We start from the raw sequence: 144,179 nt of genomic DNA, 5'->3' as shown, positions 1-144,179 counted from the left end.
CATGTAAATGACCAAGAGAAACTTAAATTTAATATACATACTTGAATAAAAAAATTCACAATGAACAAATTAGGTGCTGGTGGCACACGCCTTTAATCCCAAGTATACGTGAAAATTTCAAATGCCCATCAAAATCGGCATTCTTTAAACTTTCTCATCCCTATGCCTTCCTTTCCAACTTATTTTTAAAATCTGCAATGCTCTTATCTCACCTTTAATGCCTCATTAACTAACATATCTAACTATCTGCATTCTAGTTGTCAAAATTCTATTCTTCTTTCAGTAGTCACTTTGAACATGGACTTTTACAGAACGTTATCCTCACATACACTATGTTGATGTGGCTTGAATAAAATTCACCTTGAAGCCACAGGGAACATCAGTGAGATGGAATGGGCAGTTGCCATACCAGCTGCTGTGCTGTGGTTCAGGTACTCAGGTACCATGTCCACTGAGGGAAGAAGGAAGGACTCTTCTCTCTCTCTGTATGTGTGTCTCTCTCTCATTCTTGCTATCTCATTTTCTGTCCCCTCCTCTCTCTTTTCCTTCCTTCCTTCCTCCCTTCCTCCTACTCTCTCTCTCCCCCTCTCCCTCTTTCTCTCTCTTTCTCCTTCCCTCCCTCTCTCTTACCCCTCCTCTCCTTCTCATCTCCACGCTCTCCCTCTTTCTCTCCATCCTTCTCATAAGGAGAATTTCACTTAACACTTTTTCCTTCCAGCTATTCCTGGCCAGCATTGACTGCATCACTGCTCGTAAATTATGTGTATGAGAAATTAACAACATTCCCAGTATTGATTTAAAATAATCAGCTTAAAATCCCTGAAGCTGGATGTGAGATTAGTCCGCATGAAGCATATAATCAGGCAATAGCCCATGGAATCCTAAGATAAAGCCCAAGACTTCCATCTTAGGATGGAAAAAGAAGAGAAATTCATATCAGACTAATCAGTAGTGGATTCTGTAATTATGATCTCTCTCCAGTAATTCCGAGACATTTTGGATATATTTCCAGTTGACCTGCATTCTTGTCCTCAGGTTGTCCACAGATTTACCCACTAGCTTCAATGACTGTTGGGCCCTCAACTACATGAAGAATGAGAGCTACAGTGGACACGCATTAGACATAAACACATGTAGTTAAGCTCCTTGCTTTCCCCCTGGGCAGTACGGGCATGAAAGCTCTTTGGGCTTGTTTCTACAGCAGAAGCTTCCATGAGGCTTCACACTTGACTTGTGTCCTTGCCTCCTGCTTCTTACCCTCACTGGTCCACACCTGCAGGGATGATGCTGGAGACTGGTCCTGCAAGTCCTTAGGGTGCAAATGAATCCCTCATTCATCTGCGTGCTCTCCCCCAGCTTCCCCTTGAATGACTGACAGGGTATAGAGCAAACTGAGGCTAGGGGACAAAGATTTTCTCTGTGAAAAGGTAGCTGGCTCACACCTGGATCCTGCTTGTTGCCCAGGCCTCATTAGCACCATTTTCTAATCCTGCAGAGATCTCGTGGCTAGACCTCCAAGAACAGAGAGAACAGCAGACACTCTGTGCCCTACAGGGGCCAAGCTCTGCCTGGAGGAGCCAGGGAACATCTGGCAAGAGTCTGCACCGTAGGGTGGCTGTAAAACATCCAGTGTTTCAATAAATGAATCCCCAAGTTCACCACACGTCGGAAGGGAGAGGAGTCCTCATCCAAAGCTGCTTCCCCCTCCAGCACTGTCAGCAGAACTTAGACTTCAGATGATCCCAGTGGCTCCTTTCCTCCCACAGCACGAGCACAATCAGAGTACAAGTAGCCTGGTGTTTCCCAGAGCCAATGAAATACTCTATTTATTTCGTTGAGAAATCAAGCCAGCCAGCTTTTATATGAAGGCATCCTCTGGAATGCACAAGCACCACTTTCTTCTCCATCCTGAAAAGATACACTGTCATTTGGAATACAGGTTAAATGAATAAAAATATCCCCAAGTTCCTGAGAAACAAGGCTGACCAAGTTTCTGACAGCTGCTCTAAATAGAGACATTGTCAACTCCACGTTAGAGGCGTAGAATGTCCTTAAGAATTAATGTCTGACCAGTTGGTAGAGGGGGCATAATCAGTATGCCTCCCACCAAAATGTTTGAGCTCTCCTCCCTCCCTCCCTCCCTCCCTCCCTCCCTCCCTCCCTCCCTCCCTCCCTCCCTCTCTCTCTCTCTCTCTCTCTCTCTCTCTCTCTCTCTCTCTCTCTCTCTCCTCTCTGGTTTTCTCACGCCAAGGCAAATCAAGAGCCTAAAGCATTGACACAGTCAACGGCTTTGAGGAGCTGCTCTCAATAGGACTAAAGGGGTATCATCAAGTTGACTGCTCTCAATAGGACTAAAGGGGTATCATCAAGTTGATGTCTTACTTTGATGCCTTTACACTAAATAACTGAGAGATATTCTAGTTTCTGGACAAGCAGATTAAGAACATTTTAATAGGGAATTTAATAGGAAGGACAGAATTATTGTTGCTGATTAAAATCTCTGCTTTTAAAAGAACAATTTATTTCTGTAGTGCTTGTCATGCAAGCACAAAGACCTGAGACCATATCCTCAGTGCCTATATAAAGAAATTGGGTAGTAGCAACATAAACCTGTAATCCCAGAACTGGAGAGGAGGAGACCAGAATATCCCTGAAGCTCACTGACCAGCTAATCTAACAAGGTAAGCAAGCTCAGGTTCAATAAGAAACCTCATCTCTAACAAAAAATGGAGAGTATTGGATTAAGATGTTCAATATCAACCTCTGTATACACATACATGTATGCACACCCATACAGGCACACACCACACATGCATGCACACACATCACACATGCACACATACACACATCACACATGCACACATACATACATCACACATGCACACAGTGAAAATATTAATAACAAATTTTAAAAGGTGCTTCATCTGCTACAAGTACCTAGGAAATGTAAGTACTGGTGTTAGAATGCCAAATGAATAACTAAACAAAGGACAGTGTGGCTTCTCATTTGCAGTGCAATGTTAAACAACTTACTTAACCCCTCCTCACTCATACTCTGTGGAAAGCAGTAATTTCTCCTTTGTAATACAATTAAGATTAAAAGACATAATCTATGTAGTGAGCGCCATGTCTAATACATTGTAATAACCCAAGAAATGTTCATCCTTATGTCTAGTCCCATAGCTCAGCATCCTCTTCCATGGTAATAAGGCTCTGTGTCTGGAAAACATAGGATGTTCCTGAGTGCAAAAACATGTCTTGAAGCCAGAAGTATGCTCATGATAAAAGTTATTCTATATCAGGTGGTCAAAACAATATTGCCTAGATTGTGACAAATCATGAGGTAAAGAGTGAACTAAAGACAATGAACCAAAATCTTGGTTGAGAAGCTTTATTGAAAGCCAGATCCATTGTCAGAACAGCCTCTGGATCAAGTGATATCAGCCAGTGATGGGAGACAGATTGGAGGAGAGGGACATTTCTGAATGTCCAGGTGCTGGGCCGGGGGAAGAGCGAGGTGAGTCCTCCATTAACTGTATAATTTCACTGTAGGCAATTTAACTCATGTGTTTAAAAAAATACATGATTTCCATTTTTTCCAAAGCCAACACAGTCACATGGCATATAAGGACATTTTCATGGATGACCACAAACATAAAAACATTTCCACAGGCATATAATGGTGCAAACAATTACATACTAGCTATGCAACTTTTGTTTTCATGCACAAATACTTCCCATTGTGTTACAACTGCCCACAGCAACCAAGACAAGGGCATACTGTGCAGCTGTTCAGTCAGGGGTACCAGACTTTACCACACAGTGCACATGCACAGCAGACTAAGTTTATGTAAATATACTCTGATGTTCACTCATGATGAAACCACCTAGGAACAGATTTCTCATAACACACCTTGATGTTAAGCCACACACAGCAGTGTTTGAGGAAGAATTCTAGCCTCTTTCTTCCCCATTATTCTCTCCTAGCTTTCTAAGGTTACTGCTTTCACACTCTTATTTCTAACCTTCATATCCAGCACAGGACAAAAGCACATATGCTCTAAAAGTTAGCTGACACTGGCTTTCTACGTTTTTTATGCTAAGCATAATCCAAAATGTCTCATACTTAGAAAACTGAGGTCTAGAAAGATTAATTTTCTTGCCTAGGCTCACAAAGGTCACACGTTGCAGACCTACCATCCAAATGCAGACAGTCTGGCTCCAGAGTCTGTGATCTCAATATCATTACTTTGTTACATTAAATATGGAGCAAATGTTGCAAATATTCATAGTTCGTTCAAAAAATATTCATTAGGGTCCACAACGGTAAGGTACAAAAATAAAATCTTAGTCCCCAAAGACCTAAGAGTCCGGTGAATAGAGTAGTTGCATAGATAAATAATTGAAATACAAAGAAGATTTGCTAAATACTAGTGATGGGTATAGGTTTCAGGTGAGAAAAATGGCTCCCATATTTGATGAGAAGTTCTCATGGAAAAATAAGAACTCAAGTTAGGGCCTACAGAATATATTGTCTGACAATCACCTTCATCCAAGCTGACATGAAAATCATCAGAGTCTACATTTTAATAGTGATGCATGAATTGACATTGATTAAAAATGATGGTGGCTGAATGTATGCATTCTCATTAGAACAACTACACTAAAAAGACCAATAACACTGAATGTTGGTGAGGATGTAGTACAACTGGACTTCTCACAAAACACTGGTGGTAACACAAATGGTACAGCTTCTGGGAGAAACAATGCAGCTAAAGGTACACTTACCATATGACCCAGAAATGAAAACATGTAGCTACCCATGAGAACATTTTTCAGAATAGCCAAACAACTGTACAAACCATGACTTACCCAGATCATGAAATCCTACTGTGCAGCATAAAGGACACAAATGTGTGAATAAGACGAATAATCCCCAAACATCAGCACATGCCCCTACATAAGCAAACCTAAGTGACTATACAGTTTTTGTGTCCATTAGTATAAAATGTTACACAAAGCAACACAGTGACAGCAGATCAGAGGTTCCCTGCATGCAGCTCCCAGAGGAGGAGACCGACTGTCCTAAGGTACAAGGAAATTGCAAGTCGGTGAACTCCTCCAGAAGAAACCTCAGTAAGCAGACTTATGATTACTGACTAGATGACAAGTCTTGGTTATGATGCTGACTACAATAACTGCACAAAAGTGACCAATGGGTAAGTGGGTGAATTTTTGTTGTTCATAGCTTATACTTCATTTAGCTGATACCCTGCACCGCAGAATAGTCAGTTAGATCATGGATCCAGTTATCTGAGTGTCAGTGGTTTTCTAAATTTCCTTAGAAACTCCTGATATACAACCAGAATAGAAAATTCCATTTTACGGAAAGAGCACTATGAACAAATGTACATATGCATGAATACATTTTCTTTTACAAATAAAAATGTTAAGAGCAAATCTAAATGTGTTGAAGGAATAACGGCTAGATCACAGGTGCGAAGAGAGTAAAGATTAATCTAGAGAGAGAACTTAGGAAAGATCATAGGTCATGCTTTCTCATAGTGAGGGAATGTTCTGTGCCATCCATCAGAAAAGCAATTTGCACTCTGAAAACGTGGAGACAAAAACATTCTCCATGCTGTGAAGTGAAAATATTGTTAACACTCAGGTCTCTCAAGTGATATGATTATTGTGATTGATAATATTCATGTGTTATCATTGTATCAGGGTATTGATGGGGCTGTTCGGTGTCCTATGAGGGTTATGAGCAGAGAAGCTATTATGCCTCTATGCGATCTTAATAAGTCCTCTGTTCCCGACCTCAGTGAATTTCTATTTAGCTATCTGTAAACATGAGAATTAAGTTGGAGAATTTTTTTAGACTCTTTCCATCTTCTGCCCATTCCTTCATACACCAAGAAACAACATAAAGAAAAAGTGCCATAGTGGGAATGCTGGCTAGAGTGGGGTCTCAGGAAAGGGATGAGCAAACCCTGAGACCTGCAGCCTGTGCTGTTCACTCAGGGCTCAGATGGCATCTGCCATTGTATCTGTGTGCTGTTTCTCATTCTACAAAGTCGTTTCTCTGGCAGTTCAAAAATGGCAGCCCCAGAGCCCATCACACAGCTTCCAGCTTGCATCCCCAAGTGTAAGAAAGAATTTAGTTATTGTTAAAGCTGGCCCTTGGTCCATTGTGCATCAATTCCTAATGCCGTCATCCCTCCAGAGACATTTTTGAGAGATGGTAATTGTTTAGGGTATGCAACATGGAAGATTATCAGTCCTTCCTATGTAGTAGGCAATAGAACCGACTCACTAGTATCTTGTGATCTTGTTGTTGACTGTGCTGCTGGTCTTGCTGTTCTTGGAAACTATATTTTTATTATCTAACTATAACATCTTAAGGTGTGTCTGTGTGTATATATGTGTGTGTGTATATGGATATGTGTGTTTACGTGTATGCGTGTGTACACTTGAAGCAGTAGTCTACTGCTTACTGCAATTTCTCCTGAAACAATTATCAAATGATTAAATATTATTAGGTATAAGAGATTTCTCAAACATTTGTATTCCCTTTTAAAAGTTAGTATGTGACAAGAAAAGCAACATTTTGTATCTGACTATCTGGCTGTATCAGTAATGTTTTCTAATTTGGGCAGAAAATACCAACAGAGCAGTCATTACAGAAAAGCTACAACATCAAAATTATAAAAATAAATGGAGACAAATTTTTCTAGGCAACAATATGCCAAGATAGAGAATTTTTGTCCTTTTTCAGCCATAAACGGCACGATGATCAAGAAACCAACAAAGTCAACCTTGACTGCAGCACAGACATTTTATGAAACCTAACTGTACAGTTACTTTTGCAAGTCATGCATTGGGTTAGAATTTCGACTCATGAAGGTCTGATGAGTGCATAGATTGATATAGCAGCAAATCTGAACAGAAAAGTCTAGCACTATGGAAATGAAGTTGTCTAAGACCATCAACTTTACTCTCAACAGAGACTGGGGATTTTTTGCAATTAGTTTCTGGGACAGAGACACAAGAGTAGGTCTATAGGGAAGACAGATAAGACAAAGAAAAGTCAGGGCCTTTATGGCATACACTTGCATTTCTGAGAATTAGGGTTCACAGTTCAAAAACTCAACCACAGCTTTGCTTCACTAGGTTGTGTGTGGGGTTGATTTCATAGCAAATGTGTGTGCCCATATGAATGTGTCCCCAGGGACACATTAATGTTTAAGGCGACACTGGAATAGTCCATGTAGATCATCAGAATTCACATTTGACTTCTTTTATCTAAACTCCTATGTTGTCGTTATAAAGAGAGTTTCTAGCTGTGGTGATACTTTGTTTGTGATCTAACAAATAAAGCTTGCCTGAAGATCAGAGTGCAGAGATAGCCACCCTAGCTAGCCATAAATGCCAGGCAGTGGTCCCATACTTGGGAGACAGTGACAAGCAGATCTCTGTGAATTCAAGGCCACCTGGCTCTGATTCTCTTTTAGACTGGGTCAATCTCATATAGCCCAGGTGGTGGGGGCTCATGCCTTTAATCCCAGTTCTTGGGAGTCACACACCTTTAATCCCAGCGCCCTGGAAGTGGAGACAGGAGTGATATGACTGAGTGGAGAGAGGAATGTAAGGCAGGAGGAGGCAGAGTTCTTGGCATTTTTGAGCCATCTAAGGAGGATATTGGCCTCTGAACTCCAATCCTCCTCTCAAGAGATTTCTCAGGAAGTCCTCTTAACCACTGAACCATCTTTACAGCCATCCTGAAACTTGCTTTTGTAGACCAGGCTGGCCTTGAACTCAGAGATTCACCTGCCTCTGCCCCCCAAGTACTGGGATTAAAGGCGTGCGCCATCACTGTCTGGCATCTATGGCTAAGTAGTATAGCTAGCTGTGCCCTCTGCTCTTTAGGCAAACTTTATTTGTTAGATCACAAACAAAATATCACCACATTTCCCCCTTTTGTCTAAAATAAAAAAGGTTATAAATAATATAATAAAAACTCTATACAAGATCTGCCACCAAGAATGGCTTGTGTGTGCTTCCTTGTATCTGTATCTCTTTTTCTCATTTGACTTGCTTCCAGAAGAACTGAAAAATATTCCTTGGCATTTTTACACTAACATCATTTGCCCCACCAGCATTTAAGCTTTCTTTGAAAACAGACTTTGCCCCCAGAATTAAACTTCTATCAAGTTTGGGGACTATTAACCCCTTCTTCAGGCAAATGACATAGCATCACCAGCGTGAAATACAAAGTAACTTGTTAAAAAAAATCAGCAAGAAAATGGCTCCCAATAGACAGAAGTAAAAGCCTGGCTGGCATCTCTAGAGTGCATGCATCATCACAGCACAAGCAGCTGCTTCCTTCGTTGGTGGCAGAACAGTAAATCTGGGAACATGGTGATTCATCTGCAGGATGGTTAAGGGGCCAGGAAAGAACAGAACAACTCTGGGTGAAAAATGAGTTGCTGATCAGCTAAAGTTGCTATCCAGCTCCAAAGGTTGCAGCTATATAATCATCCCTGCTTGCTCTACAAGAGAAACTCAATATTGTCTTAATTACTTTGCTCTTGCTAGCCACAGTATTCCCAATGCAACAGTACCTTCAGCAAGAAAAAAAAGGCAGCATTGCTTATACACAAAATGTTACTAACTAAGACATTATACATATTCTGTCCTGTAAAGATGATGATGAAGTTAGCAGAAGCTATACATCTAAGTCTCTAAACGTCTGGCTCAGGACACAGGGAGGAGCCACTCTTGAACATTAGTCTTTCTAGGGATGGAACTCATGCCACCCTACTCCATTGATTCTGAAATTTTGTCTTGCTTATGAGAAGCAGTCAGCATAAATATGACATCTTTGTCACATTTCTTCCCCAAGGCTCAGGTTGTCTCAGAGGCAGAAAGTTTGTAAGAGCCAGAGGCAATGGATGACTATAAGGAAATATTTTCTACACAAAACAGGATAATTTTCCTTATGAACTCACAGCAGTTGCAAAAGCACACACAAGACCTGTGTGAGCTCAAGACACTGATAATTTATAGCTGCTTGGAAAAGGAGTCATTCTTTTGGTTTTTTTTTTAAAGCATGTGACTCCCGGTAACTCTACCATGCTCCAGATGTCACCATACTTGAGCAACACTGGAGCTTCTTCCAAAGACAACATGAATGTGGGTGGCATGTCAGGATGGGTCTAGGAGGAATGATTAAGAGGGATTAAATACGATCAAAATATATCATGTGAAGTTGTCAAGGAATTACTAAAAATATTATTGAAAAATCAGTTCTGACCACTTCAGTGGCATCAAACAGGATTAAAATCATCATAAAAAACATTTGTTAAAAATCTTCATCAAAAATATTGACTCATTAGAAAAATGAGGGCTTAATATTTGGGAAATACCTCTTCAGCTAGGAAAGGTTATTCAACCATCCCAAAGCACAGTCCTGGAATTTCCCAGGAGGCATGACTTCTTTACCTATAAAAGTACTCTTTACTGTATGACTTCATGATAGTTAATCTCGATTATGAACTTCTCTGAATGGAGAATAACCCAGGAGACATGCCTGTGGACATCTGTAAAGATATTCAAAGAAGCTTAAAGAAAGAGAGAAGGCTCACACTGAATATGGGTAACACCATCCCATGAATAGGGTCTCAGACTGAAAAAAAAAGTGAAGAAAAACCAATTAAGCATCACCTCTTTCTGTTCCCTGCATCTGTGTCTGTTCAGATGCTGCTCACCACCAAGTTTTCTACTATGATGGCCTATATTCCTAGAACTGCCAATCAAAATAAAGTATTTTTCCTTAGGTATTTTGTTACAGCAATAAGAAAAGTAATACAGAAAATTGGAAGTGAGGATTGGGGCTGTTGCTGTGATACCTTTGACCACATGACTGACAAGGGTCCACAGTTAAGAGATTACCTTGAGTCCCAATAGAGTCATTGGGCTTTTGAAAAGAGTAGGCTTTGGGGACACTTAAGGGTGGACTAAGTGTATTTTCAATTATGAGATGGCCATGTGCACCTGAGGATCAGATATGAAGTGTTAAAAGCACTATGTTTTGGTATCGAGTTGACAAGGGATAGTGTTGAAAGTAATACGCTTTGGGGACAAGTTGACAAGGGATACTGTTAAAAGTAGTATGTTTAGGTTGACAAGTGGTAGATTTGTTATTATTAATTTTCATTGTCAACTTGTCTGGATTTGAAACCACATCTAGATGAAGGTGTTTACAGAGAAGTTGAACTAAAGAGGGAGATCCAGACTGAATGAAAAGGGCACGCCAAATGAACACCACCGTTCATCTCTTTGCTTCCTGACTGCAGATGAAATGTGGCCAGCTGCCTCATGCCCCTGCCACCATGTCCCTTCCTTGCCATGATGGAGTGTATTCCTTCAAACCATGGGCAAAAATAGACCCTCCCATTCTTCCTTAGGTTGCTGTAGTAAGGAATTTGTTCACAGTAATGAGAAAAGTCATACAGGCCCCAAGTGTTTTTGTTCATTTGGACTCATAACAGTTACCATAATCAAATCCTAGTCTATTCTAGTCTTCTTAGGGAGTACACTGTTTTATGGACAGTAATAACTACACTTCACTCTCTTTCATTTGGTCATAGTGAGAAAAGGAAAAGATGTAGTAGCTACACTTTGACCCTGAGGAAACCAGGAGAAGCCAGTGGAGTCAGTTAGATACAGATGGATTAAAACCAAGAATTCTGGTAAAGACTCCTACTTCAAGTGAAAAAGTCCATTTACTATTTCTCTAGTGAAAATATAGTATTTTATTTTATTCATTAATGAGCATATGATAATAAAGTAAGACAATCTACAACTTCAAAAAACAGATAACAATAAATAAGTTGGGGAATCCATATATAAATCATAGCTAATATAAATAAAATAAGATGAAACAATATCCATGTGATTTGTGCAAATAATATTGGCATTAGATTGCAATAGCTGGTTTGAGGTTATTACTAAAAAGACATGGAGTCCTTATAAATGGATGAGGAATTTACTACCTCACCTTGCTCTTTCTTACAACAGTTCCAGGCAGGGTAGAGTACAAATGCCTTTTGCTTTCTCATACACAGCTTTCCTGGTCCCAGAACAATAACCTTGTCTTTCAGGGTTGGAAACACAGTGCCTTTCTCTACAAGTCATCATTATGAAGAGTAAGAGTAAAGAGTAGAATCAACTAACCTGGGCTCAGTGGGGCAACAAAGAGCTTGCATGGGACTGACCTAGTCTCTCTGCATATGTGACAGTTGTGTAGCTTGGTCCTCTTGCAGGACTCCTAACAGTGGGATCAGGGGCTGTCTCTGACTCCTTTACTGGGTTTTGGAACCCTATTCCTCATACTGGGTTGGTTGCCTTCCCCAGCCCAAATCAAGGTGAGGTGCTTAGTCTTAATACAACTTGATATGCATGTTTTGTTGATATCCATGAAAGGCCTGTCCTTTTCTGGAGATAACTGGAGGAGGAGTGGATGGATGGGAGAGGCAGAGAGGAGGGTGGGCTGGGAGGAGAGGAGGAAGAGAAACTGTGGTAGGATGTAAAATAAACAATTTAAACAAAGAGTAACCCAAAAATCTAAAAAGAAATGTAACCACAGGTTTACCGGATAGTTCACTTCATCCAAAGCCATCAATCACAACACTAAGCACTCATAACACGTTTCTATCAAACTCGTGTGGAACTTGGCACTTTGGAGACCAGCTTCCTCCGCAGTCATATGTTCCCTCTCCCAGTCAAACAGCTTTCAGCGTCACAAGGATGACATCTGTACCTCCAGATGTTCATGTTTTATCAGGCCCTCCTCAGCCATTTTGATCATGGTGCATGTACACAAATTACGTCATAAATCTCCCCACACTTCATGTACTATATCAAATAGGAGAAACTGCTAAATTTATGCCGAGCTGTATGAAGTCTAGGAAATGTAACTTGAGATTTAACACACTGTTTATAAGGGTTTGCTATTCCTTCTAATCCCTCGATTAATACAAGCCAGCACTACTGTGCAGATTTATTGTGGACCGTATGCTCTCTAATTACCTTTGCCTCCCGAAGATCCCAGTCTGCACACCCACAGAGCTGCTGTCCTCTGTCCCTGCCTCAGCAGGATCTGATCGCTGTTTCAGCTGGACACCTTGATGAAGAGTCAGCTCCAGCAATGTCTCAGAAGAGTGATTAAAATAAAATAAAAGGGGAGGGGAATAAAAAGTGTCTGAAACTGATTGGAGAAGATGAGATCCCCATCAATGGTATACCTCATCTTTTTGGGTTCACTACTAGCCAAATAGTTTTAAAATGCAGACAGCTAATGTTTGGTACCAAAATCAGGCATTAAAAATGGAATCAATGAGTGGTGACTTCCTTTCTTGAAGCAAATGAGCATGCAGAGTGTGAAAACACTTACGCTTCTCATATCAACATGAGCTGTCCTGGCTTTAAATGTCTTAGCTCAAACAATTGAGGGAGACATAAATTCATGAGGACTTGAGTTACAGATTTGAAGATGTAAGCTATAATTTCAAATGAAGTTCTGTTTACTTATGTCTCTACAACACACATACACAATTGAATAGGTTTTAAACACTGTTTGCCCCTTTATTGTCCTTTAATGTCCATAGGGTCACCATCTCTTCCCGAAAGTTAAACCAAGAGATATAGTATCGAGACATATGCTTTTCTGAACCAGAGTAATGTGAGCATAGGATGGTGAGTATAACAGAAAGAAAACTTACAGAGCAGGAGGCAGATAAACAAAAAACATAAATAACTTTGCATCTCTTTTATTTATGTTAGGAAGAGTTTGAGCAAAAAGGTCTTTAAATGACTCCTTCTGTAGCCGGCTGTGGTGGATAATGTGGCTTCTAGATGCCAAACAGTTTTAAACAAAACTCTTAAGTGTCAAATGAGGGATTACCTTTCTGTAAGTTGGCCAGGGATCCTCTAAAAGCTTTGTAAACAACAGAGACTATTGAAATTGCTCTGGGTTGCCTACCAGAACTAAGTGCTAAGACACCACACTTTCAGGGCAAGACATGGAGAAATCATCTGGAATTAAACTGAAAGCTTTCTCCCTGTTGGCTAGTGTTCATAATACCAGAAGGCACTGTGCAGACCACCAGAGGAGAAAGCTCATCAATGGTCTAACCCAGATGTGCACCCTAAATGCTACAATACTGACATAGAAAGCATTATCTGCCTAGGGTGCAGTAGTGGCATAACTATTTTAGAGGTAACCAACCACTCTCTGATTGGGTTTGAGACCTGTTCAAGGGAAGCAATAAATGTTTGCTATTGTAAATCAGGTCAAAAGCCTATGTCCTTGGAGGTTACAGGCTCTGGGGGGATGGGCAGGATTTGTTGCTACTATTTTACTAAATGTACATTCTGTCAAACTGCCTTAGGAATAGTTATGTTTATGCCCATAGACAAATTTTGCTCTCAGCCTGGATCAGAGGAACGTCTTCTTACCATGGGCAACAGTTAAGGCAGAAACTCATAACTGATCAAGGGGATGAGATTAAGTAAATGTTGAATACTCAGCCTTAAGTGGGACATTTATACTACCTCTTCCAAGCAAGGCCCACAGAACATTTCAGTGGAATAGGCAGAAGGATCATGAAAGCAGGAAAGTGGAAAGGAATGCTATGAAACACCATTTTCTGATTATGATGCAACTGTTTCTTTAATGAGGAAAATTTAGTCACAAAGTAGGTACTTATTGAGTATTTTCATAACTAAACAGGAACAAAGATTATTTCAAGAATTCATTCTAGCACTGAATGTTTTATCATAAGAAACAGCTTGAGAACCAGTCTCTTGTTTTGAAAGTTTCCTTACTGCTTCCAAGATTGCCTCCTTTAAAAATAATTCGAAGGCAAAACTTTAAAGAATAGTGCTACTGAAATATGAAAGGTAAGACTAGTCTTGGAAAGATAGAGAATGATTAAGAACAAAGCTATAGGACTTGCTACAAAATTTCAATACTAACTATAGAGCAAAAGTTCCTCAGACATGGAGGCTTCAGCTCAAGTGTCACAGTAAAGCAGAGACAGAATGAAAAGCCTAGAAACAAGTCCACATTGCCACAGTCACCTGGCAATAAAGGCACCAATGCAGCTGGGCCTGGTGGTATAGGCCCATAATCCCAGCTGTTAGGGAAACTGAGGCAGTGAAATCACAATTTCAAGGATCACTTGAACTACATAGAAAGCTCAAGGATAGCGTGGGCAACTTAAACCCAGTTTCAAAATAAAAGTATTAGGAATGGCAATAGAGTTCAGTGGTAGAATGATTTCTTACCATGTGCAAGGCCACATGTTAAACACACAGACAGACAGACACACACACACAGACAGAGAGAGAGAGAGAGAACATGTACAGACACCAACATTGTCACCCCAACATACACACACACACACACACACACACACACACACACACAACTCTTTTTATACTTTGTTAATTTAACTACCTCTTTTCTAAATGACTTTGGTGCACATCAAAAATGTTGAGAAAACATCACTAAACCTCACCTTTCTATTTTCTATATCAGTATACACAAAGTTTTGCCTCAGGACTGAAATTACTCACCTCATATGAGTCTTCCAGTCTTTGTCTCTCCTCTAAAACCTCCCTCTGCATTATGATCATATTTAAAATGAGTCAAAGAAACATTACTTATAAACAAAGAGTCCAGGTTTCCATTGAATAATCCAGGGAGTAAGAGAATGAGAGGTTCCTGACTAGCCCTACCAGGACAGAGCTGAAAGAATTGACTAGACCAGAGCCTGGGTTTATCCTACATGCTTCTAGAGAGTTAACTGTGCATGTGACATGAAATAGTAGCTTGCCTATGATATGTCACACAACAGCAGGTCATTAAGACCTTAAGGCTTTATTTCCCAAGAGTAGGTAAATTCCTGTCAGTGACACTACCGATCAGCCATGTAGCCAGGGGACTTCCATCACATGATGTTAGGGTCACATGCCTGGGTAACAAAAATTCTCAGGTACTAGGAATTATCTAACAGGACTTCTGGCTCAGGAACTTGATGCTGAAGAACCCTAGAAGTTAAAAGATTAACAAGCTTATACCTACAGACTTGTGACAGATGGGATTATTAAAGATGTGCACATGGTGATGGCTAATCAGATTTGTCCATTTGACCACATCTAGAGTCAATTACAACCCTAGAAGCTGGGAACACCTTCGAGGGGTTTTTATTGGCTGGATTGTCTGAGGCAAGAAGACCCACCCTAAGTCTTGGCTACATCTTCTGGTGACAGTCCACATAAAGGACTTGGGAGAAGGAAGATTTTATTCTTTGCCTGCTTGCCCTCACTCTTGCTGGCAAGTCCATCTACTCTACTGCTGTACATCCCTTTGCTGGTGTTGGAACCTACTTCTTCTGGACTACAACATAGACCAGCTGAGTCATCCAGGTTTGTGGATAGAATCACCACCAATCTCCTCTCCTTTTAGTCAGAAGCAGCAGTAGGTGGACTACTTGGATCACAGTTTGTAAGCCCCTTGAATAAATCATCTTTTGATATATACATTTTTATCCTCAGTTCTGTCCCTCCAGAGAACCCTGACAAATATACACATTTTTTCAACAAGAGGCATTAAAATGACTAAATGATTTTTCTGCTACTGCCAACACTTTTTAAATGTGTTTCCCATTTTTAGTGTCTTCTTTTTCAAATATATACATTTCCTTCCATAACATTTATTTTACTTTATAACACAACCAGTGGGTGGGAAATTGTAACTAAATACTGAAATATGTTATGCAAACCTTTCAAAATAACGTATACTTTTGAATAAGATCATCTTAAATCAGTGAGATAGACCAAATACCAAGCAATATACTTATTTATATAATGTTAACTGGTTGACTTGGCTGAAGCTATGTGTCAGTGAAATAAAGACACTATACATGTAAAGATGCCTCCTACCTGTCAAACTAGTCATGATTTCCTTTGCTAACACCTTTGCTTTTATTATTTGGTTATTACTGTTTGAATATAGAAGCTCACAAAGAAATATAAATTCAAAGAACACAAGGCTTGAAATAAACCTAAAAGGTTACCATATCAAGTTTTCACTTTATGCTTGGATTTAGAAACAAAACAAAACAAAATTTTCTCCATCCATTCTTCAGTTGAAGGGCATCTCGGTTGCTTCTAGGTTCTGGCTATTACAAATAAAGATGCTGTGAACATGGTTGAACAGATGCCCTTATTATTTGAATGCGCATCTTTTGGGTAAATGCCTAAGAGTGGGATTGCTGGATCTTGAGGTATACTGATTCCCATTTTCCTGAGGGATCTTCATACTGACCTCCCAAGTTACTGTTATGAGTTGGCACTCCCATCATCTGTGGAGGAGTGTTCCCCTTTCTCCACATCTTCTCCAGCATAAACTGTCATTGATGTTTTCGATGTAATCATTCTGACAGGAGTAAGATGGTATCTCAGAGTTGAGTACTACTCAAAGGAAAAACAAACAAACAAACAAACAAAAAACAATGGAATCTTCAAATTCGCAGGCAAATGGATGGAACTAGAAGAAAACATCCTGAGTGAGGTAACCCAGTCAAAAGAAGACAAACATGGTATGTACTCACTCATATATGGATTTTAGACATAGAGCAAAGGAGTATCAGCCTACAATCCATACCACCAGAGAAGCTAGGTAACAAGAAGGACCCTCAGAGAAACATACATGGTCCCCTGGAGAAGGGGAAAGGGACAAGATCTCCTGTGCTAATTGGGAGCATGGGGGAAGGGTGGAGGGAGTTAGAAGAAGGAGAAGGGGAGAAGAGGAGGGGAGAGGAGAACATGAGGGAGCAGGAAGATCAAGTTAGGGGAAGAATAGAGGAGAGCAAGAAAAGAGATACCATAACAGCGGGAGCCATTATAGATTTAAAGAGAAATCTGGCACTAGGGAAATGTCCTGACCCCAACTAACAATCTAAGCAATAGTTGAGAGGCTACCTTAAATGCCCTTCTCCAATAATGAGATTAATGACTACCTTATCTGCCATCCTAGAACCTTCATCCAGTAGCTGATGAAAGCAGAAGCAGACACCCACAGCTAAACACTGAGCTGGACTCTGGAATCCAGTTGCAGAGAGGGAGGAGTGATGAGCAAAGGGGTCAAGACCAGGCTGGAGAAGCCCACAGAAACAACTGACCTGAACAAGGGGGAGCTCAAGGACCCCAGACTGATAGCTGGGAAACCAGCATAGGATTTTTCCAGACCCCCTGAATGAGGATGTCAGTTTGGAGGTCTGGTTAATCTATGTGGTCTCTGGTAGTGTATTAGTATTTATCCCTAGTACACAAATGGATGTTGGGAGCCCAATTCACATAGAGGGATACTCTCTTAGCCTAGACACATGAGGGAGGGTCTAGGCCCTGCTCCAAATGATACAATAGACTTTGAAGATCCCCCATGGAAGGCCTCTTCCTCCCTGGGGAGCAGAAAGGGGATGGGATAGGGGAGGAGGGGAAGGAGAGCGAACTGGGATTGACATGTAAAAGAAGCTTGTTTCTAATTTAAATTTTAAAAAGGGAAAAAATTCTACAACCATCACTACATAAAGTCCCCACAAGTGATGATATCAAATGCACATAGCTCCCAGCCAAAAAATACTCCCTGGTGGTGAACATGACACAACAGTGAAGAAAACATCCCTCCCTGTTTGATTCTAACTCTCCTGACCAGCCCTGATAAACAGCCACCTTAGGAAATAAAATATTATCTATAAAAGGAGATGTTCCAGTACAAACAAGAAAAGATCTACCGTGCTCATTTCTTTTTTCAAGCAAAGCTTAAGTTTCTTGGTTTGTTCCTAATATCTAGAAACAACTACCAACAATTTCAAGGCAAATAAGAAATTGAAATGAATGTCCTCACCATGCCGACTTCTTAGAATACCTACTAAGTTTTATCAGAGAATCATTCTACATTAATAACAGTATGTGTATTGTTTCCCAAAAGCCAAAGACTGGGCTCTAGGATGAAGCCCTTACTCCACTAGTAAGTATTCCCACATGGGAATGGGACTTAACTTCTCTGTGCCTTAGTTTTCCCCTCTGTTCAGTAGAGAGAGTAATAGCACCATAACATTTTTGCAGGCATGTAATTTTATGCAAAAGAACATCAAGAACAATGTCTCTGGGCCTACCTGTTGGCCACTATCATTGTGTTGATGACAAGGTGATGGATGATGATGGTAGTGATGATGATAGTGATGATGGTTGTGATAATTCTTTGCTATAAAGTAATAGGGAGACAGGAAACGAGGCTTATTTACTCACCATTAGTTATTAATAAGCTAATTTCATTTGCAAATTTACTTTTGAATTACTTTAAATTATTCTTGACCAAAATTCACCCTGCTATCCCCTTTTTTGTTTATTAATTCTGAACTCTTCAGATACTGTGCCTTATATATTTATGTTAGCCATAGTACCTGGCTACTTGTCCTACACGTATGCACCTGTTGAATTAATGAATGAAAGCTTAAAATAAAGCCAGCTAAAGAAAGTCACTGCTGCTCTCTCCCCTCCCCCTTCCTGCCCAATTTATTGGAAACCACCCAAATCACTGATGAAACATTTGGCTCAAGCCTTCAAAATAGTACACAAATAGATAAATGGTCTCTTTTTTTCTTATAGCTTTTAATATCCTGTTCTTTATAAATGACTTTCAGACTCATTTTATATTATGGTTATCTTCTGAAAATGTATTATATCCTAATAGCCAGGCTGCCATCCCTACCTCCAGCCCCAGCTTTGTGGTTTGCTGCTGATTTTTTACTTTGAAACATTAATTTAAGTATTCTGCTTGTCAGTGGATGAGTGAATGAATTATTCATTTTATTATGAAACATAAATTTTAAAGAACAGCATTATAACTTCTTTTTGTATGCCAAAAATAGTAGATCACTCCAGAAGCCATTATGGCACCCTTTGTCTCACAGTGGGGACACTCTGGGAGGCCATGCCAAACTAATAGGTTTTAATACAACGGCAACTGTGAAACATTAAAAGAAGCCAGCTCAGTTTGCTTTTAGTATTTTGGGAACAAAAAACTATCAGCTATAACCTAAATTTGGTGATGTTACAATTAATCAAATATTAGGCAACATTACCCAAGACAATTTTTCTTAAGGCAAAAAAATTTTCGTGTGTGTGTGTGCGTGTGTGTGTGCATGTGTGTATGTGTGTCCTGTGATGTATCAGCATTGCTTTTGGCTATATTCATATAGTCAAGTGTTGATTTCTATTATCAAAATTTTACCCACATGAATGCATGTCAGAAAGGAATTGAGCATGATTGTCAAAATATGATGTTAATATCATATTAACTACAATTTATTCTAAGTAAAAAGCCCACTTTGCTACACACATCTATATAAACATGTATACTAAATGGAAACAAATTCAATAACTGTTAATGAAAACACACCATCTGAAGTTTCTGGCATTCCCATCACTGCTAGTGTTAATGTTTTTAAGACATGTCTGCACAGTTCAAGCATTTTGACATGCCTTGGAGTAATTAAATTCTTGCTTCCCATATATTGTAGCTTCTGTAAAACACAACAGAAATTGTTTTAGTTTATGTCTTAGTTAGGGATTCTACTGATATGATGAAATACTACGACCAAAAGCAAGTTGAGAAGGGAAGGGTTTATTTGGCTTATGATTCCAAATCACTGTTCATCATCAAAGGGAGTCAGGACAGGAACTCAAATAGGGCAGGAACCTGGAGGCAGGATCTGATGCAGAGGCCATGGAGGAGTGCTGCAGCTGGCTTGCTCCTCACATCTTTCTCAGCCTACTTCTTTTTACCTGGCAGGACCACTGGCCCAGGGGTGACACCACCCACATCTGAGTTGGGCCCTCCCACACCAGTCACTAATTAAGAAAATGGCCTACATGCTTGCCTACAGTCCAGTCTTACAGAAGTAATTTCTCAATTGAGGTTCTGCTCTCTCAGATGACTCCAGCTTGTGCCAATCTGACATAAAAACTATTCAGCATACTTTGTTATTATACATTCCTGTCTCCACCCTCGCTTTCCTCAATTGACCTCTTCAGTTATGAAAGCCATGGTGTCTGGCTGATTGGCATCTTGTTAGACTCAACAGACATTGTGCAGATTACTTTTTGGCCCGTCTTTATTTTTAAACATTAATAAAAAGGGCCATGAAATCAACCATTACATGGGACGAGATATATTTACTTAACAGAGAAGTGAATGAATTCAGGCAGTTAAGCCCAGTCATGTGCATGAGACACCGCACTGACTATTTTAATTTCCTGGACTCGTCAGTGCTCTGGAAGGCTCTTTAAGACATCATGGGCTTTCACATTTGTCTGGGGCTATTATCTTGTCTAACACTCCTACTCACTGTCGTGCTACCCAGAAAGACCCAGAGCATCAAGCTGGCACAATTTAATCAGGGTTTATTGCTTCAGATAAAACACTGCCACATTTTTTATCTTTTTATTAAATTTACAAACTTGAACATGTGTATGAGGCATCAAAAGGTGACGACTGCCTATTCCCTCTACAGGAATGCCATGTTGTACTTCTCATATCACAAAAAGTCCTTTCCTGTGATTTGGTGAAGAGAAATGAAACATTTTCTTTTTAGAGCAGCGCCCAGGAACTTTCCTAGAGATTCATATTTGGGGATTATAATGCTTTATCAACAATAACAAAAAAGGTGACTGTGAACACCCAACCTGTACTCATGGCTGCAGAACAAAGCAAAAAGAGTAGCCCTCAAATGTGACAGAAAGAGCAGTGACTTAGCCAATGTGAAGAGAATCTTAGAATGTCCACACAAGCATGAACTCGACACCCAGAGGCACAACTTCCCACAGAAGGCTTCATTACAGCCCATTAAACCTTCAAGAAAAGCACTAAGGGAAACGTTTGCTCTTATGTACTGTCTATCAACTGCCACCTTTTAAGACAGGGCCCAAGTTGTCCTCCAACTTGCTATTTGAATGAGAATGTCCTTGAACACCTAACCCTCCTGCTTCTACTTCCCTGGTGCTGGAACAATGGACATGAAACACCGCAACCAGTTTGCTTGGTGTTGGAGATGGGAAGCTGGTCTTCATGCCTATGACACAAACAGCATCATTATCAACAGAACTACCATCTCAACTACTCAACGGTCACTCTTAAGACTAGAGCATCATATGTTCTCACTTTAAAAATTGCAAATTTTTTTTATTATTATTATTTTCTTATTTTAATTTTAAATAGCTTGTTTTACATGTCAATCCCAGTTCCCTCTCCCTCCCCTCCTCCTGCACTCCCCCCACCATCCCCCCCATCCTCCCACCCTATTGCCAATTCCTTCTGCATAGGGGATATCTAGAGTCTATCATTTCATTCAGGGTAGGGTCCAGGCACTTCCCTAAGAGCCCAGACAGAGAGAGCAACCCTCTTTGTGTTGTAGACACACGATGTCTGTTAGTATTCAAGGGATAAACACTGATCCACTGCTCAGGACCCCATAGGTAGCCCAGGCCTCCTCATTGACTCTCACATTCAGGGGGTCTGGATCGGTCCCATGCTGGCCTCCCAGCTGTCGGTCTGGGGTCCAAGAGCTCTCCCCTGTTCAGATCAGCTGTCTCTGCTGGTTTTGCCAGCCCATTCTTTGCCAATTTGCTCTTCGCTCCTCTCTCTCTGTCGCTGGGTTCCTTGGGTTCTGTTCAGTATTTAACTGTGAGTGTTTGCCTCTGCTTCCATCCGTCACTGGATGAAGGCTCCAGGATGGTTATAGACATCAAGTTCACTATCAGGAATAGGCATTCGAGGTGGTCTCTACACTATTGCTTAGCTTGCCAATTGGCGTCATTCGTTTAGATCACTAGAGGTCACAATGGTGGCTGATCTGTCTTCTAACCTATGATTCCCTCTTCCCCCTATCCTACCCCCCCAGTCAAACTTCCTGTTCCTCCACGTCCTACTCTCTACATAAATCCAGCCACACTGAAACTTTTAGAAAAGAAAGTGGGAGATACTCTTCAATGAGTTGGTACAGGAGACCACTTCCTGAACATAACACCAGTGGCACAGACACTGAGATCGATAATTAACAAATGGGACCTCATGAAACTAAAATGCTTCTGTAAGGCAAAGGACACAATCAACAAGACAGAAAGGCAGTCCACAGAATGGGAAAAGATATTCACTGACCCCACATCTGACAGAGGGCTAATCTCCAAAATTTACAAAGAACTCAAGAAGCAAGTCTCCAAAACACCAAAGGATCCAATCAAAAGGTGGGGTACAGAACTAAACAGAGAATTCTCAATAGAGGAGGCTAAAATGGCCAAGAGACACTTAAGAAAGTGCTCAACATCCTTAGCCATCAGGGAAATGCAAATCAAAACAACTCTGAGATACCATCTTACTCCTGTCAGAATGGCTAAAATCAAAAACACCGAAGACAATTTATGCTGGAGAGGATGTGGAGAGAGGGGAACACTCCTTCCCTGCTGGTGGGAGTACCAACTCATACAGCCACTTTGGAAAGCAGTATGGAGATTCCTCAGGAAAATGGGAATCAATCTACCACAAGACCCAGCAATTCCACTCTTAGGCATATATCCAAAGGAGGCAAATTCATACAACAAGGGCATCTGCTCCACTATGTTCATAGCAGCATTATTTGTAATAGCCAGAATCTGGAAGCAACCTAGATGCCCCTCAACTGAACAGTGGATAGAGAAAATGTGGTACATTTACACAATGGAGTATTACTCAGCTGAAAAAAAAAAAACAATGGAATCTTGAAATTCGCAGGTAAATGGATAGCACTGAAAGAAACCATCCTGAGTGAGGTAACCCAGTAACAAAAAAGACAAACATGGTATGTACTCACTCATATATGGATTTTAAACATGAATCAGGAGAGTGCCAGTCTGCACTTCCACTGACAGAGAGTCTGGGAAACAGGAAAGAACCTAAAAGATATACATGGTACCCAAGGGAAGAGAAATGAGGCAAGATCCTCTGAACAGATGGGGAACATGGCGAGGGGTGGGGGGGGGAGAGGGACCTGGGAAATAGAGAAAATTGCAAATTCTAAGACTTTTGAAACCAGTCTTCAGTCCACCTACTTTACATCAACACCATGGGCAAGACTGATGAAAAGGTAACTTGTGTTCGTTAAAGTACATTTTGTCATCCACCAAAGCTGGCAAACAACAGGGCAGTTGCACAAATGAATTCAAAGCAGTTGTGACAGAAACTTGCACAAGACCTGCTCAAGCTCAAGCCATACAAAAGAACAGCATGAAGGCTAGGAGGTTTGTATGAAGAAGCCCCCTCCCCAGCTAAGGAGCGGTAGGTAATTGACAGCTGCCCAGAGAATTAGTCTTCCTTAAGGATATGACCCATGGCAGGTAGAAAGCTGAGGGCTACATTCTCAAGATTATATAGGTAATAAAAATTGGACTTGATGGGTTTAAAAGAATAAAGAAATGAAGTTGGGTGGATACAGAATAGAGAGTAGTTCTGGGAGGAGTTGGGGAAAGGGAGGGCAATATGCTCAAAATATAACATGAAATTTTCAAAGAATTAATAAAAACATTTAAAGATTATGTTTAGTAGTATTAATGGTTATTTGCAATTGTAAATAAATTTCGGGTATATAAAGATACTTTCTTCTACCATCTCATAACAACTATGTTTATATTGTTCATAGACACTAAGACACCAGCCCTGTTATATTCATTAGCCAAATAAGATGGCATCTCATATAACACCACACACACACACACACAGAGAGAGAGAGAGAGAGAGAGAGAGAGAGAGAGAGAACAAGGAGAGAAGCTGTAGGATATTATAATCACTTTACAGTAAATAAAACTCAACTTAAGTTCCTCTAACTCCAGTGTTGTCATTTTGTTTTGTCCTTTGCTTACAATGTATCATCTATTAATTCATCCCAAGACGACTATTTAAAACTGGCTGATTGTCTCACTATCATTAACTCAAAAATTATCTACAAAAAGTTTGCACAAACTCTAGTCATATTTTTTAAAGTAATAAAATAGTCTGTAGTGAAGAAACAGAATGAGAAAAAATGGATGGTGCAGAGCAGGGCATGGTAACAGGACATGGTAGAACACTTCTTGAAGCCCAGCACTTGGGAGGCAGAGGCAGGTGCATCTCTGTGAGTTTGAGGCCAGCCTGGTCTGCCCGGCCTAAATAGAGAGACACAGACTCAAATTAGGAAAACAGTGGGAGAACCCACATTGTTTCCTATGTTCTTTTAAGCTTGAGGCACCAACATATGGCCTTCATTACTATGGGATTGTGCATTCATGTTTTTTGTTGTTATTGTTTTTGGTTTTTGCCAGAATAGATGAGGCAATGCTTCCTGTTCAAATGCTATAATAGGCGAGTTTGTTCTGGAGTTTTGGTCTGAGACATTTGGTGAACACATTCAACACTGATTAAAATACTACTGAATGCCTACCCTTAACATGATTATGAATTTTCCAGAATAAATAGAATATTAGCTCATATAATTACTCAGAATTGGAGATGTATACATACATACCCTGTACCTAAAAGGCAAAATATCTTCACCATAACATATGTGCTTATACAAGGTGTTTTGCTTCTTGTAAAAGTGTTTTCCTTTGGCTTGTTACTGCCTTTTGTCAAATAATCTTGATGATGCTGTATCATAATAAATAGTTTCTATTTATTAAAAATAAATAAATAAATAAAATAGTCTGTAGAGAATGTCGGACATTCAGCCATATGTACCTTCAGAAAATCTGATGGATTTCACAGAGAATTGTGGCATGTTCTTATTCTGAGAGCAGCAGACCCAGATCATCTGTTTTTCCATGGTGAATACAAAAGGAAGAAGCACAAATGCTTCCCGTTGCAAGCTGCTGCATGTACACAACACCACATCATGCTACCAAGAAACTCTGCATCCCTGCCCGCTTCTGGGCTTTATTATGTTGTCATTCTAATGCCCTGTTAGATACATTGTTAATGTTAGTATTGTATTCAAATAATTGCTGCATCACGATCTATTCCTCTCACATCATAGATGTGTAGAATCCACCTTTTAGCTACAGATCTGGTTAACCACAGCTCCACCTCATTGATTTCACAGTCATAACTATCTGGGGGCAACAGCAACTTTGCTTCTCCAGACAGTATTGCTTTGTCTTATTCTGTAAGCCTGGGTTTTCAGAAGCTTTCAGCTCATTTCACAAAGTTATTCTGGGGCTAGAGAGATGGCTCAGGAAGTAAGAGTGCTTGTCACTCTTGCTAAGGACCTAGGTTCCTTTTCTAGCCCCTACATGTCAGTTCACAAACATTTGTAACTTCAGCTCCAGAGCATCTTATGTACCCTCCTGGCCTTCATGGGCACCAGTTATACATATGGTACAAAGACATACATACAGAAAAAAACACTCATGCATAGAAAATAAAAATGTTAAAGGTTCAAAAAGAAATGAATCTACCCTATACATGCAACAATATCCAATCACTCATTTTGTTTCAGAGAAATGTGATAGCCAGAATACTTATTTCAAAACTTAGACTGTCCCCCAAAATGAAATGTTATGCAATCCAGAATATTCAGAAGGATTTCCTTGGAGAGACTAAGGCCACATTCCCAGGAAGTCATTTCAAAGTAACTGCTTCTGAGGAAATGTGAAGGGGTACATCCAAGAGTGTTGAACTAATCCACATTCCCTTTTACAGCTCAGCCTGCCCTACAGGATGTAGCTAGTGAAACTGTGCAGTTCAAACTCATCTTTCCAAATAGATTAAGAGTGAGGAGGAAAATCACGCAGTCATTTCCAGATCAGGTGTGAGATAAGTCTTCATTGATTTCTAGGTAGCCCATCACTCACTGGTAAACATGATAGCTCTATCATACTCTTTGTTTTTGTATTTAAGTTCCAAATTTAATAAATTCCAAATTAGATAGACAGATGATAGATAGATAGATAGATAATAAAGTATATAGGTAATACAATATACAAAATTATACAATGCATAACATATATTTTTTTTACTGCCTCAGAATCAAATGACATTATGAAGAATTCCCCTTTAAAATGACATATTCTTGTGCCAAGAAATTTAGACTCAGTCTTGCAAGAACATTTAATTTCTCAAGCGAATTCAGGAATAAGATAGTTATGCCAATCTTTTAATATTTTCAGTGTTGGCAGCTATTTCTATTCTTATGCACTGTGGAGGATATTGGAACACCTTAAGATAGTCCACTACCTAGAACAAGGTAACTAATCTGCAAAATCATAGTCAAAGCAAATGTACCTAAATGAGGTGATGACAGCTTCCCAGAAGAGCTATTATACTTGCAGCACTGGTGGCAACAGGAGAAGTAAAGAGAAACCTGACCAACTTTAAACAGTCTTAAAGGTTTATGTGAGTTGGCATTGCGCATTACATTTCCAAGAAGTCCAATCAGGAAACAACTACACCTTAAGAGCTGTGTCTTCACTAATTATATTCAATGAGTACAGTTGAAGGGTGAAGCATGGGACCCCTAAGGCAGAAGGCCTTTGTCAAAGTTCAGGGCCAGAGGAGGAATAAGTAAGGTCCCTACAAAATCATCACTAATGCTCAGAAGCAGGTCTCCATAGGCAAAGCCAGCCCAGAAAGGATTGAGTGATCTACAAAACACAGGGATAGGCTCTGTGACATGCACCTACAGGAAACATACACACACACACACACACACACACACACACACGCACACACACACACACTTTCTCACACACACTCTCACACACATGCACACTAACTCACACATATGCACACACTCACACATACACACTCTCTCTCTCACACACATGTACACAGATTTAAGTCCCAAGAGAAGAAACCACTGGGCAAAAATACACTCCACACTTCCCAAATTTGAGAAGAATAAAAGAAAATTATATTTCCAAACAGACAAAAAATAAATTTAAATACATCATGGCAATCCAATAAAATACCTGCCAAATTTTTTTAACTTTCTCCTAACTAAACCAAATACTGGCCACAATCCCTATAACTTGTGGCCAGTTCCATCACAAATTAATTATGAGTGACTCCACTCTAAGTTAGTGGTGTTATCTCCAAATGAGATCACCTGAGTCAGGAAAGCCTGTGGGTCCCTACATCATCACAGCCAAGGATTAGACAGGTACTTTTGGAAGGCTGAACCAAAATTTCTTTGTTCTTTACATTCCCAATATGTCATGCACAGAAGTCCTAAACAAACGCTTACTCACCAAAACATATAAGCAAAATTATCTCAGGGACAAACCAAACTAACAAAATATTTTCATTAATGAGTTCAGTTGCTCTTGCTTCATTCATATCCACTTTTAAACACAGAGAAAACTGATTCCAGAAGTTACAATGTCAGTTGTACACAGTATCACATCTTACTGATATCACTTTTTAGAGCTTAGGTAAAATTTTCCTGTGTTGATCTCTAGAAAATTTAAACGCATAATGTCTTTTGACAGAATTAGATTATAAAACATTGGAAATACATTCTTAGCTAAGAAAAGATCCACCATATTCAAGAACAAATAGAGAGGCAAACATGATTCAGTAAAGGTCTCTTTGAGGCAGCCACCACTCAGCAATGTTTTTCACACAAGCATAGATGTATTGTGGGATAGTAAAACTTTGAAAATATATGATATATAATCAGTGGTACAGATATGGCTGTACCACTTCTGAATTATTACAGTTCAGTTGTCAGACTTTTCATGAATGGAGTTCTACCAAAGTTTCCAAGAAATAAGTATAACTATAAATTGTGAATTGTATAAAAATTGGTCAAATTAAGGGATTTTTGCCAATGACATTTAAAAATCTAGCTTTGTTGACAGCATTAATGTCTGCATTTTCTAATTTAGTAAAGAATGTAATGAAAGCCTTCCAAATGCTGTCAAAAGATTTTGTCATGAGTTAAGCATCAAGATTTCTACACTTTACTTTAAAAACCATGGGAACCAAGACCCGAGTGTCATTACGAATGCAGCATTGGTTAATCTTCTGAAAAAAAAATGGATCTCTTATAATCCTCGAGGAATAAAGCACAATAAAAATCAATGCCAAGACTTGTCATTACAAAATGTCCAATATTTTAAAAGTTCTTCTAGGTGAAAGAGGGAAGCATACATTTTTATTAGGTAGAGTCAGTCTCTAATTGGAAACATATCAGAACAAATCACAGTGAGCAATGGATGCCTCATGGAGATGGGAGCATCATTACAAAGGAAACACAGCAAAGCCCCATGTTAGGATGACTGGGCCCTGCAGTTCTGAGTTCTGTGTTGATGGCTTTAATGAAATTTCATAAGGAAAATCGACCTTGGTGTCTACAAGGGCCACTCTGGCATTCACAAGCTGTGACTTTGACCAAGTATATTACCTTCTCTGTGTCTCAGTTTCTCCAACTATGAACTGGTAATAATAAATATCATAGCTTTCCTGTCAGAATGAATAGTTTATGTCACATAGCAAGCATAATATAAACACTTGTTACTTTATTGGAAATCCCCAAATAAAATCTTCTTACCTATCCCATTAGTTCCCCAGCCTCAGGACAGAAAATAAAGTAATTGGTAGAGAGTTTTAACTAGTGTGAGATGTAACAACTTCAAAGTGAGAATCTCTCTGTAAGAAACCTGCCATGAGGGCATCAATGATTGACAGATGGAGTCACATGAACACAACAGTCGTCTATGTTCAACGGGTATAAACATCTAGAGTAATCCTGAGAGACAAAGAAGTTTTCATCCTACTTTTACTCTTCCACCAAACTTTAAAAAATACCCCTTTTAACATGTTCCTTTAAGTGCTGTCTTAGTTAGGGTTATTGCTTTGAAGAGACACCACAGCCATATCAACTCTCATAATGGAAAATATTTAGTGGGGTTGGCTTACAGTTTAGAGGATTAGTTCATTGTCACCATTGCAGGAAACAGGGAGGCACACAGGCAGACATGGTGCTGCAGAAGGAGCTGAGTTCTACATCTGGATCAGCAGGCAGCAGGAAGAGAAAATAAGACACTGGGCCTGGCTTGAGCTTTTGAGACCTCAAAGGCCACCCCCAGTGACACACTTCCTCCAGTAAGGCCATGTATCCTAATAGTGTCACTCCCTATAAGCCTATGGAGGACATTTTCATTCAAATCACAAGTGCCAAGCGCAAATGATTCTTGTTAGTATTTTAAAAGACACATTCCTATAGTGATATTATAGATTATATTTAAGTTGTGTATCAAGCCTCATCACTAGCATATTGCAAAGAAAATTAGTGTCGATGTACTTGTTAGTTTTCCATCATCATGGCCATGCCTGAGGTAGTCAGCTCATGAGAAAACGTTTATTCTGTCTCACAGTCTTAGAGGTTTTATGTGTGGTCATTTGCCCCCATCACGCTTGGAGGGGAACGTGCAATGAAGCAGTCAGGGCATCGCGGGAAGGGAAAGACATGCCCCTTCGCTTGCACAGACCTGTCACCACCCTGTTGAACACTGAGCTGGGAACCGAGCTTGGACCATTCAGGGACATTCTCCATTCCCACCCTAGCCATCAGCTATTTCCTAGGAAGCTATTTCAATGCAAGCAAGCATGCAGAGAATGCTTCGGAGAAAGATAAAGAGCAGGAAGAGCAAATTAAAGCCTTCAAAGATGAGTTTCATTCTCTTCCTCCTTCACCCCTTGCCCCAGCTAGCTAAAGCGCCTCATAAATTATGAGGAATTACAGCACTGCTTCTTCACAGGCTTCCACATAACGAAACCACAGATCTTCTTCATTGTACAGCCAACTTTGCATGCGAAGCAGGGCATGCTGGCTGCTGGAAGCTGTTCCTCACTCTACCACCTCTTCCCAAGAGCTGCAGTGGACCTTTCTGGTCATCTGTGTTTGTTGTGCAGCTATGTATGCCAGTTGCATAAACCTCATATGATTCTGTAACAGAATTTAAAATGCAACTTAGAAATTGAGTTCTTAAAAGACTTGTATTGTTGCTTCTGTGTGTCTTTTGACTTGCCTCCCTGAAGGCAGGGTTCACATGCAATCACTGCCTGGTTCTAAGAATGAAGAAACCGAAGAAGCATAAAGGCAATCGGGGAGTGAGGTTTTTTTTTTGAGCTGCTCACTGCTGTTAGTAACAAGGACTGAATTTTAATGCAAAGCTCTATAAAATGGACAGAATAAAGAAATGGCCATCTACCTGATCTCTTCTCTCATGGACTGAAACATTTTCTTTGGGGCATAATACCCTTGCATGCAATAAGGAGGCTGCACCCATATGTACAGACACTCTGTCCCAATACCCTCCAGTCCCACCCCTTCTCAAAATGCTTCATCTCTGTAATCTTGTCATGTCCATACTGACCCAAAATTGAAACAGATTTATGTTTCATTGTCATTTAAACATATTATCATACATCGACAGTGTATTGTAAAGATGAAAACTTAGAAAAGAATGAACCACTAATCATTAAAGATAAGTAGAACCTGATAGATTCTTTAATGTATGTTTTGAAGCTATTTGTTTATTGCTTATTTATTTATGTATTTATTGAGACATGATCCCACTGCATAACTCCAACTAGCCTGGAACTCCCTATGTAGACCAGGCTGGCCTCAAGTTTACACAGGTCTTCCTGACTCTGTGTCCCTAGTGCTAGAATTAAAATGTGGACAATAACAACTAGTTAAATCTACAAGTTTTAAACCTACACAGAATTAGATTTATTATCATCCGGACTCAGGAAGCTTCACTCCAGCTTTCATTTCAGGGGTGCTGTTGCCTCCCTTGGTGGGCAAGACTTGTTCTGAAACTAGCAATGGGACAGTTCCAATGTTTACAAGAAGACAATTTACCTTCATGGGTCAATCACACCAAACTATCATGGAACTTGTAGACAAAAGTTTCCAGCCTGGTCCCACAGTCGATTTGCCCCCAAATAAGCACACAGAGACATATTAATTTTTAAACTATTTGGCCAATGGCTTAGGCTTCTTACTGGCTAACTCTTTCTTAATTATTAGCCCATAACTATTAATCTATATATTTCTACGTGGCCTTATCCTTCGCCACTTCTCTCTTGATCCTCTCCCCAGAATTCTCTTCATCTCATAGCCCCACCTATATTTCCTGCCTGACTACTGGACAATCAGTGTTTTATTCATCAACCAATAACAGAAACATATATACAGAAGGACATTACCCCGTCAGAACACATGACTGAAAACAGCATCCGAGCTAGTACTGAGGAAGAATCGATCCAAACGTTAATTACTTTAAACAAACAGAAAAGGGCAGATATGTATGAATCACCAGTAACTGAGACTTAAAATGAAAGACCTTTGAGATGATCCAGTGTGAAGACATGAAGACCAAAGACAATCTCTAACTCTAAAGATTCACCATTTGATGAGAAGTCTCATGGGTGAGGAGAGATATAGAGGGGAGACCCAAATAAATCTTATCTATTAATTTGACACTTGTCACCGGTTTTATGGGCTTGTGAGTACAACGCCTCTGAACTGAAGTGAGCCAAGCACCAGTGAGAGATCACCCCAAACACACTGCTGTGCTATTGATTAGCTCCTATTTGTCATACACAGTAATGATGAAAAGCAACATCTAAGTGCTAAGTATGAGTGTTTCACCACCCAGTTAATAACTTAATGGTGACATTTGGGTTATGTGACAAGCTTCAGGCAACATTCAAGCTATCACTAAAATGCAACAGTATAGTGTCATCAAATAGAGTGATCTGAAGGTGATAAAATTTTATGTGTTTTTATGCATTTCCTATGTACAAGTCAGCAAATCTGTACGAGTAATTTGTAATAGACATAAATTGATATTAATATAATGACTTATATTTAATGTAACTGTCCATTTAGTCTCATAGTCCACAAACTGTGTGATAGTCATGAGATGCAGATAGTTCTCCCATGGGAGCCATGGACGTGAGTCCAGAAAAGAAGCCAACTCATGTCAATTTAGCAGGGAAAGAGATAGAAAAAGAAATACGCCCTTTGACCTCACTGCTTTCCTCCTATCTCCAAACAGCACCCCATTGGCTATACACAACTAGAAGGTAGATAGCTCAGGAGCCTACTGATGTCATCCACACAGCCAGGTGTTCCTGGGCATACAAGAGGGTTGGGAAAGGCCAACCAGGAACCTTGTAGCATCACAGTAGAAACAAAACAGAAAACTGTGGACTGAAAGATTCCAGAGACAACAGGATCTTCCTTGAATTTAACCTTAAGCCCCTGACTGGATTTCAACATTGAAACAAGGATGTTTATTAGTGCCACTAACAAAGCTAGGAATTCAATTAGTTATGTTCACAATACAAGAAGGATGCAAATGTTGTTCAAAAGTTAGTAAGAAAGGTTAAAAATTACAGTACTTATTTGAGAGAAAACAATAAACTTCACCTGTTATAAAATAATTAAACACCACAGGATACATACAGGACAACTTGAAAGTTCTAATTCACAAGAAGTACAATTAAATAGTGCATGGCTTATGTCTACGAATAGAATCGGAAGGCGGTCCTGGGTGTGTTGTCAGAGTAGAAACTTGTGTATTCAGCAAATGGAAATTGATCACAGTGAAGATCAGGCCCTGGCATTCCTCAAACTGCACTGCTCGCCACTTGGAGATCTGATGAAGGTTCTTGCCTCTACTGGGGAGGTTCTGCAAGAGCCTTATGCTGATAATTAAGAGGAGTCATCAGTCATTCTGTTTGCATGAATAATTTCTTTATGAAAATTTAATATTCCTCAGGTGAACTTTTTGAGACATTCACTGAATTGGCAATATCCCAGTAATTTTCCATTTAAAACATATGCATAAGAAGTATCTGACACAATTCATTTGTCTCTTCAATTAAGACTCATGTCAAAGCAGAAAATGACATGAAAAATGTTATCAGATTCTATCAGTGTATGAGAGAAAAAGAGAAGCCAACGAGATTCAAGCATTTGTTATTCACTAAACACATATATTACTGAACATGCCATAAAAATGTTAACACCACTGTTCCATTTATTGCTAAAAATCTGTTTATTGTGGTTATATAATTTAACTACCTGAAAATAGTAGCATGCAAACACAGTTTGAGCAAAGTTCTCTTTGATTCGACTTGGGGTACTTCAAACGTTATTTGCCTTTTTGTTGTTGTTTGTTTGTTTGCTTGTTTTTCGAGACAAGGTTTCTCTGTGGCTTTGGAGGCTGTCCTGGAACTAGCTATTTTAGGCCAGGCTGATCTTGAACTCACAAAGATCCACCTGCCTCTGCCTCCCCAGTGCTGGGATTAAAAAGCGTGCGCCACCAACGCCCAGCTGTTATTTGTCTTTATAAACTACCATTGTAACTTTGTTCTGATTAAGTTGCATGGATTATAGTTGATAAAACACAGGGGAGGTCTGGAAATGCTCAGTTGGGCAATGATCAATGATAGAGATAAACACTCCTAAAATTTGCAGCTGAACACAACCCTCATCAAGCCCAGATTTATCTGCCAAGCTGCTTCCCTTCCCCAAATCCACAGCTTCAATCTGGGTATTTCCATAACTAGCTAAGATATGTTATTATCCCATCTCAAACCAAATGTTCTCAACCCTGCACACCCAGTGATTACCCCAAAAAACATGAGATAACACTCCACGTAGGCCACAGTACTCAGTCATCACCCACACAAAAGAGCACACAAGGAGTTCAGACATATTTGAAAAATATGCAGCTTTCATGTTTCAAAGTATTTGGACAACATCAGAGCAATTGGAAAACCTATTTCAAATTTCCCAACTTAAATAAATAAAAATCAATTATTTAAGAACTCTACCAGGCAGGCAGTGTGCTGCTAGTCAAATTCAAATATATAAGCGAGTAATCTGACTCTATTTTTCAAAGACACAGCTCCATGGCTGGAATCAGGTCAGAGTGCTGTGATTTCAACTGGCTTGCAATTAAAACCTTAAGAATCCACACATGGATTTGCTAAGACCCACTTAAAATTCTCTGAGTCCATGATCCAGACATGAAAGTGCTTTGGCTGTCCAGGAGGGAAAATTCACTCCCTACGGGCACCAAGTGTTTCCCCCAGGGCCAGCATTTGGCTGCCTGGCTCCCCGGCTTGTTTTCCATCATCAGGAGACAATATTTAGTTGCTCTATTGTCATGGACCTTTGGGAGAGAATTATGGTCTGCCTTCCAACCACATGACCCAGTGTCTCAGACACAAAGCTGCTGATGTTGACCAGATGACAAATAAGGAAAGCGTCCTGTTAAAAAGCCTTGCAGGCTCTATTCAGAAAACAAAGCCAAAAAGGAGAAGACAGATGAGCAGTGAGAGGTCCCACCTACATCTTCCCAAGCCACTCACACTCTCCAGTGGTGTGCGGGCTGGCAGCAGCCCTCAGTCACTCAAGACTGTCATGACAGGGGAGATACTCATGGTGTTTGACTTTATTACAGCCGAGCCAAATCAAATGCACAGCCACTGCTTCCTTAGATGTCTATATTTCACTTAAACTGGGATAAAGCAAAGAAACTGGAATATTGTCTCATCATGCATTCTAAATCAGCCACAGTAGAAAATAATGGGGAGTTAATCAGATCACTGAGACTCTAATTCACTTGCTATTGATCGGGCAGATTCCTAATGGGATGGCAGACCAATTTCAAATTACAGTAAGCTGACTTGTCCTGGAATACCAATGACCAGGCTGGAGGATGCGCCAAAAGGACCTCGAGCTCTGCTATCCTGGTGCTACCGTCGGCCCTCAGGCCCAACTGGATAATCCGATGCGGCATTTAGCTAATTAATAAGGGATTGATGAAAGGTTGGGTTTTGAAAGCAACCATCTCACTCGAATAAACGTGGGACCAGAGCCCCAAGAGGATAGCTGGCATCGTCCCTGGGAGGCAGGTATACAATGAAAGCTAATGGAAAGCAATGCAATTAACTCGGGCTTTTAATTATATTAAGCAGTGACTTCATAGGAGCCCACTGCAGAGAGAATTCACTCCTTACCTCTGCCAGCTCTGTGTTTCTGATTCCTTTCTGAGTATCTCTGAGAGCTCAGTCTGAGGTCAGTGCAGACACACTTACTTTAGCTCATTTCTCAAATTAAAGAGAAAGGGAAAGAAGATAAGAGAGAAGAGAGAGGCAGTGGCCGGCAGTGATGAGCATTTTTGTAGAAATGAGCTAGAGTTGCTTTTGGCAGGGCCAGTCATTGCTAGGCTTTCTAACCTGGGGGTGTGAACACATAACCTGGGGGTGTGAACACATGACCTGGGTATTCACGTGGATCAAGAGCACCCCCCCAAAGACCTGCACTAACATTTTAAAAAGAACCTACCAAATAAGTAAAATACTGAAACAGGCATGATTGTTCTCACTAACAGTAACCTCTTGGCTTCTGTTCCTTTTGGAACCATCTTTCATTTCCTTACTGTGTATATGTCTGAGCACAATGTGTGTATGTATGAGTGCAAGACGTGTGTGTGGGTAGTACACATTAGTGTGTCTGTGTCTGCATGGTGGGTGTGCATGCGCAGTGTGTCTGAGTATGAGTCTGTGTGCCACGTGGGTCCACCTGTCCACTAGAACGCCCTTTCCCCAGAAGTCACACCTGCAGCCTGACATCACAGTGAGAGGCTTCCTGTAAGCCACAGGCTTAGCGTCATGCAAACACACAGACACTTTCCTTCTTACAAAGGAGCAAAGGCATTGTTTCCATATGGTTTTCTTCACCTAAATTGTACTCACTGAGTACATTCTGCAGGTAGCTTGGTGGGAAAGCTGACCTCTGCAGAGACTGACATCAGTTGGTTGGTGCTGAGCCAGAGGGACCGTCTTCTTTTAAGGATTTCTCCAAGTATGAACCAGGTGGAATAACATCTCTATTTTACAGAGAGCTACAGCACAGGAGGATAATGAGTTTGCCCAAGCTCATGTCTCTAGTAAGCCAAGGATCCAGTATTCTAATCAACTCTGAAGTCCGTGAAGGTACACATCTGCATGCCCAGCACTCTGGAGGCAGAGGCTGACGGATCTCGGGAGTTCAAGGCCAGCCTGGGCTACAGATAAACAAATATCCAGATCCCTCACAACTGTGTCAGCCTAGGTCATGGACTGGGCGAGCAGTGAGAAAGGCAAAGCTGCCGTGGTTGATGGTAATAGCTGAACTGTGACCATAACAGAGCGGTCTGAAGATTAATCACATGTTCTTCCTCATGCTAAAATCACATTAAGTGAGTGTTAGTCCTTGATTCAAACATGAATGACATGTATGGAGCTACTCCTAAAATAAAATACAGCATAAAACAACAACTCACTGAGAAAATGTACAGGCAAACTGTAGCTAAAGAATAGTATGTGATATTGTTATTTAAATAAAGTCACATGATTATGTGGAATGTGACACAGAGTGAAATTCTATCTCTGCCCCAGGATGCTGATACCACAGGAGACACTAGATAAGATTAGTTTTATGAGTGCACTGAATGAATAAAAACAACCATATGTCATTATATTAAATGAAAATGTAGAAATTAAAAATCATATGCATCCATTGATTAAATTCTGAAGGAATTTTCTTTGGTAAAGAGTTGAGGAGATCAAGGAGGTTGCCACAAAGTGGGGGTCGGGGAGCTGATGTGAATTTTCACAGAACATAACCAAATATTTAGTTGTTTGATCGTTCTCTTAACCTCTTATTCTAAAATGTAAAGTTTTAAGTTACAAATGCACCAGCCGTATAACGTAAAAATGTCACGGCTAGGCTATAGAATCTCAGAAGCTCCTGATATGTATACAATTCACCAAAATTTCAATAGCCAAAACACTCATCACCTAAGTAATCAGTGAGTAGCCACAATACATAGGAATAGATAGAAAATACAGAAGGCAGGGTACAAATTGGTGTTGCATTGTAAAGTAGGAGTGTTTTTCAAATGTTTATCTTTTAAAACCTACAGAAGAGTCTACATAGTATATTAAATTGTTTATTTTTGCAGGTTAAATAATCCTGTATACAAAGCCAAAGACTAACATATCAGATAAATGCAACTCATGGTACAGTTGTAACTAACATGTTGTCACATATGAAATGTAATGTTTTAGAACACCTGTAAACAACATTGTACTGTTTGTTATATTGATGGTGTTAATTTGCCACATAATAAAGAGTATTATAACTTTTGTGTGTATAAAATATATAACATGTATAAATGAGCAACAACTTAACAGGAATATGCATTCAATGCGAAAATAAAATATCAATCTTGCTTTCATTTTACAAATTATTTCGTCTCTGTTCTTTTGGGCCATGATCCAGAAGAATATAACTGAGAAAGGAAAAGCAAGGATCTCTCCTCCTTAGTGGGACCTGTCTAAGGTAGTTTAACTTGTCTACACTGGCTTCCATGATTCCTCTGTGTCTAATAGAAAGAAATGGGGACCTCAAAAGAAATGACTAGGAAAGATCACTGAGACCAAAGTCAAGCCAGTGACCCCAAGATTACGGGGTCCCACATTGTTTGCATCAGAATCACCTAGCATGATAATTATAACTTGACACCTGGGCATCAACACCCCATTGTACTAGGTGATTCTGATGAAGGAACAAGTCATCTAGAAGCAAGGCAGGAACGGAGGCTCTGAAAGTGTGTGAGTGTGTGTGTGTGTGTGTGTGTGTGTGAGAGAGAGAGAGAGAGAGAGAGAGAGAGAGAGAGAGAGAGAGAGAGAGAGAGAGAGTGTGTGTGTAAGCACTGTCACAGCACACACGTACAGGTTAGGGGATAGTGTTTGTCCCTTGACTTCTACTTTGACGCAGGCTCATTGTTGCTGATTCTGTTGTTGTTTGCTACTGCATACCCCGGTATATGACCCATGAGGATTCTGGGGATTCTTCTGTCTCTGCAGCCACACTGGGATCGCAGATGTGTGATCTTGCCTCAGCCAGACCAAGCAGAAGCTGAAGGACACAATGGAACTCTGAGCATCAGATGGCCTAAGAATTCATCAGCAAAGTTGACCACAGGACTACAGACAGGAGCAATCGCTGTGATCACCCTGAGGAACAGGACTACAGACAGGAGCAATCGCTGTGTTTATCCCGAGGGACTCCCGATGCTCTGATCTAACCATGCTTCTTAGTTTTTCATCTCACTGTATTTCCGCATAGTGATTAAGTAGTAAACCCCTGAAATGACAAACTTCTTTTGGAGTCTGGTAAAGAGGGAGAAGAGAAATCCCAGCTTAGTAATTGTTACAAATGTGTTGTGACTTAGTGTAAATATAGCCCAACTGCATGCATAGTAAAACAGGAAGCATAAGCATAAGCTAGGCCCTAGAGGCTTAGTGACATAGACAAGTTCCAATTACTCATTTCAAAACCATTCAAAAAAAAGAGAGGAAGAAAGAAAGAAAGAAAGAAAGAAAGAAAGAAAGAAAGAAAGAAACCAATGCACTTGTCCTCCATCTTGTCATGGGTTAGAGACAGAAACTGTGGGAGAGAAGACATCCCTTCTGTCCTTTGTTTGTTTCAGATAACAGCTTCAACTTTTACATGAAGAAAAAGCCTTTGTTTGTCCTGGGCCTTCTTAGTCGATAAGTGGAAAGTGGGCTCGCTGGAAATGTTTCCCTCCATCCCTTCATGCTCCTATCTGTGAGGGTGAAACAGAATGGTTGTGGTTGTCGGCAGCATGAACCACGGAGCTGCTCTCACATATTGGAAAGTGTGTCTCTCCACTTGAGCATCTGGTGTTATCATTCCCAATCTTCTGTTTCAGGGAAACAAACTCAGAACACACTTCCTGGGTGCCAGTCGATGCATTCCTTCACCAAGTTTCCCATGAGCCACTACTGCTTGGGCTTCGTCAAGTCTCCTCTTTGGTTTCGTGATCAAAGAGCTAATTCTTTTAAAAATCTGCATCTGTTGATCAGTAGGACCATGTCAAGATGTGCGTCTATTTACTGGTAGGACCACGAGACTTGAACTCTCCTGGGGGTGCTCGCCAGCTGGCATAGTTAGTTAGAGCCTCTGACCTGACAAATGAGTTGACCACAGCAGTGTCAAGATTGGAATACCCATTCTTTGTTTTGTGTGTTGTATTTTCTTTTGTTCTGAGACAACATTTCACTCTGTAGCATAGGCTGTCCTCACACTCGCAGTAACACTCCTGCCTGCATCTCCCAAATGCTGAGATTATAAGCATGAGCCAATGTGCCCAGTCCAGTATCACTTAGTTGGTAAGAAAATATCCTTGTGTTAAAAATATACAATAGAAAACAGCAAATGATATGAAGATGTAATGTAAAATGTCAACATGTAGAAAATTCATGGTGATACTAAGATTTATGGAATGTTGGCGCTGGAGGGATGGTGAGAGGAATGAATGTTTGCCCTGCAAGCTTGAAGAACTGAGCTAAAATCCCCCAGCACTTATAAAAATGCCAGGCATGGCTGCATGTGCCTGTGATGACTGTATATGCCTGTAACTCTGGGATTGGGAGGCAGAGACAAGCAGAACCTGAGAGCTTACTAGCCAGTCAGCACAGTCCAAAGGTGAACTCAAGGTTAAATGGTAAAAATCAAGAAGACACTTGACCTCTTGCTCTGGATTCCATATGCAACACACATGTGCACACACACACCACCTCACACATATACATCACACACATACATCATACACACATCACACACATATATCATATACACATATCACACTCACATGCACACAGATTTATAGAATGAATAAACTATAAGGAAACAACACATGAGAGGCTTCAGGTCAGGTTTTAGCCAGTCAATAAATTTTGTATTCTGTCTTATATATACTGAGCATTGGAGGAACATTACAGTTATGTTGCGCATTTCAATCCGGGAGTCAAAGACGTTTGAGTTCAGTTCCCTTGATTCAGCAGAGATGGCTGCACACCCGAGGGAACCAGCCTAGAAGTTCACCAGCAGGTAAATGGATCAAGAAAACATGGTATGGACATACAAAGGAGGTGTATTCAACCATAAAGAGGAACGAAACTATGTCATCTGCAGGAAAACAGATGGGGCTGGAAATGAGCGTGCTGAGCAATAGAATGAGTCTCGGAAATAATCAACTGACACACGCTTCCTGTAATACCAGAACCTAGAGTTAAATACACATGTGTGACACAAAGCAGGAAGCAGGTTATCGGGGGACTAAGAGGGATGATGAGTGGGCATAAGGGGGAGGGAAAGGGGGTAATAGCTAGTGGATATGAACACCAACATACATGATGCTCCTCTGTCAAAATGTCACAGGGGAAACTACTGTTTGTATGCTCATTAAAAGTAAGTAAAAGATCTCCTTGAGTTCCTGCCTCTGATGAGGTACCATGTGACCCCAGAACGTTCCAGAGTGAGCATGCACTTGCAAATAGAACTGGGATTCCCGTTGGGGTTATTACTGCACACTCGTTCTCTTCTTGGGTATGAACTGCCAAATATCACCTATGTCAAAAGTGCCTGTGAGTAGTATTTTTCAATCAAATTTTCCAGCAAGGTAACCGATAAATGGACCTTTAAGTGTCATTATAAACTCTGAGTGTTTTGATACCATGGGAGCATATGTAACAGTCAGCAAGGCTATACTATTCTGTGATAACAAATAAAACTCTAAATCTCAATGGCTTTACACACAAGGATTTACTTCACACAGGATTTACTTTGTGCTTATCCAGTGCAGTGTGATAAGGGACCCTGTCTTGCCGCTATATACTGTCACTGGGTAAGGAGGTTTCTATCACCTTGAGACATTGCATCTCAGCATTGGCAAGGCAGAAAATGCAAAAGCTGAAGGAATTTTGTGACTTTTCTCTGTTTGTTATATGAGTGTTGCTGACAATCCATTGGATCAAATTTGCTGTAGGGTTCCAATACAACAATGAAGGGTCAAGAAGTATGACCCTCTGTGAGGGCTGGGAATCCATGTATGGCATTAACTTCATCTGAGTAATACTTTACTAAAAACAGACCTCTTGAATCCAGGAATGTCAATACATTTCTGTAATCCCAGGACTCAGGAGGCTTAGGCAGGAGGATTTGGTGTTCAGGACTAGGCTGAGCTACAAAATGATTTCAAGGCCAGTGAGATTTTCTCAAAAGATTAAAAATAAATAAATAAAAATGATGATGATGATAGTGATGGTTTTATAGTAGAGGGGCTCAGACCCAGGACCCATCACTTTAGTATGCAAGTGCTCTAGAACCAAGCTATATCTCTAGATCTTAGCTTTTTGAAACACTACTGTAATCCAGGTTGATTGTCAACCCACAACCCTCCTGTGTCAGCCACCTGAGTGTTGGGGTTACAGCCATGCAGTGTTATGGTTGACAGATGTTTTCAAGGCATCCCCAGTGATGAAATACTTTTGTTGTTCAGAAAGGTTATATGATATTCAGAACTGCTCACCAGTCACAATTTTTCTATTACATCATTTAGTTGTTATTCCTGCAATCCAAATATTGTGTTTAGAACCCAGTGTTCTTCAGGAGGCAACACCCTGGTGTTGGCTGATTTAGAACCTGCTAGGTGACCCAGTTCAGAACACAAGGGCACCTTTCTCTTTGTGTTTAGAATGCTGTCAAGAGTGAACAAAGAAATGGACAAGTAAGAGGAGTACCCCACATAGGCTTAGGATGTGAAGGAAGCTTCCTCTGAGTACTGACAACAACAGTTGGGCCATGTCAACACATGTGAGTGTGTGTATGTGTGTTGGAGAGTCACTATTGGCTGCAAATCCCCATTACGATAATGCAAAGTCCCTTCTTCCCTCACAGCACCGAACCTGACAAAGAATGACAGTCTAGGCTTAGGCTGTGGCCCTCTCCAGTAATAGATGGAGCAACAGACAACTGCCAGAACCCACAGGACCAGTTGCAATACACACCCTTTCAACCAGAGTTGCTAAACCTCTTCTTGTAGGAAAAAGAAAGATTGCCAAGGGAGAGGATTGTCCCCAGAGCTGGTCAAGCATGATAGTGACTGGGAGCTTTGTACTAAGGCACCATAAAATTGACAGAGAAATTACTGAACTAGTACAATGGCCAAGTGCATGGGTACCATAGAGCAAACCTACATTCCTTCCAAAGCAGAGGAGGCTGTTTGTGCTCGAGGCAACCCAGCACCAGCGGCAGCATGCAGACAGCACTAGGATTAAGGCACATGGATCAGGGGCCCCTGCACTTTAACTGAAGGGCATCACGTGAATATTAACTGGTGTTTCAAAGACTGTTTGATAGAATCCCCAAAGAAGCCATGCTCTTCGGTGTGTGGCATTCTCGGTCTCCTTGAGATTCCACCATGTTTGAAGGAATCCTCTGTCCTCTGAAGGTTCAGCAAATGGTTCCTGAGTGTGTACATTTACAAGGCCAACACATGAGAGCCACAACTAGAGTGAGGTGATGATTCACAGTGAAGAGTACTTTGCCTTCTCCTCTGGCCCTCTTTCCAGGTCTCTTCTCTTCCTAAAAGAAAATGTCTCTGCTCTTGAACTTTTCCAGACATGCATCATGCTTGAGATCCCTTGCCATAGCTGCTCCGATGATGACTTTCAGAATCATTCTCTGCAATGATGGGTAAGTCCCATGACTGCACCAACTATACTTGGGCAGATGGCTGTGTGTGGCTGTCAGATTTTGAAATGTAGTTAATGAGGCTAAAAGACTGAATTTTTGCTTCATTTCCATTCATTCAAGTTTACACAGCCCCAGGAAGCTAGTAGATACTCCGTTTCTATTTAATTTATTTATTTGTTTATCTTTTGGTGTTTGTTTTTGTTTTGAGACAAGGTCTCACTCTGTAGCCCTGGAGGAGCTTTAGCTCCCTCTGTAGATCAGGTTAGCCTCAAATCCACAGAGATCCACCTGCCCCTCTCAAGTGTTGCAGTTAAAGGCTTGTACCTCCACCCCCAGTTCATTTTCCTTCTCTTATTCCCCAGTGCTTCCCTTGTCTATTTCTCTCTTCTAGGTGGCAGCAGATTAATACAGTCACCTGATGCCCTAAGGAATATTTCATTGAAAGACTGCAGTACTCTTATGGTGTTTATTGCATTGGGTTAAACAGTGTCCCGTCAAAGTTAGCTTCCCTGACACTCAGATTTGCAAACAGGCTCACTAAAGATGTAATCAGTTAAGATGGGGCTGTGTAAGAATTGATAGATCATGTGTATTTACAAGGGGTGAGGAGGAAATGCCACATGGCATCAGACAACAAAACTGGAATGATACATTTATAAAGGAGCAATGAGATTATCAACATTCGAAACATGCACAGCCAAAACCATGTGTATAAATAGGAAACGGATGCTCACACAGCAATGTGATGTATAAGAATAGTTTGGTAAATGATGAACCACATATACAATGGTGATTCCAAAAGAAGGCATGGCTTAATGATACTATAACTGTCTTGATTGTGAAATAACCTACGCCTGCATTTCTAAGGTTATGTCCTTGCTGATGACTCATGACTCTACTGCAGGAGTCCATCAATGATATAAAATCTATCTTCCCTGAGTTACTGAGAGGTCCTTCAGAGAGGCAGGCGCCCTGTCACTGACTCTTCTAGTGCAATCCACAGTCCTGCCTTTCAAAGAGGCAACCTGTGTTTGGTTAAAAGCTATTGATGCCAGCACTGAGGTCCCAATCAAGATGATCTAGAGATGAGTTGAAAGTCAGTCAAAGGCCCTAGGGCCTGCAGCTCTTCACCAATGGGAGAGCTGAAAACTAGAGCAAACACATGTCCAGTCTACCATGCACAGAGCTTTGGATTACTTGCATAAGAGTCCTACTGTAATACATACTCATGTTTTGTCACTTAGCAGGTTTCAAACATGCAGGCATGTAAGACGCTTTCTGAACAAATTTTGTTGTTTTCACTGCAGAGAGATCTCAAGAGCTGCCTATCCATTAAAACTCCCTTGAGTAAACAAGTCCAATGAGGGAATCCGTGGGCACTTAACAGATCCCCAAGAATTAAGATGTCTCCAAATGCATCTCTCAGGGGTCCATATTTGCGATCGAGGAGTAGTTGCTTTTAGTCAACCATCACCTGAGAGAGGAGGCGGGGGCTGAATGAAAGGCTTTTCCTGTGGCAGAAGGATCTCATTAGATCGTAATTGATGGGATCCCATAAAGGTTGCGGATAATGCCACTGCATCTCAGAGGATTTGGTGGCATTCCCATAAATTTCACTGATGACATTGATCCCAAGCTGGAATTGAGCCTTTGTGGGGGCTGTGATGTTAGGCTTCAGTGGGCTCTGGCTCTTTTTCCATGGAGCTATCTATCAGCTATAAATTGTTATTGATAAGTGTTGGAACCGAGTTGTGTTGTTCACAGAGCTTTGTGCAGCCTGAGGACATGCACACACGGTGCAGAATGCAGAGGGACAGACATGCTGAGAGGTTTCACACTTTAGTCACACAATGCTGTGACTAAACACAGGCATTCCAGCAAGAGCACGCCTGTATCACATTTTCACGTCTGGTAGCCATCAATGAGGCCATTGTCGATTGGCTACTTTGGATGGGCTTCAGAAGTTTGAGGGTTCAGAGCTGAGCACTTTTTTGTTCTTACAAGAATTCTATTTCTGACGTGACTCTGCCCTGAAGAGAGATTATTCAGCTGGTTATTGACTGATTTGAGACAGGGTCTCACTATGTAACCTAGGCTGACCTCACAGCTTCAGGGTTCCAAATGTTTAGATTTTAGGTGTGAGTTATCCCAACTAAAAGCAGTGTTTAAGAGAACAACTGCATGGTAGACTGAGAAATACAAAAATTCAAATCAAAACAACTTTGAGATTTTATCTTACACCTGTAAGAACGGCCAAGATCAGTTAAAACAAGTGACAACACATGCTGGTGAGGATGTGGAGTAAGGGGACACTCCTCCATCCTTGGCAGAATTGCAAACTTGTATAACTGCTATGAAAATCAATGTGGCAGTTTGCCAGGAAGCTGGGAATATATCTACCCCAAGATCCAGCTATATAATTCTTGGGCATATAGCCAAAGAGCACCACATCCTACTACAGAGACACTTGCCTAACCATGCTCATCGCTGCTCAATTTAGAATAGCCAGAAATTAGAAGCAGCCTAGATGTCTGCCAAGGGATGAATCGATAAAGAAAATGTGGTACATTCACACAATGGAATATTAATCAGCTGTTATTAAAAATATTAAAAAGTGAAATCACAAAATTTTCAGGCAAATGAATCATCCTAAGTGAAGTAACCCAGACCAAGGAAAACAATATGGCATGGATTTGTTTATATGTGGATGTTAGCTGTTAAGCCTGTTAAGTAAGCTACAATCCATATAACAACAAAGGTTAAGTATAAAGTAAAGAACTAGGGAAAGCAATGGACTCCTTAGGAATTGGAAATAGAGCAGATAGGTCTAGATAGACAGGGTGGGGACAGGAAGGGAGGATCAAACAGAGAGGGGAACGAAGGGAAGCCAAGGGAGGAAATACAAGGAAAGTCAGCTGAAACTAATACAGTAGATGCTTCCTAAAATATATACAAACTGAATAAAATTGCCAAATAATGGTGGAGGACAGGAGACAGAACCCTAACTGGACATCTTTTATTGTCAAATGAAGCTTCCAGTGATGGGACTGGGTAATATCTAATGAACTCATTGGTCAAAGAGGTCCCCGAACAATCCAGGCTATTGACAAGCCTATTGGTTGCTCACCACAGACAATAAGACCCTGTTGCTGAAGATAACACCTACACAACTCATTGAACATGGATAGGCTGAGCTATTGTCTATCCAGAGCCTTCACCCCTACAGTCTAGGTACATACTACCAGAGGGGAAAGGTAAACACCAGCACAGCTATAAACTTCAGTCTACAATGAGGACCCACTCACAAGCTATGACAGTGTAACCGTGCCACAAATGTGGTGGGAGGAAACAACCAGTGTCTGACTGGATTTAAGTCCTACTCCATGAGATCCAGCCCACACCAGACACTGTCACAGTAGCCAAAAAACGGTGGCCACATAGGTCAGGGACCTAGGGGAAAACTAAGTACTATTGTTTTTCTAAAAGAACATATCCATAAAAGACTACTAACAATGCTCTGCTATACTCCAAAATCAGTTTTGCCCAGCCGTAATTGGAAAATTTTCCTCCTCCAGTAGATGAGGATTAACACAGAGAACAACAGCTAGACAAGAGAATGTGAGACCTTGTAACACTCCATCCTAAATGGGATGTCTCCAATAAATCCCCCCACTCAGAGCTCAGGGGACCTGCCGGAGAGGAGGTGGAAGGGTTCTAAAAGTCAAGTGGAATAGAGGACACGAAGGAAGCAAGGTCCTCTAAACGCAGCAGGACTGACACACACATGAGCTCACGGGGACAGTGGCAGTGTGCACAGGCCCTGACTGGTCTGCACCAGACAGGCTCCCAGGACTGAGAGGAGAAGTGTACCCAAGCCCCTATCGCTAACCCAGACTATGTTCAGTGTCAACTACTCACAAATGAAAAAAATCAGTCCTCTCCACTGGAGTTTTAGTGGGGATACAAGCCACTCTTAAGACCAGGTCCCATGGCCAGCAGTAGATGGACAACACAAAATGAACTCAGTAGCATCTTTGGAGATTCTCTGTCTCATAAAGTTTTGACAACACTTTTTTTTAAACCTTACCTGTCCTTTGCAAACATATTATGGCTTCTATATTTTTTAACATTCTCCTATAAGGACTCTGATCCAAGTAGCTACAGGTACTTGGCCCCCGTGATTGGGCCAGGTATGAGTTTCATCATCTAATCAGAAAATAATTAGTTATTACCATAACAACTTATGCCCTATTGTGCCAGCGGTGATGCCTGTCCGAGTCAGGTACTGCAGCTCACAGGGTGTGAAGCTCAGTAACACTGATGAACACCTTTCTCCTCTGGCGGTGCACAGAGGACCCCCACCCCACAATACCATGAAAGCTAGCCAGTGGGAATGAGGCATCAGAACCTGCTTCATTCCTTCTTGTTTTATGATCCAAGTATGCGGTGTCTTCAAAAAGGGAGTCTTAATTTCTTTTTAGTTTCTTTTTTAATTTAATTTAAATTAGAAACACGTTTGTTTCACATGTTAATCCTAGCTCCCTCTCCCTCCCCTCCTCTCCCACCCATCTTCAACCCTCCCCCAACCACTTCACCAATCCTCATTCCACTCTCCAACGAGGGTGAGGCCCTTATTGAGGGATCCCAAAAGTCTGTCATATGATATGGGGCAGGGCCTAGGAAGCAAGGTCCTGTGGAATGGGCTCCCAAAGTCCATATGGATGACAGGGCTAAATGCTGATTTATTGCCTAAGGTGCCAAAGGATGCTGAGGCCTCCTCACTGATACCCACGTTCAGAAGGTCTGGATCAGTCCCATGCTGGCCACTCAGCCATCAATCTGGGGTCCATGAGCTCCCTCTTGTAAAGGTCAGCTGATTCTGTGAGTTTCACCTGCCAAGTCACAACCCCTTTGCTCATCACTCCTCCCTCTCTCTCTCTACAGCTAGGTTCCAGGGGTTCAGTTCAGTGTTTGGCTGTGGGTGTCTGTCTCTGCTTCCTTCAGCCACTGGATGAAGGCTCTAGGATGGCACACAAGGAAGGCACACATCACCTTATCAGGAAAGGGCATTTAAGTTAGCCTTTCCACTATTGGTTAGCTTGCCAGTTGGTGTCATCCTTGCAGGTCTCTGGACATCTCACTAGTGCCAGATCTCTCTTCAAACCTATAATGGCTCCTTCTATGATGGTATCTCTCATCCCTCTCTCCCCTGTTCTTCCCCCTACTCAACTTTCCTGCTCCCCCATGTTCTCCTCTCTCCTCCTCTTCACCCCCTTTCTTTCTCCCGGCTTCCTCACCCCTGCCCCGTGCACCCAATCCCCTCAGAAGATTCTGTCCTGTTCCTCTTCTCTAGGTTACCGTGAATATCTCTCTTAGGGTCCTCCCTGTTTCCCAGACTTTGTGGCAGTGGGATTGTAGGCTGGTACTCCCCTGTTTCGGGCCTAAAATCCATATATGAGTGAGTATATACCATGCTTGTCTTTTTGTGTCTGGGTTACCTCACTCAGGATGGTTTCTTCTAGTGCCATCCATTTGTCAGCAAATTTCAAGATTCCATTGTTTTTTTATGCTGAGTAGTACTCCATTGTGTAAATAAATGTACCACATTTTCACTCTTCAGTTGAGGGGCATCTATGTTGCTTCCAGGTTTGGATTATTACAAATAATTCTGCTATGAACATAGTGAAACATATGTCCTTGTTGTATGAATGTGCATCTTTTGGGTATATAACTAAGAGTGGAGTTGCTGGATCTTGTGGTAGACTGATTCCTATTTCCCTGAGGAAACTCCATACTGATTTCCAAAGTGGCTATACAAGTTGGCACTCCCACCAGCAATGGAGGAGTGGTCACCTCTCTCCACATCCTCTCCAGCATAAATTGTCATTGGTGTTTTTGATTTTAGCCATCCTGACAGGAGTAAGATGGTATCTCAGAGTTGTTTTGATTTACATTTCCCTGATGGCTAAGGATGTTGAGAACTTTCTCAAGTGTCTACCAGCCATTTGAAACTCCTCTATTGAGAATTCTCTATTTAGTTCTGTGCCCCAATTTTTAATTGTATCCTTTGATGTTTTGGAGACTTGCTTCTTGAGTTCTTTGGAAATTTTGGAGATCAGCCCTCTGTCAGATGTGGGGTTAGTGAATATCTTTTCCCATTCTTTGGGTGCCTTTTTGTCTTGCTGACTGTGTCCTTTGATTGCAGAAGCTTCTTAGTTTCAGGAGGTCCCATTTATTAATTTTCAATCTCAGTGTCTGTGTTACTGGTGTTATGTTCAGGAAAAGCAGTCTCCTGAACCAATTCATTCAAGGGTACCACCCACTTTCTCTTCTAAGATTTTCAGTGTGGCTGGATGTATGTTGAGTTCTTTGATCCATTTGGACTTAAGTTTTGTGCATGGCAATAGACATGGGTCTATCTTCAGTCTTCTACATGCCAGCATACAGTCATGCCAGCACCATTTGTTGAAGATACTGTCTTTTTTCCAATGTATAATTTTAGCTTCTTTGTCAAAAATCAAGTGTGGGTTAGTATCAAAATTTTCAATTTGATTCCATTGGTCTGCCTGTCTATTTTTGTAGCAATACCAAGCTGTTTTCAGGACTATAGCTCTCTAATAGAGCTTGAAGTCGGGGATGGTGATGCCTCCGGAAGTTCCTTTATTGTACAAGGTTGTTTTGGCTATTCTGGGTCTTTTGTTTTTCCATATAAAGTTGAGTATTGTTCTTTCAAGGTCCGTGAAAAATTGTGCTGGTATTTTGATGGGGATTGTGTTGAAGCTGTAGATTGCTTTTGGCGAGATTGCCCTTTTTATTATGTTAATCCTACCTATCCAAGAGCATGGGAGATCTTTCCATTTTCTGGTATCTTCTTTAATTTCTTTCTTTAAAGACTCAAAGTTCTTGCTATACAGGTATTTCACTTGTATGGTTGGTGTTATTCCCAAATATTTTATGTTGTTTGGGGCTATTGCAAAGGGTAATGTTTCTCTGATTTCTTCCTCAGCCCATTTATCATCTGTACATAATAGTTAACCTTGTATCCTGCCACTTTGCTGAAGGTGTTTATCAGCTGTAGGAGTTCCCTTGTAGAGTTTTTCAGGTCACTTATGTAAACCATCATATCATCTGCAAATAGTGAAAATTTTACTTCTTCCTTTCTGATTTGTATCCCCTTGATCTCCTTTTGTTGTCTTATTGCTCTAGCTAGAACTTCAAGTACAATATTGAAGAGATATGGAGAGAGAGAACAGACTTGTCTTGTTCCTGATTTTAGAGGAATTGCATTGAGTTTCTCTCCGTTTAGTTTGATGTTAGCTGTTGGTTTACTGTATATAGCTTTTATTATGTTCAGGTATGTTCCTGTTATCCCTGATCTCTCCAGGACCTTTATCATGAAGGGATGTTGGATTTTGTCAAAGGATTTTTCCACATCAATGAGATGATCATGTAGTTTTTCTTTTGCAGTTTGTTTATATGGTGAATTACATTGATAGATTTTCGTATGTTGAACCATCCCTGCACCCCTGGGATGAAGCCTACTTGATCATGGTGGATGATTTTTCTGATGTGTTCTTGGATTTGATTTGCTAATATTTTATTGAGTGTTTTTAACATCACTGTTCATGAGGGAGACTGGTCTGTGGTTCTCTTTCTTAGTTGTGTCTTTGTGTGGCTTGGGTATCAAAGTAATTGTAGCTTTGTAAAAAGTTTGGCAATGAGCCTCCTACTTCTATTGTGTGGAACACTTTGAGGAGTGTTGTAATTAGCTCTTCTTTAAATTTCTGTTAGAATTCTGCACTCAAGCCATCTGGACCTGGGAAGTTTTGGGTTGGGAAACTTTTGATGACTACTTCTATTTCATTAGGGGTTATAGGTCTGTTTAGATTGCTTATCTGCTCTTGATTTAATTTTGGTAAGTGATATCTGCCCAGAAAATTGTCCATTTCCTTTAAATTTTCGAATTTTGTGGAGTACAGGTTTTCAAAGTATGACCTGATGATTCTCTGGATTTCCTCAGTGTCTGTTGTTATGTCCCCCTTTTCATTCCTGATTTTGTTAATTTACATGTTCATACTCTGCCTTTAGGTAAGTTTGGATAAAGGGTTGTCTATCTTGTTAATTTTCTCGAAGAACCAACTCTTTGTTACATTGATTCTTTGTATTGTTTTCTTTGTTTTGACTTTATTGATTTCAGCCCTCAATTTGATTATTTCTTGGCCTCTACTCCTCCTGGTTGAGTTTGCTTCTTTTTGTGCTAGAGCTTTCAGTTGTGCTGTTAATTCCTTAATGTGACTATTCTCTAGTTTTTTTCATATGTGCACTTAGTGCTATGAACTTTCCTCTTAGTACTGCCTTCAAAGTGTTCCATAAGTTTGGGTATATTGTGTCTTCATTTTCATTGAATTTTAGGAAGTCTTTAATTTCTTTCTTTATTTCTTCCTTGACCCAGGAATGGTGCAATTGCACGTTGTTCAATTTCCATGAGTTTATAGGGTTTCTGCAATTTGTGTTGTTGTTGAATTCTAACTTTAAAGCATGGTGGTCCGATAAGATACAGGGGTTTATTCCAATTTGTTTGTACCTGTTGAGGTTTGCTATGTTGTCAAGTATGTGGTCGCTTTTATAGAATGTCCCATGTGGCACTGAGAAGAAGGTATATTCTCTTGTGTTTGGGTGGAATGTTCTATATATGTCTGTTAAACCCAATTGGGTCATAACTTCGGTTAGTTCCTTTGTTTCTTTGTTGAGTTTCTGTCTGGTGGTCCTGTCTAGTGGTGAGAGTGGGATGTTGAAGTCTCCCACTATAACTGTGTGAGGTCTTATGTGTGATTTGAGTTTTAGTAGTGTTTCTTTTGCAAATGTGGGTGCCCTTGTATTTGGGGCATAGATGTTCAGAACTGAGACTTTATCCTGATGGATTTTTCCTGTGATGAATACGAAATGACCTTCTTCATCTCTTGATTGATTTTAGTTTGAAGTCTAATTTGTTCGATACTAGGATAACTACACCAGTTTGTTTCTTGGATCCATTTGATTGGAAAATCTTATCCCAACCCTTTGCTCTGAGGTAATATCTGTCTTTGAAGTTGAGGTGTGTTTCTTGTATGCAGTGTAAGGATGGATTCTGTCTTTGTATCCATTCTGTTAGCTTGTGCCTTTTTATAGGCAAATTAAGACCATTAATATCGAGGGAAATTAAGGACCATTGAGTGTTAATTCTTGTTTGTTTTTATTTGTTGTTGGTGGTGTAATTGTTTCTGGGTTTATGCCCCTTTCTCTTTTGCCTTTTGGTAAAGTTGAATTATCTATTGTATATGTTTTTTTGTAAGCACAGTTACATTCTTTAGATTGAAGTTTTCCTTCCAGTACTTTCTGTAGGGCTGGATTTATGGAAATGTATTGTTTAAATCTGGTTTTGTCATGGAATATCTTGTTTTCTCCATCTATAGTGATTGAAAGCTTTGCTGGGTATAGTAGTCTGGGCCGGCATCTGTGGTCTCTTAGTGTTGATAGAATATCTATCCAGGACCTTCTGACTTTCAGAGTTTCCATGGAGAAGTCAAATGTAATTCTTATAGGTTTGCTTTTGTATGTTACTTGGCCTTTTTCTTTTGCTGCTCTTAATATTCTTTCTTTATTCTGTATGTTCGGGGTTTTTCCTATTATGTGTCGAGGGGATTTCCTTTTGTGGTCCACTCCATTTGGTGTTCTGTAGGCTTCTTGTACTTTCATTGGCATGTCTTTCTTTAGGTTGAGAAAGTTTTCTTCTATGATTTTGTTGAATATGTTTTCTGCCCATTTGAGGTGGTTTTCTTCACCTTCTTCTATACCTATTATTCCTAGGTTTGGTCTTTTCACAGTGTCCCATATTTCCTAGATATTTTGTGTTAGAGATTAGTTGGACTTAAGATTTTCTTTGATCAATGAATCTATTTCCCCTTGTGTATCTTCATCACCTGAGATTCTCTCTTCCATTTTCTTGTATTCTGTTGGTTATGCTTGTATCTGTAGTACCTGACTGTTTTCCCAGCTTTTCTATTTCCAGCATTCCTTCAGACTGTGTTTTTTTATTGTCTCTATTTCAGCTTTCAACCCTTGCACTGTTTGAATTGTTTCTTGCATTTTTTGCTTTGTCTTTTCCTCTCTTTCTTGCATTTGTTGGATTTTTTGGTTTGTCTTTTCTTCCATTTTTGGTTTGTTTTTTCCTCCATTTCCTTAAAAGATTTCCTCATTTCTTCTTTTAGGGTCTCTATCATCTTTCCTGAAGTTGTTTTTTTGGGTCATTGTCTTCTGTTTCATCTGTGTTGTGCTGTTCAGATCTTGCTGGTGTAGAGTCCCTCGACTCTGGTGGTGTCATATTGTTTTTTTCTGTCATTGAATTTATTCTTGTATTTTTGTCTTCCCTTTCCTTCTTTAAGTGGGTACAGGTGGAGTCTCTTCTTTTCCTGGTCAGTACACATCCAAGGTGCTCTTCCAGTGGGTGCAAGCAGGTCCAATTCACTGATGGGTCTCACAGTGGGTGCAGATGGGTCTCAGACACTCCCTCTCCCAGTGGGTGGGAGCTCTGCACTCTGCCTTCTGCCCTCAATGGAGGTAGTCATAGGCAGGCTCTTCAGTAGACTTCTGGTAGCTTGATCCTCCAGGGGTGAGTGGAGCTTGCTGCAGTTCCCAATCCAGGAGATCCCAGAGAGGGTGAACAGAAGGAAGTGGGGACCAGAAAGGGGGCCTGGAGCTCACCTCTGCCCTCTGAGTGAGGGTGCGAGTAGGCAGGCTCTCTCAGTAGGCTCCTGGTAATTGGGTCCTCCAGGAGGCTGAGTCTTACTTTCAAATTCTGGAGGAACCAAATCAATGGGAATAGCCTGTAATATTTGGGGGATCCATGGGAATCCCACAGGCCAACAACTCAAAACTTTTGACCCTGGGGTTTTGAATTTGTTAGCATATGATATGTAATTAGGGTATTGTCACCTTCATTATAGGATAACTCCAACCTCGCTCCTATAGTAGTAGGTTTTCGTATGGCTTTTCCAAAAGGCCTTTAAAGAAAAAGTGTTATATAAGAAATATAGGGTAAAGTTTTTTATTCCTTAGAAGATACTAATTTTTATTCAGAAGACATTGTCTATTGATTCTGTATAAAATCAGGACAACTTTTCCTTCATTGTGTATGACAAAGACATATCGGTCTGTTTCTATGCTTGCTTGAAACTATGACTGCATTTCTCCAAGGAGAATGGATATACTCCCAAAGAGCAGAATCAGAGGGGTGTGACACTTCTGTCTGGTGATGCCCACGAAACACTTCCCTTTAACACTTTCTTTCATCTATGGAGGCTTCAGTTGTGAATTTAGCAATAGGCTGATGAAGCTCTATTCTACACAAAATATATTTTGATGTTGTCAACCCACACAAGGACACAGCTCTGAAAAAAGCTGGCTAATTTGTAAGTTCTCTATTTCTATTACTTGTATTTTTTCAAGTATCACTGTTCTTAAAAAACCTTTTAACTTATCTCATTTGAAAACTTACATAAAGGATTATGAGATGATGGGATTAAATAACATATTCACGGCCAAGCTACTTTAGCACTCAGATGTAGATTATAGTGCATGTCCAATATATTTCAAGGTGTGTTAAAGCGAATTTGTTTAAACACTTAACACTGACTTTATATTAGATGAAATCTCATCTGTGAGGCCATGTGTAACACTAGAAGGAGAGGTTGGTTATTCCTATTTCTAGAGGAAAACATCACAATCACTCATTTTGTTCCTTAAAGATGTGATTGTTTGAACTTGGAATTTGACTTCCATATTTTAATATGTCATATAATATTCTATTAACCTTAGCTGAGCATGACATTTTGAAAGGTAATGGGATATGCAAGGCCTTCTTAATAAGCATCTCATTTATTAAGATTAATGGAGAGGCATGCACAGCTTTGCAATGACTTACTCTACCTAAGTTTATGATTGTATCAAATCAGAAGGCAGAGTCATCACAAGTCAAGCACCACAATTTAAAGGCACAGACATGTGTATTAACTGATAACACAAGTATGGGTCAAGACCAAGAATTTGTGGATAACTGAATCCAGGCCCCATCCTGTCTCCTAGATCCCATGTAGAGAGATTTTTCCAAAGCATGGAATGCAGCTGACATTTCCTGTACATAGTTGTGATATTTTATAAATTCTATTGAATTTTTTCTTTGACAAGTCCATCATGTTGTTTTATGAGAATCAAATAAATAGCCCATTTAATAGACTTACTGTAGTGTCTAACTTGTGGTAAATAGATAATACTTGGTAGCTGTTAATCTGTATTAATATTCGTGGTTTTAAAACCTGACAAAGAAAGACTGTCACCAGACCTAATATTAGAGAGATCTCAAGGCTGATGGACAGGTAGACAAGCAGCTTCCTAAGTCTGTGAAGAATGAGCAACTGTAGCGTTGGGCATACAAACTGGACCAGTAAGAGGGGAGTGGCAAAGGAAATGGTCTGTGGAGGGCTACGTTCATTTCCAAATTTTGGTTCCTCAAAACCCTTTGTCTTTAATGAAAAAGAAAATACTTTCAAATTTTACTGTTTGCGTTGCAGTTATCAGATAAGATGTGTCACTATTTCTTAATCAATTCTTTATTTAATCCTTTACATTTTTACATTTTTATCTTATTTTTGATTTTGAGTACTACAGTTACATAATTTCTACCCCACCCTCTCCCACACCAACGCCCCCCATGTCTTCCCACTGTCAAATCTATGGCCTCTTCTTCTTTAGCTGTCATTGTTACAAAGAATATGGATTATTATTCATATTACATATGATGGCATGGTATTCATATGCATCAGCGTATCTTTCCTTAATCTTATAGAACAAACATGACTCCATTATCCCCTCTCCCAAAAGCACATTTACTTTTGGAGATGCTGAAAAACAAATCTGAGTAAAAAAATCTTAGCTAAATGTTGATTGGTACTCAAATAGGAGTCACTTTGATAAAAAAAATTAACTGCAAATAGCTGTCATATCTTGCATATATCTAAAACAGCCTATGTACTGAGCCACAGAACCTAACCTGCTCATCCTGTTACATCCAACCTTCCACATGAATGGTTCTCATGTGTGGATTCAACCAGAATGGACGGAAAATATTTGAGAAAAAAATTCCTTCTGAACTGAACTTGCACAAGCATCTTTCTTGTCATTGTTCCCTAAATAATGCACTGTAACAAAATGTACATGTCTATATTGCAGAGGCTCTGCTAACATAAAGAATGTGGAAAGTGTGCAGAGATCTTGCAGAAGATTATAGTGTCTGCAGAATCTTCTAAAGGCAATCTTCCATTACTTCCAAGGGTAGCCAGTTCTGTACTTTGTGCGGCCAGATCATCAATCCAGACTCACCCTTCTGTGGTTGTCACTCACTACACACTGATCCTGTAACACTGCTACCCACCCAAACTCTACTTCCTGAGTCTTCTAGAGACTGCTGTAACCTCGAGGTCATTATTTCTCAAGCTTTTGTCTTTTGACTTTATTTCATAACTAATCCTCTACCTAGAACATCTTAACCGTTCCAATCCCTCTAACATAGCTATTTCTAAGAGTCCCAACGGCACTTTGCCTGGCCTTTAAATACACGATCCTGTTTTTTTTTAAGTCCTCTAGAGCTAGAATACTGTCTACTCAATGAGAGATGTGTGTCCCTGGTATTGCTTAGAGTAAGCTTATGGTTGTGGAATTGAATTCTGGAGAAGACTCCATAGCCACACTTTCAACAAGCAGCCATGTGTAAGCCAAGTCTTTAAGGCAAGAAGGCAGAACTCCAGAGGAAGACTCATCTTGAGGTGTTCTCTGGTTTCTACCAGACAAAAGACAGTGTTAATGAATGCTGGTTCTCAGGCAGCCTCACTTTGAGACATGGCTGGTAGAGGCAAGTTGGTAGCTACAGATGGAGATGTTAAGAAAAGTATTTCTACCATCTACACTTAGAAGTAGTCTGAGGACACAGGGGTTGTGTTGATGCAAAAGCCTTAGGCTACAGAACAAATTAGCTATGATAAATGTAAAAAAACATCATTCTTGACAGAAATGTTCCCTCCTGTGTGTCCACTACACAAATACTTGCTCATCCATGTTCCCTGCTCTGTTCACAACAGCTAGGAAATGGAATTACCTTAGCTGTCCACTAACTTGTGAATAGATAATGAAAATGTGTTATACACACAGTTGAATTTTCTTCAGCTAAAATGAAAATGAAATTATAAAATTTTCATGAAAATATGGGGAACTGAAAAATATTGTGTTCAGTGGTATAACCTAGACCCTGTAGAATAAATCTTTCAAATGAAGTTCCTAGCTGTGAATTTTGAGATTTTTGTATTCAATTATGAGTGTTTTAGAGGTCAGGGATCTAGAAATAACCAATTGGGTGGAGAGGAGGAAGATGCCCTAAGTAGGGAAGGGGATAGTAGGTGTGCACGCAAACATGAACACATGTGTGCACGTGCGTGCACACACACGCGCGCGCGCACACACACACCCCTACCTGCCAGGACTCAAGGAATATCTCAGAAGAATATAAGAATATTTAAGTTGAAGGATGGGGGGGAGTGCTCTGAAATGCTGTCTTCCAAGCATATATACTTCCAGCCATTATACTCATGCTGTGGTTGTTGGAAAAAGACCTGCACAAGATTGACCCCTTCAATATTCTAGCATTTATGGAGAAAGACTCATGAGGTCCCACCTCTCCCTGAAGAGCTATTGATATCTAATGGCTTTGAGGGAAGGGAGATTTGTCTTCCTTCAGTGGTAAAGCCAGTATAAATTGTCCATAGTCCAATAAATAATCTCACATGCATATGCAAGCAACCTTAATTAAACTCAGTAGGTCATTTATAAAGGATTGTAAAGTATGAGGGAGATTTTGGTGAAAAGAATAAGAGATACAGAGAGATTGGGGGCTATGAGGGAACACTGGGAGATAATGTGGTCAAAATTTGTTGTATACCCATATGAAATTTTCAAAGAATAAATTTTAAAACACGGTTTTAATGTTGATCTCTCATATATACTTCCGTTTTGTCTGTAATGGTTATAACAGTAATCCTAATTTCCAAAACCACAATTTCATCTTTATTATAGGTAATCCATGAAAATTGGGTTGTTCATATTTGAGTAGAGATTAATTTAAAAGGCCCCTAAACTAGAGGAGCAGAGAGACTGAATACATGGAAACCCCATGAGGAGATAAAGCCAGGTCCAGAAGGTCAGAACCATAAAAAGTCAGAATAGAACCCAATTAGGCCCATTTTTGTGAGCAGCCTCCCGTGAATGAGACACTTCCTATACATGTATCTGTTAAAGCACAGGGAATTCCAGGTTCAGATTTTACTAAGAAGTCTATTACTTCACATCTATAATTTAGCAAATATAAAAATAAACTTACTTGTTGCTATCCAGTGCTATATCCTAAGCCCACATCTGTGTCTCTTATCTTTGATAATACTGTTAAGCGGTGTCTTTGGGTGTTTCCCCATGTTAAAACAATCCTTGACCCATCTCCTTCTTAGAAATTGTTGATTCACCCATTAGGCCTTAATCCATGCTCCAGCATTTTCACGGCCATCCATCAGCTTCATGCTCACATTGTGTTGTGTAAGAATCCCTAATGTGTTCTAGCATCACTTGGCCACGTTCTCCTGAGATATGCACACTCAACCTGTTATTTTCATTCTCTTTGCAACATTCTGTCTTCGTGGGTTTCATTCCACCTATCACAAATTCATACAACAGAAAAGCACAGTCCTTACTTAAAATATAAAATCCTAGCCAAGTGTAACAGTTTCACGAGTCACAGGGGGTGAGGTTGGAGAATTCCCACAAATTTGAGGTCATTCTTGAGTCTCTGTTGCAAGAAGATAAAACAGACATTTCTCCAGGTGTGTGCATCTGTGCACGCGCGCGCGCGCGCGTGTGTGTGTGTGTGTGTGTGTGTGTGTGTGTGTTCCTGTTCATGGGTCTTTTTGAAAACATGGTCCATGCTGGTTTTCATCACTACATTACTAACCACCCTCTCAATCACTCAGGAAATGTGAAATTCCTTATCTGTGCCTTTTTTAATCACATAGACTTAATTTTCTAACTAGTCACCAAGAGAAAGCTAGGATTCCCGAGAATCATTCCTTGGACCCTAGGGAGACAGCTTTAAAAAAAACTACAAAGTATTCTTTGTTGCAATTATAACTAATTGATCTTCCATGAGCAAATGAGCTGGTTGAAACAGTAAAGGAGAATTCAGCAAGTCCGGGAAGTTCCTTTGTGTCCTCAGAACCTTTAAATCTACGCTACACTCAGGGTCTCAGACACACACAGACAGTATTGATTTCCAGAATTTCTCTATGGAATGCCAAAAACAATAAACAAAAAATAAATCAAAAGCAACAGGCTCCTTCCATTGTGTGTTAAATATCTTCTCCATGAAGTTAGGACAAACAGAGATGTATAGAGAGAGCAGTGAAGACATAAATCTACTGTCGTAGCAATCGATTTCTGCCTTGTTCCTTTATTTCTAGTAAATAATGATGTTCAAATCTTACATGGTGGCACCAGTGAAAGGCAGCCCCAGGAATCAAGGTTTATTGTATCACAGATACAGCCAACTCTGATGCCTCCTCCCCAAAGCCATTGCGCTCACTGTTGTTGTAGAGTGAAAACAATGCTTACTAAAATCAGAAAAAATTAACAAGGGGTACTGGTTACAAGACCTTTCTGCCTAGCTGTGTCTATGGTCAACAGACCTTTTTATATTGCCCTAGATAAAAACTAGAGTTTCTCTAGAAAAATGTGGTCCCATTAGGTCGCTAAAAATGAAAATAAAATGCCGGTATTGATGACTAGATAAACAATGAAAAATCTTAACTATTAACTGTCTCTGATTAGAGCAGACTCAACCCAAACCGAACATTTTCAGCTTTTGAGATTAAAAGAGAAGTAATTCAACCTGAGTAAACTGTGAATTCAGTAGGAAAAGCCCACCATGTAATTCTATCTAGACCTTCACACTCCTTCCCTTTGCTTGTTTCTCAACAAAATTCATCAGATGATTCATGATCCCACCAGATCATTAGATCTCAGAGCACTTGGAAGATGCCAATATATTTATAAGATAAGCAATTGAGTTTGAATTCTGAATCTGGCAGCTAATTATCTATATGCCTTGGGAAAAAAATCATGTAACCTTTCTATATAATGAGGTAGCGTGGAGGTACCCAGGAAAAGCAATAGATAACTGTCATTCATCAACTTAAACTCTGTGGCTTTATATCTTAGTTTGAAACCAAGATGCTTTCTAAGGAATGGAAAAAGAATTTCAAAAAGGAAGAAGAGAAAGGGGCGGGGGAGGTGAAGGCTTGATCCAGTATAAAGCATAAAAGCACAAGACATGTCTAACTCGAGTCATTTTTTATTAGTGCTAATATTATTTTGTTGTGGTTTTATTGTTGCCCTTGGCATGCCATATACATCTGAAATAGTCCAGTTGCACCCCTGAATCAGTCTAAGCAGGGTTCATGCCTTGCCCCAGTCACTCACTACAGGGTATGTGCATATGTCTTATCTAAAAGGCTGTGTGTCACCCGCTACAGGGTATGTGCATGTGTCTTATCTAAAAAGCTGTGTTCCTCTTACACAGACATGTGTGGACCAGGTTTCTGTGGTACTTTGTGGGTGGATGTCAAAAATAAAATAAATGCTGAATGAATGTTATAAAGAAATCAATTGTGTCAACCACAGATTTTCTGGGTCAGTAGGTTGGATGTAATAGAAGCAGTGACAGATGCCAGGGATTATGACTCTTGTAGTCACCAATCACGCCAGTCAAAGGCACAGTGTGGAAGAGAAACTGATAACCTACAGCCAAAGAGGTAGGAAGAAACCACATTCCTCATGTGCTAGATTCAACCCATGATGCCATCAAGGAAGAATCCTTCACAGTCTTCCTCCCTGTGAAATTACCTTGGATAACCTTTCCATACAGCTTCCAGAAGCCCAGGTGGCAGTCACATATCAACACCACTTGGTAATTCTTCGGCTGCTGATTGATCTATGCTTCTTTCTAAAAATGTTTTGGTATCTGCACCTAGCCCCTCCCCCCACCCCTTTGACCTGTCAATAGTCAGGTGAAAGACGTGTCCCCAGTGACAATTCATTCAATTTTCTCTTGCAAGAATTTGAAAATGCAGGCATAGTCAACTGGGAGTGACTGTGTCCTTTATGCAACTCTTGCATTAAGAAGAAGTGAGGTCTATTGGATTAGGATCGTAGATGCAAGAAGAACAAAACGAAAAATGACATGTTGGCTAATCATTCCTTTGACGATAATTGTCACGAACAGATCTTCTTTATAGATTTTGGAGGTAGCCTTTGAAGCAAAAAAGATTCAGATGCCATGTTGGCCTGAGATAAAAGGATTTTTAAAAAATTTAATCTTTAAGAGAAGCTCCCAAGATACAGGCTAAAAGAGTTTATAAAGGTCATAAAAAATTAACTTATCCTGCTGACTGGGGCTTTTTAATGCACTCTAAGTTACAAAGGAATTACATCTGGAGCCTTTAGGCCAATGGTCTACTATATTTTTCTCTCATTAGTAAGGACAGCAAAAATCTGCATTTGGATTTTTAGCACCGTAATCATCTCTGATTCATTAGTCTTTGTGATTGAATATGAGGAGAGCAAGGAGCCAGTGGCTCGGCAATATTCTGTACTTATTGTCTGGCTCACAAATTAGAGTGGAATCTACCTGGCCCGGGCTGAGTGGAGCTATGGAAGAGGCAGAGTGGCTGTCAGGCCAACCCAAAGGAAAAATATGCAAGAGAAGCTCTTTAAGGCAAGAAGTATTGCTTGAGGGGTGTAAAATGTATGCCCCTGAACTTTAGCTTCCAAAGCAAAATATGGGAGGGTTCTTCAGACATCTCTGTGCTGTCTGGAGCTGGCCTAAGGAAAGCTAGAGGCGAGAGAATCTGTACCTTGCAAAACATTAACATCCTGCATCACAAACTGAAGATGTTTGCTCATCAATAAGTTGAGGACAATAACCAACCGGCTCTTCTGACCTCACAGTGTAAGTCACTGCAAAACAATGTACCTTCAAGTGATCACATGTAAACTATTGGGAATTATTATTGCCATATTGACTATCATAAACTTAGAAGACATGCAATGCCATGTAATACTGAGAGATTACTCCAAATGGTCCAGAAAGCAATTCACATTTTTTACTGAAAAAAGGAAGGTAATTAGAAATATACCAGAGTGCCAACAGTGAACAATAATTGTGATGGAGAATTTAACTGTCCCTCTCCTGCTACTCTATATTACCCGATTCTTATTCCCTTTACAAGTAACCACAGTATAGAAGCTATTTTCTTTTCAAAAAATAATCCAGTCTCAAGAGGTCATATCATACAGCAAAAGTTATGATTAGTTAGCATACTATAACCCTGTTAGCACAGTGTTCACTCTGCAAGCCCAAGGATCTGGGTTCAAGTCCCAGAATCAGTGTTAAAGCAAGCAAGGTGTGCTGCTGCATACTTGGAATCTCAACCCTGGGAGGAAGAAGCAAGTGTATCCCTGGAGCTCCCTGGCCAGGGGACAGAACTTACTTGATGAGTTCCAGACCTGGATAATTAGAGGTTCTGTGTTTAAAAAAAAAAAAAAAAGAGGGCAGTGCCTAAGGAATATCCAAGGTTGCCCTCTGGCCTTCAGAGGCATACTACATGCACAGACACCAGAACTAAAGAGGATATTCAATGCTATAAGGAAAACAATATATTTATGTACCAGAGAGAGAGTCGCACAAGCTAGGAGTTAGAAGCATGGCTGGCTTCCAAGAGAAAAAAAGGGAGGGTCCTTTTCCTTTCACTTCCTTTTATATCTACCTGTGTCAGTTTACATGTCCCCGCCCTCATGGGCAGATAGCTTTGTGGGGTTCACTCCTACAATTCCCCTTTTAGTCTAAATAGAAGATTTAAATTTGATACAAACTCAAACATATACAACATATATACATAGAGGGTGATGATTAAGTTATAATCTACTTATCCTAAGTTAAACATATCCATTCCACCTAAATTCTAAACTAGCTTTGTGGGGTTCACTCCTACACAGAACCATGATGACCATGGCAATGCAAGAAAGCACGTATATCAATGCAGCATCTGTTGATGCAATCAATAAAAATTTGCCTGACCTGAAGGAATATGTCTTATCCTCAATGTCCTTGGCATCAACAGTATCAGATACTGAACTGTTTTGAATGAACAGGCAAAAACTATTTAATATAATGTTAGGAAGTTTTTATGTAAAAAAAAAAAAGTCTTGGCCACAATTAAATAGATGCAGGTTTTTAAATTATTCTGCAAATACTATATTTAGAAAGAAAGCAATGGTTAATCTGTAAGAGAACAGGAAGGAGAGCCTGCCTCAGCTTGAGGTCAGACATACCACATTAGTCAAGGCATGTTATTTAATCTTCTTCCTCCTAAAAATAAATAAGGCAATAACAGTAGCAAGCCTGGTTGTTGTTAGGAGTAAGAGAAGTAATCCTTGTGTTGATGTTCAATTTCCTGCTGAAAAAAAATGTGGGTTTCAGCTGTGGGGGGGCTTCAGACAACCCAGTGACTAAAACAGGTAAATTAGTTGCTTGACATTATACCACCATGCTTGGAGACTCCCCCGATGAAGAACTGGCCTGAATTGCTATACTGCAGCCCATTCCTGAGACAGAGAAGTAGGCAGTCAATGAACATCTACAAGGCCTTCTTGTACGAGCTTGAGATTTGCTAGCCCTGCTGCACTGCTGTTTTACACCAAAGTCATCTCTTGGTCAGAGTTTTGACTGGACTGCCTCCCTTTAGCCTGAATTAGTTTTCAAATTTAGCAACTTCCTGCCGGGCGGTGGTAGCACATGCCTTTAATCCCAGCACTTGGGAGGCAAAGGCAGGCGGATCTCTGTGAGTTCGAGGCCGGGCTGGACCGACAGCCTCCAAAACAATACAGAGAAACCCTGTCTCGTAAAACCAAAAAAAAAAGGAAAAATTTAGCAACTTCCAATAAGCAGGAAGGTCATGTGCTTCCCTGAAGTCAACTGAATTCTCATTTGTATTCATAACGAGATGCTCTAACAATAGCTGGATAACAGAAAGTCATTTTTATTAATAAGAAAACTCAGCATCGTTTACTAAACTACATTTTTTGGTGAGAGGTCTTGCTAGGTTTTTATCCATTTTGGCTAAACCCTGTGATTGGAGTGACGGTTCATGGCACTCATGTTATTTATTACAACTTGTTCCACATAGAGGTCACTCTCTTGTACCCTTTTTAATCTTGATGATGACAGTTGAGAACTGACATTGTGCACTGCAGTGTGCCATCAAATGCATAACAAGTGCCTTAATCAGGCTTAAATAGCTCAACAACCACAACATTTATTGCAAGTCAGAAGCAAATTCCTAGGGACAGCAAGTAGAGATGAGAGGGATTGATTCAATATGTCTTGTCCTAAATGATATCCCTTAATTTGATCAAACCATTTCCATACTTTATTTGATACCATGTCTCTTTTACAGTAGCAATAACCTGGATCACGTAATTGGAGCAGAGATATTAACTAGAATTAACAACCAGGTATGTGAGCTATTTTGTTGCTTTAATAAATTTAAAAAGTCAGAAGCAAATTATATGTAGTGTGTTTCCCTAATTATCTGAGGTATTTTAAGATGAAGCAGTTCTTTTTGTTTGATTGTTTCCTGATGTATAGATTCTCTCCTTCCTGGTTTCTAAGAGCAAGAAAGAAACTTCCAAAAAGACGTCTTCATCCCTTCCATACTTGCTACCCATCTAGAGAGTTCAGAGGGCCTCTCCCAAAACAGAAAGAAGTCACCCTCTTTAAATGTGATAAATGCCATTTGTAGAAGAAAAAAAGGATCTCATGAAAACAGATTTGCTTTCACTTCCAAGGGTGATAGTAACTGCACATTCCAACTGCATGGCAGGTACGATTAACTACATCAAGGCTTTTTCAAAACTCCTGCTCTTTAATACTTAAGCCAAATTCTCTGGGTCTGCTCTAAGTTTGCCAGGATGGGAGGGGATTTATTTCCACAGCAGGAGTCCTGTGGCAACACTGGCTCCCTCCATAGTCGCATTTCTTAACCTAAATGACCGATGCACAGTTAATTGCTTGGCCTGCAGGAGGGTGCCTGCAGGCACCAGCTTCCTCTGTGTGGATATTGACCGGCTGGCTTAGAGATCAGCCAGCCTGCTGTTTCAGTCGATTAGAGAATACCTTATCCATGAAGTGGATGGACTGGGCTTTCAAAATAAACTTGAGTTGGGCTAGAGGTGCTTCTATTCCAATACGGACCTTCAAAGTACAATCAACAAAGTCAATGTACCTGAAATTAGTCATTTGCTCTACTTGAGACCCGCTAAACTCTGTCTGCCTTTAAGAATTTTTAAAAGCATTAGCAGGATAATAAGAATGACAAATTCCTAGGGCTTTTATTGTGATTGTGTAACGATGGCAACAACCATTTGAAAATACTTTACTTCTCTTCCTTTTCCCCGGTCCATAACTTCAGTCTCTTTCTTGTCTATTCCCACTGCTATTCTTCTGCTTTGTTTTTCTTTCTCTGGGACTACATCAGCCTCTCCTCCTTAATCTATTTTATGTACTCAGACCATATTCATCTGCTAGAAGCACAGGTTAGATTAAGTCGCTCTCTTACCTCCAGACACTGACGCACATTGCTTATTTCTCACCATCTAACCTGCCTGGTCTGTAATTCACTGGTGATCCCAGCACACCTGTCCATCTCGTGTCTATCGGCTTGGCCTCGTTCAGTCCGCAGATTTAGTCACTATTCACTACTCACTGTCTGTGCATAGAATTTCTGGATGCAAAGGTTTGCCCAGCCCCTCCCCACCACTGTTCTTCCCTTTCCTGCCCCTGTTTGACAGGGCCAAGTCCTGCCCACTCAGGTTTCCTGTCCAACTAGGAATATTATATCCTTGTTTGTTCATGTACCTTCTGAGGTTTATGTTTTGAACAACAGTTACTTATATCTCATATACATTAATTTTTTTACTAAATTCTCTAAAGGTAGAATCTGGTTCTAAGTCATATTTATAGTCCCCATACTACTTAGCAGAGTGACTACAAATTGTATACATTTAATAAATATTTATGGGTTCATTCTATCAACAAATGAATGAATTAATCCTTAATACATCATAAATTTGTTTTTTCAGACACTTACTTTCACCTAGTCAGAACTTGAAGCACGCCAAAATCTAACAGATGTTTGTGGACAGCTGGGAGGCATTAAACTGCAGCTACCCAATCATCAAGCCAGCTCTCAGGCTCACATCTTCACCTGGTTATGTGGTTCGGACATCTGTGCCTTCTTGGCAATGCACTTGGCTTCAGGAGAAAGCTTTGCTTGTAATACGTCTACAGCATTCCAGAATAAACATGACAGGCTTCAACGTGAAGTAGAATAACGCAAGTTCATGATCTATTTATGTTCTTCTGAGATTTAGGGCAGACTCATTCTGCATTTGTAAAAAAATGTTTCTTGTCTCAAAGCCTCACACAATTTCAGATAGCAGTGATTTTAACTTTAGCACATTGGGCCAGATACTCTGCAATGAGAAAATATAAATGGGGGGGGGCGGGGCGGTGTAACTCAGCATATGTTGGAGGCCAGAAGCAAGAGCAAATGATGCATGTTTAGGCTCGCTTTTCCCAAGTCAGACACATGTTCTGCATCTAAATGTACATTAACTTTGGCAACTGGGTCGTTTTTTAAACTCATCTGCTTGGAAATGGCTCTTAGCATACTCTTGGGACTACCGCTGGAGGGAGGACATTAGTGAATGTCCCTGTCACCTAACCTCCTGGGTGTGTTTTATTCCTTGCCCTAGGTTTTGTTTCCTCCCACTAGATCTCTCTCTCTCTCTCTCTCTCTCCTTTCTCTCTCTTTATTCACACACACACCTTTTTTGTACTCTAGACTGGATGGGGTGGATAGAGAAGAAAATATACATGCTTGGGGTGTCACTAGTAGACACCAGTTTATAAATAGTACTGGTTTGACTGTGCACTAGTTTTCTGAATATAGGGAGGTCAAGAAAAACATTTTCTTTTGAAATGAAAAAAGGAGGTTAAAACTAGAGTTCTAATAACAGCTGGCCACAGAGCGGTGTAACACCAGCATGAATTACACTTGGTAGCTGACTTGATTGGAAGTCCTAGATTGCTTTGTCCCTGTCTCTGACATAATATTCAGACTTGGGTTTATATTTGTCCCAAACAGAGCTGCCTGCTGCAGTCCATGCAAATCAAATGCCCTGATTTATGCACCGTGCGGCGGGAGGGTGTAACACTAAATTTAATTTTGTGAGGAAAGCCCGAGGTGCGTCAGGGCCTGGGCCTGACATGGTGAACTAGGTAGAAAGGTGCACAAGAATTCATTACTGTTTCCAATATGCGAAATGCAGCATTTGAATGAAACATTTGTCTCTTGTCAAAAAGGCGTCATGTCCATTCTTGGCAAAATATTTCTACTCCCATCCCTCAAGACACACACCAGCACATTTTTTTTTGGCCTTCATCTTAGATCTTGACAAAAGCTGAGTGACTATAGGCATTAAGGGGACTAAGGAGACATTAGAAATATTGCCTGTGAAATTAGTATCAGTAGCATCAACAACCACCTTCACCTTCCCTGTTGAATGTTGCCACAGAAAGTTGGTACAATGGTGCTAATCGGCTGTGTGATAAATTTGTGACTTTTATATCTTCTAGATGCTACTTGTCAATCACTTTAATGGACTCTCTTTCTTCTCCCTTTGAGCAAGTCTTAAGCCTAACTATACCATCCCCAGTTCCTCACATCATTGCCAAATCCTTGGACTTGATAGAAATCCTTCCATCATACCTCAAGAGACTTAGGGGTAACAGGAATCCATGCCACAAGCTTTTCTTCTGTGTGTTTCACCTTTGTCTATAAACACAGGTACTCCCAATGCTTGTGGCAGAGACACCACACCCTTTAACCTGGTGGTAAATCTTGCAGCCAGTCACTGTGTCCTTGTCTTCCTACCTCCTCTTCTATTGGTCCTCCTCACATCCTGAATCTTCTAAGACGGGCCTGTGCTCCTCTGCTTCCCTCCATGCCCTCAGCAACAAAATCTGCCCCCTCTGACATTCTTCTGGCAAATCTTGAGTCTTTACCATCTAAAGGTTAAAAAAAAATACCGCCCTTAATTCAGTTGCACTGGTCACAGCTATGTTCCCCATTTTAAGGGCATCTTATTTAGTTGTGAATCATCTAGTCCATAGCAGGAATGCAGCAAACAGTTTCAGAACTGATTGACTAAGTGGTCAATAGAATAGGAGGAAACAAATTAGTTTAAGTCAATAACAGGCCCATATTTTTAAGGAAATGTAGCTGTGAGACCCAGCCATGGCATCCATGACCTGTTTCTCAGAACTTTTCTTTAATGATTACATGTGCATTTGTTCCAATATAGAAAATACATAGATATACAGAGTCTTAAGTATGTTTTAATTTTCCAGTGCTTTAAGGTTTAGAATTTGTTTTATGAAAATCTCCCTGAAAAATATTTTCTATAAAAAAACACATCTACATTGGCTACATAATCATAATCTATGATATTTGTTTTTTAAATATTTAATTAATGCAGGTTCCAAATGGACTTTAAAGGCTCTATTATGTCAATTGATGAAAATTATTTTTAAATGACTTCATCACATTAGGGGAGGGAAGTGCCCACCTATAATTGCAGAATGGAGGAGGTTGAAGCATTCAAGGCTAGGGTGGGCTACTTATCCAGTTTGAGGCCAACCCAGGCTTCATGATACCCTCTGTCAAAAAAAACAAAAAACAAAAAAAAAACCAACAACTAATAAAAAATACTTTACCCCATCAGTGAGTATTAAATGTGATGCCTATCACTATTCCACTAAACATATTTAGCCTGTTATTATGACATGTGGAGGCAAACAGCAGTAGGGGTATGCTAGTTTCTGATTCCTTCTCTATTCAGCAAAAAAAAGACAGGTAAAACAAAGGACAATGCTTTTGACCTGGAATATGCCAGCCAGAAGAAAATAAAATCAATATCCCAAAATGTGTGGCCACTGGCCAAGAATGATGAAAGAGATCTTGGGATCCCTATGGCCTGAAGAAACCAGCAAAATTTAGAGACTTATTGGAATGTTATAGCTCAAAGAGTCATTCAAAGCAAATGACTCACCAATTAAAATATTCTCCTGTCCCATAGCCTCATTCCCCAGCCTGTCCCTCCTAATGTATGTGCACGCACACACGCACACACACACACACACACACACACACACACACCAATTTGAATCTCATTGAAACACACTCTTCCAAGTGTGTGGGAATTTTGTTGTCTATCATCTATCATCTTACTTACAAAAAAGTAAGAAGTACCTTATAAAAGTACTCATGAAAGGGGAGAAATGAGTTACTTCTCCATTCAAAACCAAATCACATCTGCCACTGAAATGACAACACAAAACAAAAAATCAAGACACAGTGTCAGTTCAAAGTTAGGGTCAACCTACACAAGGTCATCTGAGTCTACCTTCTGGTCTTATATTAGGGTGAACTGGGGACACTTTAAGCATTCACTCTCCCACACATACATTTGTTCTAGGCACTAAATAAATGTTCTGCTTATAATTTTTAATCAAATTATTTCTTATATAGTAGCAAACAGAAATTACGTGAAATGTATGAAGGAGATGCTAAAAAGGTGAGATGTAACCAATGTAAGTTACATCATAACCTAAATGTGAAATATAAATAGGATATTTTCCTCAGAGGAAATAGCTACTCCTACCTCTAAAATTAATAGAAAAAAATTTACTTAGACTAAGACATCTCGATTTTTGATGTATGTAATTAAAGCTAAAACCCACGTTGTCTAAACTTGTAAGAATCTATAGTTAGAAATGCATAGTTCTGTTTTGAGGCTGACTTAGCCAGTTGAAATGAATTAACACAACCACTTGAGTAGGAAGGGTGGCTACTAGACATGACTATCCCTTTCTTTAGCATCTTTACACACATGAAACATGTCATAAGATCCCCTGCTCTACCATAAGCAATGCAACCATTTTAGTCCAGCCTTGGCAAACATAACGAGTCTCAATGGCATTATAGGATTTTCGTTCCTTCAACTCTTTGATGTCTTCTTGACTATTGAGTGGGAATCAGGATTCACTAGACTCAGTACAGGTCAAATGAGGTTTATTTGGGGAAAATGCACTTACAGAAGAAGCAGATGACCACAAGTTCCTGCTCCAAGGATGTACCCAGCCTGCTCTCCATGACCTGACCAGAAGCAAGAGAGAGCCATCTGTGCCCAGACCCCAGACCTAAAACCACTATCCATCATGTCTGTGCTTGTGACCACACCAAATGGGCATGGTCAACGCTACAGGTGTGGGCAGGGTGGATATCATGCTACACTTGACTATTGTAAATAAAGTGGTATTTGAAGTTCTTGGCTGCAATAGGCCTCACTTTCTAGTGATTGGAAGGTTTGTTTGATTTGATCATCATTTTCCTCAGTGTGTGACTTTGCAATATGTTCATTTTTATAAAGGGAAGCAGTAGCAGGTCCATGGGGTTTTATCACTCATCCAAAAATTCATCTAAGTCAGTGATTCTCAACCTTCCTAATGCTATGACCCTTTATATGGTTCATCATGTTGTGGTAACACCCAGACTGTAGGTCTCCACCTGTTTGAGAGTAGCATACATATATCCTGAATATCAGATATTTACATTATGATTCATAACAGCAGCAAAACAGTTATGAAGTAGCGATGAAGATAATTTTATGGTTGGAGGTCACCACCACATGAGGAACTGTGTTGAAGTGTTACAGCACTGGGAAGGTTGAGAACCACTGCCTTTCTGCACACCAAGAGATTCAAACAACAAAAGTGGACCCGTGTGAAAACCATTCTGTTCTTCTGTGACCACAAGTGTCTACTTCAACCACCAATCTCTCCTTAACACCTATAGTGTTTCATGTTTACTCTGGCTAGGAGACTTACAGAAAGGCACCTCAGGTGCTTTCACTGGGGTTCTAAGGCTCAATGCCCAGGGCCTTGCAACCTTCCACTTGGGGACCAGGCATCTTGCATCCTCCAACTCACAAAGTCTGGAAAGAAGTTACTTGGATGAAAAGCAACAAGACCTTGACCAGAGAGGTTGGAATTGCCTCTCAGGCTGGGCCTCATACTCATCTCATCCACTTACACTAGGGTCCTTCTCCCAGTTACAAATGGTCACCAGTGTAGCCCTAATCTCAGGGTACCACAATCTAGCCTGCTTTTTAGTATCATGCTGTGCTCACAATTTTAAATAACTCATGTCAATTGTAAATATTGTCCCCCCCCCAGGGGGCAGGGATATATTGGCCAAAATTTAAAACATTTGCTGCCCATAGAGAGTGGTGTATTTCAACTACCTTCTGTAAAGGCTCCAGATGGTTCTATATGTGTGGTTATCTACAACTAAGCATTGAACTCTATCTACACTGGAAGCTCTTCAAAGAACTCTGGATCACACATCTGCTCATGAGTCTGCTTGTGTCTGCCACAGTTTGGAGCTTCAGCCCCATGTCTTTAAACAGCAGTCTGTAATCAGCCAGGATTAGCATAGAGATCATAAAAAAAATGATGCAAACCCTGAGTTAGTTCAACAACGTAACTGCTTCGAAGGCAGTGGATTAAAAGAGCCACTCGGCCACAGTCACTCTATTCATGGTTTTTGCAGGAGACAAATACCTCAGAAGGCTAGGTGATGGCACACGCCTTTAATTTCAGCACACAGGGGTGGAGGCAGGTTGATCTCTGTGAGTTTGAGGCCAGCCTGATCTACAGAATGAGTTCTAGGATTGCCAGGGCTTCACAGAGAACCGTGTCTTGAAAAACAAAGCAGAACAAAAAAACCTCAGAAGATTTGGCAGAATTTAACATAAATTTGTGATAAGAAGTTTTTGCTGAGAGTTTTTAGTGGGACTTTGGAACCATTCAGATATTTGCAAATTCCTAAAATTGATCCAAAGTGGAATAGGAGAGGGATTATTGAAATTTCTGGAACTATTTCATCAAAAATAATTCTTATGATCCTATTTTTAAGCCTTTTCCCAACTCTCTGAGAAATCTGTTGCTTCATCTAAAAGACATGTTCCAAATGGCAAATTAATTAAAAATGTTGTAATAAATGATGAGCAAAGATAGATTGCCATATCCTACTCTACTGAACATAAACATGCAGAAGAGATAAAATTACACAATACCATGACAAATTCGGGAACCCTTCAAGGCTGAGGGAAGGTCTGATGCTTTATTCATTACTTTGACATATAAGATAATTCCGAAAATCATGTTACTGCAATTAAAATGTTTTAGTCTATAGCCTTCTCTTTGTACCATAATACACATTTCATTACAGCTTTTATCTTCTACTGTCAGAATTACATGTATCACTATCAATTTTAAAATGTCAATTTCTGCATTTCTTTTTCCAACATGTATCAGTTTTGTTTCATGTCCATTATTACTGAGAACAATTTTATCACATATAGGTTATTAAAGGTCATTAAAAAGTGGTTCTCTGAGTATCAGGCACAATGAGATCTAAACTTGACTGTCCCTCTGAGTCCTGACTGAAGACTCACATGCAGATAGACTCTCATCCTGTGACTGCATTCAATGTGTCCCTGTACTAGAGGCTGTGGACAACGTCCCGGAGTACCCGGATAAAATCCAGGAAAGATGGAACCCTGGCAAGGGACTGGACAGTTTGTGAAGGAAACAGCCATCATCAGTGTTGAGCCTGGTGCCTGTGATCAGGAACGCATGCAGCTTTGCCCTATGGGAACAGAAACCTTTCTTTTTTTTCTGGGGATTTTTTTTAAGTTTAAATTTAGATTAGAAACAAGCTTCCTTCACAAGTCAGTTCCAGGTCCCTCTCCCTTTCCCTCCCCTCCTCCAGTGCTCTTCCCCCAAGGCCCCCCCCATTATCCCATCATTTCCCCCAGGGAGGGTGAGGCCCTCCATGGGGGTGTCCATAGTCTGTCATTTCATGTCATTTCATCCAGGGCAGGGCCTAGACCCTCCCCCAAGAGTTCAGGGTGAGAGTACATCTCATTGTTGGATGGGAGTCCAAAGTCCATGTGTATACTCGGGATGAATACTGATCTACTGCCCAAGGCTCAATAGATTACCTAGGCCTCCTCACTGACACCCCCCATTCAGGGGGGGTCTTGATCAGTCTCAAGCTGGATTCCCAGGCATCAGCCTGGGATTCAAGAGTTAACCCTTGTCAGGTCAGCTGTTTCTGGGGTTAAACCAGCCCAGTCTTAATCCCTTTGGTCATCAGTCCTCCCTCTCTGTTACTGGCTTTCTTGAGTTCAGCTCAGTGCTTAGCCGTAGGAGTCTGCCTCTTCTTCCATCAAAGCGGCAGGCTACAAGATCAACTCAAGAAAATCAGTAGCCCTACTATATACAGATGATAAAAGGGCCAAGAAAGAAATCAGAGAAACAGCACCCTTTACAATTGCCACAAACAACATAAAATACCTTGGGGTAACGCTAACCAAACAAGTGAAAGACCTGTATCACAAGAACTTTGAATCTTTAAAGAAAGAAATTAAAGAAGCCCTCAGAAAATGGAAAGATCTCCCATGCTCTTGATAGGTAGGATCAATGTAGTAAAAATGGCAATCCTGCCAAAAGCAATCTACAGATTCAATGCAATCCCCATTAAAATCCCAGCACAATTCTTCACAGACCTTGAAAGAACAATAATCAATTTTGTATGGAAAAACAAGAGACCCAGGATAGCCAAAACAACCCTGTTCAACAAGGCAACGTACGGAGGCATCACCATCCCTGACTTCAAGCTCTATTATAGAGCTATAGTCCTGAAAACAGCTTGGCATAGGCACAAAAATAGACAGGCAGACCAATGGAATCAAATAGAAGCCTTTCTTTTAAACACACAGGATTTAAAAGCAGAAAGAATGGACTCTCACTGCATGTGTGCCTTTTACAGATAAATATACCTGACTTGTCTCCTGAGGATTGTAGTAGATACTGCTCATGACTTTATCAGAGCCCAAACTTGCCCCTGCTGGAAAGTGGTGCCCTCTAGGATAAAGGAGAACAACTCTGCTCCAAACCTTAGCCAAAAAAATCCTTCCTTTTCTCTTCCCTTTCCTTTTTTTCCCTAACATTCTGTCACTTGGGATTGGCTAGAGGACAGTAAATGTGGCACACTGGAATTGCTGAGGGACATTTTACCACCTATACACATCAATAGATATGTGTCCAGTCATCTAGGTATAGACATATATAAAGTTTAAAAAGTTGCTTTCTTTGTTAAAAATAATTCAGTGTAACTTTCAAATTATGCTATGATAAATTACATGAAATTTGCATTTTTAGTGAGTGACAAGTAGCAATTTAAAAAGTATTGAATAGATTTTTTTAAATTGGAGTACCTCGCTTGTGATACAGAAAAATATCATTTTGAGAATTTGGGGGAGTTTCTATTTGAGCTGTTTGTGTGTGCACATGTATGTATGTGCACATGTATGTATAGTAGTAAAGTACAATATATTTCTATATGTGGAGCATGTCAGATAAAGAAATGGTTGCCACCGGGCGGTGGTTGTGCACGCCTTTAATCCCAGCACTCAGGAGGCAGAGGCAGGCGGATCTCTGTGAGATCGAGGCCAGGCTGGACTGACAGCCTCCAAAACAATACAGAGAAACCCTGTCTCGTTAAAAAAAAAAAAAGGTTGCCTTTGATTGAGGGCTAAGGCTAGAAAGGAAGTTGAAAAAATGGCCATGAAAATATTTCCTCCTCCTGGAGCAAAGCCCTGAGTTTCTGTTTGTCTTTGCAGTTGAGACACTTTATCTCCTCATACTTCCAACTTGGTCTCCAAAGCCACACAGGAGACTGTCAGTCATACCCACCCAGTTCAGCCATCAACTGGTCTGCATCAGCCCTAAAGCCATTAAAGAAAAACTGTCCAGTATTCTCCCTGCTACACCATCATTGACTGTCTATGATGGGAATTCATCAAGAAATTAAATGAAGGCACAATATCGTCCCCTGTGGTGACTTGGTAGGCTTTGTCCCCATTGGTGTGTGTTATAGTGTGCTTATGGCCTACTGTTTTTAGTGCTGTTCTGTGCATATTCCATTCTGATGACCATTCCTAAGATCTCTTTTGAACAGAAAAATGATGTGTGTGGGAAATGTAAGTATCACTTTATTCTGTGTTAAGGCTTTTGAGAGTAGAACCTAGGAGTTAAATGAGTCATAACTCATTATATAATATTGATATACAAAAAGTAGGGAAAGGAACCTGAGGTTGATGAGTCATAACTCATTCTATAATGCTAATACACATAAAGTAGAGAAGTTAGCAGAAAAGAAAGGAAGCTCACTTTAGTGTGGATTTCTAATACCTATTTATAGCTAAATAATTTTCTCCCACTTTCTCTTCTTCATCTTATCTTTCTTTATTCCTGGCATGTTGATAACAGCACTCATTCACACCCAATGCAAACTTTGAGGCTCATTCTTTACTGGAAGGAATAAGAATAGAGTTAGTAGAAGAAACCGAAGGTAACACAATAGTTAGACATTCATATATGCAAAAGTTGTTTCATGAAAGATTTCCATGGGATGAAGAATAGAGGAAACAGTTACTATTGGACTGGGTCCTCTTCCTTGATCTTTATGTAGTCCTTACATGCTTCATTTACAGATTTTCTTTCTTCCATAGAATGCAAACTTGATAAGACTGGGGGGTTATTTTTTCCACTGCTGTATCCTTCAAACACTCATATGCAGGCTCAGCTTAGCTTCATAGTTCTCACTTGGAAGTGCTATTCTAATCACTTCTTGAAGCCATCACTAGTCTCAGCTGCTGCACCTTTAGTTGGCCCCTCCACAGCTGTTCTGTTTGCTCAAGTCTATTAGGCACAAGCAGGACTTTTTTTTTACAAGTTTTGTCACATTTTTAGTTGGGAGGGAGCTGTGTACATGAGAGCACATGCCTGCAGAGTGTAGAGGTAAGTGATCCCTTTAGAGCTGGAGTTACAGGCATTTGTGAGCTACCCACCATGGGTGCTGGAAACCAGACTCAGGTTTCCTACAAGAGCAGTACGCATTCTTGACTGTTGAGCCATCTCTCTGGCCCCATGTGCCTATTTTTTTTAGTGGAGACATTAATGCTTCAAAATTAAGGCTCATTGTCTGCATAAGACTTTGGGTTTCTTCTAAACCTTTTCATGCTTCAACACATCCCCAAATGCTCACAAAGGGGGAGGTATCATCTTAAACTCAAAACCATCTACTGACCACAAGACTAGCTAGTCTACCAGCGAATGAGTGTCCCTGTGGCCGTGTGTGCACAGAAACAGCTGCAAACACAAACACAGCTGGCCAGCCTAATGGGTTTTTTCTCAATGCTGTGTCTTCCTCACTCCACTCACAAATAATTGAGATTAAAAAAAGAAGTAGCATAAATGTACTTGTGTGGATGTTACACAACAGCCTGGGACTCCAATCTCCATCCCTTTGTTTCACCAAAAGTAACTAGTTTGCAGGGATAAAGAAATGCTCAGTGTGTTTTAGAAACCCAGCTTACCAAGAAAACAGCAGTGCACTACATAAAGCCCACCAGGTTTTAAGTCTGAAAATCCAGCTTCTGGTCACACTTTGGCAACTGATGTAACTTCAGGTAAATTCTTTCAGAAACTCAGGTTTCCTTTTGGTCTATAAAACGTAGTTGATGATCTCCAGTGTTCAGTATGATAGTAAAATTAAACAGTATTATGGAAATAAAGATAACTACATTAATATAAAGTATGCTAAAACTACATGCTAATCACTTGTGAATTTAAGAAAAGATAATGTACAAGTAACTATAAGTATATGTGATGGGAAGCTAAAATGACAGGTGGATAGCAAAGAGTACATGTAACGGAATATTCAAGTGATCCTCTAACTTTCTAAGTTTGCCCAACAGAGTCTCTAACAGTTCTATTACGTACGTGTTATTTTTATATTTTAAGGAAAATAAAAATGAGGATTATACCCCAGATTGATAGCTGAGAGGCCAACAGGGGACTGATCCAAACTCCATGAATGTAGTGTCAGTGAGGAGGCCTCAGAAATCTCTGGGGCCTTGGGTAGTAGATCAGTGTTCACCATAGAGTACAAATGAACTTTGGGAGCCCATTCCACATGGAAGGATACTCTCTCAGCCTGGACACATGGAGAAGGGCCTAGGTCCTGCCCTGGATGAAATGACAAACTCTGCAGATCCCCCAAGGAGGGCCTAACCCTCCCTGGGGAATGATGTGGGGATTGGGCAGGGGGATAGGAGGGGGAACTGGTGGAGGGACAAGGGAGGAGGGGTGGGAGAGGGAGCTGGGATCAACATGTGAAGCATTCATGTTTCCAATTTAAATAAAAACATATTGAGAAAAATGAGGATTATAAGCCATTGACTCAAACAAAATACATTTCATTGAATGCCTCCTGCTCAGTCACAGGAAGTTAGGAAAAGTCACAGGAAGTTAGGAAACTTTCCTAAAGTGGCACCAGCAGACAGCAAGCCCAGGATATATACTCAAGTCGGTCTGAATCCAAATCTGGTGCTAACAAAAGTGGTCCCTCTCTAGAAGCTATAAGCAACATCAACATTCATCTACTATCATCTCTCTACTCCAACAGGAACAAATCCTGTGAAAAATTCCTTTGCACTGTTAATAATTAAAATAGGCCATGTGCAGATTGACGATAATATTCTCCAATGAAATAGCTAGAATATTCTGACAGAACAGAATGTGTTGGTGCACCCTAACAATAATTTTCTGGTCACCTTGATGAGCAGGTACTATGAAAAACAAACTTGAATGACAGACATATTTCCCAAGATACATTGAAGATACCTGAAGAGCCTTGTAATCAACTTGTTTTAAGGAAGGAGAAGCAGCCACTAGACAGAGCTCTCCATCTTATGGTTAACATTAACGTGTGAGAAGGTGAAAGGATATGAACATTTGTAGAGATCATGAGCAATTGTTTTGTGCTGTCCCTGTAAAGGTCATCCCACAGGTACTAAGGGGGAAGCTCAAGCTATAACAAAACTAAGCAAATTTAGATGCATAGCTACTTACATCTAATTATCATTTTATGGTTTCCCAAACACTTTTTCCAGAAGACAAAAAAAGCAAACACATTATAACTGGATAATCTCCCACTCAGGAATAAAGAAACAGTTTATTCTCTTGCTTCCTTTTCCTTCCCTGTGGGAAATCCACCTTCCTTAACTCGTTGTATTAAGTTTGTTAACATTAATCATTTTGAGTTACACTGATTTCTATTGAGGCAGGATATAGGAGAGAAAGGAGAAGCCCTCCTCCTTTTTAATATTCTGAATGTATGTGGTAGTCAGGCAGAGAAATGAGTTCCATTTCCATATGGAGATTCGGGATTACCAGTAACTCGATGAAAAGCTAAATTCTCTCTCCCAGGCATAATTGCCATAGAGGACCTTCTCTCCCTACCAAGTCTTCAATTCTTCATTACTATGCATGCAGTTAGCAGACTGCAGCGAAGGAAGGAAGGCATAACTTCTGCAGTTTAAAGTTTGTTAAAATGCACATAACTGCACATATTGAAAACCAGAGGTTCTTGTGTAGCTCAAATGCACGAGGGAACTGGGCTTGAAATCGAAGATGGAAAAGCAGAGTGCAAAGCTCTTCTAGTTCTGTGCCACACACTCATCAGAATAGAGCTGTGCAATAAACTCAAAGAAAGAAAATTAGTTTTCATAACTCAGCGGGAATTCCAGCAGAGCACCTGAACATAGATTTTGTCACTGACAATGGGAAGACAGATCCTCAACCAGAAGTACTGAGACAGGTACCATGAATATTAATGAAAAGTCACCACATCAAAAGGACAAACAACTCTATAATTTTCAATGTTTTTGCTTTTTTGTGGGGGTCTGTCCCTCAAACACCAAAAGGTATGGCCCTCTCTCAAAGCCCTCCATACAATTCAAAGCAATGCCTTTTACATCTGTCCTCAACCTGGAACTTCTCTTACAGACTCAATTTCATACGGAAGACATTACAATTAGACGTGCCTCCAATGTTACAGATTACTTTCTGGGGTAGTGTGACAATTCAGACATACTGAGAATGCCGCTGAAGACTTCAGCTCAAGGTGAAGGCCAGCCACTAGTGATTCTCAGGGATGGGGACACAAAGCTTGTTCAGGCCTGATGCTTACAGTAGAGAACACAGTAAGTGTGTGGAATTTGGTCATTTGCTACCATACAACAAATAGCAAAGCTGACCACTAGAAATAGAAATATTTTTTATCTCCCAGTTTTTGAAGTTTCAGTCCATGAGTAGTTGGTCCCACGGTGTTGAGGCCTGTGAAGTAACAACAGAGCATGGTGGAAGTGCATGTAGAAACCATTCACTTTGTGTCCACCATGTACAAGAGAGTGGGCAGTGAAGATATCAGGGTCCCTTTCAAGTCGTATCGTCAGTGACCTGAAGTTTCCCACTGGTTCTGCTTAAAGTTTCTGCCACCTTCCAGTTGCACCAAACTGGCATCATGCTTTTAACAAATGAATCTTTGGGGGACTTTTCACACCCAAACTGCAGCAGCTGTATCATCTCACTCAATTCTTAGAATTCAATGAGATGTATACATTACCTTTTCCTTGCAAATTAATCTACTTAGTCAATAAATGTTTCTCAGCATTTATTACATCCCTATGCACTGCTTAAACTAAACTTCCTAATGGAGTTTCATTGGACGATACCATTTCAAAAGGCTTTAAATCTCTAAAGCATTTAATAATGAATATTAACAAAGAACTACAAGATGAGTAAGTATTCATCCCTAACACCTGATACTCATTCAGCATGTTTGAAGTCCTTTTTCAACTGTAGAGCAAATATGACAGTTTCATTTACAGGATATCATTACCATATTAAATATCTCCAGATCAAGGAAAAGGGCACAAGAGTCCCCTTTGCTGGAGTTACTTAAGGGGCAGATGAGATGACATCGCACATATACTTGTTACATGCTCAGCAAACATTATCTCTCCTTTACTCCATTCTCTGCCTCCATGTTCCTCAAACACCACTTACCATTGTGCAAAATAAAAACTAAGGGACATTTATACTGGATCCCATGAAGAGAAAGTGAATAACTTTCTAAGTAAAGAAAAGATGTCTTTTGAAGGCATGTCCTGTAAAAGACACTCCATTGACTGACCATAGAGAAAAGTCTTGTTGAAAACAAACATTTGTACATCTCTATCATTATATAATAGTAAAACAGCCACGGCAGGTCAACTTTATCACATCAAATGTATGAAAGCCATCGCTACATTCTTCTTCTAGTATATATAAAACTTGCAATGTTCAGGGGAAAAAGATATTAAAATGAAAACAATTGGATGTGGTGATGTATGGCTTAAATACCAGCACTCAAGAGGCAGAGTCAAGCAGGTCACTGTGAATAAAGCCAGCTTCGTCTATACAGTGAGTTCCAGGGCAGAGCTAAAAGGAGAGTCCCTGACTCAAAACAATGAAAAAACGGAAATGGAAAGTTTTGCTGGAACATAGAAAATAGCCAGTACTACCAGCTCTAAGAATGATTTGGTAATAGATCCTTGCCAAACACACATACTTTGCATTTATTCTTTCCATTCTATCCCTATTTGTGTCAATTGTCTAAACAATGTAAAAAGATTTGAGACAATATATTGTCATAAATCTCCAGCAGATGGTGATAAAGGCATTACCAAATTGGAGTTAGGATTCTTCCCACCAGTTAAAAAGATGCTAGAAGCCTTGTGTTCCTTGGCCAGCTTGGCTGCTTCCCCAAAACGTCTTTAATGATGGTGAATATTTAACATTATTTTTTCTTCATCTTGGCAAATTCCATTAAAGAAAATTCCAGAAGAGAAGGCAACCTCAAAATAACTATCTGACTAGAAAACCGCAAACCTATAGATATAATTATATGAACTTTTCCATTTTCCTCCAAAGTCCAAAGACATGCCTGTAAACATTTTTAGTGTGCATTCCAAGAACCAAAGAGGAGCGCAAGAGGTACTGTGAAATTAATAGGCCCCATTTAGAACCAAATTATGTCAAGAAGATCTATTTCTGATTTCTAAAAATAGTTTAAGCAGTTTTAAAATATGAAATACAACTACATAACAATACATGCTTTGTGACTATGTCTTATAGAGAGTCTAGATCACATTTTTGATATAATCATGTGACTTTAACATATAGCATGTGAAATCTACTAGCTCACTGGTCATAAACAGGTGACAACCCCTATCCACCACTCCATCCTACCCCATACTCTCACCAGGACATTCTTCATATCTAGAGACATTTTGGGGTGTCACAATTGGGGAATGGTGCTGACACCTAGTGGGTAGAAGCCAGGTATGCCGCTAAACACCCTACAATGTGCAGGCCTGCCTCAACACCCAGGAAAGACCATGCATTCACACTCCAATTTCATAAAACAATTACCATGTTACATAAAAGTTATCACACACATATTCAGCCTGAGTTTATAATAAAACTAAGGTTAAATTTATCTTGATGTTCTAAATAATGAGCAAGAATTTCTAGGACTTATAGCCAGTTCATTAACCAACATGTTTTATGTAGATGTATAGCAGCTACACAGAAAAAGATTTCATAAAATAAAAAGTTAGCTGTTGTAAGTCTAACTCAAGTAGGCTGGGGAATATCTGGAAGACCTTGGTGGTCTATAACATCACCTCAGCTCAAGATAAGTCCTGATGGGATCCCTAGGCACTTTGTTCAGACATGACTTAGATACTTGTGAGGGGTTATTACTTCCCAGCATAGATGTTTAGAAAGATTTTTTAAGTAATTTATTCTTCAAAGGAATAGACCCACGTATCTGAAGGGATGGAAGTGGCAATAGAAGTTTACAATATCTCCAGCTTTGCCACTACAATGAAGCAACTAGGGAGCACAAAAAAAAAAACTCATGGACCACACATGTATTAGCCATAAAACAAAATGAAAATATCCAGGTAATATGAGTCTGTTAGTACAAGCAAGAAGGCAACCCACCATTAGCCACAAGATGTGCAAAATGCCAGCATGAATGCAGAGAAGGGCAAAAGACATCTCTGTGGACTGACAATAGGAAGACCCCCCCAAACAGCCAGCAAATATCCTCAAAAATCATGGCAGGGTCAGTTTAAGAGTTGTAGACAACAATGAGAATTTATATAATCCAAATTACATGAGTAAAAGGCCACAAGGAAGGATCTAAAAGAGGGAGCAATGTTTACAAAGCACACTAGAAACTAAGAGCCAGGGAACACCTCCGGAGTGGGCTGTCTTGCTGGGCTGGGGACAAACTACTGCAAAGAATAGAGTCAGGAATAAAGAGGATGGGGAAGTGAAGACAATAAAGGAGGTGGTCCAGAGAAAAAGTGGATCTGGGGAAATACCAAGACAGCTCAGCAACCAAGCTATGGTGTCATCCTAACAAGAAGAGGGAAAAGTTGAAAAATCCATCTGAATTTCTAAGACTGAAATCCCCATCACAGTGAGAGACAGAAGAATAGCAAGGTCCATGTCTTGCTATGGAAGTTACTATGACAGAAAAGACAAGAGAAACCAGAACAATGGGTCTACAGCCCAAGGTTGTTTGATCGCACCCCTTTCAAAGGAAGAACACACTTTGATGAAAATAAAGTTCTCAGAACAAGTGGTATCTAGCAAATCAGTTCCCATCCTTATGTGGTTATGAACCAGCATGACATGGAAATGAACAACTCTATTAAATTCTAACTCTTAAATTTAAATTGCTGTGTGAGGCTAGAAGTTAACTTATTAAACAGTAAAGATGCGGACAATAAATGTATGTCATGTGTACTTATTCAAAAAGAGATCAAAATTGTATTTTAAAATAATCTAATATCTTTAAGAAATTCATGCCACATGAAGCCCATGTTTGAACTTCTAATTTCATGTGTTCAGTATGGAATACCTTCGGGAACTAGGAAACCAAGAAGAGGCTATTGAGAGGGGGAGCCTTAATGTAGGGTACATGGTAGAATGTGGATAGTATAAAAGTAGGGGAAATTGTGTGAAAGTAGGAGATTGTATAAAGGAGGGGAAATACTAGGGATGGGAAGCTTTATCACAAAGGACCTTAGTTATGTTTCCATTGCTGTAATAAAATATCATGACCAAGGCAATTTACAGAAGGGATTTATTTTGGGCTCACAGTTTCAGAGGGTGAGTCTATACCCATCACAGTGGGAAACATGGCAGTAGGCAGGCAGGCATGGCGTTGGAGCAGTAGCTGAGAGCTAATATCTTGATCCACAAGCAGGAACAGAAGGAGAGGGGGTAGGGAGAGTGCTAACTAGAAATGTTATGAACATTTGAAGCCTCAAGGTCCAAACCCCAGTGTCATACCTTCTACAACAAGGCCACGCCTCCTAATCCTTCCAGAACAGTTCCACAAACTGGGGATCAAGTATGCAAATATATGAGCCTATGGTTGGGGGGAGGCATTCTCATTCCAACCACCACAGAAAGAGTGGAGGAGTTCAACCAAAATAAAGGGGATGAGAAAAACGCATATAAAAACATACTATCTTCTAACCAAACTAAAAAGTATAATTCATGTTTTCAAAAGAATTTCAAGGGAGATAACCCCATGTGGTTGGAAAGACTGCTCATAAAACTCATGTGGTATCAAACAAAAACCTAGTCCCAAGTAGGATACCACCTAATGAGTTGTTAGTAAGGGAAGCCCACAAAAATCACAGGCTCCTACCATTCCTCTTGGTTGTTCACCAGAACTATTTCATAGGATGCTGCTGGTGATGACACCATACATCTACAGTGAAGGATGCAGAGAAAAAGAGCTGCATGCGCTCACACACACACACCACTAATGATTGTTCACAAGGTTAAAGGTGGCTACACAGCCTGCCGTGGGGAGAAAAGACATCTTTTCAGGTAAGATATACCCACTTATGCAATAGAGACACACTGCTATGAGAATAACCAGCCACCTTCTGGTTAGAATTTAGGCACAGTCCACAGTGGAAAGCTTATGTTTGGTAGCATTAACCTGTATTAAAAAAATTCTGGGGAAGATCACAGACACTAGGTGAGGCCAGAATACAATGTTTAGCTAAGCTGTGATAGAATCAAACTGCCTTATCAATATTTGTGCTTATGCCTGTTATAAATGCTACTCTCAGAGAAGCATGATGCTGAGAATAAGTGACTACTGATGCTCAGCCCTAAGTAAGATGTTTACACCATACCCCACCAAGCTCCAGGAACACTGTGGAAGAATGTAAGAGTGTGATGGCTACAAAACAACTCTGAGATACCATCTCACTCCTGTCAGAATGGCTAAAATCAAAAACACCAACGACAGTTTATACGGGAGAAGATTTGGTAAAAGGGGAACACTCCTCCATTGATGGTGGGAGTGCCAACTGGTTCAGCCACTTTGGAAATCAGTGTGGAGATTCCTCAGAAATTATTGTGGGAATAAACCTACCACAAGACTCAGTAACTCCACTCTTAGGCATATATCCAAAAGATGCCCATTCATACAACAAGGATGTCTGTTCCACTATGTTCATAGCAGCATTATTTGTAATAGCCAGAACTTGGAAGCAACCTAGATGCCCCTCAACTGAAGAATGGATAGAGAAAATGTGGTACATTTACACAATGGAGTACTATTCAGCAGAAAAAAACAATGGAATCCTGAAATTTGCAGGCAAATGGATGGCACTAGAAGAAACCATCCTGAGTAAGGTAACCCAGTCACTAAAAGAGAAACATGGCATGTACTCTCTCATATATGGAATTTAGACATAGATCTGGGGAGTGCCAGCCTACAATCCTATGGCCAGAGAGTCTGGGAAACAGAAACTTCATTCAGTGGCTGATGGAAGAAGAGGCAGACTCCCATGGATAAGCACCGAGCTGAACTAAAGAAAGCCAGTAACAGAGAGGGAGGACTGATGACCAAAGGGATTAAGACTGGGCTGGTTTAACCCCCAGAAACAGCTGACCTGACAAGGGTTAGCTCTTGAATCCCAGGCATCAGCCTGGGAATCCAGCATGGGACTGATCAAGACCCCCTGAATCTGGGTGTCAGTGAGGAGGCCTAGGTAATCTATTGAGCCTTGGGCAGTAGATCAGTATTTATCCCGGGTATACAAATGGACTTTGGACTCCCATCCAACAATGAGAGATGCACTCTCACCCTGAACTCTTGGGGGAGTGTCTAGGCCCTGCCCTATATGAAATGACAGACTATGGACACCCCCATGGAGGACCTCACCCTCCCTGGGGAAATGAGGAGATATTGGGGGAGTTAGGGGGAGGCCACAGGAGGAGGGGAGGGACCTGGAACTGACTTGTGAAGCAACCTTGCTTCTAATTTAGATTTAAATTTAAAGATAAATAATTAAAAAAAGAGTGGATGGCTAATCTTGTCAGCTTGACTACCTCTGGGATCAGCTAAACTCCAAGCAACCGAACACAGTGTGAGGAACTTTTCTTCACTGGATCATTCAATGTGGGACGACCCACCCAAAATCTGAAATAAGTGAGGTGGGAAAACCCACCATAAATCTGGGCCACACCCTCTGGTGTCATCAGCATAAAGGGACATAGGAGAAGGAAGTGTTTTGCTTTTTGCCTTAATTGAGCTTGGATTTTCTTCTGTCCCTCAGGGTATTTTGCTTCATTGTAAGATCTAGTGAATCTGCAATCTTTTGTCTTTAAGGATTTGCATCTACTGTAAATAGAATAAAAAACAAGTATGCACTGAGTTAAAACAAAGAAATTCATACCATATGAAAGAGTAACATAAATAAAAATTAGTATAAATAATTGATATAACATTCAATTATAAGTTTAAAAATTATTTCAGAAACAACTTAATTAAAGCAAGGGTAGGCATCAATGCTAAAAGAGAAATACAAAACAAAGAAAATTAGATGTAAAAAGCAAATGGACAGGGGCTAGAGACATGGCCCAGCTGTTGCTTTTTTCCAGAGAACCCAGGTATGATTCCCACACTCAACTGGCTATAACTCAAGTCCCAGGAAATTCAACACCCTCTTCTGGCCTCCTCAAGTACGAGGCATGTAGATGGTACACAGATGCAGGCAAAATACTCGTACACATAAAAACAAATACAATTCTTTAAAAATGAACAAATAAACATCAGTGTTTTAGTATAAGGAAGAAATACACAAAAGTAGCTAGGAAGAGCCTGTACAGCAATAACACAAACCTTTAGAAGAAACCAACACGCATGAGAACTACAAAGAATTCTAGCGACTGTAAAAATCATGTCCCAAGTGCAAAAGACATCTGAAACAATGCACTGAGAATGCTCTATTCCTGAAAATCTAAACCCAGAACAGCAGAAAATGAGAACGAAATAAATAATGTGGTGAGGGATCTCAAGAAAAAAATTATCTTAGAGTCAATATTAAAAGACTATATAACTTACATAATGATCACATTATTGGCTTGTCTATAACACTTGATGCCAAAAGAAAACTGAGAAATTATTTTAAGTACCCAAGAATAAGATGTAGCATGAAGATGTGTTTGTTCAGAAAAACTGACCTTCAGGTACACAGGAAATAGGCAGAAGCAATAATTTAGTTTCTACTGTTCTCATATCTCCTGAGGGGTATTCCAGAGAACCTGGTTCAGGCCATCAAGATGACTGGAGACTGGTAAAGCATGAAATAGACAGCTATCCACAGAAGCAAGATTGAGTGAAGGTTGAAAGAAGACTCCAAGTGGTGCTGCCAGCTGATGATACAGATTCAGTACAACCATTTTGAACTGTGGACATAGAACTAGAGAAGTGGCTCACAGGTTAAGAGAATATACAGAGGAGTAGGTTTGATTCCCAATTCCTTCATCAAGTGACTCCCAACCACCTGTGAGTCTAGCTCCAGATCTGATGTCTCTGACCTCTGCTGATACCAACAGTCATGCACATGCACACACACACACACACACACACACATGTGCGCACATGTGTGAGTGCATGCATGTAGTTAAAAATAATATAAATAAATCTTTAAAAATAAGTGTGGAACTAACATACAGAGAGCAAATAATAATTTGTCTGTAGTATTTTGTCATTGGCAGAGGTTGTATTCATATTTTCAACCTGATACATATGTATGGATACAGAGGACTGTGGCTTTTTTTTAATCAATCTATTGCCCCTTGTGCCATTGAGAACAAGGTTCCTGGTGTAGAGTTAAGGACAGAATTGTAGTATAGATGGTTTAGTAAAATGACCCTAAAACAAAACCACAAACTGAAAATATTTGTGTGAATTTGTATTTCATATTTTAAAATATTAACTCCTAATTTTGCATCTTCATGCTATATCACATATACTATATTATCAAATAATATAGTGTAATGTCTTCAACAAGAAGTTAGTTATGAATACATGATCTTTTACATGCTTGTGCGTATGCATGTCAGATTTGTACAATGAAAAGGCTTATGAGCAATGAACAACCAAGAGCAAATGTGAATCTCTTGGAGAGTTTCTGATGAAGCCAAGATGCCCCACAGTTTAGAAATGAGGGAAGAGATCTCGTCATACTGTCATCTCCCCCTAAAGAACTGAGATGTTTCCTCTGAGTACCAGCAGCACAACTCAGTGCTTCCCTGGCATGGCCATTGCACAGCAGCAAGCTTGTTTTCCATGTTAGGGCAATTAACTAGTACCAGACAGCCTCCTTCTCTGCCTTATGAATATGAGTCTACTGAGGATAAAGTATCACAGATTAGAAAGAGGCAGTGTCAGAAATCCAAATCTGGCCTAAATGCAAAAGAATGATGTATCTTCATACTGTAAAGCAATGAACTTTAAGAGAAAGTTCAGAGGATGAAAGAAGGGAGCTGCTTTCTATTGACATGTACTTCATAGACCAGTCACCAACCCCAAGCTTTGCCCTATCCATCTGCCCAGACAAAGTGATGTATTAAGTACTCTGCATAAGAAATATTATTAGTTGCATGTGACTCTACTTAAAGGATCCACAATCAGGGCCTGTAGATGCTCAATGAATGTTTAAAAGAAATTATATTGTTTGGACAAGAAAACCACAACATTTAGATAAAGACCAAGTTTCCTTCAACAGGAAACCATACTATTCCCTCTGCTACATAGAAACCACATTTAAAATTCTTCTGCTGCTGAGCTCTGCTGCATCACAAGAACCTTACAAGCTACACAGCATTACAATCATCTCCTTATTTTTCTGGCCTTTCCTTGATACTTGTTCTAAAATCTCCTTGCATTGGCCTCCTGAGCCAATTGGAGTAATACTATGAAGCCAATGACCAGACATAATGACTTTGCAAGGTCCTTGGGCCTCCTTATTAACATTCAGCTAGCATAAGTCCTGACTTTATTATTGACTACATTGAATACACAAGACACTGACCTCTGCCTACTGCAACTAAATCTCTTTATTGCAGATCTATCAGAATGGGTTCATATAGAGAGAAAGCAAGAGAAAACACAGCAGCAGATACTTATCTCTCCTGGCCCTAGAAATTCCAACACCCTCATATCTGCAGTCAAAAAAAAGGGGGGGAGAGAACTGAAAGAAAACCCCTGAATCAATTACTGTAATAGCTGGCATGAGGGTTGGCACAGAGCCAGGGTGGCAGATTTAAAACTGTAACTCCAAATTCATCTAAACAAGGATAAGACCGCTGAATAAACAGAAGTGACTATATCCGGTTACCACAGTGCAAAATGATTTATTACTGATTCTTCAAATCAACCAGTAGGACACAAGCAATGTTTGGATTGTATAATGATGACTTTATCCTGTGTGAATATTAGCAGTAACCTCAATTAGAATTTCTATATGGCCATACATACAAAAGGACTGATGACATTTCCCAAATGAAATACAAGATGGCAAAAATCTTGCCTTGGTCTTAAAGCTTTTGATGACCCTCAGAAATGGAGGCCAGAAGACCTGGGACACAATGCCCCAGACTTGATTCTGAGGATCTAGCCCTGAGTTCTGGGTATCCACGAACTCTGGAGTAGAAGGTAACTTCAATTTCCTGGATTGCAATTTCCTTTCTTCACAGAGGAGAGGTAGCAGATGAGCTCATGTGGACATGAGCCATTTAGGTAGAAATTTATCACCATTCCTTCTCTCTGAGCTTCTCTTAAATTGGATTATGCCTTCCTGGCAGTGGAGGAATCTGCCATACCATATATCTTTGCTACCAAAAGTGAAATGATTTGGTCACATGTCAATTTTCAGAGATGGCAAATTGTAATACCATGCCAAGACAGGCTTTTTACGAAGTGACACGTTCTCTCCTAGCACACTTAATTGAGTTGTTAATAGGAAAACAGGTAGAAGGAAGGGCAACGATACAGAGGTGAAAGGGAAGTTGTGCCGTGACGAGACCATGGAGTACATTGGATCTGTGCATAATTCTGAGGCTTCTGGAAAAAAGAGGTTGCTCTGTAGTTCCAGGACACCTCCTGCTCTTTTGTGTACCCAATCTGCTCAACAAGGAAATAAATACAAGTCTATTTGTAGAACATCAGGGAATTTGCTAAGCTCTTTCAAATATGCTATCTCATTTGGGCATTTAACACAGCCCTCTGACTTCTGTTAGCTATACATGTACTCATGTATGCATGAATCATTACTCCATTTACATATAAGAAAACCAAGTTTGAGAGAAATAAAAGGTTGCTAAAAGGTTTGTATAATCCAGCTGGCATGAAGTCCTGGATTTCAGATTCTGAACATTGCTGAGTTTTTATTTCAGAGTGTGAGTACCCCATCTTGATGCAACATAGGGATATCAGCTTGAGAAGACTATTCCTTTCTGAACTCGTGTAAAATAAGAGGTTCCAAATGGCTTCAGAGGAGAGTCTTTTGGGACTCCACTTCAATACCAAGAGAATCAACACCAGACAAGTAGGATAAAAATTGTGAAGTGAAAAGGGAACCTACAGAGCCGATAGCAGCTGTGTCAAGAGATGTCTTAGTTGGGTTTTTACTGCTGTGATGAAACCATGCACAAAAGCAGCTTGTGGTGGAAGGATTTATTTCATCATACAGTTCCATATCACAGTCCATCCTTGAAGGAAATAAGGCCAGGAACTCAAATGTGGCAGGAAGCTGGGCGTGCTGCTTACTAGCTTGTTCCACATGGCTTGCTCAACCTGCTTTCTTATAGAACGCAGGACCACCAGCCCAGGAGTGGAATGTGCCCTTTCACATAAATCATTAATCAAGATAATACCCCACAGGCTGATCTCAGAGCGTCAGTTTCTCAATTGTGGGTCCCTCTTCTCAGGTAACTCTACCTTTCATCAAGTTGACATAAAAGCGGCAGCACTAGAGGAACAAGCTGAAGATGACCCTTAATTGTGCTATATTTCCTTAAAACTTAAAGAAAATACAAGAACTGTAAATAAAATTGTGTGTCTACATGGGTATGTATTGTGTGAGCCCACATTTGTATATGTGTGTGCATATGTGCTCGCACGCATTTTTGCATGGGGAGGCTGCATCTTGTGTATCATTCCTAAGATCAGTACACCTTGCTTTTAGAAACAGTGTTGTTGGCCTGGGGTTCAACAATTTGACTAACTGGCTAACCAGCAAGTCCCAGGGGTCTGCGTATCTCTGCCTCCCCAGTGCTGGGATTGCAAGTCTGTACACTGCATGCACTATTTCTTACAGAGTTCAGGGATCAAACGTAGGTTTTAATACTTACCACACTGTCTTCTGAGTCCTATATACAACATTTTAGCAATATATTTCTTATGAAATTAATGCGTATTTATACTCCTTAAAGAGTTAAAAAACAAATAACAAGAAGAATAAAAATATAAATACATTATCTTTTTACTTCCCTAAACCATATTTCTTATTGTTGTATGTCCTCTCTGGCTTTCAATATTATCATAAAAACATTAATTGTTCTGTACTTTACATATGATTTTACAGGTTTTTGTTTTCATAGTAAGGTCTGCATCCAATGTCAACATTTTGACTATTGTATTCCATTTTATACCATTAAATATTCAATCCTATTATCCCTGTGTATAGTAAAGTTTAGCTAACTCTATATTTACATTTGTGTCTATTTTGATATTCATAATTAATGATTCAATAATGTTTTAATGTTTTTTGATAACTGGCTACAAGTGGTTTACTACAGAGGAAATTTCTAAAAACAGAACTTCCCAGTATTAAATTGATGTATATTTACAAACTTTATTATTTTTTATGATTTTTTTACTGTCAAGTTTTGCCCTAGGAATCTTGAACCAGGTTACTTCCACCAATAGCATGTGAGTTCAGCAAGCCATCACCAGCACCAAGATCAAGAATGGCAGGAGGCATTAATTTTCTGATGGTAAATGAAGAATATGTCATTGCTCCTTTAATTTGCATTTCTGTGAATTAGTAGAATGTGTTACACATTCCTTAGAGCTATTTTCACATCATTTTTTAATTTGTTTACATACCAACCCCAGTTTATCCTCCTTTCTCTCTTCACGTTCCCTCCCCTCTCTCTTCTACACCACCTCCATCCATTCCTCCTCAGTCTCAGTTCAGATGGGATAAGGCCTCCCATGGCAATCAGCAAAGCATGGCATATCAAGATGAGGCAGGACCAAACTCCTCCCTACTGAATCAAGGCTGAACGAGGCATTCCTCCATAGGGAGTAGGTTCCACAGAGCCAGCTAATGCATCAGAGACAGGTATCTTTAGATCTATTTATCTCCTTTTAGAATTGCTAATTTCCTGATAAAATTGTCAACAGTGACTTTTGTAGTAAGTCCAAGTTGTAGGAATTCTCTAGAGTTCTTTAATGGAACCATCCAAACAAGTTCTAAGAAAACAGTTCTCACAAAGCAGGTGAACTAGATAAATCTAAAGTTCTTTACTGGCTTTATGTTTCCTTCATTCATTTATTCACTTAGTTTGTTGTGGGATGCCTATGATTCTATAATTCTTGACCTCAGGGAGCCATCACTGTGAAGCTAAAGTTGTCACAACTGGTCTCCACAGCTCCAAAGCAAGGGCTGCAGATGGCCCAACACATATCAATGGCCTTGCTTGACAGTAATACGATGCTGTGGATGTCCTTTCCAACTTCATTCCTCTCAGTATCCCTTCCAATTTATGTAATCTGTCTAATCCAACTAAGCGAGTATTGTTCCTTTTATGAGTGATCATGAAGTTATTGCCAGCCAGTTAGATCTGGGTGGTGGTGTTCCTGGTGGCATCTGGAAGAAAGGAGAAGCGAAGAGCGAAACACACATGCCTCTTCTGGCTACTGTCTTCTTTAAGCATGAGCCACGCAACAGATACTCCAGTTTTGCCTGGAGAAATAGGTCAAAAGGGGGGAGAAAACTGAGTTCAGAGAAATGCAAAGGAAACTCTAGCATCTTCAAGTACTGTACACCTATAGCCTTTCTCTCAACTTCTCATGAAACTGGGTAATTTGTGTCTGACTTTTACTTACAATGATATACAAACATGCCACCGATTCTAGCGCTGTTTCCTATGTCACCATCCAATAACTGTTCAAGGTACAAACTTTCCTTTCTTATTTTCTAGCCTGAAATTTCTTTTAAAAATAATAATCAAAATATTTGCAGCAATATAAAAATTACATCCATGGAACACCACATAAAAGACAGTGCTTGCTAAAAATATTATACTCAATTTAATTGGATCAAAAATTCAAATTTGTTCTTAAATTTGTAACTGGTTTCCAATTTGAGTCTAGGTTGGATTCATTGTAAGAATTTATGAGAATACACAAGTGAAGAGATGAATACAAGACTTCATTTGTTTTTAGTTGGAGACTGGGAAAAGGAGTACATGTTCCAGAAAAGGAATAGAACATCCGAGTTTCTAAACACAGGAAGCATTTAGTATATCATCAGAAAGGACATTCCCCACAAAAATGAGTTTGCAAACAGATCTGATTTGAGACCTCAGCAAAGTGACAAACAGTCAATAGGAGAGATACCCGTCTTACTCCACAATGACTGAACTTGCGATTTGACTCATTGTACACTCAGTCTCATCTCCTGCTAATGGATCTCTATCATCATCTCCTTTCCTATTGCTGTGATAAAATAGTTGGACAAAGACAACAATAAGTCATAAAAATTTTGTTCTGGCTCACAGTTCAATAGTAAAGTCTACCATAGGGAAATCAAGGAGTCACATGTGAACCAGCTGGTCACCTTGAATCCACGGTCGGGAAAAGGAAGGATGGATGCCTGCCCCTACTTATTTCCCTCTCTCCGTTTATACAGTTCAACATTGCATCCAGAAAATGGTGCAATCCTCAGTGGGCAAACCTGCCCATCTCGATTAACATATCCAGATAATTCCCCACAGGCATGCATGGAAGCCCATCTCCCAGGTGACTTTAGATCCTGTCAAGTTGAAAATGAGTACTAACCATCGCATTCCCTTTGGAAGTATTAAATAACCGTAGCATTCTGTGGAGAGCATTTATCTATGAGATTATCAATGAACTATATGCAAAGCCCTGGCTGTCATAGCTACAATACAAACTCTCAATTGGTTTCAAGCTCAGAAGGCTTAAGGAAAGGGTCTAGGGAAAGAGCTAAAGAAATGATTTTTTGTGTATGTGTGATTATCCTAGCTCAACAAGCTGATAGTGAAGAAGCTGGAGATTAACCTCATGTCTCAAATAACAATGTAGGGAACCCCAAGAGGCTAACTCCAGAATCACCATGAGGAACATGAGAACAAGCCAACTAGAAAGTCATCAATATTAATGTAATACTCTTAGGGTAAACATTTTGTATATGGCATTTTGTTCCCAGAGTGAATACTTTCATCAGAAAGGTAAGATGCACCTCATTCTGCCACTAACCATAAATGACAATGCTGCTTCATTCCTTCATCTATGTCAAGGCATACTCTATGTAGCTGGGAAGCTCCATTGCTTTCATTGCAATTATATTATCAAGAAATGTATGTGTTCATCTGACAAGAAAGTCAAGACAATTATTGTAGGTTCTAACTCCTAGCTTGTGTGACTCTCTCTCTGTCTGGTAAATAAATATATTGTTTTCCTTATAGCATTAAATATCCTCATTAAATTATTTCAGACCTAACTGCTAGGAAAATCTTGGTTGTTTTTCCTCAAGGATGCATGCCTTTTCAAAGCCATGATGGCAAAGTATGCTTGTGCTTCCAGCACTCGGGAGACTGGGGTAGGAGGGTTATGAGTTTGAGGCTAGCCTTGGCTACACAGAGAGAACCTGGATCAAAACAATGGTTTTCTTTCTTTCTTTCTTTCTTTCTTTCTTTGGTTTTTCAAGACAGGATTTCTCTGTATTTTTATCCAATATGTTAGCCCTTCTCCTTTCTTCCCAGCTTTATACAAACTTTTCCCAGTTATGACCATTCTGCTTACTCTGTCTTCCCTTTCTCTGTCAGTTCTTCCCATTTTTTATGTAATTATTCTCTTTGACAACTGGGTATGCTTTAATTATTTGAGGTTGAAGTTGATGGTGGTAAATAAGAAAGTTATTAGATCATATGTGAAGTTGTCATCATACCCACACAAAATAGTAGAAACTATGACTGAGGAAGATAGAAAGAACTTTTGGAGATATGGAGTTGTTCAGACATGAATTGTGATAAAGTGTTCATGATGGATACATCAAGTTTCACATGTTACATACGAGGCAGTTTTTATGTCAATTGTGCAAAGAAGAACCACTATCCTTTTGGAAATTCTACAGTCTGGACCAAAGTAAAAGTATATCTACTCTAAGGGAACTCATAGAAAACCTGAAGATGGATATCAAGAGCAAACCAACTCTCTGAGGCTGTCCATCAAAATGCTTCCTGGGAGCTGTCTGTAGAACTCAAAGCACTGCAGTAACTCTCTGGTCATTGGAACTGTCATCCTAGATCATAGCACTCCTGTCCAATTTGCATATATGTCTACAAAAATGTTTTACCTACTCTTTATAGATGGTCACAGCTGATAGTATGAGTCCAAATTGTATGCAGTCAGGAAAACAGTGAGCAAAGCAGGAGTACCAGATTATGAATATCTAAAATTAAATGAATCGTGAGAGTAGAGTGTGAAACACAGCAATCAGGTAAGAGAAATGATTTAGCTAACATTCTGTTTTTAAGTTTGTAACCTAAAAAGTGAGAAATAGACAGTTGGCCAGGCTGCCAGCAGTGAGAAACCTCAATGCACAATGCTCATCTTACATGAGATAAAAACAAACACACAAAACCTACCTGAAGAACTATGCAGATTACAGTAAATTAACACAAATATCAACAAGAAAACCTTTAGTTTCTACCAAGTTTCTGTGAGAAAGTTATCTACAGGAAAAGTTATGGGAAGAAAAGAAAAGTAACACATTGAACCACAAGCAACACAAAGCCAAGATATCAATAGGTGGCAGAAATGTTTGCAATGTATAAACGAGAATTGAGACTGTCAGTAGGGTAGAAAATTAGATACAAATAAATCTCAGTTGTCAATCAACTGATAAAATTTATAAAAAGAACTCCAAATGCAAGGAAAACTTGGAGTTTGTAAGAGAACAGGTTGGGGAGGATGATGACAAAGATAAATCACATAATTTATATAAAAGTTTATTTTATATCATAAAATACATTCTGATCTCTTACTCTCAGTTGTTAATTGTGATATGTGTATGCTCCTCTGAATTTTGGAGTAACTGAAGTAGAAATTGTGCAACAATATTGTTATCACACAGGTCAGTGGTCCTGGCAAGATGAAGTGAGTTAGTGAAGGAGATGGGAAAGCCAGATTAATGTGCTTTGGAAGTACTAATGAACTGGTGAATGATTTCGGAGAGACTTAAAACCTGAATGTGAGAAACACTTTGTCTTTCAAGATTTTTTAAAGAAACTCGTTATTCTTCTGGAAACAGAATTCCTAAGAAAGAACTCAGTTACCTCCAAGGAAGTTTTGTCATGTTGCAGTTTGTCTTCTGTAGTGTTTTCATCTTCTTACCTGTGAGCCTTGCTTTCATCTATTCATGTATGTGGGAGCATGGGATAGAAATGTGTTGCGGAGGTCCTGTGGAATTTCCAAAGAATAAACAAAAACTACTATTTAAAAAAAGGAAAAGGGATCTCTAGCACTTGAGAGGCAGAGACAGGTGGATCTCTGTGAGTACGAGGCCAGCCTGGTCTACAGAGTGAGTTCCAGGACAGCCAAGGATGTTACACAGAGAAAAACTGTCTCAAAAAAATAAAAAATAAAAAATAAAGGAAAAGGAAAGGAATCTTAGCACTTGGGATGCAGATACAGGAGGATCTCTGTGAGTTCAAGGCCAGCCTGCTCTACAGATCTAGTTCCAGTACAGCCAGAGGTGTTACACAAAGAAACCTTGTTGAAAGAAAGAAAGAAAGAAAGAAAGAAAGAAGAAAGAAAAAAAGAAAGAAAGAAAGAAAGGGAAAGAAAGGAAAGGAAAGAAAGAAGAAATATATCAGTAAAATTAATTTGGTGATAGTTATACTACTGCTGTTTTCAGATTTGTTAAAAAATTTTAATAAAATGTACAGTAACTGAATTTAGAGAGAGAGAGAGAGAGAGCCCAAAAGGGAAATTAAGCATCCTTTACAAATCTCCACTAACTGTCTTAAAGGGAGACTTGTATTTCATTGACTGTAGTTTATGCAAATAGGATCAGAGGAATTAACATATTGGAAGGAACTGACATTTGTCCTGATATATTGAATCGTTAGCATGACAGAATCACTTACGCTGGATTCACTAACATCAGGTTTCCTCTCATTATTGACCCCTACAGAGTAGGCTCTGACAAGTACAACTGCTGCAAAGTTCATTAATAATGTGGAATAAATCAATTGTTCTGGAAATACTGAAAACGGATGACACTGAACCCGTCCATTCTGCAAGTTCAGCACAAACCCATCTTCACCAAGGACACAGCATCTGTGTCCTTCTCTAACCTACTCTGTAGACTCTGGTCCAAGACACTCCATTTCCTTGGGGCATCTTTCTTTATGTCTGGCTTCCAAATCCTCAACAATCAGTCAGAAAGAAATAGCTTCAGGCCTGTGAAGAGGAGGCCATTGAGAAGACTTAAAAACTGAAAGAGTGGTGACTATAACTTGGGGTGTGTTTCTGGGATTTTGTACATTTATGGTGAATATTTCCAAGGCACTAATCATGTAGCCCTTGGCTCTAAGTAACCACACAGCTCAGCTTGTAACATTTAAAGGGCTTCCCCAAGAATAGTAAAAGGCTGAGAATATACACCGACATTTTGGGGGGGGGGTGAAAGGCAAAGTCAGCTACTTCCAAGATTCATAATTGTTGGACCCTGTATTATAGGTGTTTTAAGTGAAATCTTGCTGTGGTGATACATTGTTTACGATCTAATAAAGACACTGTAGATCAGAATGCAAAGCTAGCTGCACTAACTAGACAGTCATAGAAGCTGGGCAGTGGTGGAACACACCTTTAATCCCAGGACTCAGGAGGCAGAGGCAGATGGATCTCTGTGAGTTCAAGGCCACCTTGGGCTACATGCAAGTGAATCAGTCTAAAAGAGAAACAGAGCTCATGCCTTTAATCCCAGCACTACAGAGAAAATAAGGAGCTCAGTGCAGTCTCAGGAGCAGTCTGAGATTTAGTGAGGAGCATTGCAGTCTGGAGATGCAATCTGAGGACTCAAGGAGACAGGATCACCCTTTCAGTCTGAGGTAGAGGTAAGAGCTAGTGGCCAGCTGCCTTAAGCCCCAATATCTGTCTCTGGGTCTCTATTATTCATGTTACACTTTGCTTTTGTAGGTGAGTCTCCTCAACATTCTTCAAACTGTCACTCTCATTTTGCCACCTATAGGTTTCAGTTCAAATAAGTGCATGTTCTAGAAGTCGTGAGAGATGCGTATAAACATGCCATGCAGTATAACCAATTATGTTGGCATATGTGACTATGTCCTGCAATATAACTAACTGTGTTGGGGTATGCTATGAGGACAGAAATAACCTGGACAAAGTAAATCCACAGAGAATCCCAAAAGTAAGCTGATTTGAACCACTAGATTCCACTTTTCACCCACAGTGCTTTGAATTGCTCCTGTCCTTGATTGATTTTTTTCTCCTCTTCTGGACTGCTTAATAGAAATGCTAATGCAGAGTATAATAACCAAATGGAGAGTGGAAAGAAAAAGGCAAGAGAATCAACAGAATAGCCCAAGCCCAAGCTGCTTGGGCTTCTGGAGAGAAATGATCTCTTTTGAAAGTAGACTTGTCCTTTATTCTGTATATTTAGTGTTTTTTCTCACCTTTGTCTCTAGGACATATTTCCATAAGAGTAGGGGCAGGTGGGAGGGGATTGTCCAACACTGCTAAGAAGATTCCTCAGTAAAACGAACATAAACGTGCTAGGATGCTCTGCATTTTTAACTGTGGGTCAAAATGTTCAGCAGTATTGTCTGTGCCTTGGTTTTCTAAAACTGTAGGGAGACATTATGACAATTATGGTTAATTTAGATTGTCAACATGATCAGATTAAGAAGCAGCTAGATCTTTAATGAGGCACCCCTTTGGGTGTGCCCCATGAGGGGGTTTCAGAGAGATGACCTGCAACTTTGATCATTTTTTAGGAGAAGGATGAGGTTGAGCAAATCGGGGATGAAGAAGACGGAGCAAACGACCTCAGGAAGACTTGCACAAGCTATGCCTCATGCCAGGCAAATGTATTAAAAACAGCATCTTATTTACTTGTGGGGAGAATGAGACAATGTCAGTAGGAGGCTAATCAAAGGAATTCAGGGTCGCTCAAAGGACATTACAGACTGAGCACACAGCAGCCTCTGGACTGACAACTGTAGTCTCTTCATGAGGAAAAACCAAGTTTTCAGGTACTAAAATCTTAACTCCTGTGAGGCTCTGGCCCCAGCCTCAGACTGGCCTTGCCAAGTCTGCTCCTTAGCAAGGACACAGAGCTGTGTTTCTTTTGTCTTATCATCAGGACTTCTGAGAGGGCCTTGTATCTGTTGTGCTCTCAACATATCTGAAGATAACCACAACCATCCCATGAGCGTGGGTTCTGGACTGAGTGATGCTATCCCATCTGTACTTCCTGGTTGGCACCATGGACCAAGCATATTTCTGCCACTGCCTTGGCTTTTGTACAGTGATGACTGTATTTCTCTGAGCTGTAAGCCAAAATAAAGCTTTTCCCTTTAAAAAAAGATAAATAAATGTTTCCAATATCTGTTTTGCAGAAAGCATGGATGGCACTGGCAAATCGTCTAAATTGCCTTGGTATGCGGCTGCATTGCCACAAGTGTTATTTCACTTTTTTAACTATGAGCTGTCTAAAAATATTTCATATGCCACAGATCTTCCATAAAACAATTAATGGAAGACCTACGATACCTAAGAGCAAAACTCACTGGCTGTGGCATTCTCTGATCCATAAAAGTCGATGCTTTCCCGTCCCTCTGGTATCCTCAGAGGACCAACCCAGATGGCAAGGTCCCCATTAGTCCTTATTTTTACACCCCATTGATCTAACCTTAGTCATAATATTGTTGCATTTATTTATTAATTCTTTTTTAAGATCCCACTTGACTTAGTTAGGGTTTCTATTGTGGTGATGGAACAACATGACCAAAGGAAAGTTGGGGAGAGAAGGATTTATTTGGTATATACACCCATAGCACTGTCAGGACAGGAACTCAGAGAAGGAACCCGGAGGCAGGAACTGATGCAGAGGCCATGGAGAGTGCTGCTTGCTGGCTTGCTTCCCATGGCTTATCCAGCCTGCTTTCTTATAGAACCCAGGACCACCAGCCCAGGAATGGCACCACCCACAATGGGATGGGCCCTCCCCCATTGATCACTAATTAAGAAAACACCTTACAGCCAGATCTCCTGGAGTCATTTCCTCAAGGAAGGTTCCCTTCCTTCAGATAACTCTAGCTCATGTCAAGCTGACATGAGACTACCCAGCTTATTTGAATGTGTACTTTTTGACGACAGCCATTTTGTTAATATTTTCATAGTTGTGACTGGCATGTAAAATAGCAGTAGAATTTTTAATTAACTAAGTGAATAAATGAGAATGTAAGGACTTGTCATGTGTCCAGTTCTCCATCCATTTCCTTGTTTGTTGGAAAAATGAATTTAAAAACTCATCTAAATTTCAGCTTTCTTATTGTTTTCTCAAACCACGATAGTCTAATAAGAAATAAAGTCCATGCAAAAGAATTTGTAGAATATTTTAACTTCTGTTTGGATATAAACATCACCAACATGGGGATCCATACTTCCCCATTCCTCTCTGCACTGATGCCTTTTAGAAGAAAAAAGATATTCTGAGGCAAATAAATAAATAAATAAATAAATACCCTACATTAACACATATTCTTGGCTTATTATGTCCCTTAACTAACTAAGTGGCAGTGTGGTGGCGGGGGGGGGAGGGGAGGGAATGGGTGGGGAAAAGAATAACAGCTCAGAGCACCACGGAACTGTACTCACTACAGTGTTACTCAATTTCGTGATAGTAACAGGAAATGAAATCCAGAATGGCTAACGAGCATGCTTCCTATCACATAGCTAGTGGGCAGGAGAGTAAGGCTCCCAATGTAGGCAAGTCCTCCTCTGGCAATACTCCATGGTGTATTTACAAGTTCTAGTTTATATGAGAGACGCTCTGACATACTTGTACTCACCATGGCTCTGGGCAAATCTTCCTCTCCCCTCCGAGAAGTTTGGAATCAGACAGGCTTTTATAGCACAATCAAATACAGTGATGAATGACTCTGCAAGGCAGCACTGTAGATCAACATTTCAATCCTATTAGATCTCGACTGTGTTAGTGCTCAGATTGCTCTAAATTTGGGAAGATGGTTAGCAGCCTGCAATCACTCGCTCCACACCTGTGGTCCTTAAATTACAGATTCTACCCAGTCTTATGAAATTCATCAAGTATTCAGGAAGGGAATCCTGACAGATATTTCAAAATATCTTTGCTAAGCAAAACTCCCCCCTCATTTTTAGTAGACTAACCAAAGCATAGCTTTTAACTGGTTTTCTCAGACAATCAATGTCTGTAACAATCTTATACCATTATCATTATATCATATAGTTATTTGGTTTCCATGCTGGGCAGATAGCCTTTGAATACGCTTCACTAGAATAACTAAATTTAGCCAGAAAATTCTGCAATTACACAACCGTAAAATATTTGAGGTGACTTCTACCATCTAATTATATTCTTTTCAGTGGTTCATCTTTCTTTGCTCTATTGATTACCTTTGTTAACATCTTTCCAACAGATTGCTAATACCTGTTGGAGACAGTAAACACAGCTCTCAGAGGATAGGCTGCTTCCCTGCATAACTGAAAGGCGAGTAGCGCAGAAAGGTACAATGGGAGTCAGTTATGCAATGGGTCTCTGGCCAAGACAGGGAATGTCAGGGTGTGTTTCCGAAAGACCATAACCTTTCCTCATACACTGTAGCTATCCACAGGTAACACCCTGTTCACCCAGTCACTGACTACGATTTTTCTGAGGAAGTCTTAAACATCTCAGCCTCCCCACTGTGCCCAAAAGCAGACTAAATGAATAAATTATAACTTCTACCTGTTGAAAAAGAGCACTAAAAACAGTAAACAAGCAGTAAAGACCTTAGAAATAAAAGGGAAAGTACTTGGGCTATCCCACCTTGGTAGCAACAGAATAGCAATAGTGCCCGTGTTCAGCCCATTATTTATTCCACAGATGAACAGACATTCTCCCAGAAAGAAGTGAACAGGGTTAAAGCAATACCCATCCTATTGGTGCATTCAGGAGCTATGAACAGTTGGGTGACTAGGACACTTTCTCCTGGATGAAGTCACTGTGGACTCAGCCTACGTTGACTACCTCACCTTCAGCAACACCACAGGGACAGGATTCCTTGCTGGCTTTCTGTTACAAACTGTAAAGGATATAAATTCATAACGGTGATGTGCCAAAGTTTGCAGCCTCATTTGACCTTGGTGTTCCAGACACTTCATCTACTCAATCCCTTCCTGATCTCTATGCTGCTTGTTCCTTGCACACATGCTACTACTTCTGTTTCTTTGTCTGTCTAAGCTTGAGGTCTCAACCTGCTAACTGGAAGCTGTGTAAGTTAATGAGCACATGTTGCTTGATCCATAAAAAGTTGAGTTATAACATTGTTGTTTTTTTCAACATTTAAAAATTTGGGTAGTTAACAACAGCAGCAAGGTTTTTTTATCTTGGTTCTTCTGGTGATAAAAGAATTATTTAAGTATTATTTGTGAAAACAAATATCATATAGTTTTTATTACTATCATCTCTTCAGTAAGGAGGCTGCTGATCATATTGTCTGTGCTGTTATTATGATAGACTGGCTAAGCACATAGTGACTACCAAAGGCTTCAGACCCACACTGTGTGAGTCTGAGTTCCAACTAGTTTCCTTTGAGGCTGAATGATGGAACTACTTGTTGAATCTCTTTATAAAGTTTCCATTTACTCAGCAATTAAACAGAGGTAATAATAGTAAAGGCAATAATACTAATCAAGTTCTAGGAAGACTGAACATCTGTTACTAAAGTGATGTTTTTTATTTCACTTGTTTTTCATTCATATTATATTCTTTTTTAATTTTTATTTTTAAATTTAAAAGTAAATTAGAAACAAGTTTGCTTCACATGTTGTCCCGCGCTACCGTCTCGCCAGCAAGAACGACGCAGAACACTCGGATCCTTCTGCAGTAAAGCTTTAATGCATCTTGAGAGATAGATGATCAGCTTCTTAGAGGGAGACCCCAAGCTAAGAAACCCAGCCCCTTATATAAGCCTAGGAGCTCCGAGTGAGACGTGTAGAGCCGGGATTGGTGGTTTGCACATCACCCCAGATGACGTCACGGGAGAGGCACAGTTTAAACGGTTAACTCCAACTGACAGCGACAGTTAACTCTAACTGACAGCGACAGTTAACTCCAACTGACAGCGACAGTTAACTCCAACTGACAGCGACAGTTAACTCCAACTGACAGCGACAGTTAACTCCAACTGACAGCGACAGTTAACTCCAACTGACAGTGGATGTCAGCGCCATCTTCTAACGGCAATAGCGATAGCGAGGCGGCTCCTCACATCTCCCCCTATTCATTTATTTTTGAAGCAATAGGACACCCACAACTTTGGAGTGGAGATAGAGGTCAAATCCCCATGTGCAAATTCGGAACATGTACAAAGCTCCTCTCCAGGGTCTTATCCCCAGAGGAAGTCCTGACCAGTCCGATGTCTTTTTTCTGGGGGAAGGAGATCATGACATAGAACCTTCATGCAAGATGACTTATCTCCCAGGAGAAAGTCGTTATACCGCAGACCTCTCCTGTGCAGTGCTTAGCCTTGCAACTCCTTGGGCTGCTGAAGCCTACCCACTCTATCCCGTGCAATGAGACTAGCCTCGTGGGGTGCAAGAGCTGGGAGGCCAGCGACCTATTGCTTTAACATGGTTAACCAAATGTCAGGGAGGCTCCGTGTTCTAAGGCAGCAAGTGCTTGTGCCACCACCACTTTCTCCTTTTGTTTGGGCTCTGAGCGTACACACCATCCAAAGCATCAACACTATTCCACAGCAGAGAACTAGGCTAAATGATCCTACCCCCACCCATTCCTTAAAATAAGAAAATGCAGATGAAATCCAGGGGAGAGGTCTTCCATCAGAGAAAGATCCAGATGCGTCGAATTCACTTGCAGGATCGCCATTCTCAACTCACGGAGTGTCTGCTCAAACTCAAAAGTCCAATTCTGTAATAAATGTTGAGACAGAGCTTTTGACAGGTTAGCTGCTCTTGTAAAATTCTCATATTGTACTAAGTGACACAAAGGCCAGGCAACTTTGTTCACATCCCAATTTGGCCATCTGCCACAATATATCCAATTGTTCCTGAACCAAATTAATCTGTTGGTTTACCAACATCAGGCCTCCTTGTATCTGAGAATTGGCAGTGGCCTGTTTATCTAGGACCATGGTCACAGTGGCCTATAGTTCATTAATGGTTTGAGTTGTCTGCACAGTGGCAGAAAGTGCAAGGGCCGAGGCGGTAACCGAAGCAGTAACCGCGGCGGTGGCTATCAGGCCCACAATAATAGCAGAGATCCCAAAAATCTCGCTTTTCCCTAAACAAACTCAAATTACTTGGCGCCTCAACAGGAGCTGGAATAAATCGAGGCATGCGCATTACCAAAGCAAAAGGGTGCTTAATAGCATCCCAGCATAATGCATAAAAACAATTCTAAGCAGAACAATTTATTTCTTTCTGATTCTTACCTAAGGTATCATTACTCACAACCCAAATAAAGGGCAGCTGAATAATTAGTTCTCTTAAAAGGGGTATACTTAACATTGGAGGAGGACCAATCAGATGATCCAGAGCTCTGTCCCTCACTCAGACTGTTGCCTAATGCCCCTTTCCAATCAAAAGTAATCTGTCCCTTCTCACTATCATAGGAGAAAGATCAGTACAGCTTCCATTAATTCAAAAGGATTAGCATTAGATCTTTCTGGATCCATATGAATAAAATTATCCTTTAATGAAGAAATCACAGTAAAGCACAAGCTTCCTACTAATGACAAGGTTCTCTCATCCTGAAAACTCTGTATCTGAGGATCTAAAGGCAAAAAGGCAAGCCCCAACTCTCTATTAGTTGTGAAAAATCTAGGGAACACCTGGGCATTCTGCATCACTGGCATCGGTAGGGGAAGGTAGACATGATGGCCCACCGTAACTCTCCCATCATACTAGGAACCATCATCCCGAGTAGGAGAGTCTTCATCACCCACTTGGCCTCCATCCTTCTTATTCTGGAGTTGTGAAGGAGCTCTTCGAGTGAGTCTTTCAGGGATCCACAGGGGGTTTTCTTCCTCCTGTGGAAAAACACACACAGCTCCCCTGGATCTTATAAGAATAGGATCCGGGCCTTTCCAGAGATCAGTCAAGACATCTTTCCATTTTACCATTTCTTTTGGCCTATCAGGCTCTAAACTGTGGCGATCAGCCGCAGTGTGGCCTTGGGCATCACAGTTCAAGAAATTAAGGGTAAAAAGTGCCATGGATACAGCAACTCTTGGTACCGAGGGTAGAACATCCTCAATACTCCCCTTTTGTTTAATCAGATATGATTTGAGTGTACGATGGGCACGTTCCACAATGCCCTGTCCTTGAGGGTTATAAGGTAGGCCAGTTAGATGGGTAACATCCATTTGCCGACAAAACTGTCGGAATTTTTGAGAGGTATATGCTGGTCCATTGTCTGTTTTTAAAATTCTGGGTTTTCCCCAAGCACTCCAGGCCTCAAGGCAATGTTGAATCACATATGAGGCCTTTTCCCCTGTTAGGGGTGTGGCAAACATTACGCCAGAACAGGTGTCAACAGAAACATGAACATATTGAAGCCTTCCAAAAGAGGGAATATGAGTAACATCCATCTGCCACATCTGCAATGGTCTAATGCCACGTGGGTTTATTCCCATGTGGGGAGTAGGTAAGAATTCGCAGCAATTCTGGCATTGAGTAACAATTTCCCTAGCCTCTTTCCTGGATAGAGCAAAACGACGGCGCAAGGTCTCAGCCGTCACATGAAAGCGCTTATGGAATTCTTTTGCTGCTTGTGCATGGGTAGACAAGGCAGCGGCCACCAGCTTTGTAGCCTTGTCCGCTAAGTCATTCCCTAAGGACATGGGACCTGGGAGTCCAGAATGTGCTCGGACATGGGTAATGAAAACAGGAAATCTCCTATTTAACAAGGCAGCTTGTATCTTCTGAAAGATGTTAGCAACTCTGCTGGAGGATCTTATTATTCCAGCTATCTCAAGGAGATTAACTGCATTAACCACATAAGAGGAATCTGATACAATATTGAGGGGTCCTGGAAAAGCCTCAAGAACCTCCAGTACTATCAGACATTCTACAACTTGAGGTGAAGTTTCATTATATTGTTTAGATATAACCCTATCCTTGACCACATAAGCTCCCATACCAGTTTTTGATCCATCAGTGTACACCACAGTCCCATCTGGGAGTGGGTCTTTAGCTGTCACTTGTGGAAACACTATAGCCTGGTTTAGGGCAAACTGTAAAATTGGATGCTTTGGAAAATGATTATCAATTTGTCCTGAAAAGGAAGTAACTAAAACTGCCCAATCACTAGATGTGGCTGCCAAGGTCTGAACTTGTGCAGCAGTATAAGGCACAATCAAGGAATCAGGATCCCTGCCAAAATGTGTAACAGCTGCTTTTATTCCGCGAAGCGCGAGCTGTGCAACAGCATCAGGGTACCAGTCAATAATCTTAGCAGGGGAAGCATTTGGATGAATCCAAAGTAATGGTCCATGTTGCCACAGGACTGCAGTTGGCAATTGAGCTGTCTTAAAAACACACAGATTAAAAGGTAGTGACTCCTCAATTCGTTGTAATTGTGCTTCCTGTAAGGCCTCTTCCACCATCTGTAAGGCTCGGTGGGCGGCAGGGGTAAATTTTCTGGGTGAGGAGATATGAGGCTCACCCTCCAGGAGATCGAAGAGGGGTTTTAGATCAGCAGATGGAATTTTTAAAAAGGGCCTCAACCAATTTATATCTCCCAGAAGTTTCTGAAAATCATTTAATGTTTGTAAGTGGTCTTTGCGAATTTCTATTTTCTGAGGAACTATATTTTTGGGAGTAATCTTTGAGCCCAAAAAGAGGCCTGTATCTGCAATTTGAACCTTTTCTGAGGCAATCTCTAATCCCCACTGTTTTAATTCAGCCACCAGCATGGGAAAAGCCTTTTGTAAAACATCTAACTCTTTGTGACAAATAAGAATATCGTCCATATAATGGATAACGATTAAAGATGTAAATTGCTTCCTAATTGGCTCCAAAGCCTCCTGCACATATAGCTGACATATTGTTGGGCTATTGGCCATGCCTTGCGGCAGTACCTTCCACTGAAATCTCTTGTCTGGTTCCATATGATTAAGAGAAGGGATAGTGAAGGCAAACCTTGGTCTATCCCGTGGGTAAAGTGGAATAGAGAAGAAACAATCCTTAATATCTATAATAATAAGCTTCCAATCTTGAGGAAGTGCAGAAAGCAAAGGAAGGCCTCTTTGAACAGGGCCAAAAAGATGCATCTGATTGTTAATGGCCCGCAGGTCGTGGAGTAATCTCCACTTCCCAGATTTCTTCTTAATAACAAAAATTGGTGTATTCCATGGGGAGGTAGAAGGCTCTAGATGCCCCAGCCGTTCCTGTTCTTGCACTAATCTTGTGACAGCCTCTAATTTTTCAGAGGATAGAGGCCATTGAGAGACCCATAACGGCTCCTCTGTTTTCCATGGTATGGGTCGTGAAGCCTCAACGGCCCCTAAATAAAACCCAGTCCTTTTCTACCCCGATTTCCGTGTTGTGTAATGGGTTTTATTCTGCCTTGTTCTTGCCTACCCAAGCCTCTACCATTTGTATACCCCATCTTTGCCATAATGGCTGATGCCTGGGGGAGTATTCATTAGTTAGGGTCATGCCCATGGCTTGTAACACATCTCGTCCCCATAAATTTACAGGGAGTGGCAACACATAGGGGGTAAAACATCCCTGTTTGCCTTCAGCATCCCGCCAGGTTAAGGCTGAGGCACTGATGGCAGGAGAGGACTGGTATCCAAGACCTTGTAGAGAATGAGATGAAACAACAGTGGGCCAAGACTTCGGCCACCAATGGAGTGAAATAATGCTTTTGTCTGCTCCCGAATCCATTATCCCTTCAAATTCTTTTCCATTAATTAACAATTTTATTGTAGGTCTCTCATTTAGGGGTATAGCCAGATAGGCTGAATCACTTCCAGAAGATCCCATAGCCCTTTTTTGTAAAGTGTAGATTTCTCCATCCCCGAGGGAGGGCAGCAACACCAGTTGTGCAATTCTATCTCCCTGCTTTATAGAAAATACACCCCGAGGGCTAGAACAGAGAACTTGAATCTCCTCTTTATGATACGGGTCAACAATTCCAGGATATATAATGAGTCCCTGTAAAGTTAAGGAGCCACGGCCCAGAATAAGCCCAATGGTGGCAGGGGGCAAAGGTCCAGGGGAATGGACTGGGACCGGTTGAACATTCATTTGGGGCATGAGTAAGAAGTCGGAGGCGGCACGCAAGTCCATTCCGGAGGTTCCTCGGAAACCTCTACTTCCTCTTGATTGCTTTTCTGAAATCGGTTCCCATATTTCTGAGGGCCCTGGGACCATGGGCCCCGTGACCCGTTTTTTGATTGGGGTACCTTGGGTTCTTCAATAGGGGGCAGAAGCCTCCCTTTTACATCCCGGACTGACCTGCATTCGCTAGCCCTATGATAACCTTTACCACAACGATGGCAAAGCTTCGATTCTCTTGTTCTTTCAGGGGCTTGACAATCTTTCTTAAGGTGCCCCATTCTCCCACAATTAAAACAAGCTTTTCGATTAGATAAATCTCTATACCTGTGCGTTTGTAAAATGGCGGCAGCTAGTCCTGCATTGGTTAGGGGTCCCCCAGCTCCCTGCACACTCTGAGCCAATCTTGTAAACCTTTGCTTTTGCGAGGGCGATAGCCGCTCGACATTCCTGGGTTGCTTGTTCATAGACAAGTTGCTCAATCAGGGGCATAGCTTGTTCTGAATCACCAAAGATGCGACTGGCGGCCTCTGTCATTCTGGCCACAAAGTCTGAAAATGGCTCTTGGGGTCCTTGGACAATCTTTGTAAGGTGTCCACTGGACTCTCCCCTTTTTGTGAGGGCCTTCCATGCTTTAATAGCGGCGGCCGACACCTGACCATAGACGCCCCAGATGTAGTTGGTTTGATTAAGGGCATGTTGACCCTGACCTGTCAGCATTTCAAATGTCCACTGCCTCTGATTCTCATCTTCAGCCGTGGCATTAACTCTAGCTTGTGCCTGGGCTGCATCATACCAGAGAGCCTTCCATTCCATGTATTGTCCCATGTTGGGAAGCACTGCTTTCACTGTCGTTTGCCAGTCAGTGGGAGTCATGGCAAAATTAGCAAGCCTTTCCACCTGTAATGTGGTAAAGTTAGCATTGACCCCATAATTACGAACGGATTCGGCCAATTCTTTAATTTGATTGTAATCTACGGGGTATGTACTCTTCCGCCTTCCACATTCTCGAATACTGGAAAAGCCATTTGTATTTTTCTCCGTTCCTCTAAAGGTAAAAAGGAGTCAGTACCAGTATTCAGCCGAAGCTCATATGGCGGAGGCGCTGAGAGGCGTGAGCCCGCCGGATTTATAGGCGGTGGCCTCACATTCATTTTTGTTTTCAGTGGCCGGTGTCTATCAGGGTGATATCTTTTTCCTCATACCGTGCCACCTCCTCCTCTAGACCACCTTCTTCGCTAGAATCCAGAGTGTCAGAATCAGAATTATCTAGCTCCAAGGCTTCTAGCTCTACTGCAGGGTATAGACTAGATTCTGGCTTTTTCTTTTTCTTAGATTTGTTAAGGGGTGAATGATAACTCCCTTCTTTCTCTCCCCCTTTCTTAACTTCCTGGGGAGGGCCTTTTTTCTTAGACATGTCTTTTCTTTTGCGAGCTCCCATTCTCTCACTCCGTTCAGTTTCTGACATGCTATCCTGAACTTCCTCTAAGGTTCCCTGACTTTCTATTATAGCAGGGTGACAGGCCTCATCCTCCAAGCAGTTTTTAACTAGCTTCCAAATGGCTTTGGTACCTAAGCAGAGATTTCCTTCTGCATGCTTCCTGTCTAGTTCTTTACCTAGCTTGTTCCATGAGGCCACAGTGAGGGACCCGGAACAAGCATACCATGGTGCCACTCTATCTACCTCCTTCATAAAATTTTGAAGTGTTCGTGGTGCAATTTTAAGATCTCTTTGTTTTAGCACAGTCTGTAAGGCTGTAACCACTGACTGTGACGACCCCATCGCGCTGACAGCTTATCTAAAAACGCGCTCAACTCCGTTACCAGACTGACAGCACCAGACTGACAGCACCAGACTGACAGCACCAGACTGACAGCACCGTTCTGTCAGCACCAGCCACGATGAAGGAGAAGGACAAACAGGACTAGCACCAAAGCCTCCACTGACCCGTCCCACGGTGATGACAAACTAAGGCCAAAGTCGAGAAAAGGGTTGTTCAGGATAAAGCATACCTCTCTGAACCTACGTCCCTGCAGTTCTGAATCCGCCCCGTTTTCCGAGGGGTCTCCCGCGGCGCCGGCGATGTTGAAGAGTTCCCGGGTTTCGGCACCAGATGTCCCGCGCTACCGTCTCGCCAGCAAGAACGACGCAGAACACTCGGATCCTTCTGCAGTAAAGCTTTAATGCATCTTGAGAGATAGATGATCAGCTTCTTAGAGGGAGACCCCAAGCTAAGAAACCCAGCCCCTTATATAAGCCTAGGAGCTCCGAGTGAGACGTGTAGAGCCGGGATTGGTGGTTTGCACATCACCCCAGATGACGTCACGGGAGAGGCACAGTTTAAACGGTTAACTCCAACTGACAGCGACAGTTAACTCTAACTGACAGCGACAGTTAACTCCAACTGACAGCGACAGTTAACTCCAACTGACAGCGACAGTTAACTCCAACTGACAGCGACAGTTAACTCCAACTGACAGCGACAGTTAACTCCAACTGACAGTGGATGTCAGCGCCATCTTCTAACGGCAATAGCGATAGCGAGGGCGGCTCCTCACAACATGTCAATCCCAGGTCCCTCTCTCTTTCCCTCCCCTCCTCCCACGCCCTCCCTCCAGCCCTCCCATATTCCCTCGTTTCCCCAGGGAGGGTAAGGCCCTCCATGGGGGTGTCCATAATCTGTCATTTCTTCCAGGTCAGGACCTAGACCCTCCCCTAAGAGTCCAGGCTGAGAGTGCATCTCTCATTGTGGGATGGGCATCCAAAGTCCATTTGTATGCCAGGGATAAATACTGATCTACCACCCAAGGCCCCATAGATTGGCTAGGCCTCCTCACTGACACCCACATTCAGGGGGTCTTGATCAGTCCCATGCTGGATTCCCAGCCATCAGTATGGGATTCAAGAGCTACCCCTTGTTCAGGTCAGCTGTTCATGTTATATTCTTGACTGTGGTGGAAGTTTGAGTTCGCAGTCCTTAGCTAATCATGTCCTACTGCCCTTTTAACAATAACTCAAGTCCTTTTTATCTCCTGAGCATCATGCAAGTGCTCTTTGGTGTGCTTCTTTCTCCAATTGAGGGAGTCTCATAACTGCATGGACATGTCTTATTCATATTTTATATTAATCTTGTGCTCCAAGCACAGTTCTTAATGCATACAAACTGCTCAAAGGGTAACAAAATGACACAACTCTCCCCTTACCATACGTGTACAACTGGATTTGTATTAAGCAATTTGTCCTTATTGATCTACTGTTATGTGGCAGTTCCTCAGGCATTATCTTGTTATATTTTTGGTTGTGAGCCTAGCCTCTAATGGCTGAGCCATCTCTCCAGCCCCTTGGGTATTTTCAGAGTGGGGGCTTTGTTTTCAGCTCTGTGTTACTTCTTTTCTTCTGTAGCAAACTTCCAGATTTGCTATAACTGACATCCTCTTATTTAGACTATGCATGTGCTACATGAAATACAATCATAAAGATGGAACAGCAATTAAGATTGGGACTCCTGCATTTGGCCAAGAGGTTTAATTCTGTGTCACCTGGAATGCAGAATCAGAGTGGAATAGGCATGGAGTTTATCATCTATTCTGAGTGTGTATGTGTGTGTTGGGATAGGCATGGAGTTTATCATCTGTGCTGAGTGTGTGTGTGTGTGTGTGTGTGTGTGTGTGTGTGTGTGTGTGTAACCATACTTGTCATATGAGGGCCTTGAACACACATAAGGAGCCAGAGGAAGAAGTTGGATACCATGTTGGCTTGAGATAATGTCTCTCTCTGAATGACAAATTTGTCTTTGTGGATAGGCTGCCTGGCCCATGCATTTATCTGACTCCAACCCAAAAGGTGGGGTTACAGGCACCCACAATCATATCTGGTATTTTGTATGGATGCTAGGAATTCAGACTCAGGTCCTCATGTTTGCAGAGCAAGCACTCGTACCCATTAAACTATCTCCCCAGGCCTTTTCTGTGGATTTTAATTCAGTTGCCCTCTTCTATTATGTCTAGTTCACCTACTTAGGAGGGCAGGGAGAACCTTCAATATGAGTGTCTTTCTCTGGAATAATCCAGGTCTCAGAAGTAATTAGAGGCCAGGAGAATGCTATTCAAAATGAAAGGAAGGAGATGAGGTAATTAACATTCACCGCACAGCAATTATTTATAGTATTCATTACACATACGATAACTGTCTTCCATAACAGTTTTGTGAATTGCTGTTTATGAAACAACTTCCCTCTGTGTACAAGGAGGACTGTAACATTACAAAGAGGTCTATTATTATCAATGTCACAGAGTGCCTAAGTGTTAGGACAAGATGTCTGACCAGGGTTTCTAGACTCCAGAATCTACACTCTGTCCTCTGTATCATCCAGGGCAACAGAGTAAATACTAATTGTCTAAGATATGAAGAGTTGTTGGGGGGAAGTCCTGTGCATTTGTCAATAAAGCACTGCTGGCCAATAGGGACTCAAGATAGGTGGGACTAAGAGTCCAGAAGGACTCTGGGAAGGAGAAATACAGAGAGTCAAGATGTAACGCCATGGGGTAGGAAGCCCGGAACTATTCTCCGGTAAGAGAAATACTTAGATTAACAATTATGGGGTAATTATTTAAGTCAGAGCTAACCAGTAAGAGACAAGCAAGGCCAACAGCTTCATAATTAATACAGCCTCCTGTGTGTTTATTTGGGACTGATGCGACTCTGGAACCAGGCTGGCGGGAACGCTCCTCTCAAGGAAAAGGCTTCCCTTTACAAAGAGTAACTATAAGCAGAGAACAAATTAATCAAGTGTCACAGAGAAATAGAAGGCACTAATTAAATATAAGGCCCTGATTGTAAACACAGAGCTAAACCTGGAAAGCTCAAAAAGAATGAAAGATCTTTATGGGTGAAAGGCATTAGAGAATTTTCCCATTTTATACAGTGTGTATAGTTAATTCAACCTCATGTTTGAACTTGCTAGTTTGCTAGGGATGACCTTGAGCTCCTCATCCTTCTGCTAGTATTATGAGCTTGCACCACCATGCCTGATATATGTAATGCTAGGAATAAAACCCAGGGCTTCATGCATGGTAGATTAACACACTACCAGCTGAGTTACAATGAAGCCAAACAAGCCCCCTTTAGACCATAGAGCTCTAAAGGACTACAGAAGTCTGCAGAGCAGATCACAGGCAAATCATGGTAGCATGGGATGAGGATATTGACAAGTGGTCACTCTTCCCTTTATAACAATACCTAAGGGAGACACAGTGGTTTCCCTACGATGCCAAGTCATCATTTCTGAAACAGTAATTTGTTGTGTCACATTGTTAATGATTTTGAATCATTGGCTTTTGCTTCTTAAATGAGAGGAGATAATGCAGCTGGTAGTGACTACTCTCATTTCTCAACGTCACAAAACTGTTGAATATGATCTTTATAAAAGTCAACTCATGTAGTGCTGAACATGTCTTGCATTTATCAGTGTTGTTGGGGGGCAAAGATGATCAGAACCATATATGGGCTCAGATTTGTGGCTGAGAGAAAAGACATAAAGGAAACATTTGAATGGGAACTCTTGAGTGACAAGATAATGAAATATGCTATTTGCTTTTATTGTATTTCTTGATAACTGATGATTAATTACCTGTCGTAGCCTAGTCTCATTTTAAATTTTTATTATTTTATTTTGGGGTTTTGAGGGTCTTACCCTACAACCCAGTATGCAATCTAGGCAAGCCATTCATTTTTTTTTTTGAGACAGGTTTCTCTGTATTATTTTGGAGGCTGTCTTGGAACTCACTCTGTAGACCAGGCTGACCTTGAACTCACAGAGATCCGCCTGTCTCTGCCTCCCGAGTGCTGGGATTAAAGACGTGTGCCACCAAAGCCCAGCTGGCAAGCCATTCTTGAACACATGCAAGTAATCCTCTCAGTGAACTACCACATTGACAAGAAATCTCTTCAAAGCTTACTTTGTCCTTCCACCCTGGAAGACACAACTCAATATTACCTTCCGTGCACCAAAAACCAGACATTCACCACACACAGAATTCGGTGGAACCTTGATCTTGGTCTTCCCAGCCCCCATGTCAGTGAGAGATACATTTCTGGGTTACAACTACTACTGCTGCTGCTGCTGCTACTACTACTACATTACTTATGTATGATAGGTGAGGGCATGCATATATGCCAGAGTTTGTGGGGATCAAAGGACAGCACTGTGGAGTTGATTCTCTTCTCCCACCTTTATATGGGTTGTGGGGCTCAAAATCAGGTCATCAGACTCACACAGCAAGGACTTTGCCCACTGAGCCATCTCTCCAGGCCAAGTTTCTGTGACTTACAGCCTACCCAGTCTATAGTATTTTGTTATAGTAAGCATAACAAATGTCCTTATAAAATAACAATGGCCACTGTCTTAGTTAGTGGTTTCTATCACTGTGAAGAAACACCATGAACATGGCAACTCTTATAAAGGAAAATATTTAATTGGGGCTGGCTTACTGTTCAGACATTTAATCCATGACACTCATGGTGGGAAGCATGGTGGCATGCAGGCAGATATGCTGCTGGAGAGTTCTACATCTTGATCCACAGGCAGAAGAAGAAGACTATGACACACTGGCCAGACTTGAGCTTCTGAGACCTCAAAACCCACACCCTCCAACAAGTCCACACCCACACCAACAAGGCCACACCTCCTAATAGTGCCACTCCCTATGGGCCAAGCATTCAAACACAGGAGTCTGTGGATACAACTCCTATTCAAACCACCACAGCTACTAAAACTTTGATATGCTGTGAGAGAGCAAAAGATTGTTTTCTATGGCTGATTTATAACAAAAAAGCCTAAAGTACTTGTAATAAATAGATGTCTTAGTCAAAATAGGCTAGACAGAGCTGAAGCAACAATATAACCAAAACATCAGTAATTAGAAAAGCTGTCATTCAATCTCTAAAACATACTAGAAACCCTCTTGCATCTTGTAGCTTGACGGTCTGCACATTTGACCTCTGATACTGCTATGAACCAGGAAGCATAAATAGGAGCTGTGAGAGATGCCCCATGTAATAAGTATACATCAATAAAACATGCTTGCTATGGGATGGGGTCCTTTCAGAAGACCCAACTTAGCTGTGATACATGAACACTGCACATGCATCAACCTTTTCTGTAAAACCATGAAGGCGGTTAGTGAATCTGATTGGGAGTTTCAAGCACAGCATGGCATTAAGACTACTAAATAGACTTGAAATTGGACTGATAGGTAAAGAGTACCTTCTCTACCTTCAAGTTCAATCACCAGGGCAAAATTAGAATCATTATGTTGCAAGCCTTCATCCTAATAACACAGGCATAAACTATATGAAAGTCCAACAGGAAAAAGAATCCAGCACAGGTAGATCAAGAAAGTCCAATAACGAAGCACTGATAATGCTTTGGATAAAGTCAGGAAAAGCGATAATGGATAATAATGCACTAGCATCTAAAACTCTGTTTCCTGTAGTTCATTCAAGAACAGACACAGAGAAGACATTGTTCCCAGAGCTTAGAGTTCAAGGCAACCCTGGAGCAGCAGCGATAGTCCAGAGGGGTGCTTCCATTGACAAAAAATGTTTCCAAAGCATGGAGAGAGCAAGAAAGAAATTCACTGACACACTCCCCTGTCTCTGGCCAATCCCTGGGTTGGCTGAACGGAGCAAGCAGATAAGTCATCCAGGATAGATCCGTGATCTCCATCCTTGGGGGGTGGGTGGGGGATGGTCTGTGGGCAAAACAACATGGGAGTAGGGAAGGTCTGCAAACAGCAAAGGAGCAATTCATCAAACACAGGCAAGATAAATGAAAACAGGCAGCTTCTGGAGAAATTGGAAGATTAATGTATTCCCATTTTAATGAGCAATACCCTTTTTACAGTTTCAATTGACTTCAATCCTAGAGAGGCTATCCAGTCTTAAAAATAAAACTATAATGTCAAACTATAGACAATATGAAATGTAAAACAACACATGTACTTTTATCAAAAAGGCTCCACAGTCTTAAAAGGAGAGACACATGGGAATGGGGCCTTCCAAGGTCTTCTGCTTATTCAACTATCAATCACATGTCATCAAACTTCTGAGTAGCTATCACGTTCAAAGCCCTTTACTGAGCTCTGCGGATAGAAAGGTGAGCAAGACAGTTACAGCTTCTCCTCTCCTGTAGTGTAAAGTCTGTGGCAAAAGTCACGTAAATGAGAGTGTGGAGAGAAGGCTGTGCCAGATCATGAAGTACCCAGACACTCGGGAGGGAAAAAGTGCCTATTTTACTCTCTCTGCAATAGGAAACTATGGAAGTCATGAGCCGTGACTTCTTACTGCACTTAACATAACATGAGCCGTTTCATTGAGGGCTCAGGGTAGTCACTTCAGCTAACTGTAGCAGTAGGTTCCCTACTAGGGGCTATGGCCTCCACAGCCATAGGCTTTCAACCAGATTCATAGTACTAAGAGTGATTTCCACCTGTGGAGCAGGTCTCACGTTACAGAGCAGCCCATAACAAACTTGCCTCTATTTCACCAGAGGTCACGTCTTGCCTGGAAGGTTGGTAGCTTTGCATACAGTGTCTGCAGGTGGGTTAGATTATTGATAATTCATCAAGATCTTCCCCCCAGCAACCTTCATAGGAACCACTGGTGTCAGATCAAAAATAAAACTATTTCAGGACTTAAAAAAACTAAATGATCCCCAAATGGCCTGGGGTTGGCCTTGTAGAAAGAGAAAGTGTGTTTTCAGGAGGGTTTGATTTGTACAAGTTGGTAAGCTCAGGTAAGGTGAGTCTCTACCTTGGAAAACCATTATATGCCCACAAGCCTTGCACACAGACTGGTTGGTTTCATAGATGATTACTTTTGTGAGTACTGAACTGCTCTGAAGTCACTACTGTGTTTGCTTCCTGGGAATACTCGAAGGGAGGACCACAAACTTAGTGGCCTAAAAGCAACAGAGTTTTATTTGCATAATGCTGGAGGCAGAACTCAAGCCAGAAGCCGCTTCCTTCTGAAGGATTGAGACAGAACACGTCCTGTGTTGCTCTCCTAGTTTCTGGCAGCTTTGGGCAATTCTTAGCACCTTGAAAACATGGGACTCCAATCTTTGTGTCCACTTATCTTCCTCCCCCGTGTCATAACCTACTCCCCTGTGTCTCTGCAAAATAACCCACTCTCAGTTCAAGCTGATCTAGTCTCAGATCTTGATTGCATTTGCCAAGAGGCTGTCTGCAGATGCTACACTCACAGGTACCCAAGGACAGAACTTGGGCATATCTTCTGATGAGACATAAATCAGGGCATCACCCTAAACTTTTGATCGTCCTATGTTATGTGAGAATAATATCATACCAATCAGATTGAGTGCAGCTACTGCTTACAATTCAAAAGCAAAGTTGTAACACAAATGATTATTGTATATCTTAAAAATCATTTGAGCCATTTGAAGGGTAGGCTTAACATAGTATTGTTTTAACTATATTTTTTTCACAGATGAGTCTCTTTCCTTTCTAAAACTGCTTCTTACAGATCAGTGGGCGGGAGCATTTTATTCCAGGGGGCCTCTCCCTGATAAGATCCCACATCCCATCCACCATCATGGCTGATACAGGAAAGGACTAAGCCTGAGACAACGTGACTACCACTGGTCTTTGAAATGTCTCTGTAAACTCTCCCAGGGGATTTCAATAGTGCCAAGAGGATGGGTTTCTAAAAATACCTGATACTAGAGGGAGTTTGTTTGGGGGCTACCATGTGCTCCAGAAGGTACCTACTGCAGGGTTAGGCAGCCTGGAGATTCTACAGCTGGGATTCACCACAAAACTGCGCGTGTACACACACACACGCACACACACACACACACACACACACACACACACACACACACAAGCTAGGTCATAAGACAACACAGCTGGAAATCCTAAAGGAAACCCAACTCACAGGGCTGTCATGCCCCAGCCCTTTTTGGCCTGAAATCAGCGCCCCTGGTGGTAACCTTGCAGGTTCTGTAAATGGGCAAATCTCTATCAAAAGAAGTCATTGTGGTTTGCACAACAGCACAGGGAATGCAGTTACTCTCTGACTCCCTCAGCTCCCACAGAAAGAGTTGAACTTTCAAGGGCTTGGTCTCACAGTCATAATGTCACAGTCACAGGACAGAAACTACTGACTGAGGCTCTCTCCCTGTTCTTCATCGGGGGCTTCACCTTCAAGGTCAGTCTCTGGGCTCTCGGTTCATCTCCAAGGATGCCATCTGCCCATTAGTGAATGCTCTAGAGAAAGGAGTTAAAGTGCAGTGTTTCAGCGTGTTTCATCCACATATGGTGGCGTCAGTCTCCAGTGGAAGAAGTCTCTCTTATTGCCTCTTCTGCGGCTCCCTGACAGCATGGTTCTAGAAGCTGAGGCAACCTACAAAGGGGGCTGGATTCCAAACTTTCACTAGTCAACAGGAAGCATGGCATCTTGTCTTTTATTATGGTGCTCCTTGCCTAACAAAACGCCAGGAGTTCTAGATGGCGAAATACCTGACCTATGTTTGCTTAGATTTCACTTGCTGTTAAGAGTACAGGCTGCCATCTCAAGGTACCACAGGAGAGAATGGAGCTTGTGGACCAGTTTGTTGGTACGGTGGGTCCATGTGTCCAGGCTTGTGTGTTAAATTCTCACTGGACCCTGGCCACAAATAAATATTAATAAATAGTTATACCAATATCTTTCATATAATGTATAATTACCACTTGCATATAGTCATATAAACAGCAATATAGCTAAGAGATGTGGAGAGTAAAGAGAGCATAGAGAAGAAAGAAGATAAAGGAAGAACCAGAGAGAGAGAAGACAGAAAAGGTTCCTTTGTTTCTCACAAGGATCTGGTCTTTAAATCTAGGTTTGGTTGTCCTAAGAGAATGTCATTACACTCAGAGAAAGGAAGGTGAAACCTACCTTGAGATTCCACCTCACCCTAGTCCAAATGGCATTAATAAAAAAATATAATAATAACAAAAAAATCTTGTTAAGGGTGTAGACGATGGGAATCCCCACACTGTGCTGATGAGGACGGAAACCACATCTGTCCTTGGAGATCATCTAGGACAATCCTCAAAAAGTATGTTTGTCATATGGCCTAGACATTCTACTTCTTGATATTCACCCAAAAGACTCCAAATCAACACATCATGAAGAAATTTTCACATTGATGTTTTTTAAAAACTATTCACATGGCTACATTATGCAGCCAACTTAGCTGTCCAACCATGGAGGAATGAAACAGCAAAAGGAGCTCATACACACAAGGAAATATTCATAGTGATAAAGAAACATGAAGTCAGTCATTTGCAGGAAGATGGATATGACTGCAAACAAACATATTAGACAATTAAGTCAGTATTAGAAAAACAAATACCACATTTTCTCTCATTTACAGTCCCAGGAATTTTATATTTATATATATATATATATGTATATGTATGTATATATTATTACATATTATATATAATATTATGTATGTACTGATGACATGAAAGTAGAAACAACACAGACTGAGGATCAAGGAGGACTAATTAATGGAAGGGGTGAGAAGAAGAAAGACAGTTAAGTATGAGGATGGGGATATACTCAGGGTACAAGGTGCATGAAAATTAGCTTAAATGATGGTATAATAATAATAATAGACAGAAGGCCATAGTCAAAACAAAATAAAGAGTCAATTCTATGACTCTGAACTTAGAACTTTAGTGTATGTTATTTCAGGGAATACACTTTGAAATGCAGTGACATTGACACTATCTTCTTACCCACATCACCCTCAAGGCTTACAAAGGCTATGTAACTTCCCCAGGATCACGATTGTTAAGGAAGTATCAAACTGGAGTCCGAATTTGTTTGCCTGAAAGTTGCTCCATGGGCCCAACACTATTCTGCTGTGTTGCTGTTTTAGTTCTGTGTGTTACTTAATCATCCTCTCATTAACTCAACAAACATTTACTGCTGCCTGCTATAAAGATGGGAAGCACAAAGATGAACTATGTAAAACAGTCCCTACTTCCTGAGACTTACATGTCAGAGGGGAAATAGATGATAAGGCAGAAAGTGTGCAGAGCGATTTCCAATTACACCGTATACCATTGAATTCATGAGACAGGATGTTTTTGTGTGGTTAGTTACACAGGAGCTTGAAGGACCTTTCTACGGGAGGTGATCTTTGATCATTGACTTTAAAAGATAGGGGAAGAGTAGAATAAATGTGAAACTCTTAAGGTGAGTGTGTTCTAGAATATCTGAGGATACGCAAGAGGCCACTGGGGGCCCAGAGATGGTTGCCTGGTGGAAGAGGATGCTGGGCAAGGTGCGGACTGGACCATTGTTTCTCCACACGGGCAAGGGGAAGGAGAGTGGACTGTGTTCTAAATGCAGTCCAGGGTCCTGAAGGGGCTTTAGTTTTGGTAATAGGATCTAGATATGATTTTAAAGATGACTCTGACCCTTCATGGGGGATTAACTCTAAAGTAAATAGATTCAAAGTCATTTTCATCTAACAGAGATGTTCCCACAGCCATATTAAGTTGATGTTGACAGAAAGGAAAAGTCACTTAATCTGAGCATGTATTATTGATAGACGTAGATATGATTATCCAGGGAGAGAGAAAAATCAAAAATGGCATCTTGATTTTTGGGTTTGCTAATAGTGCAGTTGGTTGACGTCCTGCAGCTGAAATTTAGAGTGACTGGTCTTGCTATCATACCTGAGCATAGACCTCTCCGTAACTCTGCAGTATAGTTTTAAGCAAATCATCCTTGTCTCCCTTGAGAATTCTCACAAGCCTCACACCTACACACACACACACACACACACACACACACACAAATACACACACACCACATACCAAGCACACCACATACACACACCACATACACCACATACACACCACACATCACATATCCACACACACAAATACACACATCACACACAAAACACACACACACACACACACACAAATTAATCCTTTCTAATTTCATTTATGAGAAACTCCTCCAGTGATTTATGTCAGGATATTAGCTCTGGGAAGACCAGAGGTTCATCTGTCTAGCTCCCTTATTTTATAAACAGAAAACTGAGGAAAAACTCAAGAGAGAAATGGACCTGGTCAATGTCACCCAGCTATCACAGATATGCACACACAAAAAATCTAGCGAGAGAGTGCCAATCTCTTGATTCCCAAACAAATTCCCTTTTGCTTAATTCAAGCTGACTTCTAAAATCCCCTTGCCTCCATCATCTCTCTTCTTCCAGTATAACTTCATGATGAAGTGGTTGGTCCTCCCCTCTGTCTCCTCTGCACCTACTTTGCCTCTCTAGATAAGGTCAAAGACTGTGTCATCATTTGGCATAACACACAGTGCTGACTATATTACCTAGGCGATTCAATACACTTAGGGGTTGCTGATTGATGGTGCTGTAGTCCCACATTTGCATACCAAGTCTCTCATATGTTTAAGACTGCAATCTCAATCTACATAGCAGTCAGGTACATCCGGTTCTGGTCTGCTGTAAGGCAAAAGCAAACTCTTGCTCATTTTATATCTTTATTATTATCAATGCTCTTACTATATCTGCTCAATCCATCATAAAGGAAATTGCAGTGTCTGTATTCTTTGATTTTTCCCCCATCCGTGCACAAACTGGGCTAGACTAAGATCTGAGATTCTGTCTACTTGTTTCTAAATCCTAGACATCTCATTAGTGATCGATGACCTAATCCTTTTAATAAGCCTTCCAAGAAGGCTTCCTCATTACACTCTCCCTCAGGAACAAGAGGGAATGCGGGTGTGGAGAGGAGAGGAGATGTCTCCCGGGGTCTCTGAAAGTCCAGTGGGGTTTAGAAATGAGTGAGTTCCAGCCATGCTGAAGTGGTGTCAAGAAGGCCGTGTGAATCGGTGCTGCGTTCACTCTCCCTGATGTAACAGTTCCACACCGCCATCTGCTCCCACGTGACACTGGTGCTGCCTTCTGCCTTGTCCTGGGTACACAGCTGAGCAGGTCCTCCCTGGGTTTCCTAGGAGAACCACTAGGGAGGAACACTGTTCATGTTGCCTTCCTTCTGTTTCAACTGCTGTTCTCCTCCTGGGATATCTGCCTCTGAACAAGACCAGGGGCCAGCCTCTACCTGCTTCTGCAGTCACCATTCTGTATTTCCTGGATATCCTTGACTTTTAATACCCCACAGAAAATGACAATTCAGATACACTTTACCCCATATTTTAATAATATTTAATAACACACAGCTAGTATATCAATAGCTAAGGCTGACCAGGGGAGGGACTAAGAGATCCACGTGAAAGGTCTGCTTAAATCTGCTTTTAAATGTTACACTATTGGGATAAAAGGGTTTCCTTCCTCCACTCTTTAAGGACTCAATTCTGCTTTTAAATGTTACACTATTGGGATAAAAGGGTTTCCTTCCTCCACTCTTTAAGGACTCAAAGCGTCTCCACATCCACATGTTAGAATTAAAGTACTTAACGTATATGAACTTCTTAGAGTAGAGTCTGGCAGAGTGCAAACCCCTGCACAAAGGCCAGTGGCTCTTGGCACTATTGGTGATATTGTTACAAAGTATCAGCATGTTTCTAGAAGCTAAAATAGGGTGGGAGAATCAGGACAAGAGTTCCTTTAGTGTCTTTTTAATTTAGGGGTGGAAACAAAAGAAGCTCTGGGAAAGCCTTGGAAGCTGATGTGCCCCCATGGGTGGCGTGACCGAAAGGAGCAGCAATCCCATAATTTCAGGGTCTAACGACTCCAGGAGCATTACTCGGAAACTCTGTCTTACCAACAGAAGTAGGCAGAGGCTCCTGTGAAAAGAGCTAGAATCTGGTCACTAGGCAGTGTTTTGAACAGCAAATACAGATGACAGTCACATTTACGGTCAATTTACCAGAATCAGGTATCAGATGACCTCTGACACCAGCCACTGCTTACTACAGAGCTAATTAGCTGTAAAAATGAGCTGACAAGTCAATTGTATCCGCACAAAGGACGAATTTGTCATGTGGGAATCTGCTGGTAGTTACAGCTTCTGGGTGGCTTCTTGGCCTACAAAGGAAGCTAAGTTAGAGGAAGAGGGAGGAGGAGGCCCCAAGTGCTAAGGAAACCCAGGAACGGTTGCTTCCCAGGAGCAGGTGACTCGGCACACAGCCGCTCCTGGCCCAGAAAACTGGGGCTTTAGCATCAGCTTCAGAGGAAAAGAAGAGTCAGTGGAAAGCCCAGCTTTGTCAGGGTCATAGTGAAAATGTTAGTAGCCTGCATTCTCCCAGCGGATGTCTCCCCAACTAATTTTGGTTTGCTATGGTACATCATTTCCCCCTAAGTCTTAAACAGTGTGTTCACGGAAACTGCAGGAAACCTAAGAAAAAATGAGGGAGAAATCTCTATATTTTCTACCCCTAAATTATCGGTGTTAACAAGATGTGGTGTAGTTCTTTTCTTATATTAGTGAAGAAAGCTAAAGTCAGGTGGGGTACACAGTTCAAAGTCTTTACTGATGTCACATTGTACCCCTAAAAGCCTTTCTTCATGTTATTAGCCAACTCCCAATATGACTGTAATTTATAGAATTGCCCTTTCCAAGTCCTCTAACTCTCAGAGATCACTCCTTATTTGATGACAAAAGATGGCTGTCTCTTGATACATTGTGAAAGATGTTAAAATGTCCTCATCTGTGCTTGCTAGGAATACCCAAGGTTACTCTCCATTCCAAAAACTGTCCTGTGTGTCATTTGTTACTGTATCTGTGCCTGCACTATGAACTAGCTGCTATGCATGGATCTCTGTTGTAACAGAGACACACTCAAAGACAGTGGGGGTCTTATTTTCCATTGAAACTACATCACCTTTACCACCTGGGGAAAGAGGTAAGGAAGCCTGGCTAGGTGGAGAAGGCATGTTGCCACTGTAGCAATGGGTGAAAAAGTTCTCCCCTTAGGTCTCTAAAGTTGGCTAAAATCAGGCTGCAACACTACATAGTATCATAATGAACACTAACAGTTAGCATGGGTACATACAGAATTCCTTCCTACCTACTAGGTGCGTGCGCCTGTGCTTCTAAGAGTCTTCACAACCAAGGAGCCACTGGCATACCTTTCAGGACATCTGGGTCTCAGAAGTCCTATCTCATATATCTTCAGAGGAAAGGCAAGGCATGCTTTCCAGCCCATACTCTAAGACATACCTTGGAATGCTGATTTAGGACAGAAACGAGAAGGAAAAAAATGTGGCAGGGGCTGCAGTGGTTCAAAAAAGTTCATAAAAAATTGGCCATGCATTTCTCAAGGTCATGATTAAGTGTGTTAAGTAACAGTATACAAAAACCAACCTAAATAGTCCATTTCTTTTTCCAGCAGGAAGCCATTCATCCAGAACCCAGCTTCCAATCTGGTCACACCTTCTCCTGGAACCAAATGCTTAAAAATGTAAAGCCTAGTCCATTAGAAATTTCTATTAACATAAAAAGTATTTGTTTGTTTGCACATTCACTATCACTATAGAACTGTCTGCCAACACACACCACCGCCTTGTAACACATTTAATCCTTCCACTTTAATACCTAATGAGTTGCTTTCCCCGCTATGTCCCTCAAAGTGTCTTTTCCTCCTCTCTCATGGGCTCTTTTCTATGTCCTTTGTCTCCCTCCACATTTACTCCCACCTAGATACACACATGTAACTCTTAGAAGCCAAGATCAGCATATGAAAGAAAACACATTTTTATTCCTTTGAGTCTGGATTATCTCATTTATACAGTGAATTCCAGATCCATCTGTTTTTCTGAAAATTTTACTTCATTTTTCTTTATTGCTGAATACATGTGCCACGTTTTAAGTCATTCGTCTGTTGGTGGACATCTAGGCTAATCTCATCTCCTCAGTATTGTGGGGAAAAACCAGATGAACATGGATACACAAAGTGTGTCTACAGTGGGAATGGAGTCCTTTGGATATATGCCCAGGAATGGGGTAGCCAAGTCATCTGTAAGCTCCATTTTTAGATTTTTGAGAAATGGTGACAAGAATTTCCATATGCTGCACCAGTTTACACCTCTAGCAACAGTGGAAAACCTTCGCCCCCAACTCCCCAAAACATCCTCACTAGCACTTGTCATTTGCTGTCTTGATGGTGGCCGTGCTGAGAGCTGGGAGAGTTGGAATCTCAAAGCAGCTCTTATTTACATTTTTCTGATGATGACGGATAATGAATACTTTAAAAATGCTTACTGGCTGTTTGAAAACATTCTTTTGATAATTATTCATTTGGTTCATTGGCCCGCATATTGATTAACAGGGTTGGTTTTTTTATGCTTAAATTTGAAGATATAAGGATATATAGATATATAGATGATAGATAGATGACAGACAGACAGATAGACAGATGGCAGAGTTATTTTTTTATATTTTATTTAAATTTAGATAAGAAACGAGGTTGCTTCACAAGTCAGTTCCAGGTCCCTCTCCCATTCCCTCCCCTCCTCCCGTGCCCTCCCCCCACCCCCCCCGTTATCCCCTCATTCCCCCAGGGAGGGTGAGGCCCTCCATGGGGGTGTCCATAGTCTGTCATTTCATATAGGGCAGGGCCTAGACCCTTCCCCAAGAGTTCAGGGTGAGAGTGCACCTCACATTGTTCTATGGGAGTCCAAAGTCCGTGTGTATACTTGGGATGGGTACTGATCTGCTGCCCAAGGCTCAATAGATTCCCTAGGCCTCCTCACTGACACCCAGATTCAGGGGGTCTTGATCAGTCCCATGCAGGATTCCCAGGCTGATGCCTGGGATTCAAGAGTTAACCTTTGTCTGGTCAGCTGTTTCTGGGGGTTAAACCAGCCCAGTCTTAATCCCTTTGCAGAGTTATTAACCCCTTCTCTGAAGCATAGTTGGTAAAGAATTTCTTGACTTCTGTAGGCTGCCTGCTTGCTCTGTTGATAGTTTCTTTTGCTGTACAAAAGTTTTTTTTATTTCATACAATTGAATTTGCCAACTCATGGGACTATTTCCTATGCTACTGGGGTTATATTAAAAAATGGCTTGCCTAGACCTACATCCTGAAGTGTTTTTCTTTAGCAATTTTGGTGTTTCTGGTTTTACATTAAGATATTTGGTCCTGCTGATTTTATAGGAGGAAAGAGACAGTACTAATTTTATTTTTCTACAAGTGGATATCTATCATTACTAGTACTGTTGATTGACAAGGCTCTCTTTTACCCCAGTATATGTTTTTGATATCACTGTCAAAAATTAAATGGTCACAGTCGTGTGGGTTTACCTCAGGATCTTCCATTGGTCTGTCTACATGTCTGTTTTTATTCCAGCACCATGCTAATCTTATCACTATGATTTTATAGTATAGTTTGAGCTGAGATCATATGATTCTTCCAGCTGTATTCTTCTACTTAGAATTGCATTGGCTATCTGTGGCCTTAAGGACTTCCAAACAGGCTTTAGTGTTTGCTCTGAATCTATGAAGAATATCATTGGATTTGTGTGGATATTACATTGTTGCTGTAGATGACTTTGGGTCAGAGAACCATCTTCAAAACATTCATCCTGCCAGTGACGATTCAACACAAGTCTGGGTTTTTCTGAGCATGGGTCTCTGTCAGAGAAGATAGTAAAGCTATAGCCCACGAAAACACTTATACTGAGGTATGATCCGAGCTTTCTGGGAGGTATTGGGCCCACAAACATGTCTTTATATGCATCTCTACTTAACCCATTGCCTTCCACAGCCTCACTCTGTTGAGGGGTTGGAAACAGTGCATGATTTGATTGCTGGGGCTACATAGAACCTAAGTTCTTGCCCAGTAAAATGGCTGTATCATCTCTTGCAGCCCTGACCCAAGTTCAGGCTTGAAAGTCCTAGGAGGTTTGTAGAAGCTGTTTCTCTGCATTTCTCCAGAATCAGGAGAACGCACTCCTGGGTTATATGCCATGGGATGCTATCTGAAGACTCAGCCTAGATTAGCCAATAGTCCACAGCCATAAAGGGTGGAAATTAAAATGATAACCTGAAATTTCAGAAGTTGGGCAAGTATGCAAATTCCAGAGAATAAAAATAAAGTCAGCCCATACAAACAGATCTTTTTAATACTCTCTAATAACAATGAATACTATTTTAACTCTATTTAAAACAATCCTTTGTATAGTTCAAAACTGGCAGAATGATAGTCAACACTGAATTAAGAGCAGTGATTCCAGATACTTAGGCAATTTAGAAAGGAAAATAAAAATACATTTGAACCTCTACAAAAAAGTCTAACAATCAGTTTTTCAAAGCTACCCACAGCTCTGTTTCAGGGCACATTGTTGCTGTTGTTATCCAATCTCCCCCAAGAGGTCACTGTGGCTTGTAGCCAACAGCCATCCATAGGACACTCATTACCCCCAGAATGCCAGCAGTCCTCACTTAAGCAACCATGATATAAGCAAAGCAAGTAGCAAAGTAGACATCAGTAGCCATTACTTCTGTAACCAGAAAAGAATTCACTTCAGATAACTAAGCCCTGTGGTTCTTTTTAGATAGTAAGCAACCAATGCACTAAATGTTTGCTGTCCTCTCAGCCCCCGCGTTCACAGGCAGGGAACAGAAGGAGCTAACTGGAGATTAGTCAGAACTGAAGTTGGAGCACTTCTGGAGATGGTAATTATGAAAAAGTAATTACATTAAATTGACTCACTGCTTTGGAAATACGCCAAATGCTTAAAAATGAATAATACCTTTTTCCTTCTCCATCAATACTTGTTAGCCAAAATGACAAGAAATTTAACTGAAGATGTTGCCACCACTAAAAATCCTGATACAATGGATTCCACACCCGAACTAAACTTGACTACTCAACTGACTCCTTTGACAGTATCAGTCTTAAAAGGTGTCAATAACTTGCCACTGGATAATCAGACCTTTGAGTCACTTTTAATATTATTCATTTTTCATTTATATCACAAAGCCAATAATATGGTTGTTATAGAAAGTTTTTAAAACGGCATAAAATACAAACTAATAACTATGCATGGTATTGGCAACCCTAACACAGACTATTGATATTCCAATGCTTTGTATGCTTTTATTACAAACTTTAGAGCCCTGTTGTGGATTTTACTTTGTAGTCTGCTTTCCTTTTTGTATCATAACACACTCTAAGCTTTTTCATGGCACCAAATGCTATTTTATGTGAGTCTTAAAACCATATTTTAGAACATGAGCATGTAATGGTTGAAATAGACACCTATTGCAAGACCTATGTGGTCTTCTTAGAAATTCTGTGCTAAAGAGACATAAATTATTATGGACATTTGTATTTCTTTGGAATATATTCTTAGTAGTTAAAATGCCAGTTTATGTGGGAAAATAACCACTTTAGATTGTCAAGTGAAGACCGCCCTCCTATGTCACCCAAGTGCCATCAGTTGTAACTTCTGTGTCCTCACCAACAAGTTATTACTTTTGAAATTTTTCCTAACAAAGCAATTAGGTCACTTTATGTCTCTCTCTTATTCAACTACTGAAGCCTGGTTATATTTTCTTTATTTGTCTTTTTAATTTTCTGCTTTTAATTGTCCTGTACTGGTTTATCTGATTCCCAACATGGTGTATATGTAAAAAATGAGGATCTTGTTGCTTTAAGAACATTTATCAATAGCTTTCATTCTGGCCCCCAAAACTTTTAAGTTTTGTCAAGGCAATTAAATTTGTCTTGATTAGTTGTAGAAACTTTAAGAATATATAATTAACTACTATGAAGGTCCTTCTTATGAAATATGAAAACATATTTGCTAATAATGTATGTTTCCTGCTGCAGTTTTCTGCAAAATTGACTTACTTCATGTATTTTATTAACTCTTGAAAATTTTCATTCATCATACATTGTACTTCGATAGTTTTCCCCCTCCCCCAACTCCTCCCAGGTACATCCTCTATTCCATAAACACACAACTTTGTCTTCTCGTTATTTTTTAAGAATCAATCCTGTACAATTAGTGCTGGCTATATAATCTTGGGTGTTTGTTCCACCTACCTTCCTATCTTGGAAGCTACCAGTTTCCAAGAGTTCCTCAGCTAGGGGTAAGATGTCTTGCGTACCCATTGCCCTCACCTCTGTTCTGTGTTGGGTATTTTGTTTGGCTTGAGCTTGACCATCTTGGGAGGTGAGCCTTAAATCCAATCAGAAAGTGGTTGGTTATGCCCATAACATTCATACCACTTTGCACTATGGGCATGTCTTGCCAGAGCAGTCATTATTGTAGCACACAGAGTTCACCGCTGGGTAACAATGGTAATGACCTTTCTCTCCCAGTAGCACTCATAGTACCTTCCAGTACTGTGAAAGCTAGTAGGGACAAAACTCCAAGTCAAATCTATCTTTATTTCTCCATGTTTTATGTCTCAACTATGTGGTGTTTTGGGAGTGCAGGATAGAAGAGGGAATATAAGGAAGAATAACTTGTACTACAGACCTTCTAAAAGAGTCATGAAAAACTGCAGATGATTTCTATAATATAAACAACACACACACACACACACACACACACAAACACAAACACATTGAAATGGAGTTACCCTATAACGGGGCAACAATGCCCCTACCAGACACCAAAGGGTAACAAAAAAAAAAAGCCCAATGCTAGGAATGGATTATAGTATTTGGAGCTGTTGGCCAGTAAGAAATCACAGACTCTAAAATATTATGGATTCTGCTATTGTTCTTGGTTACCCTCCAGAACTTGACAATAAGACCTTATGGGTAAAGATGTCAAAATTAACTTATTTACTGTTGTCTTAGAGGAAAATGAACAATTCCAGTGGCTTTTCCTACTGAAAATAGAAGTCCAGAAAAATTAATTGGGCACAAGAAAAGGTTACACATTGATTTCAGCACCCCTGCCCATCCCCAGCAAGGTCAGCCATGGTGCAGAGTTTTCTGAAGGCAGTCGGTCCATATCAGCAGTTCTCAACCTTTCTAACACTGCAACCCTTCCATGCACTCCCTCATGTTATGGTGACCCCCAGCCATAAAACTACTATAATTTTTCTACTTTTATGAATCATAATGTAAGTATTTTTGGAGACAGAAGTTTGCCAAAGGGGTTCTGACCCACAGGTTGAGAACCACAGGTCTGTAGGTAGCTGAGCAGCAAGTCAGCTCCAGAGAAATCTTTGTACCACTGGACAACACAAGTATTATCTTACACTTTCTCCAACTCTTTCAAAAGCATTAATGTTATTTTTATGATATAACTCTTCCCTGCTACCCTATATCTTTCCAAGCAATTCACAAAAAAAATCATAACAAGCTATATATGCTAAATAAATACAGTTGATGTTTAGGTTTAAAAGACTGAGTCAGAAAAATACAAAAATAGCCCCACTATTTAAAAACAAACAAAACCCAAGTGAAGCACGTTTCCTTAGAAGTCATTAGAAGCAAAAGGAAGACATAAAAAATGGTGCCTGAAGTTGTAATAATACTGCACTTGCATATATTAGAAGGCCACAACAAAAATACAGATAAGATCTCTCTGTTTAAAATTCTCTTTGCTCTGCTATTTCACAGACTGAAGTATTCTCCCTGGAAGGTTGCAACACTTGGATAGTGTTTCCCCAGACTTCAGATAGGAGTCTCCCCTGATGGCCTCATAAACTAAAAAGGAGTGGGAACAGAAGAGGGCCAAGTCACCAGCTTCGCCACCCCCTTCTCACAAGTGTATATTCATCTCGTCCTTATCATTCCGTATATTCACGCTAATCACAAATAGCCTTAAATAAGGAAAAGTAGAAAAACAAGAGTGTAATTAACATCCTGTAGAAATACTTTATGACAGATATGGTTATGAAACAACATTCTTTAGTAATCATTTTATAGGCATATCTTAGGGTTTATGGTATTATTAATGTGCTGCCTTAAAAATGTGCAAGTCATTCTTGGGATTGCCTTTTTATCCACTTTAACCCTATGCCTACACATCATCAAACCTTTTTCATTTCATGTAAAGTCCCTGATGAGGCAGAAAGGTGGAGTAAAGACTTGAGATGACCATTGAGATGCAATTATTAGTCTTAGCTGGGAATGGTCAACTAAGTGAAATGGGAAATCAGAATCAGCATAGAGGCCATTCAGAGTAGGAACTGTCACTCACAGACACGGCCGAGGTTTCCGCACTCTCATGGGTAGCTGCAGCCCGGTTGCTTCATCAGTGTGTCCACTAACAGGAAAGCTCAGTAGGTTGGCCTGTCTTGGTAGCTTCTGCAATGAGAGAAAAAGTGAGGAAGTTACTCCAAATGCAGGCATATTCCTCAGAGAGGGCAAACAGAAGTAGGGCACACTTGTCTAAATTATCTAAACCTTGTTTCTTGGGTGTATAAGGTTTTACAGTAAGTGAACCGTGCTTTTCTCCTGCTGTGGGGCTCCCTGGCATTTTTCACATTGCTACTCACAGTTGCCAGGCTTCAGCATAAAAGTGGACCAAGCAAATCTTCCTGAATGGCAGCTGTGAGACCCACCACAGACCGTGGCAGCACTAATGAACCAGGAACACAGAATCTGCTAGACCCCAGTGGGCAGCAGGGGAGGGGAACATAAAATCCCACAGTCATGACAGTAGGCTACAGCCATAAAGAATCAACTTCTCTTAGCAGGTGTCCCAACCTCTGCTGGCCGTGTAAGACAATATGACTGATGGGTCCTGTGAAGATGTAGAGACATTGTTAATATCAAAGGCTAGATGTTGAATAGACAGACATTAGATAGATAATAGATGGATAGATGATAGATACACAGACAGACAGATAGATAAATGATAGAGTATATATGTACATGTGGGTCAATAGATGTTGACATATTAAGCAAACTTACACTTTTTAAACAAATGTACAGTCAGATTTTTTTTTATTTTCCAGTTTAAATTTAGATAAGAAACAAGGTTGCTTCACAAGTCAGTTCCAGGTCCCTCTCCCTTTCCCTCCCCTCCTCCCGTGCCCTCCCCCCGACCCCCCCGTTATCCCCTCATTCCCCCAGGGAGGGTGAGGCCCTCCATGGGGGTGTCCATAGTCTGTCATTTCATATAGGGCAGGGCCTAGACCCTCCCCCAAGAGTTCAGGGTAAGAGTGCACCTCACATTGTTCTATGGGAGTCCAAAGTCCGTGTGTATACTTGGGATGGGTACTGATCTGCTGCCCAAGGCTCAATAGATTCCCTAGGCCTCCTCACTGACACCCAGATTCAGGGGGTCTTGATCAGTCCCATGCTGGATTCCCAGGCTTATGCCTGGGATTCAAGAGTTAACCTTTGTCTGGTCAGCTGTTTCTGGGGGTTAAACCAGCCCAGTCTTAATCTCTTTGATCATCAGTCCTCCCTCTCTGTTACTGGCTTTCTTGAGTTCAGCTCATTACTTAACCAAGGGAGTGTGCCTCTTCTTCGATCAGCCACTAAATGAAGTTTCTGTTTCCCAGACTCTCTGGCCATAGGATTGTAGGCTGGCACTCTCCAGATCTATGCCTAAAATCCATATATGAGAGAGTACATGCCATGTTTCTCTTTTTGTGGTACAGTCAGATTTAAAAAGTATTTTTCTGTATTTATTCTTAATATAACACTCAGAAGCTGTACAGTATAATGTCATGAACAAAAGTCTCTCTTAACTCAGTATTCCCTTTGAAGTCAATAGGAATTGCCCAACCATGGAAGATTCAGCACAGAAGCAAACTGCTCCTACTGCTCCAGTTGTCCTCAAAGGACAACAATGGCAGAAGCCCATGGTTATTGTTCATAGCAGAATCATTGCAGCAGCTAAGGACCCAGGCCTCAGTAGGACTTGGGTTCAAATACCCAGTTGGGCTCTTACCAGGCTCATTAACTTCTCCAAGATTCAATTCCCATCCTTTATAAAATGGGAATAAAAATACCTCCTTCAACAACTTCTATCAGATAAAAAGAAATTAATGTTAAAAATAAAATAACACTAAAGTACATAGAACAGCATCCAAAACAAAATAGACCTCCAGTTATCTGATAAAACATGGCTGTTATCCTATCACAACTACTGATTATTTGTGTTCAAGTTTATCCCAAAACAGATTCAAAGGGACTGATAAAGATAAACAAAACATGACACAGATGAACAGTAGATGAGACAAGAAGCATATTTTTACTTGGTAGATCTATCAGATTAAAATTTGTGTTTCTCCCTCATGAAATACTCATCAAATCTAGAGCAGCTAAAAGCAAGGGCAGCCTAGCAACAGTGAAAGGGCTCTTGGGAAGACTAAAACTTCATTTTTATTTCACCTCAGGTCACAGACTCTTGCCCATGCTCCCATGAAAACACCAGTTATCAGGAAAAAGGTTACTATAAACTTTAGTGTCTGGGGTACAAGTGCCAAAAAGGAGAATAATATGACCTCAGTTGACTGTGTCACAAGAGATCTATACAAACTCCCCATTCACTCTGCATTACAGCCTTTCTGGTCACCCCTCTACTGATCCTCATGTTTAGCAGGACATATAATACGACCTTGTCATTTAGTGTCCAAGCAAAAAGTAAGATCCCATCATAAATATCATTTAGAAAAAGTATGCCCACCACCTTCCATGTCAGATCATCAGGGAATGGAGGCATTTTGGTATGTAAATTCACTCAATTCTACTTTTGAATATTGATTATGTATCACACTACCTCTCACAAAATTATTTTTACCATAAATTTGGAGTCATTTCCCAGGAAGTTGTAGGATTAGCATTTTAAAGACTTGTTGGAGTAGGAATCCAACCAATAAATATAAACACTCTTGACCTCCAGTTAAGAGACCACTCATAGTGTACATTCATTCTGACAGAGAATTGGGAAATCATTCCAACATGGAAGGAAAAAATGTCCAGGTCAGTGTCTGCAATTTGCTGAAACCCTGTGTTGAACAGTATCCTAGACCACTATTAAACCTCAGTGAGAAACAAGAAACAGTTGAACTCTGTAACCAAGTAGAAACAGCTTATGGACATGAGGAACAAGAATAGGTCCAAAAATGGGGGCTGAAGAGGATGTGTGCCCTTCCTGCCATCTTCCCAACTCTAGACAGTACATTGCCACATCTCAAATCATGCAGTTGCACTGCAAGATTTAAGCAGGAAACCCAGGACTTGCTCCTAATCTGCAGACCCTTGGCACTCTTGGAAGCACCACACTTAGCAAAATCCAGTCCATACTAAGTCCCATCCAGGTGCTCCGCCAAAATTATTAGTGATCCCAGGAACCCTGTGTGGGAAAGCGGCAGAAGGTAGGTAAGGACAGTGGCTTACAATAAGAGGGGGACATCTTTTTATTATTATTTACAGTCAATTAAATGTTATTTCAAAGACCCTCTTCATGAACAAAACCCCAATCACTTATTAGGTTAAAAAGTGTTTATATAGGGAAAATCAATGCTTCCTTTTCCCCCCCTTTTTTCCCATTTTTTAATTTATATTAGAAAGAAGCTTGTTTTACAGGTCAATCCCAGTTCCCTCTCCCTCCCCTCCTCCCCTGCCCCCCACTAGCCCCCTATCCCATCCCTTTTCTGCTCCCCAGGGAGGGTGAGTGAGGCCTTCCTTGGGGGATCTTCAAAGTCAGTCATATCATTTGGAATAGGGCCTAGGGCCTCCCCCTTGTGTCTAGGCTGAGAGAGTATCCCTCTATGTGGAATGGGCTTCCAAAAGACCATTCGTATACTAGGGATAAATACTGATCCACTGCCAAAGGCCCCATAGATTGCCCAGGCCTCCTAATTGACACCCACTATCAGTTGGTCTGGATCAGTTTAATACTGGTTTCCCAGCTATCAGTCTGGGGTCCATGAGCTCCCCCCTTGCTCAGGTCAGCTGTTTCTGTGGGTTTCACCAGCCTGGTCTTTACCCCTTTGCTCATTACTCTTCCCTCTCTGCAGCTGGATTCCAAGAGTTCAGTTCAGTGTTTAGCTGTGGGTGCCTGCTTCTGCTTCCATCAGCTACTGGATGAAGGTTTGAGGATGGCAGATAAGGTAGTCATCAATCTCATTATCAGGGAAGGGCATTTAAGGTAGCCTCTCCACTACTGCTTAGATTGCTAGTTGGTGTCATATTTGTAGATCTTTGGACATTTCCCTAGTGCCAGATTTCTCTTTAAACCTGTAATGGCTCACTCTATTATGGTAACTCTTTTCTTGCTCTCCTCTGATCTTCCCCTGGACTCAACCTTCCTGCTTCCTCATGTCCTCCTCTCCCCTCCTCTTCTCCCCTTCTCTTTCTCCTAACTCCCTCTCCTTTCTCCATCATGCTCCCAATTTGTTCAGGAGATCTTGTCCCTTTCCCCTTCTCCAGGGGACCGTGTCTGTCTTTCTTAGTGTCCTCCTTGTTTCCTAACTTCTCTGGCAGTGTGGAATGTAGGCTGGTAATCCTTTGCTCTATTATAGCACATCTTAAATATGCTTTCTTTGATAGAGCAAAGAGTATTGCAGAATGCGTATCTGCAACTGAAACAAAGGGAGTGAGATATTCAGACTGCTGGGCAGAATAGTCTAGTCATGAAGCATGGTGTCTCCTTCTCGGCAAATCAGCCACTGTCACCCCACTGTCGCCCACACCCATCTGGTCCAACCTGACAATGAGTGTGCCTAAAATTATCAACAGTCAGAGTCCCTGTTCCTCCTCCATCTAGATGGCACCTGTATGGCAACCATAGAAGCCAGTTGTAGCTTATGTTAACCCTTGCAGCCAGTCTCCAAATCCCTAACTCTTACCAAACACTGGGGGCAAAATCTTTGCCCGTTTTTCTAAAGCACCAACTGCAATGTCTCAACAAACCTGGATATTTTTGCAGATGCCCTGGAAGGCTTGAATGAAAATACAATCTTGCTTCAAAATAATCTTTGCAATATTTTCTAATTCTTTCTACAAAAAATAGCTATAGGATAATTTGTAAAGATACAAGGGTTAAATAAGTTATGATTTCATTATGTGTAAAATATCCAGAGTAAGTAACTCTGGTGAGATGGAAAGTAAGTAATACGTCAGGGACTGGGGCAAGAAAGAATTGGAGAGTAATGTAAACCATTCAGAGGGAAAAGGAAGTAGTGACTCCACATCGTTGTGATAGTTCTAAGTGCCCTTGAATTGTACACTTTAAAATGATCATCTTCATCTTATGTGACTTAAAAATTTTTTATCTCAATTAAAAGTTTGGAAGAATTTTAATATAAGCTGAATATTAAATGACTTGGAATTATTAATTTTCTAAGGAGTGATAATGGTATTACATTAGGTAGAAGAATAACATCTTTATTTTCTTTTCAAAGTTGAATGCTGAAGTCTTTAGGGCTAAGGAAACATCACATCTACACTTTCTAATATTTGAGTAAAGAATGTTTGTATACAGGAAGTAAAAATATTTATGATTGTTGAATCTAAGTGAGAAGTAACAAACTAGTCTCTGTGCTATTTTTCAATATTTCATTACGTTCAAAATTTGCCAAATATTAGGACAAAGCATTTTAATGATCCTTTAAAATTATGAACGAAGTTCAAGGTTCATATTAATTAATCAGTGCAAAAATTTGCCAAGTACCTTCTTAATGCCAGATACTGTACTAGGATACTTTAATGAACAAAAAGATGCAATATTTCCTTATTATTCCAGCCTTCTGTTAGCAGCCATAAATAACTGAGCAATTCAATATAAGTTATGCTATGAAGATGTAAGATGCAAACAAGAACACCAAGTCTAACACCAACAGGATCTCACTGAGAATCCTCGAGAAACAGTAGTCCAGCAAAAACCTCTGACACTAAACTCCCAGTAAGAGGCTGCAAATAGCACAAAAGAATTAAAACAGGTAGCAGTATTCAAAGGAGGCCATGCAGTCTGTAAGGGGCAGACCACTCAACTTCAGCCAACAGGAAGCAAAGTTAGAATGAGAAAGTCAGAAACCAAGGAGGCCCGTCCAAGTTTACAGCATATCCCAGTCTTGCCTTTGGAAGTATCTGCCTTTCCTAATGGTGGGAGGAGGGGAGTGGGCAGCTTGAAGTATATTAAAAAAATAGGAAGCACTGGAAAAGCTCCAGGGCTGGGCCAGCAACCACGGCCATGACCACCAGCCAGGCACAGATCCATATGAGCTACTCATGCAGTCCAGAGTGTCCCTGCCGAGCATATTTTTCATCTTCTTTAAAATACAAACGAAAGGAGGCACAGAGTAGTAATTCCCAGAGTTGTAAACCCTCAGTCTGTTCTCAAACTACTTAAACATAATCACGTGGCAGAAAGATGAGCGGTGCCGCCATTGTACTTTGTTTGGTTTTGCCGGCACTGGCTGCAGTGCGACTCTCGCCCACTCGGATTGGAGAATTGAAGGTGGCACTTTCATTTTCTGTCACCATGATTTTCACATTCACAGAGAAGGAAGACAGTTGGGAGGAGATTTGATAGAAGCGAATACTCAGAAAACTTGAAATTAATATTATGATGTCGACCTTAAGAAATAAACAAATTAGGCTCAAATTTTTTGAGCTACCCATTACTCAAGGGTCAGTAGTGGTTCCCACTCGCGGATCTAGAGAGAACTGTCGTCTGGTGACAGGTCCAGCACTGTATTTAGGGTTTCAGTCTGGGAACTATGAACGACTTTCCAAAAAAATCCATGGCAGCCTCTAGTACCCAGAGAGATGCCAGGCCATCTATGAACCCTGGGCTGCCACTTCCCAGCACAAAGTTAAAAAAAACTACCCTTTTCCTATCTTTAAACATATCTCTGGGTGTTATTTTATCCTATTCTGGGGCCTGAGAAGAAGCCTGGCTGCTAATTCGCAGCTCTAGTGCTTTGAAGTGCCATTGATATTCCAAACTAGGGAGCCTCACGTATCATAAAGGAGTCTCCCACCCGCCCCAGCCACACTACAAATAAACTTGCTTCAACAGACCCCCAAGCTACCCGCCCTGCGCCCCAGTGCCCCAACTCCAGCCAGCCTCTGAGACCGGAGCCAGAACTGAGCAGGCTGCACAGAGAAAATAACACCCTCAGCATGAAGCCTGGAGCAAGAAAAACAGCGAGCTATTTAAACCCCACCATTTCTCTTTAAAGACTTGGGTGTTCTTCAGGAGGAGAATTTTCCTCCCACCTCACAAGGGTCCAGAGTGTTACTCATTCTATTTACAGAGCTTTGAAGTGAGCCTCCAAAGTTTGAGTTCAGCTCCAAGGAATGTGAGGGTCAAATCATTTTCCCTTTCTGATGAAGGGAGGCTGTGAATTTAATACCACCATTTATTCAAAACAAGGAAATGCACCAGGGCACGCTCCACTATTAAATGCACAACTGTAGACACTTGGAACTGTATCACACTCCAAAGACTTTTCTACAGTTTGGCTAACAGTAGCAATATATTTAGTGAGCTAATCCATTGCTATCAGCCTCGGCACCTGTGACATGCAGGACACTTTGCATCGAATAAAGGGCGCTGACTGGATTTCTTTGAACAATGTCAGAGTCGGCATCTTCTAGAAACGAAATCATTAAAAACGTATCCCTATGGCATGTGTATATTTTATGAAAACTGGAGGTTAAATAGCACAGCTGGGCATGTGGCTTCTCCTGGTAACCTTCCGGTTGACCTCTCTTTGTACAAGTGGCCTTTCGAGCTTTATGATCTCAACAAGAACCCCCATTTATATAGCTGCTTTCTTATGGGGCTTGAAGTGCTTTGTTGACCTTGGAATGCCCTTCACGCATAGGAGGATGCTCTCCCTAGGCCACAGAGCTGGCTAGACATTCATGGGCTGGGGACCAAAACACTCAGCTGTGAACTAAAGTTAGTGCTGAATGTGCTTTTCAAACCGCTCTCACAGCTGGAATGATGGGCGCCCTGCAGTCTGCAGAGCATGATAGCATCCATGCACCCTTGAAGAGACCACAAGGAGTCAGGCATCTGCACTGATGCTTCTGTACTGATGTTCTCTTAGTGGCCAGTAACCTTGAGCACACAGCTAGAACCCTGTGGCCTCTGCATCCCCACCTGCTAGATGGGATTAGTAGCTCTTACCATGGGCATCTATTGTTACTCAACAATCGGTTACCCTCCTATGTCTACATAGCTATGCTCTCTGTCTCTTTGTTTGTAGTAGATTTCACATGTTTGGCTGATTAAATATTGAATGACCTGACATTATGCTCATGGATTTACTTGTAGTGTGTTTTTTAATGTTTGCATTAACCAACTAGGTTAGGTATGCTTACTAGCAGACACAAGACAAAGGCATTTAGGGCACACTGCAATGTGCCTGGTTTCTTGGCAGTTCCTCACCTGGGGCTGGGTGTAGCACGAATAATAAAAGTCCAGAGACAGATACTGCGGTAAAAGCTGAAGATCAGAGAGATCAGAGAAGCAAAGTGGCCAACCACTAGAGAGTTCGCACCTCTGCCAACGCTCAGACTGAAGGGGCGATCATGTCCTCTGATTGCATCTCCAAACTGCACTCCTCTGAAGACTACCTAGACTGCATACTGAACACAGACTCAGACCCTGAGCTCCTGTCTTATATTCCTCTCTAGTTCTGGGATTAACAGTGTGTGCCACCACTGCCTGGCCTCTATAGCTGTGGCTAGCTTTGAATTCTGTTCTTCAGGCAAACTTTATTAAATAATAAACAAAATATCACCATAGCTGCGCCTCAACAGCAGTCTGGTTTCCCGGTTTTGAACGCTATGTCCCCGCAGGAGAGCAGATAACACTCCTAGTTTTTTTTTAACTGGATCAAGTGAACCTCCAGGAATAAACAGGAAGTTTCCAGGGAATATATGTCAAGGAACACCCGAGGTGTTGCTATCCAGATCCTCTGCATCTTGCTTATTTCCTTGAGGACAGAGGAGGCCTTTGCTACCGTTTTTCTTTCTTAAAATCAGTTGGCCCACAATTGCTAAAAGGTTATTGGAAAATAACAAACTCGTGTTTTTCTCACCTAATTTTTCATTCTCCCTTGTGCTAACAAATAAATAAATAGTACATTTTTCTCAGCCAAGTCCAAAGGTATAAACACTTCTAGGCCACCAAACAATTGGAAATTATCTGTCACTGCTGTCCAAGGTTTCCCAACCACTTTCAAGGACGACTTAATTGAACTGTCACTTAATGGATCACTTAAAATCATTCTTGATTTCAAGTTGGGATGGACCTCAAGATTTCAGACAACTGAGAAATGTTATAAGAATAAAACTTCTTCCTCTTCTATTTTACTTACTGACCAACTTTTTTTCATCTATGAATAGAGGTAATGTGGTTCTCTGTCACTCTAGCAATCCCGAGACATTCACAGCTCCACTGAACTACAATTTGACTGAATGAATAAAATAAATGTTGTCTCCTGATTTAAATAGAAGTTTATTCATTGAAAGTTCCTGCTTTACAATTATTTATTTATCAAAATGTATATATGGAAGCATGCTATAAATAGCCATGAAAGTGACTCAATAGTGTTTTTAACATTTGTAGCTTGAGTCTAGAGACAAATTTTAGATGTCAACATATATACAGATTTTAGTAGAGAATTACTATATGACAATCTGCAAAAACTCCAAGCCTTACATGTATTACATAAAGATAAAATTCCTCAGGGAAAGTGGAATGGAAAAATTACTTCAAAAGAAAAATAAACCAATGTTGTAAATGTCCTGCTTGTTAAAGGAGGGTTTGTTTGTGAACTTTTAAATAGGTGACAGTTGGTAGCCAAGCAGTCTTTAGACTCTACTTGCTTCATTTTGAAGGGTGACATAATAATTTTATATAAAACTCAGCATTTACAGTATTTTATTTAAAGGTAATCATTCACTGCTCAGTGGACACCCGTTCTTTCATTTCTCCTTAAAAATGTATAAGGTGACTCTCAGCTTTCCACAGTTATCTTAAGTGGTGCGTGGAAGCAAAGTTTGAAATAAAAGAAAGACACAACATTCACATCCCCTATCTGGCAAGCATACAGTAGGTGACTAGCCAAGAGGTGAATGGTGAAAGCCTTCAAATCCAAAACAATCCGACAGGTGCAGAGAGCTGGTGACTTGCACTGTCACACCCTGTTCCTACATGGAGTATCACAGCTGGGTTTGGCGTAGGCCCCTAGACCTGTGCCTGGTGATCACTATTTTCACAACAACCTGGCACATTTTCAAAATCTGCATGGTTATCATGTCAGAGTGGTGGTTAGTAGATAAAGTCCATATTAAAACACTCTCCTGAGTATGCACTCACAGGAATGGGGCCCAGTGGGAGTGTAAAGCCCCTTGGAGTAAAATCTGGGGATACTTCCCAATTGCAAATGCATTAACCCTTACCTCGCCAATGATGAATCTGAGACTGAATCTACAGATAAACTTGTACCTAAAGTAACCTGTCTCATGATATATGTGGAGAGTTTGGAAACTGCCAAGGCACGATGGGTTAAATAAATTAAGACAACATAGAAAACTATACAGCTTTTTAAAAAAAAGTCTAACACCTAGGAACAGATGCATGGATATTTAAAATCAATTGTTAAGTGGAAAACAAAATCACTGTGCTTATACTATTCATGGTGTCCAAAGCACTGTGCATAAAAGCTACCTAATTAGGAATGTTCATATTTGTATCTGCTCCCACAGCTTATGAAGAGCTGAAGAAATGGAAATACAGTATCAAAGGGCACAGAGGGGACAGAGATGAGGTGGAGTCTTGTCAGTGGATACATTTTGATTTTTGAAACAAGCATTACAGCCAATTCAAAACCTAAAAGTACTAAAAGAAAAAAAAAGGCTTTCACTAGCCACAGTCCAGTGCTGGACCCAGTACATATTAATTAGTTAGCCTTATCTGAGGCCCCAACTTATAGTCCCTGGACATGTTTTCTCTGTATGATTATATATGCATATTTTATTGATTTTTCTACAGGAACAGTAATTGCAAAATTGGAACTCCATAAAATGCATCCCCTCCCCCACACACACAGCAACTTAATTTATTTAATGGTTTTAAGCAATTTACAAAAAGTGACTGAAGGATTTCTTTTTGGCTTACTCTCTACGTTTCTCCTTTCTTTCTCATTCCAGTACTCGAGTGAGTAACCTGCATTTTGTTGAGCACACTTGAATGTAGAGCAGAAGTATTTTAATGGCACAGTTAGTCCATTTATAATAATGTTTTTAGTCATTAAAATGTACCCAAGGGAGGGCCAGGACAGCAACATAACTAATTACACCCGTACAGAGGCTGGCATGGCAAAGGAGGCTAGCTCTCACTCCCTATTCTAATTTTTCACAAGCCCTGGACTTCAATGAGACCTCACCTCCCTTGATCCTCCATTCTGTTAGTCCATCAACCCCCCTCTGGCTTCATTTCCTTCCCTACCGAGTTAAGACCCTATGTTCATCATTTCAACCGAGTCTTGTCAGCGCCTTCAATTTCCCAGACCCTTTGCCTTCTGCTATGTGGCCCCTGCCAACCTCCAAACTCGGACCCCCCCCACCTTCCCACTAATCCATCTTCTCTTCAGCCTTTCGCCATTAGAGCCAAGCCCAGAGGTGGGGTCATACCACCCCACAGACGGATACCATGAAGGAGTGAGGTTTTCTGACCACAGCTGAATTCTTCATACTGTTTCTGACCAACTCCTCAGTTGACTTCCCCCCAACTCGTCTTAGGGTCCCCAAAACCTGCCTCCACAAGAGGGTAGTTCTGAACATTTTTCTGATTTTCTTCCCTCTTACTCTTAGAGATGGCCTTTCCTATGTCCTGTATGGCTCTCCCTCCCAGGCAGATCAGCGTTCGCACAACTGGCCAGAGTTTAGGAGTGCCTGGCATAAACAGCAAAATCTCTCCAGAAAACTGCCACAACTCGCCATTGAGAAAAGTCCCTCCCATCAATTGAGACTCTAACCCTAATCTAACCTAAATCCCAAGCCAGATGGTTAACCTCACGTGCCACATGGCAACTTTATAAATAAGGTGCTGAACTCAGAATGGAAGAGGATGGAAAAGAAGATGACAGGGAGAAGAGAGATTGGTGACAAGAGTGGCCCAGGAGACTGTTTCACTGATCCAAAGCTCATGCTTAAAAATACAGGTGTCCCAGTCTACAATCCACAATGCCAGAGAAGCTAGGAAACAAGGAGGACCCTAAGACAGAAATACATGGTATCCAGGAGAAGGGGAAAGGGACAAGATCTCCTGAGCTAATTGGGAGCGTTCAGGGAGAGGGAGTTAGGAGAAAGAGAAGGGGGGAAGAGGAGGACATGAGGGAGCAGGAAGATTGAGTCCAGGGGAAGAGTAGAAGAGAGCAAGAAAAGAGACACCATGATAGAGGGAGATGTTATAGGTTTAAAGAGAAATCTGGCACTAGAGAACTGTCCAGAGATCTACAAGGATGACCCCACCTAACAATATAAACAGTAGTGAAGAGGCTACCTTAAATGCCCTTCCCTGATAATGAGACTGATGACTACCTTATATGTCGTCCTAGAGCCTTCATCCAGTAGCTGATGGAAGCAGAAGCAGACACCCACAGCTAAACACGGAACTGAACTCCTGGAATCCAGGTACAAAGAAGAAGGAATGATGAACAAAGGGGTAAAGACCAGGCTGGCAAAACCCACAGAAACAGCTGACCTGAGCAAGGGGCAGGTCATGGACCTCAGACTGATAGCTGGGAAACCAGCATAGAACTGATCCAGACCCACTGATAGTGGGTGTCAATTAGGAGGTCTGGGCAATCTGTGGGGTCTCTAGTAGTAGAACAGTATTTATCCCTAGCATATGAATGGACTTTGGGAGCCCATTCCAC

Source organism: Mesocricetus auratus, unplaced genomic scaffold (assembly GCF_017639785.1).
Source record: "Mesocricetus auratus isolate SY011 unplaced genomic scaffold, BCM_Maur_2.0 Super-Scaffold_100006, whole genome shotgun sequence".
NCBI classification, from domain to species: Eukaryota; Metazoa; Chordata; class Mammalia; order Rodentia; family Cricetidae; genus Mesocricetus; species Mesocricetus auratus.
The sequence above is the reverse complement of the archived record's forward strand: the minus strand, read 5'-3'. Positions refer to the sequence as shown.